General features: G+C 30.1%; 6 protein-coding genes across 7 annotated transcripts in view; 3 read left to right on the top strand and 3 right to left on the bottom strand.

Annotated features, from left to right (window-relative positions):
* LOC142324564 (phosphoinositide 3-kinase regulatory subunit 4-like) overlaps nt 1-1,992 on the top strand; it is an 8,533-nt gene extending 6,541 nt beyond the window's left edge. The window contains exon 3 of the mRNA XM_075365407.1: nt 1,543-1,992. Within this exon, the coding sequence (XP_075221522.1) occupies nt 1,543-1,596 (54 nt within the window). The 3' untranslated portion in view covers nt 1,597-1,992. The remainder of the gene's footprint in view (nt 1-1,542) is intronic.
* A 4,501-nt stretch (nt 1,993-6,493) lies between these two features.
* On the bottom strand, nt 6,494-10,396 carry LOC142325489 (large ribosomal subunit protein P2-like). Its single transcript, XM_075367314.1, has 2 exons — nt 10,172-10,396; nt 6,494-6,733 (listed from the first exon to the last, which is right to left on the bottom strand). The coding sequence occupies exons 1-2, from the start codon at nt 10,341-10,343 to the stop codon at nt 6,555-6,557; spliced, it is 351 nt and encodes a 116-aa protein (XP_075223429.1). The 5' UTR covers nt 10,344-10,396; the 3' UTR covers nt 6,494-6,554.
* Nucleotides 10,397-10,672: 276 nt separating this feature from the next.
* LOC142325488 (rhotekin-like) lies at nt 10,673-30,785 on the top strand. Its single transcript, XM_075367313.1, has 7 exons — nt 10,673-11,164; nt 13,448-13,627; nt 14,126-14,220; nt 20,537-20,763; nt 23,118-23,275; nt 24,475-24,587; nt 30,475-30,785. The coding sequence occupies exons 1-7, from the start codon at nt 11,082-11,084 to the stop codon at nt 30,651-30,653; spliced, it is 1,035 nt and encodes a 344-aa protein (XP_075223428.1). The 5' UTR covers nt 10,673-11,081; the 3' UTR covers nt 30,654-30,785.
* Nucleotides 30,786-35,420: 4,635 nt separating this feature from the next.
* LOC142325487 (large ribosomal subunit protein P2-like) lies at nt 35,421-46,988 on the bottom strand. The gene is made up of 3 exons (XM_075367312.1): nt 46,832-46,988; nt 39,098-39,301; nt 35,421-35,660 (listed from the first exon to the last, which is right to left on the bottom strand). Exons 2-3 carry the CDS (start codon nt 39,267-39,269, stop codon nt 35,482-35,484), a joined length of 351 nt encoding a protein of 116 aa, XP_075223427.1. The 5' UTR covers nt 39,270-39,301; nt 46,832-46,988; the 3' UTR covers nt 35,421-35,481.
* A 16,215-nt stretch (nt 46,989-63,203) lies between these two features.
* LOC142325486 (uncharacterized) lies at nt 63,204-89,792 on the bottom strand. 2 transcript variants are annotated; one of them, XM_075367309.1, is made up of 7 exons: nt 89,581-89,792; nt 83,650-83,769; nt 80,094-80,246; nt 75,754-75,960; nt 72,248-72,410; nt 69,775-69,879; nt 63,205-66,086 (listed from the first exon to the last, which is right to left on the bottom strand). In XM_075367309.1, the coding sequence occupies exons 1-7, from the start codon at nt 89,670-89,672 to the stop codon at nt 65,994-65,996; spliced, it is 933 nt and encodes a 310-aa protein (XP_075223424.1). In that variant the 5' UTR covers nt 89,673-89,792; the 3' UTR covers nt 63,205-65,993. The 2 variants fall into 2 exon arrangements, with proteins under 2 accessions (XP_075223425.1, XP_075223424.1); XM_075367310.1 differs by lacking the exon at nt 69,775-69,879 and having other exon boundaries at nt 63,204-66,086.
* Nucleotides 89,793-90,155: 363 nt separating this feature from the next.
* Nucleotides 90,156-123,995, top strand: LOC142324563 (uncharacterized). The gene is made up of 6 exons (XM_075365406.1): nt 90,156-90,286; nt 90,537-90,632; nt 115,838-116,116; nt 120,797-120,901; nt 121,587-121,748; nt 123,651-123,995. The coding sequence occupies exons 2-6, from the start codon at nt 90,555-90,557 to the stop codon at nt 123,981-123,983; spliced, it is 957 nt and encodes a 318-aa protein (XP_075221521.1). The 5' UTR covers nt 90,156-90,286; nt 90,537-90,554; the 3' UTR covers nt 123,984-123,995.
* Nucleotides 123,996-144,179: the final 20,184 nt, after the last annotated feature.

Raw genomic sequence — 144,179 nt, 5'->3', positions numbered from 1 at the left:
AAGACCCTTGGCTTTCCCCATGGCCTCCTCTGCCAACAACTCCATTGGAGGAACAGATGCCACCACAAAAATCACCTCTCTAGCCATAGTACGATAAACACCAGCCATACCTGCAGCTACTCTATGCTGTGGACGCTCCAATTTTTGCACCACCGTACTCCTTCGTTTAGTGGAATTCAGACAGCAACACAAGCATGTACGCCACTTAAGTTCAACTTAATCCGTGGCCATTTCCTACCAGTTTTAGTACCAAACCATCTATTTAGTACCATCCATCATTTTTTATTATATGTATATATATTTTATTTATTATGTACCTCTGTAATGCAGTATTTTTTTTTCTGTAATGTGTTCCATTTGCAAGTCGCACTACATCTGCTTTTCATAATTCATGTCCAATGAAATTCATGACTTCATGTATGCCTAAACCACACGCAGACTAATATGAAATTCTTCAGTTTACAAATTCTGTTTTTGGCTACTTATTTTACTGTTAATAATTACTTTTCTCAGTAGTTGTATAATTCTTATTTTAGTTCTGCATAATAATTTTTGATGAGCACCTATTTTTAACTATTTATTTGCACCATTTTTTTGGAAATTAGCTTCATGATATTGATTTTTTTGCTCCAGGACAGTTGTTATTTTGTTCTGCTACATTGATCGCAATAAATTTAAAATTCATTTCAAGGTTATGATGAAAACTTCATTTAAAATTTGTCATACAAGAAAAATTTCTTACATTTATGGTCTTCTCTTTGTAGATGTTATTTGAATTAATTTAATTTTATCGGTAATTATATTTAATGTTTTATTATTAAATAAGTGTGCAATTATAAGGTACTTAATTATTGTAGAAATAAATTCGTTAATACAAAAAAAATATGTATATATTTAATTTGTTAAATACTTTTAGTCACTAGAGATATATGAATTAGTGTAGGGGTAATTAAACTCTAAAGAAAAAAAGCTTTTAAAATAAAATTAAATATAAAAGCAAAATTAACTTTTTATTTTAACTAAAATATACTAAATGTATTAATAACTATTTAATATAATACTTATGGTTTATTAGAAAATTGCTATTTCCAATTTTGTACTAAACCACTAGGATTGTTGTTAATCTTGGTGATCATAGCAGAACAAATAAAATAGATGAAAAACATAAAAGATACATGAAAAATGTACAAAAAAAATACAAAAAATTTACATGAAAAATAGATCAAAACATACCTTTCATTAAAAGATATTGCATTCCTAAAAAAAACATTAAGAGTTTTATTCATATATGATTTATCACAGTATAATACTCCCTTTGAAACTTAGAAAGTAAAAATCATACTTTTTAAGTGAAGATTTAACTATTTTATCTTAAGATCAAATGTTTTTGTCGAATCTTATTCACGTAAATCATTCTCTTACTAGTTCAAATCTACTGGAAAAATAATCACAACAATAAAATATATATATTGAAATGTAATATACCTAAATGTATAAATATAATTTAAGTTTTGTTCATTTAAAAATTTTATGATTTTTCAGAGTCTGTTCAGCAGAATGATTACAGACCAACTGTTCAGGAGATATTTAATTTAACTCCATCGACGAGTCTTAGTTCCTGTTCCTCATCATCATCTCCCACATTCCGGGAGCGTTCTTTAAGCTCTAGTGGAAGCAGTAAATCACGATCACACTGGCCATTCTCTAGGAATGGCAATGACTAATAAATTATTGTATATACTAGCCACACTTATATATAATATAATATTGTTTTGTACGTTCATGAATACTATATAAAGTACACCTTTTTATGATTGTAAAAAAAAAGGTTGTAAGATGGCTGTCACTTTTTGGTGTTTTTGTTTGTTTTTAATTAATGTTTGTTCAAAGTAATACATTTATTTAAAACATATTGTGTATACTCAAAAACAAGAAAATTTTTTATTTATCAGATATTTAATTTATTAAGTAAATTTTAAGGTCTTCTTTTTCTTTTTTAAGTCGTGTACATTATTTTTACACCGTCACATTAAGTGTTGTTTAGTTCTTTTTTTTTTATTATAATATATTTTTTTCTTAATTTAAAAAAGAAAGACATATATTGAGAAATACACGATATATTTAAAGAAATACTGTTATAATATGTTAAAGGAATACCCAATATGTTTGTTGAAATACTACCCACAAAATGTTTAAAGATAACAATAAGGATTTTATTTTATTTATTTTTATTGTGACGCGAGATTCAGAGAACAAAAACAGATTTTCATTAAAAACATAAATTTCAAATTTTTTATCATTTTTAACTGCTTATGAAAGGACACTTCATGAATTTTTTTTTCATGGCAACTTTTAATTGCTTTAAAACACATTCTTTGAAAAGGAGAATTTTTTAATTATGTGAAATGATATAAATTTTTTAATTGTATACAATGTTAAGATCTGCTCTGTTAAATTAAAAATATTTATATTTGTTTTTAATTATAATTTTTTATTCAATTCAATATTGTTATTGCTCTCTAATACTTAATTTAATTATATTTATAATTAGCTTATTTTGTTTATGTTATTGAAGTACACTTCTATACATAATAGTAATTTCAGTAATTTTAATTTGGAATTCTCAGATAAATTGAGTGTTACTTGAAGATACAAAATATTTGTTATGATGTAGTTAGTGTTAATGTAGCTTAAAAGTTACATTTATAAAATAAAGAAAAGTTATAGTAAACAGTTATAAAAGTTATAGATAATAGTTATGTTATCTCTATTTTGTTTTAATTCAGAAGTATTTCATTTTTGTGTTATTTATCCATGGTAGATATTCAGTTTCCGTACTAAAAGAAAAAAAAATGCGTTATTGATTGTGTATTATGTATATAAGTTAAAATTTCTATTTATGTGCCATTTTACTATTTATTTAAAAAATAAATACTGTCAGTTTAATATAAACAAACACAAATTGTTTAATGAAATATAATGTATGATTTATAATATAAAAATAATACGATTGTACTATGCTGTATATATTTCAGCGGATTAAATAAATTATATGTACATTAATTCAATTATATTTATTTTTATTATATACATTTAATTTCTTCATTTCATTGCAGTAGCTTGTATTTAGTCCCTAAAAAGTTGTTATAGAGTTTTGAACTTCTGTATATGAATTGTGATGCGGCCAAAGACTACTAGGTCTACGTATGAGATTTGTCCCAAAAGTGTGGGTAGCTCATAGTTTACGGTTTTTATGTGTTCCATCAACTTGAAATGATGATTTCAACTTCAATTTAATCTTACGGAAGAGGTAAAAATCACAGAGCTAGATCTGGGCTATAGAGAGGCTGTGGAAGTAGGTGAATGTTTTTCTTCGCCAGAGATTCTTGAATTGAATGTGAAGTGTGAGCTGGTGCCTTATTGTGGTACAGCACCCAATCATGTGCAATGTCTGTTTGGACTCGTTTTCTAAGTCTTTACGAGACATCTTTGTAAACGGTGCTATTAACTGTCTGTCCGGGAGGTACAAATTCTTTGTGCACAATGCCACAGCTGTCAAAAAAAAAAAAAAATCATTGTTTTCACTTTGGATCTGGATGCTTTCTTTGGACGAGGAGAACATTTTGTGTGCCATTCTGAACTTTGCCGTTTTAAGTCTCGGGATCATATTCAAACACCCATGATTCATCGCCTGTTATTTCCTTATTCAAAAAATTTCATGTTAACTATTATTAACACGCTGTTCTTTAGTTAGAGTGTTGGTAGGTGTGTAAATTTAACTGAATAAAGTTTATTTGTTTAAGTAAAAGTAAATAAGATATTTTTCTAATATGGAATTACCATCTTTAGTGTCCAGTATAAACTGTGGTGTGCGAAAAAAGGTAGAAAGGTGGTAGAAAAGCATAAAAAGTAATACGACAGTGATCCTAACCTGACGTTTCTTAAAAATAAAGCATGACCATGTAACTGTGATACTAAGTGGTTTAAATGTAATAAAGTGATGTATGTATTCTGATATATCAATAAATCGCAATCATTTACGCAACAGAAGGTAAGATAAAATGTTACTTAAGTATATTTCTGCCAGTGATACTAAGAGAAAAAGATGAACAAAACCTAAGCCACCTTTAATTTACATTTTAAAAACTAAAAAGCTGGGAATGATAACAGTTTAGGAAGTTTTTTGTTTTGCTTTGGGTATGCCAGCTTCTAGAATAATTAGAGTTGCTAAAGTTATAAATTTAGGTCATTTTCCTAATGAAAATCTTGGTGGTAACAGATAGTTTAAAAAATTTTAATCTGAAAAAGAAAACGTAAAAAAATTTTTAACCAATTTGCCTACTTGTGAATCATACTATAATAGAAATAAAAGTAAAAGAGTTTATTTATCTTCAGATTTAAATATTGCAAAATTATATAAAATGTATAACCAATCAGAATGAAGATCTAAAAGTTACACTTCCAGTCTTTTTATTAACTATTTACCACTGAATTTAATATTTGATTTAATAATCCAGCAACTGACACATGCTCTTTTTGTGTCCGTTTAAAGAATGAACTTATCTTAAAAAGGATAGTAACAAAACACTGAATCTAACAAGAACCAAATTAAGAGTTCATGAATTGCATGCCAGTTCTTTTTACGACTACGAAAGAAGCACAAAATAATGAAAGCACTGCTTCTTTTGCTTTTGACCTATAAGTTCATCCTTTGCTTAAAACATCCAAGAGGCCTTTTTAACTTATTCTGCAAATTTCATTTTGTTGTGTAGACCTAGGTTCTAGAAATCCAACATTTTTTACTTTGTCTGAAAACCAATCGAGCAGAAGAGCCACTGAAATAGGGTCAGCTTTCCTAGAGTGAAAGGTATCAGTGAATCAAATAGAATCATTATTTCAAAAGATAAGTTAAAAACTGGAGAAACTGCCAGTAAAATACAACATTACACCAATTATAAATACATGTTTACCAATTACAAATTTTCGTCAGCTGCTGAACTTCAGAATTGTAGGTCGATAGTTGCGTGAGAGCATTTTAAAACACAAATTAAACACTTTGGCAAAGACTGTGATTCTATTCTAGAACTTCTTTGAAGTAATGAATTAATCTTTAATGATGTGGATGCGGAAAATGAGTCTATTGATGAAGTTAACTTGCCACTGTTCATATGTAAAATAGTTTTTATTGATGATGCTATAATAATATTAAAAATTATAATGTGTTTTTAAAAATGTAATAATATAAATTCTATAATTAAAGGGCAGATTGTTCAAATATAGATTTTTTTTTAAAAGTTAACATCCCCAACAGTTTTTTTTATTAATTTATCAGCCATTTCAAATATCGTTTAAGTGAATTTTTGAGTACAGAATTAAGAATGAATCACTAACACCTTCAACCAAAAAAAAGGATAAAAATGTATTAAGGCTGTAAGTAAAGCTGTGGATTTTTTGTGTCTACTGATAAATTACAATTGCTGGAGAAGTTAAGTTTTGAACAAAAGCTCCTCCATAGTAGTATATTCTTTTTCTGCCTGTTCTCTTGACAACAGGTCTAGTAGTTATTATTCTCCTAGCCAGAACAGTGCTGTAGTGTAAAATTGAAACTTTGAACCAATAATTACTAAATAATAAATACTCATTTAATTAATTATAAAGTCAAGGTCCTCAAACTATATTTCCAATAGTTTCTTCTGCAAGTTATTGTAAAACCAAACAGTAACCTCGTTAGTTTAGCATATTTATTTTGTTAAACTATCAGTAACAAGATAAAACTTTCGGGACAAAATTTAGAATTTGTGTAATTAAAAATTCATTTTTAACAAAAAAACAACCATAAACAAAACAGATTTTGAAAATGTTACAATACAGATTACTTCTACTATACTGAATTTGGTTTTTTATTTCTTTAGTGCAACTTTCAGCCAAAAGGTGCACTAATCCACATAATAATAGTGATCTATGTTCCATTTCTAAGCATGTGATCCATTCGCTTTAAACACTGTTGAACAAAACTAATATCAATCAGTTCAATGAATAAAAAAAAAAACAGTCCTCTTACTTTTATTAGAGATTTTGATATATTTGTAGAAATTATTCTTTTGCATTCTTAAAAATACTTAAAATATGTTTTGGAATAACACATTTTAATTTTATTAATATAAAAAATTAGTCTATTAAAGAGGTTTTACAACAATTTTCTTAGGAACTACTGGCAATACAGTTCTTGAGCCTAACTTTTATGTCAGTTTTTCATGAGATTCCATTTAAAATCACTCATTTTCTCCTTAGAACTTTAATATAGCACTGATCTTCAGAGTAGGAATCTAGATGATCTTTCACTAACCATTAATTTGAAAACTTCCTTCCAGATATATGTTTAATGAACCTTTTCATTAGGAATGGACGGACCTATATATAAAGTACAGGAGGAGTTAACTTCCTGAAACACCAATAAATAAATATTCTTAAAGGAAAACAAAAAATCAAAGAATTGTAAAAAATTAATTTATTAACATCAAATAAGAAGAAATGAAGCGTGTACAATTTAAAACTTAATCAAAAAGACCAAATCCCATGTCATCATCAGATTGGTCAGATTCTTCTTTTTCTGGCTTCTTCTCCTCTTTCTTTTCTGCAGCAGCAGCTGCAGCTGGAGCAGGACCACCTCCAGCAGCTGCAACTGCTACAGCTGCACCACCACCAACAGGCATTGAGGCTAGTTTTTCTTTGCCTACAAATAAAATAAAAAAATTAAGTGAAATAGTGCTATAAGAGATTAATAATTATCATAGAGATATTTTAAAAACCTGAATCCTTAAAGCAAAGCAAAATTTACATAGGTCATATACTGAGATGTAGATATTTTAATATTCAAAATCACCAAGAAGTGCTAATTTAAAATTGAAAAACAAATATAGGCAACTGTATTTCTACAATATCCTAAACAGGTAAAACTTAAGAATGAAATAACATTCAATAAAAATTCAAAATCAGGGTGGGAAGAGTTCATATACATTTGTCACTGTATCTTCTGATAAAAGGTAGTTAAAATCCAGACTTTTGATGGATCATCCATTGTTCAAGTAACTCATTCTCCTTTTTTCAATGGTATAAAAGTGTACAGTAGATTAAGTAAAAAAAATGTTACTAATAAAATAATCTCTCTCTATGTTCACTGCATTTAAATTTTTTTCTGAATATCCATGGTATTTATGTACATGGATCAATATAGATATTGTTTTTTAACAGAAACTCTCGTATAAAAAAAAAGAATTTTAAAACACCAGACATCCGCTTCCTTAATTTATTTTAAACATGAGTTTTATTAGACTATGTGATATTTGCAAACAGTTCTATAACTTGGTTGTTTGCATTTATATTACAATTTTCTTATCTCAGAGAAATTTTATAATTAATTAAATAAAATCTAATAGTTAAAATAATAAGTAAAATAATATTGGTTTTACATAAAATTGTTGTTTTTTATGTCATTTTCAATTATTTAAATTAAACTTTTTTTTGGTGCTATTATGTCATGCAAGATAAAAATAGTAATAAAAATGCATTAATACTTCATACATTTATGTAGTATATACTTACATAAATATAATTCTTTTAATTCCAAAAAAACATCTTTTGAAAATTAGGAAGCTTGATAATGTAATTAATATAAAATTGTTTGCAAAAAAAAAATAATTTCAACAAGAAGTTTTTATACTGTGAAATCTTCATCTGCTGTTAAGTTTAAGGGCAATAAAAAAAAAAAAGTAATATTATTTTAAAATTTCAATTATAAAACATAAAAGAAGTGGCTGAAACACAACTAGTTACTTAACACTAAATGTATTTCATGTTAATGTGGTTTATATCTGTTCTATGAGTAATATGGTGGTATTAATCAAACTGAACTTGGTGGCGTTCAATCTTGAAATTAAAAAGGAGAAACATTCGAAGATTATCACAGTTTGTTTTGTCTAGAAAATTTATATACTACTGAACAGAGACTGAAAGAGTAAAATGCAATTTTATGAGGAATGAACCATATGGAAGTTTTCCTTTTTTCAACCATTACTTATCTACTTAATGAAATTTATTTCAAGTAGTCTTCACTTTGAAATGTTTAGATACTAACAGGTTTTGTTCTGCAGTTGAATGGAAGTAAATTTTTTACTTCAAAATTCATTACAAAAATCTTTCAAGCTCCTTCCTGAAATTAAGCTATTTGATGATCGTTTTTCTTTTACTTTTTTGAATATATATACAAAAACAACCGTAACAGATGATGTAAAACAGTTTGGGCCATGGATAACAAACTTGAAACAATGGGAAAATAAACTGCAAGTCAAAATCCAATGCCTTTATGAGGCATGTATGTTCCTTTTAAAATAAATACATTTGTTTACTAATATTAATTTTAGAAAAAAAAATTATTGATGTTTACAATGCTTTGAAACTCTTAGTAAGTAAAACTGAATAGGATTGTGAATGTTTCTTTTCCATGACTAATTATACATTTTTTTATACATAAAATAAAAAAAAATAAAAACAATTATAGTAAATTTCCAAAGAACTTGGGAAATTGCTACTGCACCCAATCATGTTTATATACATATATATGTAGAGCTTGTTACGAACCATAATAAGTTTGAAGAAGTGGATTGACATAGAAGAAAAAAGCAAAGAAGTGGCACAGGATACTATGTACAATATTGATCTGAACTGTTTCAATTCCTGCTAACTTATTGCTAATATTGAAATCACAATCATCGCTATCACTGCCTACATTAATAATAAATGACATTTTCAATACATTATCAAATAAAGATTCAAAAGACAATAAGATGTTTCTATGTTCTTGACATGGTCAAACCTTTATTTCCATGTGGCATTTGTAACTGAATCTGTTATTCTTCAATTAATGCAACAGCATCATTTAATTTAAAATGAACATATTTTTTTTACAACTCTTAAAACCGCCAAATTTTTTCATATTTGAATTAGAAGCGCAGTTCAGAAACATGTTTTGGTGTGAAGCATTATTATCTATGACAATGACAGAGTTAAAGGAAAGATTAGGAATTAATTGTTGTTTTACCCACTGTTTATAATTAAAAAATTCATATTGTCATCATAATCTGTTTTAGTAACGGATTTAAATATAAGAAGTGTGTTTTTATCAAAACCGTTTTTGGAACTGAATGAACAATGCAAGCATGCTTGCCTTTTCTAATCATACAGCAAGGTTGCAGCCAGTCCTCACTCCACGATATTGGTTTGGTATGACTGGCATGTACATAGAATTCGTCCATGTAAATTTTAGATCTGTATTGGTTATGGTACTCTTTTAACAGCTATAAAATAACGCAGTCTCATTTCCTGATTTTCTAATTTTTCCCCTGTTTGAACCCCATGTCTTTCATTATCCACTACTGATTTTCAAATGAATCTATTAACCAGAACCAGAGTTATGAGGTAAAAAGACCGGGTTTTTGCAATGTTTTCAAGGTTAACTAAAAACCAGAAATCTGCCTTTCTGATGCATTTGCTAAGACAGGATTTTTTTATTTTTGCTCTAGAAAATATTTACAGCACTGATAAATAAAGGCTACAGCCTTATTTATACTTGTAATAACTAATTGAGTATATTAATTACAAAATTCATATAATTTCAATGATTTTGACTCACTTTAAATTACAGTATTTTTAGAAGGTATTCATGGTTTTTTCTGATGCAAGTTGCAAGGATTTGCTTTATGAACGAAGAAAACATTTTCTACTAAATTTCTCAAAACTCGTAAGGGTAACTGCAATAATAGGTAGCAGAATTAAAAAAAATTGTTGTAATGTACAGATCGATATAGAAGCACTCATGAGTGTAAATTAATAAAATAACCTTCAGCAAATGAATCAAACATATTTCAAGAACTGTCATTTTTTTCATAAATTTAAGAGTGAATGTTTAAGATGTTATTAAAAATACTAGATAAAATGCAGCCCACATAAGGATTACTAGCAAAGAAACAAAAAGACCCCACTTAGACAAATGATGGTTTGAGATAAGCATAATCGCACTGTAACAGACATAAACCAATATGAATGCTTCAGAATAGCAATCATACGTTTTTTCAAATATAAATTTAAAAATAATAAAAACCTAATAAAATCATACCTTGTGTTATCAGTTCATCAACTGATTTTCCTTTCATTTGGTTAACCACCAGTTTTAACTTTTCACTGTCGCATTCAATACCAACTGAACTAAGGATTTTTTCAATGTCGCTGGTGGTAGGGGCATCTTTTCCGCCAAGGGCAGCAAGTAAGTAAGCGGCCACGTAACGCATGGTTTAAGTCTTAGTGACACGAAACTGGTACACTGAAACAAATAAATTCATTAAGTTACATTGCACACATGAATATTTGTATCTTTCTATGCTTATTTCTTTTTTTGTTTACTATGCTTGCAACAACTAATTAAATCTTTCAAATATGTGAAGCACAATACTCAACTGTTACATTAGTAAATGACTTCTCATGAAAAAGTTTTTCAATCAGTCTTGCATACTTACTTATTAAAATAGGAAATGAATACTTTGGTAAGATGTACAATCCTTCTTTAGTATGCAGTCTTCTGTACCATTATGTATATAATTTTTATGCTTAATGTTAATTAGATGAGGTTAGCGAACATTGGGAAGTTTGATTATGTTGATATATGAAGTCAGTACATAGAAATATTACCTAACCAAACTTAACCTAATGCTTGCTAAACTTATCTAATTAACATTAGATACAATTTATAATATATACTAATGTTGGTGTGTAATGGGTCAATTTAATAAATCAAAACCCTAATATGATGGGGGAATTGATTACACCTCTCTATGAATGAATTATACTTTAAACATCATTTTACACAAAGAAAATACTAAAAAAAAAGTTGATGAAAAATACAATACTGAAAAAGTCAAGTCAACATTCTGGTGGATAATGAACTAAACTTACATGATAAGAGAATCGGGCATATAAATAATCAACATGTGATAAAACAGATCATCAGTATTCAAATCCGTGTAAAAATAATGACTTTAATAGGACTTGAACGTTGGAACTCTCGACTTCCAAATCAGCTGATTTGTAAAGATGCGTTCACTAGACCACCCAGGTGAGTCTCAGAATACATTTCTGACTTGTTGAAACATAACTGTGAAAGGTTTCTGGAACTGTTGTGATTACCTGATAATGAGAACTAAGGTATTCTTCAGTCTCTTGAACGTTTTTATTAGGGCAGGAAATAAATGTTATATTTTTAATATTGTCTTTACAACAATTGTACATTTCAGAAGGTGTAACAACTTGATTGTTGACTGTCCTTTGAAGGCTTGCTTTAGCCAGTTGTTTTTACAGTTCTACCAATACCATTCATATGGTCCTTTTCCATGATATGAGGCAAAAAAATGTCATTCACCTGCAATTTCAAAATCTTCTTGATGGTAGCACAAATTTATGAAATTGCTTTTGTTTTTATACTGGCCTTAGCCATCAGAAAAATAAAAAAATTATTTAACTCGTGTTAGTGTTTTTACTATGCTTCAAGTACTGATTTGGTTCATTTTTGGTTTTGTAATTTTCCTTCTTTTTTAAAATATATGAGAAATGGATGTACTGTAGCGTAAGTCTTTGACCAGTGATATGACTGAACTTCTCTTGTTCAGTCATATCACGGCAAGGCAGAATACAGCGGTTTGCTGTATTCTGCCTTGCTAGAATCGGCACTGAAGTATATGACACTACATTACTATGTCCTGTAGATCGTTCACTTACTGACCTCACATTTCCTGATGTTTTAGTTTTGTAAGTTTGTAGTATTTTGTAGATAAGTATATATTTATAATATAATAAATTTTATCATTAATTAATAAATAGTTATTTTATTTATACTATTTTGCTCACAGTTGCAATTGATCTCCAATTACATTGTAGTATTTTTTGAATGAAAGATACATTTTTTTACTTATGAAAAAAATGCCCAGTGTGGAAGCCTAATAAAAATGCCCATGTGTGGAGATCTACAGATTAATACTGATAATAATAATACTTAATGATTGTGGATTTGAACTGTTAAGAAATTATAATCATTGATAAAAGATATATTAAGAAGTAAACATAAAACAAAAATAAACTATTAAAACTGCTAGTCTAATATAAACTGGGATCAAAATAATTTTAATGCTTTAAGAAAACTAACTTAAAGGTTTTAATTAAAGTTAAAATGGCTTTATATGATAATATAAAGTATATACGTTAAGTAAGATTAATTATAGTTTAATAATTAAAGGCAATTTTCACTGAGTATTTAATTTTTTTTCAATCAAAAAAATATAAAAAAATTATGAAGAATGTCGGTAATTTATAAATAAATAAAAAACTCACCACGAAATGAGAATTCTCACCTTTGGTTATAAAAAAAAACTAATGATTGAAAAAAGAATTTTAGTCACAGTCAAACACATAAAATGAGTTTAATAACAGCCTAAACTACTGAAACTTTTCATACTTAGATTTCTCCATTATAATCTCACCTCATATACGCCCCCTATAACAAGATATAAACTATGAGACAAAAGATGAATAGTTTGTATGAGGTAGTAGTAGGAAATCTGAGTTGATTTTGGCTGTTTTAGGCTAATTTTATGCTTTTGAATGTGATTATCTAAAACAGTTAAACATTTTTTATTTACGATTATTTTTATTTTATGAAAAACTTGAAATCCACTAATCATTCGGTATATGAAGTTCTTCATTTAACAACAGATTTTTGCTACAGGTGCAAAATTATTATGCTTGCTTTATTATTATTATTATTATGCTTGCAGGTGCAAGATTATTTTCATCCTGATATTGTTTAGCTCTTTCAGTTTTTAGTTAGCAGAAATCTATTTGTTTTAATGTTGTAATGAGGAAGAGACAAATAAATATAATCAATTATTGCACTTGCTATTGTATGGATCCGAAATAGAACTTTGTTAACTTTAATACCTGTGTTTATAACATGTCACAGGTAAGATGATAAACTTCATTCTGCTTACAACATGACATCTGTTTCAGGGAGAATCCTGGAAACAAGATAAAATTCCAATTATCCAAGTCATGCCATTTGAACTGGTTTCTATAAATATCATATTTATTGAATGCTGGATATAGCTTCACTTCATGCTGTTGACACTTATTAATGTTAAAACAGTTGATGAAGTTAAATATAAAAAATAAATAATAATAATAAACTGAATAATTTGTATTCAATTAAGATTAAGATTGCACGTGTTCAGTTAGTATTTGCCTTAAAGTTTTTTCAAAAGTAAAACTTTAATAATTATAGGAGTTTCAAAATATTTCTTAAATTAATGCATCATTATAGTCTATTTATTTATTTTTATTTTTGTTACAGCAATGAAATACCGAGTGATTTTGTTTTTCAACTTGAAGTTTATAGCCATATTTTACGTGATGACCTCAGCATTGCTAGTACACCACGCAAGGTTAAAAAGACAGTTCATTCATCCATTAGTAGAACTGTTGGAAAAAAATTAGCTGCTTCTTTAAGAGATGAACTTAATACTGGTAAAATGTATGTATTAAATTTAATTTTTAGTTGTTTTTTGCCATTTTTAATTAGTAAGTAATAGCTTTGCTTTTACCGAAGTAAATAATATTTTTATAAAGCAGGTTCTAAGTAATTTATAGCTGTGATTTATTTCAGTACATTAAGATGACTTTTCATTATTTTTTAGTTTAGTTTTCCTGCCATTTATAATTGTACTAAGGAAGCATTTTGATCCCAGAAGAGGTCTTTTGGTTGCATTTCGATAATATTTACATTTAAATTCTCAAATAAACAAATTAAATTTTTGTTTTTTTTAGTTTTGAAATTTGTTTAAATAAATTTTTTTTATGAGTAGAATTAGTATTACACAGTTAATAAATATTTTTAGAGATCCAACTTTGGTGTCTATTTCTATGAAATTTTTATTTATTTGTTCGATTAGCATTTAATTGTATCACTGCTATTAATGATATACATTGTTGCACGGATTTTTTTTTATTCTTACAATTTCATTTGTTACAGAGGTCCACATTTTGAGCTGATGGCTTCAGCTCGACTTACGTTGGATGATATTCATGATAGTATCCGTACTCATGATCTAAAACTGGAAAATACTGGTAACTATTTAATTAAAATTTACTTAGTTCATATATTTAAAATGCAGCTTTGTTTCTTTGTCTGTAAGTTCCATTTTTTTTGTGTTTTACTCAAAAATGTGCTTGTTCTTTTATAGTCGGACAGTAACTCAGTAATGCGTTATGTGCAGATGTTAATTTATCGTTTTAAATGGTCAATCTGTATAATTCTCTCAGATAATTGTTTTCCCTTTTTTAATATACTATATACTGATAACTTTAATGTAATGTAAAGAGGATCTTTTTTCCTTTATTTTATTCAAGAATATCAAGCAAACATCCTTTCTCTAGTAGTTAGAAGAATTAATAAAATAAAAATTTGGCAATAATAGTTAATAGAAACAAATTAAGGACTCATGATTTTTTTGTAATGTAAAGCAAAATGTTTTTAAAAATGAGTTCAATATATTTTACTATTATTATTACATAGTATCAAATAGAAAATTTCATTGTGAAATTCACATTAATTAAAATTTCATAAATTCAGGATTTCTCCCTACTAATTTTAGATTATTTATATCAATCTTAATTTGTCATTAATACTGTTAACTGTGAATCATATGTATCAACTAATACAGTTACTTGAACTAACAGTGTGGTTTAACTAATGAACTAAGCAGTTTTACCACTGATCCATGTATACCAATTTATGTGCACACTTGTTTGACTGAAAGAATTGCATATACCTACTTTCTTACATTCAAAGATGCTTTGGGTACCACCTAATGTCACAAAATTTATTGCTGTAAATGGATGAAAGTCTTGCTAAGACCCAGTGAATGCCTAATGGACTTAGGTTTAGTTTTTTTTTATCCAGTGTGAATAATTGTGATGTACAACTTTTAACCATTTCTAACAGCTGTTTTATGTAAATAGATATTTATGAAATCAACAGCTTACCAGTTATAAAGTCCCAATAACCACTAAAGATTTTCAATCATAGTGCAGGATTTTACAATTTTACATTAGTGAATGTTTTATCCAACAATATTTTTTAGAAAAATTATTTAATGGTTAAATTATTTTTGTTTTATATTTTGTTTAAAGTGGAATTGTTAATTAGGTATGGGGAGGAATAATATTTATTTTTGTTGTTGGCAGTTATTTATTTCATTCTAATTTTTATTTTTTGTTACACTTTCAAAAAATATCCTCAATTTTTTTTATAATCAGAAAATGAACGAGAAGGAAATGTTTTTCTACTGAATTTATCAATTGTAAACAAGCTTCCTAGTTAGGTGATAAAGACTTGACCCTCATTCTTGTCAAAAACATTATTTAATTTCTGTTAAATTATTTTGTTTCTGTTAAAATTAAGATTATCAGTTTTTCCAATAATTTTTGCTAGGATTTTAAGAATTGTTACATTAAAAAAATTTTTTTTTTAAATATGTCAGATTAATTTTTTATAATTAATTATCTGTTGTTGTATTTGCCAATATCAACTTTGTTTCTTAAAAATATGGAAATTCATAGAAATTTCAATTTACAAATGTCTTGTGCACTGATCACCACCAAACATTTACGACCACCTACATTTGAACCTTATATACCAAATGTGGTTACTAATTTTACACAAGTTGACCTGTGTACTATATGTGTCACACAAAAATATTGTCTTAACTAAATTTTTTTCCAAAATACATCCATTCGGTGACGGTGGAATGGTAGTGCTTCTGCCTTAACAGTTTTCATGGGCTACGAAAGTTCATCTTTCATCAGCAGTTATAATTAGGTGGTTAGCATATAGTTGTATAAAGAAAGGAAATAAATAATTAAATGAGTATTCAGAGTCATATTTTGGTAAAGTAAATTGTGGGCTAAGTTTGACTTCTTAAATTGTATTCCAGTTGTATACTTTATAATAACAGGGCTGGGAGTTAATCATTTACATGTCAGGTGTTACAGTTACAGGGAATAGACATCTTGATGATATAAATTTTATTAATAGATTGTAAAATATCACATAAAATTAAAATCATTAATAAAAAAAATTAATTTAAGAAATGAAATGATTTATGAGTTGTAAAGCCATGGTTATATTAAATTTAGGTAATCATTGATTTTGTGAAGTATTTCAGTTTGTTAGTCTTGTAACTTGTTTTGCACTTTATTCACTCTTAAAATAGAAAGATCAATCAAATTCTTATTATACAAATAAAAATTGTCTGAAAGTCAAAATTATTCTGTTACATTTTAATATTGAGTAAACTGATGTAAATATACATTCATAATGCCATATTTGACAAAGAGAGATTTAGAATATTTACAGAACTCTTGCTATCTGTCAAAACAAGACTAATTTTCTTTTGCTGATAATGAACTCCAGTTCAGTGCTTTTATAAAGATCATAATGCAAATGAAAATGAAGTAGAAATATAACATTCTTAATACTTCAGAAGAGAATATATTACTTTTAATTATATATTTTATGTACAACTGTAATCTATTCATACCATATAATTATATATCATACATAGTTAATTGATATGTTGTATATATTTTATGATATCCGAAGTTTCTGCAGTTGTATTTTATATGCTTTTGTTGTTTAAATGCCAGATTTATTAATTCTTTACAATAATAGATAAATTATATATTATGTTTGATGTATTAATAGGTGTAAGTGTAGAACATTATCAGTGCTTCATTATATGCAAGCTGAGTTGTCTACCGTGTTCCTCCACATACTCGTTTTTATTTGGAAAGGAACCCACTTTTAGAATTATAAAAAGGTTTTATAAAAATATTTAAAATTTTGTTCAATTCTTTGTTCTGAAATTTTTTATTAAAATAATCAAGTAAATAAAAAAAATTGTTCTGGTAAGATGGGGAAGAAATCCTGTTTTGAAGTTTTATTTAATTTCGAAAATTTATTTTGATAATCAAAAATTGACAGAGTTAACAGGAAGTCCTTTTACATTAGTTATGAAATTGTTAGGATAGATGCAGCTTAGTTTGTATGGATCTAAAACGTCTGTGTGGGTTCTACCGTGTTCAAAGCATAGCTGTATGTGCCTCCATGTGGTTATGTCCATCCGAAATAGAGTATCAGGGGTAATTATTTCAAATGCTGCTATATCTGTGTTTTCAGATCTCTTTTACATAACATCTGAGTACATTGTTATATGTGGTGGTGTCAGGGCTTCTTGCTGACCAAGGCAGTAGAGCTGGTAACTCTTCTGACCCACATATGATTCAACGATTTGGAAAAATTTCATTGAGGTGTGGTCAGACATTCAAAGTAAAATGCATTGGAGCTTGCTGAAATGTAATGATGTCAGCAATCCTTTGTCATTAATTTTGGGGGTAAGTTATTCGCTGACCATTCTCATATAACTGTTGATTAACTGCACCTTGAAAAAATAAGGACCAAGGAGGTGGTCAGCTGTCATCCCAGCCTAAATCATAACATGAAACGGATGCTATTTGATTTCCTCAAAAAACTGAGGATTGCCTTTTATCCACAAAAATAACATTTTGATTACGAGAGCTTTGATAAATCGCACATTCGTCTGAGAACATGATACTGTTTTTATCTTTTGCTCTGGGAAAGTGTTTAAGCAATAACTGACATGCATAAACATGTTTATCAAGGTCATTTTCACTCAACTCATTAACTGTGTCTGGACAAAAACATTCAAGTCCTTCTGCATATGGTCTTGCATTGTCGATCTTGGAATGCATAACTCTGGAAAACATATGCACTTTGATTTCTTCAGTGATTGTTGAATTTATGCTTTCACAGTAGCATATGTCTCAGCTTGGCTTCCCACTGTGTGGTGGACAATCAAGAACACTTCCCATTGCAAAAGCCTTCTTCTCCCATGTCAGTCACGTTTGCCGTGATGAAGATTTCCCAAAACGCACAAAGAAGTCAGTTGTAATGTTCTCCAATCTTTTATCAATATGTGGACTTTCATGGACCCATTTACAAGCTAGCAAATGCTCCTCAACATTGAACGCACTTATATCTGCCACCGTTTCACATTTGACTACGACTAAAGTCATACCACTACTAATGAACGCACCAGACAATCATCATCACGGTTTATCCTTCCCATCTTTTCCACCACCAGTGAGCAATGTAGCCATGACATTGGCAGCAATAGAGCCTGATGAAGCTGGATTTATTACAGTGTAAAGGGACTTCCCATTCATCCCATATTATATTCCATTTTCATAGCTTGAAGTTTTTTTTTCTAAAATTCATCCTTGTGTAGTAAATCGTGAAAAAGGTTTTGCAAAAACAAAAAGGTTGGACCTCATCAATTTTCAAGGAAATTAGTTTCAGTTTTATTCTTGTCTGTTCTTTTCTGCATTCTGAATAGATAAAAAAACTGTGGTTTTTTTAAGTCACTTTGCAATTTAAATTCTAATTATCCTTATAAAAAAAAATTAAAGGATCAACTAAAAAAAATACTTCAAATTTAAATCAATTAATCATTCAAAAGATTTCATGGGTAAATGCCAAAAATATTTTTCTCTTTTTTTGCCAAAGTAGGGTAGCCTACTGTTGAATATTTCAACTGGAGACACAAAGCTAAAACACTACGAACAAAGGTGTCATGAAAAAACCATTGTCTAGAATAACAATGTGTGAAACAGTTGCCTCAGGAAAGGAAGTAAAAATTCTTTAAAAATTTATTTTCCCTAACTCTTCGAACTTCAGTGCTGAAATGTTGTTAACATAATAAAAAAGTGTAAAGATTACATATTTTAAAGGAAACATTGTTGTTAAATTACATAAGCTCTTTGCTTTTAAATTCGACTTAGGTGAAAAATGTGGTAAAAATATGAAACTTTTTTCCTTATTAGTAGCTTTTTAAATTAGTCTGTTTTTACAATGCACATTAAGTTATTAACAAAAAGGACAACTTTAAAACAAGTCATGACCAATTTTTATAACATGTTGTTGATAAGATATATGGGTCCATAGCCAAAATTTGTTTCATTTTGCGCACTGGAGGCATTGTTTAAAATGTTCATTGCTTTTGAGTCTGGTCATTCACATTGCTGCCGACATGCCACCTACCTGTGGAACCAGCCGATATGAAGTTGACTCGTGATATTCTGTCTATAAGCATGCCAGTGTCATCCTAGGTAGTACTGTGGCATTTGTTCATTCAAGTATGAAGTGTTATACTGAATGATTGGTACTATATATTTTGTTATTCTATATGCTCACTTTTGTATTCATTGTATCATATTTTTAATTTCTTTTCTTTTTTTTAAATTTTTTACTTCTTTTTTCATAAATAGTTATATAGTCATATTTTCATTACATTATTATCAAATTACTAGAGGAAAAAAAAGACATTCCAGAGCAAAAAAGTGCTTTATAAAGAAAAACTTGCTTGTGTTTAGATTCCAACATAGAAGATTGCCTGGACTGTGAAGATAGTGATTCTGAATTTGAATTTTGCGAATTTGATTCATAAGACAGTGATGATTTAAATGTTGAAGATTTACATTGGTTCGAATTAACAGATTGAGTAGAAATAAATTAACAGAAATATTTCCAATATTTCTCATAATAATCTGCCCACAGAACATGAAAACTGTAATCACCTAACAGTGATACTAGTGCTATACCAACAGAAACTTCAAGTTGGTTACCAGCAGGATATATATATATATATTTTGAAAGCTGTTGGTTCTTTGTAAATCAAACAATTTAATCAAAGATTACACATTCTCAACAAAAAGATATTTTTTTCTTAAGTAAATAATAAATAGATAAATCTTTATATAGAAATCTATAATAAATCTTATAATAGAAATAAAATAAAACTATTAATCATAATAAGTAATGATAATTTCATTACTTTTTAAGTATTGTGAATATTGTTCTGAACTAAAATTAATATTTTGTAAGGGAAAACTTATGTGACTGGTTGGTCTCATCTGTATCTCCGATCAAAATTCGGTCAGCAAGCCAGTGGAACCAGTTGGTCACAAGACTTTTTTGTATTTCTGAGGATAAAAATATCAAACAGCATAGTAACCATTATTTATTAATCTAGTTCTTGCAAGTAAAAATATTGCCTCTGTATTTGGGGTCCAGGAGATTAAAAAAAACAAGCGCTTAATGTGGTAATAATAAACATTCATTGGTTTTTTTCTAAAATTATGAAAAAAATTTAATTCTTTATACCTTCTAATTTTAATACTATTTTTTTAAAGAAAAGGTTAAAAAAATTGTTTTTTGTAACAATAATAAAATTCTAAAATTTATTGTTTTACTCTTTTGTGCCTTCAGCTCATATAACACTGATATTATTTCTGTTTCGCTTAGAAGTGCGCAGTCATCAGCTGCCCTTATTTGGTCACTTCTGCTGTCGATTGGCAGCCCAACCAAATTGTATATCACAACCAGTGCTGTCAGGTCCATTAACTCTACCACACCTACTACGGCCTCGACCATCTTGGGCACAGCTGCAGGCTTTCACGTTGCACTTCTGGAAAGATAGAGAAGCATGGCTAGAAGCAGCTGATCCTCTTACCTCAATTGCTGTAGATAGAGTGAGTTTTTGCCTTTTACTGTTTTGATTACATAATTTTTTAAAGAAATACTTATAAATTTAGTAATGATTTCTTTTGGCAGTATTCATTTGTTTTACAGTTGTATATTATAAATATTAACAAACTAGCCAAGTTGAATGTCAAAGCAACTTTTTTTCATGATCTTGGAAATATTTCAATGGTGAATATCTTTAAATTGTAGGAGTGTAGAATTTTTATGAACATTTTTTACATGTGTATTGTTCAATGTAATACTACGATGATTTGTATTTAAAAATGATTTTTTTTATCAAAAAAAAGATTAAATTCTTTTAAAAAATTTACATAATTTTGATAACATTTTAGTGTTTTTTATATTGCTTTGTGGAATGCAAAATTTTTATAAATATTTTTAGCATCCACTGGTAATTTTCAACAATATTTTGAAGGAAAAATAATTTCTGAAAGTTTAGTTAGCTTCTTGTTAGGGCTGGTATTTTGAAGATGTTAGTCAGTGGAGTTACTTTTTTATTAATGGCCATGTCATATTCTTTATACCATCACATCCATTAAAATAAAAAATGCAACGTGCAAAAAAATTACTTTATTAGTGAATTCATACTGAATACACTGATGAAAATACGTGGAACTTTTGGAATAGACAGATAAGTTCTAGATAACTTGAAACCGCCTTTTCTTTTTGGTTGTTTTATATATGTAGTATAAAATATATACACTTCACTAACACTGAAATAGCACACCCACCTTTTATGAGACAATACTTCACTGAATTCTTTATCACCGTCCTTTCTTGTCAAGAAATTTTTCAGATTTGAGAGTTGATCAAACTGAAGGGATTCCTGAATAATAGCTCCTTTTTCCTGCATTAATTTTACTTCTCAATATCAACCCACTGTGAAGAATTTTATGGAGTTCCTGGCAAGTATGGAACTGGTGGGTATATTGAGTTCACATAAGATACCGTAAATATCTGTAATATATGTAACATACGTCCAGTTATCTTTTTTTTTTTTTTTTTGTAAACACTGATACTCATTTTCCTCACTATCTTTAATAAGCTCCTTTGCTTTCTTGACCTCCTTTCTTTCTACCTTTCCACTGAGATTAGAGTTGACATTATTTCCACTATAGAGTTACTATAACGTTCCATGGCTTGGGTTTTATTATGGAATAAAAACATTAATGAAAAAAGAATTCTAAAATTGAATTAGCCCAACATTAGCAGGAACCAGAGATAAGATCTGTTTAAACTATTTTTAAAAACCTGTATGACAACTAGAGGATGTTCTTGTGCAGATGTTCTGAGGATGTACTTGTGGATTTTCTTGTCCAATATCTTTTACAAAATATTTGTCTACTGTTTCAGAAGAATGAGCACTAATTACTGATCTTTTATGTATCAGAAGACAGATGCTGAGATTCAGATTTGTACGATCTTTACTTGCTGCCAATATCACACAACATACATACTTCACAAAGCACTAAATAATTTATTTTTATAATTTTAAGCACTGGATACTCTTTCTGTAAAGCTGCATTAAATCTACATTTTTGTCATGACACATTTTGTCTAATGCACAAAAATAAAAATTATCATAAACATACTAATTACTAACAAGCTATTAATTTCACGAATTTAGAACAGTTCGCTTCATTTGGCAGTTAAAAGTTGGCACTGTAATGTTATACAGTTAACATTGCAAGGTTGGTTACATTCACAATTTTACTAACAGATTGTTATCGTAAGAGCTGTCACCAAGCAAATGTGGTATCCCCTTACTGGGTGTTGACCAATTACTTTTAAGCCATTACACTGTTTGCTTCATTATATATTTACTATTAATTGTCAGTCTGAATTATGGGTGAAATATAAATATTGGTTAAAATATATATATTTCAAGAATAATATAATATATATATATATATATATATGAACAAATAAATAAATATATATATATATATATATATATATATATATATATATATATATATAGTATTATATACTGTATCATTATTTTGTTGCTTAAGGCTGTTTAATTAATTTAATGACTTTTTTATATAATATAAATGCATTTTCCTTTGATGTGATGTCATATTTTTGTGATAATGTAAATTCCTCAGTTTGATTATTTATTTTTTTCTTTTTATATAACGATCTCTTCAATATGTTAAGGTTTAATGTACATTTTTACTTAAAATTTTCTTAACCATATGAATTACTTGGTAACCTTTAGAGAAAGACCATTGCATTCTGCATTGACCCATTCTGTATTGATTGCAATGTAATATGTTTAAATATATTGATCGGTTTGAATTTTATTATAATGTACTTATTGCTTCCATTTTGTTTCTAGACAACTGTGATAAGGAGCAGCAAATCTTCCCAAATTGATTTAGAAATTGTTAATGAGGTTGAAGGTAAAAATATTGTAGCGCTAGTTCGAGCTTCTAGCCTAGAAGAAAGAGATCAATGGCTTAGGCATTTGCTACATCATACATTTGATCATAAACGGTAAATATGCCTGTTAATTTTTTTTTATGTATAAATTATGTAATTAAATGTATTGATGTAGATCTTTTTATAAAATTGTAAAAGTCAAAAAGTGTTGTTTATAAACATTATTGAGTAATATAACTCAGTTGAATTATTGTAGTGTTTTAATTTGTGGTTATAAAATATTATTTAATGTTGTCAATTATAACATTTGCTTATAACATTACAATATTTAATTGAATGCTTGCATTACATTTGGGCAGAGTCAGTTATGAAAGATTAAGTAACATATGACGATCGACCGGGTTGGTCTAGTGGTGAACACATCTTTGAAAATCAGCTGATTTTAAAGTCAGGAGTTCCAATGTTCAAATCCTAATAAAGCAGTTACTTTTATATGGATTTGAATACTAGATTGTGGATACTGGTGTTCTTTGGTGGTTGGATTTCAATTAACCACACATCTCAGAAATGGTAGATCTGAAACTCTACGAGAATACACTTCTCTTACACTTATATATATCATCCTCTGAAGTAATACCTGACTGTGATTCCCGAAGGCTAAACAGGAAAAAATATACGAAGGCTTGGAATATGCCTTGAATACTTCGCTTGAAGCCCAGTAGGCCCCACCTTTGAATTGATGTGAATTTCTTCTTTGGTGTCAAAACATTATCCTTTCACCTTCAGTTATACTTTTGAGAAACGAAACCAAATTTAAACCTAGGTATCTGCTGTAAATATGAAATGTACATTTTTTGCTATCTACCAAAAGCTGCACAGTTGTACAGGTGCATTTTTATATTGAAGAGCTGGTTGTATTTGAGCCTTTTATATCCTTTTTCAATTTCTCAAAACATCTAGAGAATTTAAATTCTTCATTCATCTTACAGAGACCAACTTCTATTTTCATAACCTTTGTAAGCTTGATAAAAGTCAGTATTCTCACAATAACTTATCCAATATATAATTACGATTGCTGCTTCATATCCGACTGTTTCCTTGAATGCAAGTTTTTTGAAGGTAATTACCCTTTCTTCACACTAAATTTATTAGTGTTGGCTATTTTTTGACAACCATGATGCTGTCAAAATACAAGGTCTGATAGCAGTTTAAACCTGTCAAACCTTGTAGGTTGTATGTTTCAACAGCAGTGTTATTTTGTACAAAGTGTTATTTGGTGTATTGGTGGTTATTTTGGTGTTTTGTATATTTAGATGGAAAGGAGCAGCTGAACAAGTAATGGAAATACAAACTCCAGGATCAGGGAGACAAGTATTTACACGACCTATCAGGCAGGGATCCTTGTATGATGAAACTCCTCTCATTGGTGAGTAGCATGCATACGTTGACAAAAATTAATCTCTTTTCCTATATTTTCATCGTATTGCAAAAAATTAAACTGAGCCAATAATTAAAAGTACCCTATTTAAGAATGGGTACGTCCTTTGAAATCCATGCGCACCAGAATCTGCTCTCAGTGCTTCTCCTGCTGTTAAAATGCTCTGAAGAAGACATACTCTGGTCGTTAAGCTTGTCAAGCACATACTGGCTCTTTTGCTCGATGATAAAACAGCCAACTTTCTGCTTGAGCATTATCTTGGGTTGAAAGAAGTTACAGGAGGCCAAATTCAGCAAGGATGAAGGTGTAGAACAACAATGAAGCACTGAAAATTATGCTGTTTTGTCAGCTGAGTGAATGGAAACATTGCTTATCTGGTCTGGGACCTCAGTTTGGTCATTTACTTTGAACATCCTTCTTCAGAAGCCTTATACAGTATAAGCATCTTACAGAATTGGGAGTGTGAACCTTGAATTTGTATTCATGGATTACAATCCCATGAATAGAAAATAATGAACATCAGTTGCATTCGTGATTTGCCTTTCCTTTTTTTTTGGTCTATATATGATAATCATATGCTTCATTTTTGCACTTTCCACTACAAATATTGCTGCTTAGTCTGTGGATTGCAGCTTTAAATCTAATACTCATTACTGATTCATGAAATTTGGATCACCCTGGTTTGCTGATGATCTTGAAAAATTTTTATTCAGTGTTCCTTAGTTTGGGGTTCAGGAGCCTGTTCACAAAATTTGCAGTGACATGTTTCATGCTTATAACATAAGATTTCCTGCACTGTTTCAACAGATATTGAGTGATGTCAGAAATTTTCTTTATGTTGATCTGATAATACTCTCACACAAGCTGTCTAATTTTGTTCACCTGTTTAGGAGTTTGTGATCATGAAGTGTACTTTTGACATGTATTTCTTCAGTAATACTCTCTTCCCCTGTTGTATTATGATTTCTGTTCAAAATAACTTGTCTGCCTCTTTTCTTCATTATTATTATTATTATCTATAAGTTCATTAATGGGCCTTTATCATTGTGGATTTTCTAAGTTTGGTACAGAATTTAATATGACCACTATGTTTTCTGACGGTGCGTTTATAATTGAAATGCACTGAAATCAATGGTTTTCTGTGCATTTCACTTATAAACATTCTTTACTGAAATTTAAAAAAAAAAATTCAATTTTCAGTTTTGTTAAATACATGTCATTTTAAAGTATATTAAGTACATTAGTATGACGACACTTGTAATTATACTATATATACTATACTTTATTTACTATTATATTGATTTAATTACTGTATTTACTCGAAAATAAGACCCCCTTTTTTAATGCAATTATATCTCAAAATTTTGGGGTGTCTTATATTCAAGGTGGGTCTTAAAAACTAATATTTTGGAAAATGAAAATAAAAATAGCTGTATTACTGACTATGAATTCGGTATGTTTCATTAAATGCTAACTGTTGTAAGTTATATGGATAAAAAGTTTTGTTATTTGAGGATGAGTACTCTTTTTCATCAGGGGCGTGGCTTTGTTCAGGTTCACAGGTATCAGTATGTCTAAAAACGGAAGTGAATGAATTACGAATTTATAGTTTGAACCAATTGCAATTACTATAACAACAATGCAAAAAGTACAGTATTGTGTTTTAACTACCTAGAACACAGTTGTTTACTCGATATCACTACTGCTTTCATCATCTTCCTCTTTTTCACCATCATCGATGTAAGTCTCTCCATCAGTTGTGTCGTCAGAATCCTTGTATATGAAGTGATATTCTGTTCCATCCAATGCGCAGGAGATGCCAGTCTTCTTGAAACTCTTGATTATCATTTTCAGAGTAATTTCTTCCCGGCCTTGAAAATCCACTTGAAAAATCATTCTATTAAAGGTTTCTGCATTTGTCCACCCTTCGTGAATGTGTGGTCTCCATCTGCCATCTATTTAGTATAAAACTTCCTAATGTGATCCTTGAACAGCTTATTGATGCTCATGTCCAAGGGTTGCAGCTGAGAAATGAGGCCTCCTAGAATAACTGCAGCATCTGTGTGCATTTCATTGATTCGATTCTTCACAGAATCTTAAAAATGGCCATAGAAGATATCTAAAACGAGAAGTCCTTGTTTCTTTAATATTGCTCCAGGGCGGCGATTTCAAACAACTTCTAGCCAGTTGCACATTAGTTTTGCGTCCATCTACCCCTTATCTTGTATGTTAACATGTAAACTTCATGGCAGCTTTCTTTTAGGCAGCTGTTATGTCATTTTTCTGTTAAAGATGACATAAGGAGGCAATTTTTTTCCATCTGCACAAATGGCTAACATAACTGTGCATCACATTTTTTCTGCTTTGGCCATTTTCATCAGTACACTGGATTTGCCAACTTTGTTTACAGTCGTGTTTGCGGTATTTCAAAAAGACATGCGTTTCAAATCTGAGATATGAAGTACTAATTTTTTCCTCTTTCATGTCGTTGAAACTCCAAAACTTTGTCAGTATATTCTGCTGGTAGTCGTGGAGACAAAGAAGTTGTCTGCCTCAAAATGAATCCCTTTCTTTACATTAATTTCACTACTCACCCATGACTGGCCTTAAAGTCACTGAAATTTACATGGAGTTTTGCTACTTCGCACCCTTTTATTTGTATCATTTCACAGGTCACTACAGCACTCTCTTCTTTCCCTTCCACCCACTTAATCACTGTATCATCCACTGCGGGATGGTGTCCTTTTTTAGGGCCACAAAAAGGCCATGGACTCAACTTGAATCATCTTTGAATTAGTTCCTTTGGGAAGCCATGCAATGTTTCAGATGCTTGGTTATATTTTTATTTATGTTTTCTACTGTTCCAAAGTGGTATCCTTTGAGATGTTTTTTTAAAGTTGGGAACAGGAAAAAGTCGCAGGGACTCAAGTCAGGTGAATAAGGTAGTTGAGGAACTACCGGAATGTTTTTCTTTGCCATTAATTGAGAATGCAGTATGAAAACGTACATTGTCATGATGCAGCATCCAGTTGTCTTTGATGGCGGGTCTCGCGCAGGGAACTCTTTTCTGCAGTCTTTCAAGAATTTCTTGGTAAACATATTGATTGTTTATCCTGTAGGCAAAATTTCCTATGGGCAATGCCATTACTATCGAAGAAACAAATTAACGTGGTTTTGATTTGCTCATTTTTGTTATTTTGGGACGTGGTGAGTTTGAAGTGTGCCACTCCTTGCTCTGGCATTTTGTTTAAAATATCCAAGATTCATCACCAGTAATACATTTTTTAGAAAATAATGATCACTTTCAATTTGCTGTAGAAGGTCGCGGCATACTTTCATCTTGTTGTTTTTCTGTCCAACAGTGAGGTTTTTTGGGAAGAATTCTGTACAAACTTTTTCATGTCCAATTTTTTGTCAACATTTGATGGACTGTGATATGGTTAAATTCAATTCTACAATCATTCTGACAGTTAATCGCCAGTATTACCGTATCAAGTATCTGATTTGCCCAACATTGTCATCACTTTTCGATGTTAACTGTTTTCCAGAACATGGATCATATGCAACTGATTTCCAGCCATCTGAAAATGCTTTAAACCACCTAAAAACTTGGACTTGTGACAGAGCATCATCTCCATATTTCCTTTTCAATTTTTAAAATGTTTCAGAACCATTCTCACCTAGTTTAAAACAATGCCCCGAAAATGCCCCAAGGGACATCAAAATCAGTAATTCCGCCTCAGTAAAATCACCTTCCGAAGAAAACTCGAAAATCTAATGCTACTTCATAGCCCTCAAGAACTAAGCTAAGAGCGTACACGCAGAAGCGCGAACCCCGTGCCTAGTTCTACTATTTAATGAGCCAATTCCATGAATGTCTCATAATTCGAGGCAATATAACTATAACATACAACAACAACCCACAAAAAGTGTTGATCACAACAACGAAATTTAGAACTAGTTCCCTTAATGAACCCAGCTACCACTAATTTATTCAACTTGAGTGCAAAACTAATTACAGACTCTGGTCTGGTCTACCAGGCAGAGGAGAATGAATGTCTACTCCCGCTCAGCTCCATCATGGAGTCCCGCGTGACATTCACCACCATAAACCGCTGTCGAAACGCTGCTATACACCATGGCAAAATGGCGTGCAGCCTCACCCCGCCGACAGTGTTGTATGCTCATACAAAATGCCCTTTGCAAAGCGCAACCGCACCCACCGGAGCAAGGAATTCCATGCCTGTTGGCAGCGGTTTTATAATGCACAACAAAAACTTGGTTTCACGAAAAGTTTGTTGCCGCGTGAAACGTGGCAACAATTGACAAAAAATATTAATACTTAATATAAATCAGCTGTTCATGTAACCATATGATTACTAGTAACTTTACAATGTTGCCACTTTAGCTCCAAAAATCTAATCTCATTTCTTTATGTAATGACCTCATGTGTATATGTAAGCTAGTGAAGGATAATTCTATAGGAAGCCAGTAACACCTGCTGGCGCCATCTCTATGTCAGGCCAGAGACTTGGAGCTCACCTTCGTTTAGTGGAATTCAGACAGCAACACAAGCATGTACGCCACTTAAGTTCAACTTAATCCGTGGCCATTTCCTACCAGTTTTAGTACCAAACCATCTATTTAGTACCATCCATCATTTTTTATTATATGTATATATATTTTATTTATTATGTACCTCTGTAATGCAGTATTTTTTTTTCTGTAATGTGTTCCATTTGCAAGTCGCACTACATCTGCTTTTCATAATTCATGTCCAATGAAATTCATGACTTCATGTATGCCTAAACCACACGCAGACTAATATGAAATTCTTCAGTTTACAAATTCTGTTTTTGGCTACTTATTTTACTGTTAATAATTACTTTTCTCAGTAGTTGTATAATTCTTATTTTAGTTCTGCATAATAATTTTTGATGAGCACCTATTTTTAACTATTTATTTGCACCATTTTTTTGGAAATTAGCTTCATGATATTGATTTTTTTGCTCCAGGACAGTTGTTATTTTGTTCTGCTACATTGATCGCAATAAATTTAAAATTCATTTCAAGGTTATGATGAAAACTTCATTTAAAATTTGTCATACAAGAAAAATTTCTTACATTTATGGTCTTCTCTTTGTAGATGTTATTTGAATTAATTTAATTTTATCGGTAATTATATTTAATGTTTTATTATTAAATAAGTGTGCAATTATAAGGTACTTAATTATTGTAGAAATAAATTCGTTAATACAAAAAAAATATGTATATATTTAATTTGTTAAATACTTTTAGTCACTAGAGATATATGAATTAGTGTAGGGGTAATTAAACTCTAAAGAAAAAAAGCTTTTAAAATAAAATTAAATATAAAAGCAAAATTAACTTTTTATTTTAACTAAAATATACTAAATGTATTAATAACTATTTAATATAATACTTATGGTTTATTAGAAAATTGCTATTTCCAATTTTGTACTAAACCACTAGGATTGTTGTTAATCTTGGTGATCATAGCAGAACAAATAAAATAGATGAAAAACATAAAAGATACATGAAAAATGTACAAAAAAAATACAAAAAATTTACATGAAAAATAGATCAAAACATACCTTTCATTAAAAGATATTGCATTCCTAAAAAAAACATTAAGAGTTTTATTCATATATGATTTATCACAGTATAATACTCCCTTTGAAACTTAGAAAGTAAAAATCATACTTTTTAAGTGAAGATTTAACTATTTTATCTTAAGATCAAATCTACTGGAAAAATAATCACAACAATAAAATATATATATTGAAATGTAATATACCTAAATGTATAAATATAATTTAAGTTTTGTTCATTTAAAAATTTTATGATTTTTCAGAGTCTGTTCAGCAGAATGATTACAGACCAACTGTTCAGGAGATATTTAATTTAACTCCATCGACGAGTCTTAGTTCCTGTTCCTCATCATCTCCCACATTCCGGGAGCGTTCTTTAAGCTCTAGTGGAAGCAGTAAATCACGATCACACTGGCCATTCTCTAGGAATGGCAATGACTAATAAATTATTGTATATACTAGCCACACTTATATATAATATAATATTGTTTTGTACGTTCATGAATACTATATAAAGTACACCTTTTTATGATTGTAAAAAAAAAGGTTGTAAGATGGCTGTCACTTTTTGGTGTTTTTGTTTGTTTTTAATTAATGTTTGTTCAAAGTAATACATTTATTTAAAACATATTGTGTATACTCAAAAACAAGAAAATTTTTTATTTATCAGATATTTAATTTATTAAGTAAATTTTAAGGTCTTCTTTTTCTTTTTTAAGTCGTGTACATTATTTTTACACCGTCACATTAAGTGTTGTTTAGTTCTTTTTTTTTTATTATAATATAATTTTTTCTTAATTTAAAAAAGAAAGACATATATTGAGAAATACACGATATATTTAAAGAAATACTGTTATAATATGTTAAAGGAATACCCAATATGTTTGTTGAAATACTACCCACAAAATGTTTAAAGATAACAATAAGGATTTTATTTTATTTATTTTTATTGTGACGCGAGATTCAGAGAACAAAAACAGATTTTCATTAAAAACATAAATTTCAAATTTTTTATCATTTTTAACTGCTTATGAAAGGACACTTCATGAATTTTTTTTGCATGGCAACTTTTAATTGCTTTAAAACACATTCTTTGAAAAGGAGAATTTTTTAATTATGTGAAATGATATAAATTTTTTAATTGTATACAATGTTAAGATCTGCTCTGTTAAATTAAAAATATTTATATTTGTTTTTAATTATAATTTTTTATTCAATTCAATATTGTTATTGCTCTCTAATACTTAATTTAATTATATTTATAATTAGCTTATTTTGTTTATGTTATTGAAGTACACTTCTATACATAATAGTAATTTCAGTAATTTCTATAATTTGGAATTCTCAGATAAATTGAGTGTTACTTGAAGATACAAAATATTTGTTATGATGTAGTTAGTGTTAATGTAGCTTAAAAGTTACATTTATAAAATAAAGAAAAGTTATAGTAAACAGTTATAAAAGTTATAGATAATAGTTATGTTATCTCTATTTTGTTTTAATTCAGAAGTATTTCATTTTTGTGTTATTTATCCATGGTAGATATTCAGTTTCCGTACTAAAAGAAAAAAAAATGCGTTATTGATTGTGTATTATGTATATAAGTTAAAATTTCTATTTATGTGCCATTTTACTATTTATTTAAAAAATAAATACTGTCAGTTTAATATAAACAAACACAAATTGTTTAATGAAATATAATGTATGATTTATAATATAAAAATAATACGATTGTACTATGCTGTATATATTTCAGCGGATTAAATAAATTATATGTACATTAATTCAATTATATTTATTTTTATTATATACATTTAATTTCTTCATTTCATTGCAGTAGCTTGTATTTAGTCCCTAAAAAGTTGTTATAGAGTTTTGAACTTCTGTATATGAATTGTGATGCGGCCAAAGACTACTAGGTCTACGTATGAGATTTGTCCCAAAAGTGTGGGTAGCTCATAGTTTACGGTTTTTATGTGTTCCATCAACTTGAAATGATGATTTCAACTTCAATTTAATCTTACGGAAGAGGTAAAAATCACAGAGCTAGATCTGGGCTATAGAGAGGCTGTGGAAGTAGGTGAATGTTTTTCTTCGCCAGAGATTCTTGAATTGAATGTGAAGTGTGAGCTGGTGCCTTATTGTGGTACAGCACCCAATCATGTGCAATGTCTGTTTGGACTCGTTTTCTAAGTCTTTACGAGACATCTTTGTAAACGGTGCTATTAACTGTCTGTCCGGGAGGTACAAATTCTTTGTGCACAATGCCACAGCTGTCAAAAAAAAAAAAAAATCATTGTTTTCACTTTGGATCTGGATGCTTTCTTTGGACGAGGAGAACATTTTGTGTGCCATTCTGAACTTTGCCGTTTTAAGTCTCGGGATCATATTCAAACACCCATGATTCATCGCCTGTTATTTCCTTATTCAAAAAATTTCATGTTAACTATTATTAACACGCTGTTCTTTAGTTAGAGTGTTGGTAGGTGTGTAAATTTAACTGAATAAAGTTTATTTGTTTAAGTAAAAGTAAATAAGATATTTTTCTAATATGGAATTACCATCTTTAGTGTCCAGTATAAACTGTGGTGTGCGAAAAAAGGTAGAAAGGTGGTAGAAAAGCATAAAAAGTAATACGACAGTGATCCTAACCTGACGTTTCTTAAAAATAAAGCATGACCATGTAACTGTGATACTAAGTGGTTTAAATGTAATAAAGTGATGTATGTATTCTGATATATCAATAAATCGCAATCATTTACGCAACAGAAGGTAAGATATAATGTTACTTAAGTATATTTCTGCCAGTGATACTAAGAGAAAAAGATGAACAAAACCTAAGCCACCTTTAATTTACATTTTAAAAACTAAAAAGCTGGGAATGATAACAGTTTAGGAAGTTTTTTGTTTTGCTTTGGGTATACCAGCTTCTAGAATAATTAGAGTTGCTAAAGTTATAAATTTAGGTCATTTTCCTAATGAAAATCTTGGTGGTAACAGATAGTTTAAAAAATTTTAATCTGAAAAAGAAAACGTAAAAAAATTTTTAACCAATTTGCCTACTTGTGAATCATACTATAATAGAAATAAAAGTAAAAGAGTTTATTTATCTTCAGATTTAAATATTGCAAAATTATATAAAATGTATAACCAATCAGAATGAAGATCTAAAAGTTACACTTCCAGTCTTTTTATTAACTATTTACCACTGAATTTAATATTTGATTTAATAATCCAGCAACTGACACATGCTCTTTTTGTGTCCGTTTAAAGAATGAACTTATCTTAAAAAGGATAGTAACAAAACACTGAATCTAACAAGAACCAAATTAAGAGTTCATGAATTGCATGCCAGTTCTTTTTACGACTACGAAAGAAGCACAAAATAATGAAAGCACTGCTTCTTTTGCTTTTGACCTATAAGTTCATCCTTTGCTTAAAACATCCAAGAGGCCTTTTTAACTTATTCTGCAAATTTCATTTTGTTGTGTAGACCTAGGTTCTAGAAATCCAACATTTTTTACTTTGTCTGAAAACCAATCGAGCAGAAGAGCCACTGAAATAGGGTCAGCTTTCCTAGAGTGAAAGGTATCAGTGAATCAAATAGAATCATTATTTCAAAAGATAAGTTAAAAACTGGAGAAACTGCCAGTAAAATACAACATTACACCAATTATAAATACATGTTTACCAATTACAAATTTTCGTCAGCTGCTGAACTTCAGAATTGTAGGTCGATAGTTGCGTGAGAGCATTTTAAAACACAAATTAAACACTTTGGCAAAGACTGTGATTCTATTCTAGAACTTCTTTGAAGTAATGAATTAATCTTTAATGATGTGGATGCGGAAAATGAGTCTATTGATGAAGTTAACTTGCCACTGTTCATATGTAAAATAGTTTTTATTGATGATGCTATAATAATATTAAAAATTATAATGTGTTTTTAAAAATGTAATAATATAAATTCTATAATTAAAGGGCAGATTGTTCAAATATAGATTTTTTTTTAAAAGTTAACATCCCCAACAGTTTTTTTTATTAATTTATCAGCCATTTCAAATATCGTTTAAGTGAATTTTTGAGTACAGAATTAAGAATGAATCACTAACACCTTCAACCAAAAAAAAGGATAAAAATGTATTAAGGCTGTAAGTAAAGCTGTGGATTTTTTGTGTCTACTGATAAATTACAATTGCTGGAGAAGTTAAGTTTTGAACAAAAGCTCCTCCATAGTAGTATATTCTTTTTCTGCCTGTTCTCTTGACAACAGGTCTAGTAGTTATTATTCTCCTAGCCAGAACAGTGCTGTAGTGTAAAATTGAAACTTTGAACCAATAATTACTAAATAATAAATACTCATTTAATTAATTATAAAGTCAAGGTCCTCAAACTATATTTCCAATAGTTTCTTCTGCAAGTTATTGTAAAACCAAACAGTAACCTCGTTAGTTTAGCATATTTATTTTGTTAAACTATCAGTAACAAGATAAAACTTTCGGGACAAAATTTAGAATTTGTGTAATTAAAAATTCATTTTTAACAAAAAAACAACCATAAACAAAACAGATTTTGAAAATGTTACAATACAGATTACTTCTACTATACTGAATTTGGTTTTTTATTTCTTTAGTGCAACTTTCAGCCAAAAGGTGCACTAATCCACATAATAATAGTGATCTATGTTCCATTTCTAAGCATGTGATCCATTCGCTTTAAACACTGTTGAACAAAACTAATATCAATCAGTTCAATGAATAAAAAAAAAAACAGTCCTCTTACTTTTAGAGATTTTGATATATTTGTAGAAATTATTCTTTTGCATTCTTAAAAATACTTAAAATATGTTTTGGAATAACACATTTTAATTTTATTAATATAAAAAATTAGTCTATTAAAGAGGTTTTACAACAATTTTCTTAGGAACTACTGGCAATACAGTTCTTGAGCCTAACTTTTGTCAGTTTTTCATGAGATTCCATTTAAAATCACTCATTTTCTCCTTAGAACTTTAATATAGCACTGATCTTCAGAGTAGGAATCTAGATGATCTTTCACTAACCATTAATTTGAAAACTTCCTTCCAGATATATGTTTAATGAACCTTTTCATTAGGAATGGACGGACCTATATATAAAGTACAGGAGGAGTTAACTTCCTGAAACACCAATAAATAAATATTCTTAAAGGAAAACAAAAAATCAAAGAATTGTAAAAAATTAATTTATTAACATCAAATAAGAAGAAATGAAGCGTGTACAATTTAAAACTTAATCAAAAAGACCAAATCCCATGTCATCATCAGATTGGTCAGATTCTTCTTTTTCTGGCTTCTTCTCCTCTTTCTTTTCTGCAGCAGCAGCTGCAGCTGGAGCAGGACCACCTCCAGCAGCTGCAACTGCTACAGCTGCACCACCACCAACAGGCATTGAGGCTAGTTTTTCTTTGCCTACAAATAAAATAAAAAAATTAAGTGAAATAGTGCTATAAGAGATTAATAATTATCATAGAGATATTTTAAAAACCTGAATCCTTAAAGCAAAGCAAAATTTACATAGGTCATATACTGAGATGTAGATATTTTAATATTCAAAATCACCAAGAAGTGCTAATTTAAAATTGAAAAACAAATATAGGCAACTGTATTTCTACAATATCCTAAACAGGTAAAACTTAAGAATGAAATAACATTCAATAAAAATTCAAAATCAGGGTGGGAAGAGTTCATATACATTTGTCACTGTATCTTCTGATAAAAGGTAGTTAAAATCCAGACTTTTGATGGATCATCCATTGTTCAAGTAACTCATTCTCCTTTTTTCAATGGTATAAAAGTGTACAGTAGATTAAGTAAAAAAAATGTTACTAATAAAATAATCTCTCTCTATGTTCACTGCATTTAAATTTTTTTCTGAATATCCATGGTATTTATGTACATGGATCAATATAGATATTGTTTTTTAACAGAAACTCTCGTATAAAAAAAAAGAATTTTAAAACACCAGACATCCGCTTCCTTAATTTATTTTAAACATGAGTTTTATTAGACTATGTGATATTTGCAAACAGTTCTATAACTTGGTTGTTTGCATTTATATTACAATTTTCTTATCTCAGAGAAATTTTATAATTAATTAAATAAAATCTAATAGTTAAAATAATAAGTAAAATAATATTGGTTTTACATAAAATTGTTGTTTTTTATGTCATTTTCAATTATTTAAATTAAACTTTTTTTTGGTGCTATTATGTCATGCAAGATAAAAATAGTAATAAAAATGCATTAATACTTCATACATTTATGTAGTATATACTTACATAAATATAATTCTTTTAATTCCAAAAAAACATCTTTTGAAAATTAGGAAGCTTGATAATGTAATTAATATAAAATTTTTTGCAAAAAAAAAATAATTTCAACAAGAAGTTTTTATACTGTGAAATCTTCATCTGCTGTTAAGTTTAAGGGCAATAAAAAAAAAAAGTAATATTATTTTAAAATTTCAATTATAAAACATAAAAGAAGTGGCTGAAACACAACTAGTTACTTAACACTAAATGTATTTCATGTTAATGTGGTTTATATCTGTTCTATGAGTAATATGGTGGTATTAATCAAACTGAACTTGGTGGCGTTCAATCTTGAAATTAAAAAGGAGAAACATTCGAAGATTATCACAGTTTGTTTTGTCTAGAAAATTTATATACTACTGAACAGAGACTGAAAGAGTAAAATGCAATTTTATGAGGAATGAACCATATGGAAGTTTTCCTTTTTTCAACCATTACTTATCTACTTAATGAAATTTATTTCAAGTAGTCTTCACTTTGAAATGTTTAGATACTAACAGGTTTTGTTCTGCAGTTGAATGGAAGTAAATTTTTTACTTCAAAATTCATTACAAAAATCTTTCAAGCTCCTTCCTGAAATTAAGCTATTTGATGATCGTTTTTCTTTTACTTTTTTGAATATATATACAAAAACAACCGTAACAGATGATGTAAAACAGTTTGGGCCATGGATAACAAACTTGAAACAATGGGAAAATAAACTGCAAGTCAAAATCCAATGCCTTTATGAGGCATGTATGTTCCTTTTAAAATAAATACATTTGTTTACTAATATTAATTTTAGAAAAAAAAATTATTGATGTTTACAATGCTTTGAAACTCTTAGTAAGTAAAACTGAATAGGATTGTGAATGTTTCTTTTCCATGACTAATTATACATTTTTTTATACATAAAATAAAAAAAAATAAAAACAATTATAGTAAATTTCCAAAGAACTTGGGAAATTGCTACTGCACCCAATCATGTTTATATACATATATATGTAGAGCTTGTTACGAACCATAATAAGTTTGAAGAAGTGGATTGACATAGAAGAAAAAAGCAAAGAAGTGGCACAGGATACTATGTACAATATTGATCTGAACTGTTTCAATTCCTGCTAACTTATTGCTAATATTGAAATCACAATCATCGCTATCACTGCCTACATTAATAATAAATGACATTTTCAATACATTATCAAATAAAGATTCAAAAGACAATAAGATGTTTCTATGTTCTTGACATGGTCAAACCTTTATTTCCATGTGGCATTTGTAACTGAATCTGTTATTCTTCAATTAATGCAACAGCATCATTTAATTTAAAATGAACATATTTTTTTTACAACTCTTAAAACCGCCAAATTTTTTCATATTTGAATTAGAAGCGCAGTTCAGAAACATGTTTTGGTGTGAAGCATTATTATCTATGACAATGACAGAGTTAAAGGAAAGATTAGGAATTAATTGTTGTTTTACCCACTGTTTATAATTAAAAAATTCATATTGTCATCATAATCTGTTTTAGTAACGGATTTAAATATAAGAAGTGTGTTTTTATCAAAACCGTTTTTGGAACTGAATGAACAATGCAAGCATGCTTGCCTTTTCTAATCATACAGCAAGGTTGCAGCCAGTCCTCACTCCACGATATTGGTTTGGTATGACTGGCATGTACATAGAATTCGTCCATGTAAATTTTAGATCTGTATTGGTTATGGTACTCTTTTAACAGCTATAAAATAACGCAGTCTCATTTCCTGATTTTCTAATTTTTCCCCTGTTTGAACCCCATGTCTTTCATTATCCACTACTGATTTTCAAATGAATCTATTAACCAGAACCAGAGTTATGAGGTAAAAAGACCGGGTTTTTGCAATGTTTTCAAGGTTAACTAAAAACCAGAAATCTGCCTTTCTGATGCATTTGCTAAGACAGGATTTTTTTATTTTTGCTCTAGAAAATATTTACAGCACTGATAAATAAAGGCTACAGCCTTATTTATACTTGTAATAACTAATTGAGTATATTAATTACAAAATTCATATAATTTCAATGATTTTGACTCACTTTAAATTACAGTATTTTTAGAAGGTATTCATGGTTTTTTCTGATGCAAGTTGCAAGGATTTGCTTTATGAACGAAGAAAACATTTTCTACTAAATTTCTCAAAACTCGTAAGGGTAACTGCAATAATAGGTAGCAGAATTAAAAAAAATTGTTGTAATGTACAGATCGATATAGAAGCACTCATGAGTGTAAATTAATAAAATAACCTTCAGCAAATGAATCAAACATATTTCAAGAACTGTCATTTTTTTCATAAATTTAAGAGTGAATGTTTAAGATGTTATTAAAAATACTAGATAAAATGCAGCCCACATAAGGATTACTAGCAAAGAAACAAAAAGACCCCACTTAGACAAATGATGGTTTGAGATAAGCATAATCGCACTGTAACAGACATAAACCAATATGAATGCTTCAGAATAGCAATCATACGTTTTTTCAAATATAAATTTAAAAATAATAAAAACCTAATAAAATCATACCTTGTGTTATCAGTTCATCAACTGATTTTCCTTTCATTTGGTTAACCACCAGTTTTAACTTTTCACTGTCGCATTCAATACCAACTGAACTAAGGATTTTTTCAATGTCGCTGGTGGTAGGGGCATCTTTTCCGCCAAGGGCAGCAAGTAAGTAAGCGGCCACGTAACGCATGGTTTAAGTCTTAGTGACACGAAACTGGTACACTGAAACAAATAAATTCATTAAGTTACATTGCACACATGAATATTTGTATCTTTCTATGCTTATTTCTTTTTTTGTTTACTATGCTTGCAACAACTAATTAAATCTTTCAAATATGTGAAGCACAATACTCAACTGTTACATTAGTAAATGACTTCTCATGAAAAAGTTTTTCAATCAGTCTTGCATACTTACTTATTAAAATAGGAAATGAATACTTTGGTAAGATGTACAATCCTTCTTTAGTATGCAGTCTTCTGTACCATTATGTATATAATTTTTATGCTTAATGTTAATTAGATGAGGTTAGCGAACATTGGGAAGTTTGATTATGTTGATATATGAAGTCAGTACATAGAAATATTACCTAACCAAACTTAACCTAATGCTTGCTAAACTTATCTAATTAACATTAGATACAATTTATAATATATACTAATGTTGGTGTGTAATGGGTCAATTTAATAAATCAAAACCCTAATATGATGGGGGAATTGATTACACCTCTCTATGAATGAATTATACTTTAAACATCATTTTACACAAAGAAAATACTAAAAAAAAAGTTGATGAAAAATACAATACTGAAAAAGTCAAGTCAACATTCTGGTGGATAATGAACTAAACTTACATGATAAGAGAATCGGGCATATAAATAATCAACATGTGATAAAACAGATCATCAGTATTCAAATCCGTGTAAAAATAATGACTTTAATAGGACTTGAACGTTGGAACTCTCGACTTCCAAATCAGCTGATTTGTAAAGATGCGTTCACTAGACCACCCAGGTGAGTCTCAGAATACATTTCTGACTTGTTGAAACATAACTGTGAAAGGTTTCTGGAACTGTTGTGATTACCTGATAATGAGAACTAAGGTATTCTTCAGTCTCTTGAACGTTTTTATTAGGGCAGGAAATAAATGTTATATTTTTAATATTGTCTTTACAACAATTGTACATTTCAGAAGGTGTAACAACTTGATTGTTGACTGTCCTTTGAAGGCTTGCTTTAGCCAGTTGTTTTTACAGTTCTACCAATACCATTCATATGGTCCTTTTCCATGATATGAGGCAAAAAAATGTCATTCACCTGCAATTTCAAAATCTTCTTGATGGTAGCACAAATTTATGAAATTGCTTTTGTTTTTATACTGGCCTTAGCCATCAGAAAAATAAAAAAATTATTTAACTCGTGTTAGTGTTTTTACTATGCTTCAAGTACTGATTTGGTTCATTTTTGGTTTTGTAATTTTCCTTCTTTTTTAAAATATATGAGAAATGGATGTACTGTGGTGTAAGTCTTTGACCAGTGATATGACTGAACTTCATCCTATATCACAAAAGGAAAATTTTGAGAGAAGTCTCCCATTACAATACATTCACCCTGCAACAAGTTTTCCTTTTTAATGTTGAGAAAATTAGTTTGTTTCTTTGCAAAAAAATGACACCTTTTTAGATTATTTAAATGTTCATTAAGGACTCTTGAAATGGAAGTATTTGAGTATTTAGTTCACAACAGTCAACAGAAACACACTGTTTGAAGATAATTTCAGAATCAAAACTCCCAAACTCCAACTCTCTTGCAGTAATCTGAGCACTTAATTAGTGTCTGGACATTTTCCACACTGTTGACACCATGCAAATTTCATTTTCTACATCACATACCATGACTGAAAGAAGAATTTTACAATCAAATTTCATTTTTAGAGCAGATAACAGAGTTTGGTGAGTGTCACACACAAATTACCTGACTCACTGGCCAGATCACTAAATTTAGGTCTTAAATCAGCAAATTTTGAAAAACCAATTTTTAAATTATGTTTTTCTTTGAAGTCTGTGGCATAATTATTTTAACTTACATAAATCCATTTTTGAATATTAATTTTTTTCCAGTCAGCTTGCATGACTGGAAAAAAGTCTTACAGACACAATCGTTCTTGCATGGCATCATTTGGCTGTGCTCATCATTCTGGTAAAAATCTTGGACAAATTTAATAACATTTTCATCAATTAAATGACTGGGTTTCTTTTCTGATTTGTAGCAAAATTCCACTTGTTTTAACTACTGCTTGGATTGACGGGTTAAATACTGTGTTGGGTAAAGTTAACAAAAATAAAATGACAACAGCTCGTATTTGCCAAAAGAAATTGGACTTTAATTAGAGAAAAAACAACCTAACCCTTTCTTAAATCATGGCCTTAAAAAATTAAATGAAATAAACATAACTTAATTCTATACAGAATTTATATAAGGAATATCAGCTGAAATTAACATATCAAATTGTAATATTAAATGAGAAAATACATGAACATACATTTTTCAAATAATAATTTTGAAAATCTACAATTAACAAAGCCTGAAAACGAAAGAACAAAAACACCTTTTGTTACAATTATATACTTATGAACATAACATCAATAAACATAGTGTAACTGGAAAACTGTAGCATTACTGATATATTCTGTAATAATGAAAAATTAGCAATGAACAAATGCCATTAACTTAGAAAAATAAACTACAACAATTCAAGTATAAAAAAGAGTTAATTACAATAATCAAATTGAAATAAGCAATCATATAAATAGAATTCATTAGTAAGCAAGAGCTTTCTTGAAAATATGAAATTACATAGAAGTCCAAAATCATAACTTCATATCAGGAGTTACTTTCCTTAGATTAATTTAAAAAGAGTAATATGAATTCAGTTCATGAATAGATTAGAATTAAATCTCTGCGATTAACAAATTACATTAAAGTTAATTACAATATAAACAAGTTGTAATAAGTAATCTTATAAAGAGTTCATTTAGTAAGCAAGCTTTCTTGAAAATACTTAAGCTTCTTAGCCATTCTCATGTTAATGACTTCCTTTTTCTAATTTGTAAAATAATATATCTTGATTGCAAAACAATATTTAACATTGATTAGAATTATTAACAGCAATAATGTAACACATTAGAATTATGTAAAATGAAAGATAAATAAACTATCTCATTGAAATTGTTATTTTCCAAATGAAAACAAGAGGTTGTGTAGTTACAAGAGTTCATGAAATACAATAGAAAACGTTCCTGGAAGTCACTGAAATGTATATAAGATATTAACTAACACACATTCATGTCCATGAATGTTTGTGTCACACATATGTTTTCTATAATTCTGAGGTAGTATTTAATTACAAGTAGATTTGATAATAATGATAGTTGGCATTAATAACACATAAAATATGATAACATAACCTTTAACTAAGCCACCTTGCGTGACTATACTTGAATGAAAGAAATGTTTGTATAAGTCAATCTTGAATTTCAAATACATAAAGTACAATTAGTTGAATATTTCACTGATTTTACTATAATATAATGTTTAATATAATAAATGATGAATAATTTGAACTTGCCTTAGTCACACATAATATTTGCAAAAGATGAACTCGTGAATGAAAGTACACATGAATACATACAGTTAATCCTAGGCATAGTCTGCAATGGCGTATAAAAAATACAGAGGTGAAACGTTGTTGAGAAATTGAGAAATACGGAGCGTCTCAGATTTGTAGTAACGAGATTGGAGAGATTCTGCATCGATAAACTTGGCTGGATTGTAGTAACTGAACCACTTTCAATACTAGAGGTAAACTATTGAACTTGAAAAGTAACTTATCAGATAAACAAGGAAAAACAAACATAGAAAACTGAAATCATGAAAACACTGAGAAGTAGAACAAGAGAATATTTCGACAGATAAACACCACAACGTTTAAGAGAGTATGAAGAAGACGACGAAAGTATTTAACACATTATACGAGAGAGAGAGAGAGAGAATATCGCAGCCTGGTCCTCCAAGGCTGGAGGACCAGTCTTGTGGATCCGCACAACATGAAAGTCTGGACTAGAATGAACAAAGTTGGCGTGGTGAGAAGAGGGGGAAAACGAAACTAGGCAATAGACCGAAGAGAGTGTGTGTCAACAACAAGGGGTAGTGTGCTGGTATTGGTAAGATAAAGAAATTAGCATAGACAGGAAGTTTGGGTAAGAAAGAACATAACGATTAATTTTATAAGCAAGCAGACCAATTAAAAGAGTTACGTAAGACTGATAAATAAATTGCTGAATACGAACAAGTAGAGGAAATGACGTGATCGCAGACAACGAAAATTAGATTTCTAGGAACTTTGACAACATTAAAATTAGAAATAACAAAAAACAGTTAAGACTAATGTGGTTAAATAGAAATTTCTTTTATGAAACATTGAGACCACAGCAGATAAAATAATAACAAAAACATTATTGGAATAAGACAACTTTACGCATTGGCATAAACATACTGACTAACACTAAACTTATTTTTAATGCTCAAGCTGCTTGGTAACAAACTTAAAATATTAATTTTTTCCTGGGCTGATCCAACTGTTTTCATTTTATTCTTTATTTTAATGGTTAATTCTTCAAATTCACTACCGAAATCAACATAATTTTATGGTACTGAACTGGTTTCTTCTGTTGAAATAATTAACTCGAAGGAATAGTTTAATTTGCTGAACTGACTTTTTGTAACTTAATTTTTTTAAATTGGTTCCCTGCGCTGCTCAATAATTTTTGAACCTTAATGGGAGAAATGCCAAGTGCTGAACAAGCTTTACTCTGACTTGACTATAAAACATTGAGGCTCAAAATATATCTTGAAATTCTGGTTCACTTTCTGTATCTTGTGGTTTTTGTATTTTGTTAAAGCATTTTCTACACAGTGCTCTACCTGGAATTAACTTTAAATTTGGATTGCTTTTTGAAAGTGTCAAAGATATCTCTCAAAGAGATTTCTTAACCAGTTTAGTATGATAGCTAAATGGAACAGAGCAACTTTTCCCATTAATATGAAAATATTTATCTAAATATTTGGTTTTATGAAAAGTACAGGTATTTTTTATTTCAGTACATCCACTACTTAAAGATACCAATGTTATTTGTATTCAGTAAACCCTAAAATATTGTACAATACTGAAGATATATTTTAAGTCAATTTGTGACACATACTGTTTCAGTGTGAATGCCAACTGAAAACTCCATAATCAGTTTTTATAAAATGCAAGGGTTCTTAAAATAACAATACAATTAGTATAAATTACCAATTGCACTTTATCGTATTCCAGTTTCTTTACAGCTAAAATAAAAATTTCTCTAAATAAAAGTTATCGCATAAAAGAGAAGTTCACTGTTAATAAAACTACTTTAACAAGTATAAATTACCTAACCACAGTATTAACAATACAACATATCCTATTGAAATCAAAACAGTAACTAAGCCTTCTGTTTACATTCAGGATTATACAAACATTCTGTCCATGCATGTCTATTCACTTTCATGTTTAGAATTTAGGCTATCTCATTATAGACATATCAAAATATTTTGTATAGTAAGTCTAATTATTAACTGAAAAAATACATGCTGTAAATGTTTTGGATACATTGCTCATGGTTAGACGAAACAGTGTTTTTAGCTGCTTTGATGGCTTCATTACTCATCAATCCCTTTGAGTGCCAAAATAAATTTTATATGGTTTTAAAGTATATAAAAAGTTACTTGGTGGCAAAAATTTCAGATTTTTGCCACCTGTCCCACATGTGATTTTTGGGCTCCAAACATGAGACATTTTCAAAATCGTACGATTTGACAGGCATTTTTTTTTTAATGAAGGATATTCAGTAACAGTCCTGTTGTTCTAGCCCTTCATTATTTCTTTTGGGCCCAAAATTTGAAAAAAACAACAATTTGTAGACATAACTTCTGTAAACATTACAAGATTTGTTTATGTAACAAAATGAATTTTTAATACACGATGATGAAGTTCCATCTTTACTCTTTCCAAAAAGAGTAAATGCCACACAGTTCAAGGGAAAAAGTGATGAAAATGGCTGTTTTTACCTGTTGGCAAGTTAGGAAAGAGACTATTACTCAAGAAAAAAGTTTTAAAATAACAAATAAATTATTTTTGCCCAATACAAGGTGGGTAGTTATACCAAATATCAAAAATTGTGATGCAATAACATTTTTGAAAATTTTTTGAATTAAAATGGAATATCCTGATATTTACAAATTACAGTTTAAATTGTAACTACTCTGGGAAGAAGAGTCTGAAATTTGTAATTTAGTCTGACATATCTACAACACATATTCCATAGAAAAGTGAAGGTTTCCTTACAAAATCCTAAGCCTGTTCTCAGGTATGCCTTATAATTCATTTGGTAATTCTGGGCAATTATTTGATCAACTTAAATTTTGTTCATACTTTAATATACTAGAGTATATATGTTTATAATCTGGAAAACACAAGATCTAAAGGTTAGAAAGCAGGATTAAATTCTGCATTGCATTATTCTATGGCCAATTAGTAATTAGTTTTGTGAGGGCGATCTGTTCAGATGCTAATTTCTATGGAGAGAGGTTAGGGTTAGGAGGTAAAATTTTTGTTAAGAATAAACCATAAACCTTAATAGAAATTAGCCATTGAAGACAACTGATTGACGCTCGTCAGGTAGTGTTATCTGCCATACGCATGACTACTATCACAGAACATATAGTAGTTTCTACAGCGACTATATTTCTGTACATAAATTATATATTTCTTGACCATAAATTTGGTGAAGTGTTCTATGGGATGGTGTTATTGCCATACCTTGGTAATTTAACCCAAATCACTCTTCACATGCTACCCAAACCTGCTTTTGGACATTTGGATCTTGTTTTCTTGATTCTTGGCATATCTATTATGTATTTTCATGTATAAACAAAATTTAATTTGATCAAATAATTGCTCAGAATTACCTATATTTGGTAGGAATATACGTGGGAATTTTAAAATCTGCTGATGGATACATCCTAGGGATTTTCCACAACGCTTTTACAGTTCAATGGATTTAGAATGGATAACCACCGTTTCTCTGTTTGACTTCCTGAATCTGTCAACAGTGATTAGGTGTGACAGTTGTCTGTGGACTAACCCAATTCTTTACCCTAAATAATGCCTTTAAACATAACCCATTCTAGAGCTGAGGTATCCCATTACGTTACGCTGAGCATCTCATCAAACGTTTAAGTAACTGTATTTTGTATGTAAACGGTACTATAATTTTAACAACGACCAAAGTTCATTAATCATCAAATTACAAAACGGGGAGAATGGATACAAAACAAAATGAATAAAATTACACTAATTCTATGGTCTGCAAAACCAAATAACCAGAAAATCACGTGGTTTAGATTGTTACGAAAAATTCATAATTTAATATAATGCAGTCCACTCAACGTAATGTATGTTATTAATTTAACAGTACCTAATTTTGGTAGAACTAGTAAACCTTGATACAGTCAACAGCTTGAAAAGCAATTTATGAAAGTCAAAATTCGAACTCGCCCAAAATAATCTAATCGGATATAAAAAATAATTAAATAACAATCACAGTTTCCATACAATCTTATAAGAATTACTAATACTGATATAATTAAAACATAATTATCATGAAAACATACCTTACTATTTGCTGCAATAATTGCAATTTAACTCATACAACACACACGTGTGGCAACGAATAGACCACGCGATGGCTTCTGACAGGAAATACTTTATTAAAATTCTACCAACATAATGAAAAATAAAATACAAATGAGCGTTAAAAACTTAAACAATGATTAAAAATACCTATCGTGGGTCAGTGTATTAATTAAAAACAGATAAGCTTTTAATTTATTCATAAATTATAAAGTGAAAATAGTAAACGAATATTGGTTACACTTACTTCTATGTGACTTTTAAAATATTTATGTTAAGTACTCTCTCTCTTTTTTCTGTTTTGCCTCCGGTAACTACCGTTTAGATAATACTTCAGAGGATGAATGAGGATGATATGTATGAGTGTAAATGAAGTGTAGTCTTGCACATTCTCAGTTCGACCATTCCTGAGAAGTGTGGTTAATTGAAACCCAACCACCAAAGAACACCGGTATCCATGATCTAGTATTCAAATCCGTTAAATACTCTCGCCAACACCAATCTGGTATTATCCAAGAGTGCTTAAAGTAAAGCAATCACTTTCTGGTATTTTGGTAACAATAGCGTATCGCTTAATCAATTAATACTTGTAAAATATGTGAAAGGTTATATAAAATGTTAGCTACTCAATTTTACAAGTAACTTCGCAATGCTCGCCGATCTATTGTAACGTATGTTTTAATTAGATTCGGACGGATGGAAATATTTTTTGACTGATACATAATTTACTTATGAGGCCATCATTAGTAAATAATATGTCGTAACGTTTTTAATCCAAATTATGGAAAACTATTAACTCGAGAGATAAGAATTAACAGAAATAAAGATATTGTGGTTGAATTTTTGAAAACAAAATGAAAATATCTTTGTAACATTATTTAATCTATTTCTACAAAATCTATTGAAAACTAAAATTGCCCTCAATGTAGGCTTAATATCTTATTATTATAAAGGCTTATTATTATAATGTTCCGAGTTTGTAGTATGTAGGGTAAAACCAACTTTTCAAAGAGGCAACCCGGGACACATTCGATAATGAGTGTGGAGAACTGAACGCACTTGTACGATGTAAAAAGCAAAGAAACATATTAATTTATACATTACTGTTATTAAAATCGTTTTATTTTATGAAACAAACAACTCATCTTAAGTACAAACGTAATTTTATTTTCCCGTAATACTTTGCTGAGCTACCCGCAGCTGTTACAACTTTATTTTCCTTTATATATTGGTAGAATTGAATACATTCTAATTGATAATTAACTTAACTTGAAATTCTGCTTTTAAGATCACGTTACACCGGTTCCTCGTATCGTTCCAGAATGATGACATCGAGTGAAATACTCTTTCTACAAAACTACTTGAACAGGAGATACTAAGCATTTTACTAATAAGTAATGCTAGATTTTTGAACTTGCAAAAATATTCACCCACTTTTTATCTGCAGGCTTCTCTTGATGTATCAACTGTTTAGTTCGTATCTACAAACTCGTCATAAAGACTGTCCATGCGTAGAATGTGCAGACACTTTGAACCACACTGAATATCACACTACTTGTTCTCAAGGAAAATGGTTGAAGCACACAAAGATAATTCGAACTATTGAAATCAAAGTTTGCTTCTAGATATGATAGAGTTTTGGTTAGAAATTTGATGAAATCCTGTTTTATTTGGCATTCAATTTTTTTAGGTACATTTTTTAAGTTTATTTGCAGTTAAGTAACCAAAAAATGAATCACTTTTGCATTGAATTTCCTTCTGTTGCAGCCTGTTTATAACATTGAACAACTCTGATGTTCATTTTGAGGCTTCTAATGGGTCTCTTCAAATACTTTCAAAATGTTTTGTTGAAACAACATATAAATTTCTGTTTTACTACAGATCATAATCAGTATCATTTTGAATATATTTTTTGAACAGAATTTTCCTGTCCCATAATTTGAAAATATGAAAATAGGGCAGGTCAGCATTTTAACATCTTTTCTAGTTGATAAAGTGAAAACCATCTTGTTGGGGCATGCCTAATGAAGTCATCTCCCTCTGTTTCAACAAAATTAAAAAAATCATTTATTGCTTCTGTTGTTTAGCAGACATTGAAAAATCATCAAAATATTTTTAATACAAAAGCCTCGATATCACATTAAAGTGAATTACAACATCCTTTCTTGCAAGTGTTATGCACTAGGTGTACCAGACATTTGGCAAGTAATATGTTTTTATTCCCTTTTTTGAGAAGTTTGTATACTGAATAAAATTTACCAAAAGTTACATTTAGCAGAGTTGGTTGAATATGCAGAAAGTTTAGAACTGTCAATATTGTGTTCACTTAAAATATCCATAACCTTATGTTCAATTTTTCCTACAGTTTCATTAGAATCAAGTAGTCTATACTGCATTCTCCAATTATTATATCAAAGTACCTGAGGACTAGAGGGAACAGTTTTTTATTTTCATGGTTTGATGCATCACTTTATATAAAGTGATGAATCAAACCATGAGTATATACTATAAAATGTACAGTCATTATTTAGATCTGAAAGGATTAGTTCTATACAAACTACATGGAGCCAACACATCTGTTACTGTTTCTGCTTTTGCTCTTCCACAACACATTTTTGTTGCAGTTTCTGATTCAGGAAATGTACTAATTTCACAGAGAACAGTCTAGTGAACAATATGATAAAGCATGCCTATGCCTATTAGTATGGTATGCCCAAGCTAACTCAGCAGCAGCTGTTTTTAACAGCTTAGATTCTGTATGAGAAACAAAAAAATGTTTTTATTGATTTAGAAGTAGAGACTTGTTTCATCCCTGACTTACGTGATTCTGTGGCCGTATGAACTTTCACATCATTTTCTCACCACGCCCAACTCCAAATTCCTTTCTGCATATTGTACAATATGCTCTGTGAACATTGCTTACTTCTCTAATCCAACTATAAGTATCTTTCAAATAACATAGTCTTTTGGTTTCCTTCTTCACATCCTTGTTTTTGTAGTTACTTAGAAGAAAGTAACTAGGTTATGGTGGGAGTTAATGGTAGAAAAAGAAGGTAGTTTGATATCAATGCACATGCACTGGCTTGACATCACATGATACAAAGAGAAATGAAGTGGAAATGAAATTCTGGAGGCTGATCACATACTAGAAAGAGAGAGACAGGACAGAGACTACGATCTTAGAAAGAGACAGAAATTGCTCTTTACTTTCATACTGTCTTTTAAAGTTGACACAAGCTCTAGAAGAGGAAAATCCAGCATTGAATCTAAGAAAATGCTTAATGCTGCATTTTCCTCTTCTAGAGCTTGTGTCAACTTTAAAAGACAGTATGAAAGTAAAGGGCAATTTCTGTCCTTTCTAACACATGCATGTTTCCATTAGCTTTGTCCTTTTCTACTTGAACGGTACAGCCAAATCGCTACGTAGATGATGTGAATATTCACTCATTGTAATTTTCAGTTATGGGTATGTTATCAGAGAAAGTGAGAGAGAGAGGAGAGACAATGCATGTGAAAATCGTATGTGCTACAATAGTCTTTAATAGTAGTGTAGATATTTCACTGCTTGGTGATGTATCATTCAAAATATGACTAAATTAGCAGATGATCACAACTGTACACTTTGGTTGCATGCATACATATAGATGACATGTGGCAACAGTGTGCTCCATAAGAGCAATACTGTCGTTTAAGGGTGAGATTTACTATACAATCATCTCCAAAAACCAGGAAAAGTGTCCCAAGAAGAGAGTGCCTAGGACCAAAAAACTTGGGACATTCCTGGGTAAACTGGGGCAGTTGGTCACCCTAGCAGTATGTGTAAAATTTACAGGTTAGGTTAATATCTTTCAACTACAGATACAAAGGCACATCTACTTTTACAGATTATCTTTAAATAAATTGCGTATATAAAGAAAAATATTAACCAACCACAAACTTTGAGCACAAAACTAATAACTTAAATTTAATGAAAACAATCTTTAGTTTGATAAAGACTGGGTTTATGAAGCAATTGCAGATAATTACCTTCAACCATCCCATCAACAGACCCAAAAAAGTATTTACTCATCTTTTGAAAATAACTAATTTCTACAATTGTTTTTCATTATAAAGATTTGAAAACATTAAGTAAAATTCAATTTTTACTTATTCCAGTTTGTTTTTAAATAAATTGTTCTTGCATGGGAAGATAGTTATTGCATACAAAGTAAATTAGCTCATTGTAATATACAAAGATGGGTAGAGCCACTATTCAACACAATAATGTCATTTGTACATTTTCATTCCTACTTCAGGGATTAATAGTGTAGCAATCAGCATAAATCCTTTCATTGTAACTACTACTTCAATTATGAACTAGTGTGAGAGCAATTCGCACAATATTTTATGTATGATCATTGTAATTAACGAGTAAATAACAACTGCCCTACTTATCAAAGAAAATGTTAGGAAAACGATATACATAGTGTCCCAGAAATAAAATTTCAGAATACGTTCTACTGTTGAAAATAATGAAAAAACTTTCATATGAACATAGGTCTAGAAACGCTTTGTTTTTGAGTTGTGGCTAGCAAAAGATCTCTTATAATAAAAAGAAGCCCTACTATAATTTGAGCTGGAAATAAAACAGGTTCCAGAACTACAACTCCAGTAGTTTTTAAAATATCTGACAAAAAACAAAAAATTTGGGACTGAAAAACAAGTTTTTTTAGGCTTGTAGTACAATAGCTTTGTTAAATGACTGATACATGCAGAATATTTTGAAAAAAAAAATAGTAGAGAATTTAATTCTGAGAAAATTAATATAAATACACCCAATAATAAAAAATAAATAAAAAATCATATTTTTCTTTCTGTACCTAATAAACATCCTTTTTAAAATCAAAAATACTAATAACTGAAAATAATTTTAAAAGAAATACTAAATCTATAAAACAATATTTTAGCTGTGTATATCCAACAGCACTAGATTACTTCATTTAGGGCATATGAAAATGACAGTATACAAAAAAAAAGTTAATACTAAAGAAGAGTTACTCAATAAAATATGAATTGCTATTGAATTTATACGTTAACAATCCTGAGATGATACGGAATGATACTGTATACACTTGAAGGAGGGACAATGTATATACAGCTTCGAACAATTACTGTTAACTGAGGTTTATTCTGTTACCATTTCATGTATATTATTTTTTTTTTATTTTGCTACATTAAGAATAATGTTTATTACGTACAGAAAGAATATGGTTTTCTGTCTACTTTTCTTCTGTTTTGCATCAACAAAAACGATTTTTAAGAGTTTTTATTGGCTATATTTACATTTTTCTCAAAATTAAATTCTCTACTTGTTTTGTTACTAAATCTTCCGCATTTATTAGACATTTAACAAAGCTATTTTACTACAAACCTAAAAAAAATTGTTTTCAACACCAAATTTTGTGTTTTACATTGGTTTTCTTAAAAACTACTGTAGTTACAGTTGTAGGACCTGTTTCATCCTATTTCCCAGCTAAGATTACATAAGAAACCACCACTGTTTCTCCTTAATTTTGGTTTCAAAAATTACAGTAGGGTTTCTTTTTATGAGAAGAGCTAAAATCTGGGCAAAATTTTTCGCTACTTGTACTCTAAAAAAAAAGCAGCATTTCCAGACCTACATTTATATTAACTTTTTTCATCATATTCACCAGTAGAACATATCCTGAAAGTTTCTCACTGGACATCCCTGTATAAGACAAAATTATATAAATTTATTTGAATTAAAAATTTTTCACTTTTTGGCTATGGATAGAATTTTAGCAATAATTCTGAAACATATTCTGTAATAACAATCTGAGTATTAGTGGATTAATTTTTTTCAGTGTATAAGTTTATTAATTTGAATGTTTTTATCAGCATCATCAAACAGTTAACACAATTTGTTTTTATTGATCTGTACTATCTATAAACTTGCACTGTAAAAATACTGCTTCTTCTCTTATAATCACTTCTAATCAATCAAAAAATGAATTTTAAAATGAAATTATTCTCATATTTGTATTTTAATAGAGGTTACAATACTCATCTTTACTAGGTAGGTACATCAGCTAATAAACAAGTTGTCTGCAGCTGCACAATGAACTTGTTTATTAGATGATGTGTGTAACTCAGAACATACATCATCTAATAAGGTACTGCAGGAATAAGAGTGGAGAATATTTCCTGCAGGAAATGGGTCGGTCTACATAAGCTACCCCAAATTTTACATTACTGCAATTAATACAGATCTTCTGCCACATAATTATATATGGGAAAGAAGAAATCAGGGATAAGGAAATAGTAAAGGCTGCGAGAAATGATGCTCTATGGAGGAACCACAATACAAGAGAAAACCTACCAAGAGAGCTTAAGACCCAACAGGCAGCAGACACCCATCCTGTTCATAGGGAGTTGGGACATTTTTATCCAGATAAGTATGGTATACTGCATAAATGACTTTTATTTAAATAGCTTAAATATACATTGGAACAAAAGTTGCTTTTTCTACAGAAATTTAAGTACCACCTGAGAATAAATACAGTGTACAAAAGCATCAACTTAATCAATTCCCATAATTGAGAGGTGGGCGCAAGCATCCATTTGAAATATTATGGTTTTATCATTTTATCTTCTTCACTTAACGATCTTTGAAAGAACAAGAAATTAAATGGCATTTAAATCTTTAAAAATGGATAATTCTACTACTTTTAGGGAGAACAAATTGATTTGAACATAACAGAAATAAAACTATATTTACTTCAATGTCTTTTTACACTTAATGAGTGACAAAATTTAATTCGTCAGTCATCATAGATCGCATCATCTTGATACTGTCTATCATGACAAAAGTGACAGGAAAACATGAAAAAAAGAAATTAGTTTTGACAAGAGAAAAACAAAATGAAAGACAAAAAAACACTGTATATTGAAAATAAATGTAATATACATGTTATATTAAACTGCATTACAGATCAAAACAAGATTATCACACATTACATTAACAAAGACAGAACAAAATATATAGCTGAATAAATTTTCTTCTTTAATCAATTAAATTAACCAAATATTGTTAATTGGAAAATTATTACATATACAAGCTAAAAATTGTATTAATTTAAAAAATACAATTCTAAGTTAAATCATTTTAATTTGAAATCCTTAAGTTGATGTAAATTCAATAAAGTACGTTTTCCATTTTACTCTTATGTTAAGTTACTTAACCAAGTTGAATAGCATATCCCTAATCTCCAAACTCAAGTAAAATCGTATTTTATAATTTTGTTAATTACTACACTTTATGGTGTCTATGTAACTTGTTTATTATCAACATTAATGTTTTAAAATTGTATCTTTTTGTACAGATTTTATTTAATTGGTATTTTCAATTTATTATTTGATTAATAATATAACTTTTCTATATTGGAAAAAAAATTGATTAAAATTTTTTATTTTATGATACTGCTTTGATCACAGTTTTTCCATAGTTTTCCAATGATCTGTCCCAGCAAATGCTATTTTTACCCATAAAGGACTCATTCCTTACACGATTTATACAATTACATAGCAATCAGACTAAAATATTTATTGATAGATAGATCCCTGTGCCCTTGCAGTAACACAGTTAGTATTGTTTACATTTGTCTGTAAATAGGAAGTACAAGTTATAATATAGTAAACAATTTATTGTCAAAAATTGATCTATTTGTTTTCATATAAAATGAAGAGGGGAGGATAAATGAAATTATTAGCTGCACTAAAATGGAAAAGGATCAAAAGAAACAACTTCTAGGTATTCTAAATTGGAATACAACTAATGAATAAATTAATTTTCTTTTTTGTTTAAATACTAAATTCATTTTAAAAATAATTTTCATAGGGAATGAATTATAATGATTTTAAAATAAATAGACTCGAACAATGTTTTTGAAATTGTCAAGAAATCTGTAAAATAAAACAAATTTACTGTGAACACATTTCTACTAATTCTACTCATTAACTTGTGCTAATAAAATTAATAGGTATTATACAGTTTTTGATATTTTATGATTAGTAAGTATAGTTTTGCTGAGGTATATAATTTTGATACAACTCTTACTGATCATTAGTTTAATAAAAGAGATTAAAAACTTTTAAAAAAAAGATGAAAAATTTAACCCAAAAATCTTTATTTTTAAAAATCAGTCTTGAATTTCTGAATAAAATGAATGGCAGTGAACTATTAAAAATATTCTGGCAACCAACAGGTTTAAAAGTTTTCCTAATGATAAAATGTGAAATGTCATGTACAACCGATTCAAAAATGTTTACTTTAAACAATAAGGGTTGTTCATTATTAATATGAGATAAAAAAAGGTCAGTACTCCATCTGCAAAAACAATGTTACTAAAATTATGTAACCTAACACAAATATATCACTAAAAAAATTTGGTAACAAAAATAAATTACACAAATATTTGCTTGTAAGATGACATTATCCAAATCTAAAATTGAGTGGAAGTTTATTTGCTTATCTAAAAAATCTTACTGGTGTGCTTTTTTATAAATTTTGTTTGGTTCTTTACAAGAAAATAAATAATTTTCCATAAATTTCACCTTTACTGTCATGAGCAATAATAAAATAATTTAATATATCTAAAATATATCAATATTGCTTTTATACCTAATTAACAGGTGAGTTATTGCTTAATATACACATAACAAACTACTTAAGTACACTTATGGATTTGAAGAATACTAGACTACTGGATTTGAAGAGTACAATTGACAGTTATTGTCCTTAAAATCAGTTAATTATGCATTGAACCAAGTAAAGCATAATTTCTATGCAGTGTACGTCCTAAAAAATACAATTATATTAATTAACACTATTTTATTAGCAGTAAAAATTAATGATCACACAAAAACCACAACTTAATATATTACTGAATTAAATAATAGGTATCATTAAATTGTGATTTAACCCATTAACTGTCGGACATAAACATACTCAATTTTTTTTTCTAAATAAACCATTAATTTTATCCATTATTAAGTATATAAAGCTAGAAATATATTTGTATCAACAAAAAAAAAAAAAAAAAAATCAATTATCGCTCAGGAATAAAATGGTTCATTTATGCTCCTTTGGCAAAAAGCATGCAATAAATGTAATTTTCCAAAGAATATAAGACATATGAACAATTCTTCAAGTGTCAATGCTTTTTTAAATTTCTACATTTTAACAAATTCTTACACAAAATTAATAATTTAAAATATATTGCACAGGTATCAGAAAATTAACACTACTTCACTAGCATATGAAACTGACTGGTCACATAGTCGTAGAAACTGAACATTTTATAAAATAACAATTTCTATACAAATAGTAAAATCAAAACAAAATGTAGACAAGAGAAAACACTGCATCAATGCAAAAAAAATAGACAAAACAAAAATTTAATGATTCAAACATAAAAATAGTACAATGCAGGATTGGGAAGTTATTATTTACAATGTAAGAATAAAATGTTGCACTCCTTGCATGTGATTCATCATTCCAAAAGCCAAAGGTGCATCATCACACCATTATCTTTAACAGCCACTACTCATTATCACTTTTAAAAATAAATAATTTTCATGAATTGATGAATAAAAGCAACCCTTAAATAAGCAAATAAAATAGAAATATTATTTTTTACAAATCACAATCATTATATACCTTATATGGAAGGGGGTTACACGATCTCGTAAAATGCAGTAAGTTAATATGCACATAAACATGTAATTAAAAACCTATTACTGTACAATTTTATTTGCGACTGCAATGCCTAAGAAAATAAAGGCAAATTGCAGTGTGAAAAATCTTATAGAAATTAAAATTTCATCTATCTAGACACAAATGAGCAATTTTTCAAAAATATTTTCCAATTATACCATGTTTCTTAAGGGCAAACTCGCAGACCTATACTACATCACTAGTAAGTTACAAGTGATGTCAGCATTTTTCATAAAATAATTTACCTTAATCTTTTTATGTAGTACATCTATGTTACATGCAAAATAGTAATTTTAAATCCCTAGATATGCAATATCATATTAAAAATTTTCCAAATCTTCCTATAAATTTCAATTAAGTAGATCCTGCTGCAACTGGTGTATCATTGTCAGTTAATAACTATCTATAGGTGATATAAAGACCACCTATACCATATCATATCCATGATAACTATCTCGACTGAAGGCTGTGGATGTCAAAGCTAAATTTTTCAATGAAATAAAGGATGAAAACTTACTGACCAGGAATTCAAAAGACGATTTAAAGGAGGTGCCTATAACATCTGAATCATAAAACTTAAAATGAGGTGAATTATTTGAAAACAATCTAGAAGGAGTGAACAAAACAGAATATGAATCAATTTCATGCCCACAAACACTGGATGTAAAAAATCTCAAAATCTTCAGTCACTTCAAAGAAAAATGCTGAAATCAATATGCTACAATATTAAACCGGGCAAAATCTTACAGATGCTTGTGAAGTATTAAGCAAGCAGGTATACTTTAGTTGCTGGCCTCCATGGTGGGCATGGTAGTATCTCGGCCTTTCATCCGGAGATCCCGGTCAGGCATGGCATTTTCACACGCTCTAAAAATCATTCATCTCATCCTCTGAAGCAATACCTAACAGTGGACCCGGAGGTTAAACAAAAAAAAAAAAAAGAAAAGAAGGTATCAAAGATAAGATATGATAAATTAATAGTTACTGTATACTTTTTCCTTCTTGACTGAACAAATATTTGTTCTAATTTATTTTAAATGCTTTTAAGAAAATTTTTATTTTAACCAACAATTTTTAATTGAGTGAAACCTTGAAAGTCAACTATGCTTATCCTTACAGCTTGATTTAGAAAATAATCTTTTAGTATATATAAGTTTTTACAGACAGGGTGGGAAGGAAATCGGTGACCTCTGGGGGACAAAGGATTATGATCACCGAATCTCTGATGTGCTGGAAAATGGTGACGAGAACGACCTCCAGGCAATTATAAAGCGTCTGTAGAGAAAAGATGCATACAAAAAACGTTAGGCTTCAAACCGTCCTACCACATCCGACATCAAGTACGACGGCCTTCTTCGCACCATGCGAACACCGACGACCAACAACTTTTAAGGACCTGGTTCACGAAGTCTCATGCATGATTGGGCGCCGACTAAAGGATGGACCGTACTCCCCGGTGGGACACTCTACAAAGACTCATGTAGCATGGGAATGTGCTACTCAGAAGAAGAGAATGTTGCCGGACAGACAGTGGGCAAAATCATTGAATACTGGAGCCGGCGGAGTGTGGGACCAGTAGGCCAACATGACCTGTTCCTAGTAGGACGTAGACAGTAAAATGACCCCTCCAGACCCGCCCTCTTCGCTGGTGGCGATTAGTAAGGAATGCACCACCTACGCCGAATTACTTCGGGACGTGAAGGCGAGCCTGGGAACCGACATGGCAGATGACATCTTGTCAGTTAGCAAGGGCCGAACGGACAGCTTAGAGATCAGGGTCCATGATAATAATAACCGGAAGGATGACGGTTATTATTCCGAAAGTCTTGAGCTCGGCGGTATCCACTGACCCACAGAGGAAATGAACTAGCCACGCTGTTTAACATTCACGACCTGATGATACTGAATTCCCCTGGCAGACATACCTTCATCGGTTGAGGCTCGGGTTCGGTGTTGGATGTGACTGTGGCCACTAGTCGGCTACTGTGATGGGTACTCCTGGGAAGTTATACAGCAGGAATGCCTAAGCGACCACGAACCGATCCTTTTCACCTTACACTCAGAGGGCCGATGACCTGATGACTCCTACAGGCTGATCTTCTCCTATCGTCACTCAATAAACTGTATGAAAGAATGCTGATATAACAACTGTGGTCAGAACTTTTCACTACAGGAGGCATATCCCTGACATAATTTTGCTGTGTGAAAGGCAGATCGACCATGGACGCTCTAAATAAAATGACGAGGTGGATTGCCGACAGGAGAGCCGGCACATGGAGAACTAGACAGATTCCCCTCATCATATTGCTGGACATAAAGAATGCGTTCGGGAGTGTCCCTTGGAGAGCGATAGAACTATGGCTTCAGGGCATCAGCGATGGTCTCTGGGCAGTACTATACAATTTCCTAAGGGACCGACACTTTATGATCACCACCGAAGAGGGAGATGTGTGTTGCCGAGTGAAGAGAGGCGTGCTGCAAGATCAGTGTTAAACCCATTCCTGTGGGATGTTGTAATACAGAATCCTCAGACTCAACTATCTGGCAGACATAACAATGCTAGCCCTATGCAGACGACCTAGCAATGATGGTGGCCGGTGACACCAAACACGAGGTTTAGACTGTAGCCAACTCGGCTCTATAGAGGGTAAGCAAATGGCTTTGAAGGAGAGGCCTGTCCTTCTCCCCACAAAAAATCGCAGTGGTGACTATCACTGTAACAGTTGACAGTGTGCGAGTGATGGAAGCCCCTCATACCAAGTACCTTGGCGTTTGGATCGAGCGATCTAGCCGCTTCAGCAAACACATCATGATGGAAACATGTGATAAAGCCGAACGTGTGACGACTGTGCTCAGCAAACTAATTGAGAAGACCAATGGCTCTTGGGCATCGAAGCGCAGACTGATAATGTCAGTAACTATGGCCATCATGCTGTATGCCATACGGCCTGGCGCCTGGCCATAAAGAGAAATACCAAACGACTGACGGCCATACACAGGAGCGCAGCACTAAAAGTCACGTTCAGATATCAAACCATTTCGGCTGAGGTGGTTGGAGTACCGCTGATACATGTGGCGGCCTACAGGACCAAAACATATGAGGGCATGGAGAAAAAGACAGCCAAAAGACTACTATGGGAGGAATGGCAAAATATTTGGAACAACTCTTCCAAAGGGAGATGGACTTACATGCTCATCTCCCATCTGGTTGCATGGCTAAAACAAAATAGAAACACGGTGAGCCTACATACCATATTACCCAATTCCTGTCCGGGCATAGTGAATTTGGGGACTACCTTCACTGGTTCAGGAAATGCCCACTTGATGAATGCATATACTGAAGACAAAGATTCCCCAGAACATACTTTCTTTCCCTGACCACGATGGACGGACCTCAGGGAGGAAATGCAGCTATGCCCTCTGACCCAGAGAGAGGTTATATCAATCATGGTAAAGGAACAATGTAACTAGTGACTGATGAAGGGGTTCATCATACTGATAGTGAAAGAATAGGACTACCATGATTGATCTGAATCAGGGACTTCAGAGCTGGACTACTGATGAAGATGATGAAAAAAAAATTACCAAGAATTGACGTTAGGAGAAATAGGAGCATCACCACTGACCTGAGGTTGGAGCCCCAGGAACAGCATAGCTGCGCCAGGACCCCTTCCACAAGCAGGTTGAGAGGGAGCAGATAGTGGTGGAATAAGAAAAAGCTTGACTGCCTAAATAACAATTCACAAGATTTTCTTCTGAAAAATCCCTTTTATACAGCGAGTGGGTTTTTGGAGAGAAGTGAAAATCATTTACAATGTAACACACATGTGGAACACTGTTGATAACACTAAGTTCTGATTTGTAATTTCCTGTAGTTCTAGAGTTAATTGGGATGTTTTATATCATGTAATATCATTTACAATTGTCTATGAACATTTATGAAGCATAAATATACATACCACAAAATATAATAAAAATTAACAATAAAGCTGCAACCAATGCTACTGCAAAAGTGAGAGGCCTGTATAAAATATGCTGACTTATCTGAATTGCTCGACTAAGTGGGGCATTTCAATCATTTGTATCAGAGCTGTTACATCATTCAGGGTGTAGCATCCTAGAAATTGAAGGGTGTAAGCAGAGTAAATACCAATGGGCAAAACCAAGAACAATAAACTGGGTGCAGTCGATCATCAGTTAGAATGTAGGAGCATTCCAACTCCCGTACAGGAAGTCACCCACCTTGTGACGATCCTGGTTGCTACACCACCCCCTCCATTCCTAGTCCTGATAAGCTTTACCAAAGGTTGTCTATTAGACCCTCTAAACTTGATAACACAACACAGTCATCAGTTTGGCCTCTGTCAAGACACCACCGATGCAAATGTATTGGAAAACATTTCCATCAGTGTATTTACACAACTTACTATCATGACCTTTTCCAACCATGACCACCTACCATAACTTATAACCCCCAACTACCAAATTAACCGATTCGCAGAAGCGTACCTATATCTAACTCTTCAATTAGACTAAGCACTCAGATCATTACTTGACTGAGTCTTTAAGTACCAAAACACTATCCTCATGCCAACAAAACAGGTGTTGATTGCAACAACAAAAGTTTTGTCTCCTACAATTCAATTTACTCAAAGTCCTCTTGATTTACTTAAAAATCAAGAAACAAATTCACAGACTTAATAAGCCTCTAATGAAAACATACCCTATCTCTCTCTGCTCTGGTCCGCTTTTAGGAGATAGGTCAATGCCTACACCATCCCACACTGCAGTTCCATCACAGAGTTCTTCACACATCATTCTCATCGTAACAGCAAACATCTCAATAAACTGGGGCTCGATGCCAAAATGCCTATCTTGGCGAAGTAAGCACCGAAGTGATTCCCTAGTCACCTGGATTGCTATTCTATCTATACATCGATAACAGTATTAGACTCCCTCAGCCATCTTCCGCAGGAAGAAACTATGTTCCATTCCCTTTTGGTTTTCCAATTTACTTGAAGATCAAAACCAGAATTGATCCTTGTAAGTTCTCTAGTTACTTTGGTACTTTGGGTAGACATATAAGATATGGCACATATCATCAATGGACCTACACGTTGGACACAAGCTTGAATTGAACCAAATCATGAAAAGTACCATGTCTAGAAAGAACTGTGTAATATGTTGATTGGGTGAAATCCATCTACTTATCGCCATACTTCTCGCATAAGGAAAAATACTATGCATGTAATGGCCATTGGACGATTCAGTCCACCTGACCTGCCATAAATGGAAACCTCGGTTGTCTATTTCTTTTATGCACCCAGAGGTATGTTGGCCTACCTTCTTAGCATCATAATGTAATTTTCGCTCAGTTGGAAAATATCAATGGGCTTACTACCAAAAATAACAAGGACCACCTCTAAGGAGATAGTCCTATAGGCACCAATCATAGATAACAATAGGAGATGCTGGGCTCTCAACAAAATAATCCTATAACATTTGCACCTTATTCAATGAGCTTCCAGACAAGTGCAGCATACAGCATTATAACTTTGCAAACTCCTTATATAGAACACGCATGGTTCTGAAATTAAGCCCCAAATTGGGATAAACTGCTCTCCGAACACCGCAGAAAGCAGATTGCTATACTATGTTGGCATTTTTTATTATCTGTGACCATAGCAGGCAATGCTACTTAAAAAAAAACAGAACATATGTGGTTACTTAAAATAATTAAACCACGAGTAAAATTACTACATGACAAACAATTAAAAGTTTAACTTAGGCCATTCAATGTTTATGGTAATATTAATTAGATAAGAATTTCACAAAATTAAAAATATGTAACAAATCTTAAATTTCTTTTTTTTTTAACATTAATGGCTAGTTCAGTTATGATAACAATGTGGGCCTTGAGGCTAAGCACTACTTTTTTTTAGGAAATCCAAATACAATGAAGCAGATGTAAAAAAGAAGATACAACATCCTATATGGGGGCAGTTAAGTACTTGATATTGTGACAGTATCGTGGTTAAAGGATCTCCGGCAATTAATAGTTACCAGTGAGAATAACTAGTGCAACAATAAATATGTTAAAATTAATAAACTAAGTTTTTCTTCCTTAATTTTAAATTTATATATAAACTATACACTGACTATTAATATGTTTGAAGCATAAATTAAAAATAACACGTAAAATTTAAAAATATAATAAAAACTAACAATATAACTATAACAATGCTATTGTAAATAATATGTCTTCTGTTTCTTTTAATTATAATACCTAACTGAATAGTGTTTTATATGAATAAATAAATATTATATACAGCAACACAACATTATCAATCAAAGTTGATATATAACTTAAATATTAATTTTAAATACACCAGGTAGGTGTGTTGGTATTTTATAGTCAATAATAATGGAATGTTATGAAAATAAAATATAAATAATAGTTACATCAGTCCATAATATATAAGGAGGAAGTTAAAACCATGATGCTGTTTCAATATATTTTATTACTTTTATAACCGTCTTTTTTTATTTGAGTCTACAAAAACATAGCTATTTATTTCTACATATGATAATAACTTAGGGAATTTTAAATGATAAATTATTAATTAAATAAAATGAAGATACTTTTCTACTTTACATGGAAAATGAAGAATATTCTAAATAAAAATTTTTATTATAAAAAATATAATAATAAAAATTATTATAAATAAATTTAAAAAAACATAAATCTATAAATTTCAAGACTTAACAACATCAAAAAATATATAAATAAAAACCAAAATGAAACTTCTAACTTATAATAAAATATAACAATAAGGTTTAAATACATAGATCCATGCATACAATGTAAATAAAATTAAAAACTATAGAGATAATTAACAAATCATCAAAAACATTTAATCATATGGCATATACTCTAGACTTTCTTCTTTTGATTATATGCCGAAAATTCTGTTTCTATAATCTTCAATGATAATTGTTATTTGATAAAATCCCAATGTAATAAGGCAATGTAATTATTATTAAACAAATTTTTTATTTCTAAAATTATAAATTTTTTGCTATTTCATTATAGTAGAACCAGAATTAATGAACCATAAATCAGTAGGGTTGTTAGGTTGAGTATCCCCTAAATCTCAAAAACTATATATAAACAAATTTGTTTAGTTATACTTAATTTTGTCAATTTTTAATAGTAAGTGCTATGAAAATATAATTCACATTTTGAAAGTATTTAGTTCCTGCTGTAATCAACAATAGGCTAAATTAATGATTAAAAGAAATATATAGCAGATTTTATGTTATAACTATTATTAGTTACGACAGCAAGAGTTGGAGAGGCCATTCGTGCTTGTTAACCATAAAAAATTTTAATTTTTTTTTTACAAAAAATTCTTCTGTTATCACTGCCCCAAAAAAATTACACTTCAGTTCAACTTCATAAAGATTAAATTTTGTTAATAATTTTTAACCATGATGACATTCAAGCAAGAAAATGGCTGCTATGAAGTCTGGGATTATATTTCTTCTTAATACATCTCATTTTGTGGAAATTAATTTTCTCAGTGGCTCTTGACATATTTCTAGGAAAGGTCTTAAAACAATAACTGACGTAGCTGATTATACACATGAAGTAATGATCTGTAATCAAATCATAAACAAAGTGTGTTTTTTTATCTAATGAAAAGAATAATAAAATTTTGGATATTACAATAGATTTATCAAAAGCCTTTGACTGTATAAGTCATTATATATTCTGCTTGAGAAATATAATTGTGGTATTAGAGGAATTGCGTTCTTTAATCTCATTCTGTTTACAAAACCAACAACAATGTATAGAAATACAATATAGAAGGAATAACTCACAAAGTAAATATCAGTGAGAATGGGGGTATTGTGGGTAAGGTGCTCCATAAGAATCTATTTTAGGTCCCTTGCTGTAACATTCTGTATACAGATGACTTGTCAGCAGCTACATACTTGAAGCTATAACTTATGTAGATGACAATCCTTAATATACTATAATAAAAGTTTTAGTGACTTGCAGAAAACTTAACTTTATACATTTATAAATTTGTTTTATATATTTATATATTTCTGATTTGTAAAATATTTTGAAAATTTAAACTTTCACCTGGCCAAGACGTGTTATACTAACTTTAAATTCAAAAACAATTAAAAGCACCCTGAAATTGAAATTAAAATAAATAGTTGTAGTATTAATGAGACAGGTGAGCATAGATTTCTTGGTATTTTGTTGGACAAAAAGTTAAATAAACATATTCATTTTTTACGTAAAAAAAGTAGAGATATTTATTTACTTAAACAGTTAAATAATCTTTGCAATACTGAAATTTTTTAAATGTTCTATTCTGGATCGGTATATTCACAACTTTCTGACAAAATTTTATTATGGACAATAAATGTAGAGAATTAAAAAATTAAGAATTAAACATTCCTTCTGAAACTACAAACAAATTTACACAAGGAATGCAATCTATGGCATCATGAAAGTTGTATAACTTAATCTGGAGGTTTCTTGGATATGAGTCCAGTTTTATCTGGTTGTGCCTTGCAAGTACACATCATGTTTCTAGTCCATGAAGTGACTGTAAATAGAGCTGTCTTACAACAATGTTTGCCACACCTGGAATTATTAATTGGAACCCAACAGCAAATGACATCTATAAATTCCAAAGCAATATAAACTGAGAATGTGAACAAAAATAGTGGTTATTTTTGCAAGAGTTTCCTCTTGTATTCTTGTGATCATTAACAAAAGCAGATTGTTGATGCAAAAGTAAAACAAAATCATTGAATAGAATATAATCTAATTAAAATTCTTTAGAATAGCATGTAAATTCATAACAGTAATCCAAGCTAGCCGTTAGTGGTTTCCTTAGTAAAATAGTAAACTACATCCTCCACACCCATAAAACCTAGAATATTTAAACAAATATCTACCTGGAAATTTAAGAGTGTAAAGTAAAAATAATATGCCAAAAACTGAAGCCCAGTTTAAATGTTTATTATACTGTTTCATGTATAAAAACATTGAATGTGATTTCACTGTATGCTGTTTACATTCATTAATGGTTAAAAAGAAAAATATAATAGAAACCAGTTTTTTGTACTATATAGGATATACTATTAGAAAATTTGCAATAATCTAATTGGCTAACTGTAGGTCTACTTGGTTCATTTTATCTACTTTTTTCTGGAACTGTAATTGAGAAATCTAATCAATACAGCTAAAGAATGTATTCATCTTATACTTTTTTTTAATGCACTGATCAACAATACAGTAATTAAAGGATAATGCTAGATAAGGAGTTCATTTTGTTATCTTGTCAGCTCAGAGAATAAGATGCAGATGTAGGTCTATGTCGACAAAACTGGTCTTTGTATTCACTCATCCATAGACTGCTTGGATTTCCAGTAGGCTAAAACAGAAAAACAAATATTTTATTTACTATATTTTACACAATACACATCTAATAAATAATAAATAAATTCACATCTGCAGGTGATATGTTCCAAGATTGTATTTTTCTTGAAACTCCAGTAATAAACTAATATATAAGTTTAATTTAAAAATTCATCTTAATGTATCCAAATCACAACTGATAATTTAATAAATTATATCCGTCTGTGTGAACCTTCTATATATCTACTTACTTTTAATACATTTTGGAACTATTCCATCCTCAGAAAATCACTCACTGGAGGTCATCACATCAAGATAAAATGATAAAAACAAACACATGTATACACATGAAATCTTAACACAATCAACAACACATAAAGCCACACACAAGCACGACATGTGCACACTGTTGTCCACAGAGTAACTGAAGAACTCATACAATGCCTACCACCATCCTCTGATTTTATTGCTGTATCGTACTTTGAATTGGACTTTTTAGTTTAAATGATTGTTCAATACATAAACTTAAGTATTTAAGTGCTTTATAAATTTCATATTCCTCGAGTGCATCCACGTAGGATGGAGGCAAGCAGTAGCAGTGGCTGTACTGCACGAGTTCTTCAGTTACTCTATGTGATAGTGTGTACACACACATTTGTGATTTGTACAGGGTTTTATGTGTTGTTGATTGCGATTGAAACTGTCACATGGAAGGTGTCTTCCCCTATGTGGTCAGGATGTGTTATGACTCTGTGTGTATATGTATGTATTTGTTTTTATGTTTTTCATTTTATCTTGATGTGATGACGACCTTCAGTGAGTGATTTTCTGAGGATGGAATAGAGCTTCAAAATGTGTTAAAAGTAAGTAGATATAGAAAGTTAACATAGATGGATATAATTAATTATAATTTATTAATTTAACATTTTTTAATATTTATATGCACACACATAGACATTCAAATTCATTTTTCATTATCCACATACATTCCTACATCAACGGCAAGTTCTGTATAATTAAATGGTAAATGAGTTTCCTAAGAACTTGATAGCTCTACTACAGCTGAACATTTCAGGAAGTAGGATTATGAAAATTGAAAGAATAAAATAAGGATACGATTCCATCAATCATACTATGTTCCATAATGCTCTGTGCTGAGAAAATAACTGTAAGCAGCTCAGGATATTCATTCTCCATAAGCCAGGAAGTTGTGACTGCTTTGTTGTCATAATTTAACCCCCATAAATTCTTAATTCTTTTGTAAAAATACATTTTGCAAAATTTACACAAACAAAATTTTCTCCAAAAGATTACATAATAAAAAAGGTTTGTAAATTAAAGCTGGTGTCTGTGAATAAAAACAAGTGTAATTTTTATTAATTATGCTGATATGATCAATAAACAGTAATTTAAAAATTAGATCTGGAGTATGTCATAGTTTGAGTACTTTGATGAATTCATAACAATTACATCTGTGTTCTAAGATGTATGATTTATACATGTATTACTATATATTTATAAACAAAAGATTTTTTTTTTAGCAGCAAGTGTAACTTAAACTGATAAGATTTTACAAATTACATCAACTGTGTCAGAAACAAGCATACTGTTGGGTAAGGTTAACTAAAAACACAGCTCGTATTTGCCAAAAGAAATTGGACTTTAATGAGAATGAACAAATGAACTTACGTTAAAAATCATAACCTTAAAACTAAAAAGAAAATTATGAAAATAACATAATTTAATGATACATAAGGATATCAAATGAAATCAGCATAGCAATGATATTAAATGAAAAAATACATGAATATACACTTTAAATACACATTTTTAACAAAGCCTGGAAATAAGAGAACATGAAACACCTTAATTTTAATTATAAATTTAGAAAAATATAACATCAATAAACATAGTATGTCTGAAAAACTATTGCATTGCTGATAAATGCAGTAATATTGAAAATTAGGAATGAACAAATGTCATTAACTAGAAAAATAAATTACAGTAAATCTTAATTGATTTACTGATTTATGACCAACAAACTTAGCATTAAATAATATAAAAATGTAATTCTAGTATAACGTAGAAAAAGGACACAATAATATTCTAGTACAAAAGGAGTTAATTACAATAATCTAATTGAAATTAATGAACATATAAATAGAGTTCCTTTGCTAGTAAGCTTTCTTGAAAAATATAAATTACAAAGTCCTAAAACATAATTGCACATCAGGAACAAATTGTTTTGGGTTAATTTTAGAGCAGTAATGAACACAGTTCATGAATAGAAATGGATTAATCTCGGCGATTAACAAGATATAAGATTAAATTGCAGAGTTAATTATCATAACTACAGAATTGAAATTAATAAAGCACGTAAAATAGGTTGCAGCTGAACAATGACACCACCTTATGTAAGTAACCTGTCGTGACTGTACTTAAGTGAGTAAATGGTTTTGTGAACTACACTTGAAAGTGAAAATGCATAAGGTACGATGAACTGAATGTTCCACAAATTTTTACTGATAAAATAACTGTTTAAACGTAATAAATAATGAAAATTAAACTTGCCTGTAGCACACAAATATTAGTAAATGACGAACTCGTGAATGAAGGTAAATGAATACATACAGTAATTCCTGGGCGTAGTCCGCCGCGGTGTATCAGGAACGCAGGGGTGAGACGTGGTGTAGAGTTAGACTAATACGTAGCAACGAGGTTGGAGATTCTGGATCGAGGGCAATGTAAATCTGCGATTCGAGAAGATTCGACGTCGATAGAAATGGCAGTTTGTAGTAATTGAAGCACTTTCAGGAGAAACGTAATGTAGTGAATTTGAAGAATAACTTAACGAAGAAACGAGGCTGGACGAACATAGAAATCTGTGATATCACGAAAAAACTGACGAGTAGAACTAGAAAATATTTTTGACACAGAAAAACCGCATCGTGCATGCAAGTATGGAGGTGATGATGAGATTAGCATAAATCTTGAGAGCGAAACGTAAAGACGTGTTTACATTTTGAAGGTCTGATCAACTCTGCCAAAAAGATGGCGTGAGTGAAAGGAGGGGGAAGCCACGGCTAGGCAGTGGACAGGAGAGTGTGTGTAAAAAACAAGAGAAGTGTCTTAGTGTTAGTATAAGAACGATTAGAGAGAACGTGTTGGAATTCGAGACCGAAGACATAACAAAAATAATTCTGAATACACAAGTTGAAGAAATGACATTAGAGCCGACAAAGAGAAATAGACTTCTAGGAATATGACAATATTGAAATTGGTTGAGAATAAAAAAAACACTAAGCCTAATATACATTAAGATTAAACAGTAATGAAATAATGCATGATAGAAATGAGCTAACACCATAACCTTGAAATCATCAGAATGAAAACAACTTTACGCTAAACGGCGTAAACACATACAATGAACAATATATACCCTGAGCAAAAAATTCAAATCTTCAAAATTTTTCTTAAGATGATTTTTCTTAAGGTGCTCAGGTGTTTTCTTAAACAAACAAGACTTTCACTGAGCATTTGGGATATGATTACATATAAAGGAAAGCATACATAATTTCTGCAAGAAACAATAAATTAATATTAATAAAAGAGTGAGGGACTAATGGGGAAAAAAGAACAGAAGCAATACCAGTTTTACTGGACTTAGCACAAAATAAATTTTATAAAATAAACTAAGTTCTTACATAAGGAGCACTAATACGATGTTTGTTTTTAGTCATATCTTCAGCAATATATCTCCGTATTTCATCATGTTTTTTTTTTGAAGCATCAACTGCAGGTCGATACACCTAATGAAAAATTTTAAATATTTAAGAAATGCATAGTTAAGTATGTAAAATATAAAATAAACATAATCTGAAAATAAGCTGATTATTTAGCAACTGAGTTTTGAGTGGCAATAAGTCTCAATCATAAAACACAATTTAATTCCTGTTTTCATTACTTTTATTAATTAGACAGTAAACAATTTAAGCAATCAAAATATTTTGATTTGCAGTACTTAAAGGAGAAAATTAAATTGTTAAATTATGTAAGTAAAATATTTTATACAAATTACTTCGGAAAATAACTAATGCATTCTTCTGCAGTACATCCAAGAACACTCCATATCCCTCCCTGCAATTAACATGTTGCTATTGTTTTAAAAGTTGTGCTGTGAATACATTGCAACTTTTACAGGCCCTACAAGAACCCAATGGTACCTATGAAATAATTTCTTAACTGCAGTTAATATGCTTGCTCTCTTGGATACTCACTCGCTCTCTCGTTTCAATTGCATGGCCATGGCTGATGTGAGGAGGGATGCAGTTGCAGTTTGAGGAGTGTTAGGTGATATGCGTATGGGTAGAAAAACAATGACGCATGGTGCAAACAATGAATGCTTATAAATAATAATTAAAGGACATAAAATGAGTGCAATTTGTGAGTGCTTTAAAAAGTATGTGCCTTGTAAAGCAACAATGCTTTAACAGGAGAAACACACATTTGCTTCCAGCAGTGTTAAACACAGGCGTGTAATGCAAACATGTATCATCATCACCAATTTGACTGAACAGTCTTCAATTAAATCTATTCATAAACAAGCAGCTGAATTTAATATACTGTGATCAACAATGCATTATCATTATATTAAAAAAAAAACTTGAATATGAAACCGTTTGATCAATTTTTGTGAATGAATTATCAGATGGAGACATGGAACAGCGTGTTGCAGCTGCCGTGCTTTATTAGCATGATTTACAAATTCAGTGTCCTGAACAAGAGTGTTGTTTTCTGTGCAATTTATCACAGTTTACAAGATAAGAATCTGCTTTTCTGGGTCAAGTAGAATTCTCATTTTTGTGTACGAGTTTGAAATGAATCCATCATATCAATGAGATGACATCATTATACTTGTTTAAAGCATATTTTTTTTCAAAGAATACATAAATACTGATTCTTACTTGGAAAGTTTATGTTGGAAAGCTAGTTAATACCTCAATCTGGATGTAACTCATTTTGAACTGAAATCCCATGTTACTGTAGCACAGCATACTTTGAATGTACAATTTCCTAAATAAACAATCTTCATGCTATGGTTCACAAGCATCACCAGGCCCATTGCAATGAACACTACAAAGTCTCAACCTTACCACATCCAATAACTTCGGAACAATCAAGGCATGCATAACAATTGAAGAATTCCATAACATTGTGATGGGAACCTTTTGAACAATAACTTTGGAGATACTTTGTAACATGTCAAAGAGAACGTGAGGTACCTAGCTCTGCAAGTTTGGTAAGATGGTATAGAAAAGGATTCTATGGATAAATAATTAAGTACTAAGTACATTGATGTTGTACTTATCCACAATGTAAATTTATCTAGAAGTACAGGGACTTTTTAGACATATTGTATGTAAAAAACCATGGAGATTTCTACTCTGTTGGCCTCTGTGGGAGAAAGGTAGCATCTTAGTCTCTCTTAAGAAAGGCCCTGTGTTCAAACTGGCACTTTTCAAACACTACAAAATTTCCATTCCACATTCCCACGCACAAGCCTTGAGTTTATGTAATGAATTAAATATAAAAAATATATATCATACATATATATATATATAATAAAATAATTTACTACACATAATTTACTAAAACAGTTTCACTAAATTGTTGGTAAGTGGAAATTTAATTTATACAATGAAATAACTGATTACACCACCTTAACAGATCTGATTTAATGATTTGTCAATAATAAACTTTACCAAATATAGTTATATTTTATGGATAAAATAAATCATAACAAAGCCAATTATTGATCTACACTCACCAGACCTACCGATCTACCTTGAAAAACTGAAATAACATTGGAGTAGAAACATAGTTGAAATATGTTAAGTTTACTAACCTAGAAATAATCAATCTGAGTTATCCTATTATTTTGATATTATAAAGGTTCTGGATTTGAATCCTTGTCATAGTCGGCACAGACTTTTCAAACATGTAAAAATTTCTTCTCATGGTTTACACTGCTAGTTATAATATATTATTACATAAATTTATTTGGCTTTGATCACTTATTTTTAGTTGTTAGAAACATGCAAATTTAATAAGTAAAAATCTACTAAGGAAAATCAATTTTTGTACCACTATGTAACTGGTAATAGAAAATTTACTTACTTCCTTTTCTGGAGCACATACATTAAATGTTTTCTTTTTGCCTACATCTGTCTCAGCATGATTCCAACCAAATGGCAAAAAATGTGTTTTTTTACCTTCTGTGTGTAATTTTTTAGTAGTTCTAGTTGGACAAGGAGTACGCGATCTTGGTGGAGGTGTAGATCTATAAATAAAAAAGCACAACTAAAAAAAAGAGAAAAATTTATTCACTGGTTATATAATATTTAAGGCACAGTAAACCCAAAATTATGTTCAATTTAATAATTATTATGTATTTAAAGAAATTATCCGATTACTTTCAAAATGTTTCCTCATGATTAAAATTTCCACATAAAAACAAACATCAACTTGTAATCATTAATTGTGTCCTGTTAAAAATGGAGATTGTATATGATTCTAGCCCAATATAATTCTAAACAATAGTGGTGTTAGATGTACAACTCATGTGTACAAGTTTAGACTGTACCACCTATACAACTACTTTGACGATAATTAAAAAATAAATATTTTATGAAACATGTTTTTATAATTATTTATCTAAAATTTCAGAATATTCTAATTTCTAAAAATAAATTATAATTTATAATAGGAGGAAATTTATGAGACAGCATATTAAGATCAGAATCTTTGTACAAAAATTTATGATTTCAATTTCCTGATGGGATTATTATATTTTGTATATAAGTTTGTTAGGACAGTTACTATTATTATATAAACACAAAAATAATTCTTATTGTTATCTGCCAAGTAGAGTCCATTCAGAAGAATTCCTCCCCCTCCAGAAAAAAACCATAATCATAATCATAAAAGAAGGTTTTCGGTTGAGCTGCAAGCCAGGAATGCACCGCTTCTTTCACCGTTTTGTCCAAGGTAAATCGATGGCCCCTAAATGCCTCTTTGAATGGACCAAACAAGTGGTAGTCAGAAGGGGCAAGATTAGGATTATACGGAGGATGAGCCAGTACTTCAAAGTTGAGTTTCTGGAGCGTTTCAGCAGTGTGGGCAGCAGTATGTGGACGGGCATTGTCATGCAACAACCTAACACCTTTCGACAGCAGTCCTTGGTGTTTCCTTTGAATCGCAGGCTTCAGCTTGGCAATAAGCATCTCACTGTAACGCGCACTGTTTATTGTCGTGCCCCTTTCCTCATAATGTTCCAGTACTGGGCCTTGTGAGTCCCTAAAAACCGTAAGCATCAGTTTTCTTGCGGATGGTTGGGTCTTGAACTTTTTTTGCAGGGCGAATTTGGATGTTTCCATTCCATACTCTGCTGTTTACTCTCTGGCTCATAATGATGGATCCATGTTTCGTCACCAGCGATGATTCTGTCTAAGATGTCCCGTTTGTTATTATAGCAATCCAAATGTTTTTGGCAGATGTCCAAGCATGTTTGTTTATGCAACTGTGCGAGTTGTTTTGGGACCAATTTTGCACAGACTTTATGAAACCCAAGTCTGTTGTGGATGATTTAATAGGCAGATGATGATTGTGGATGATTTAACCGTGACTAATTTGCAGATGATGTGCCACTTCATCGATAGTTTGTCCGTCTAAGAAAACCATTAAACGTGCATGCTCAATGTTTTCCTCATTTGTGGCAGTAAATGGTCGTCCGGCTCCTTCGTCATGTGTAACATTTGTGCGACCATTTTTGAATTATTCAATCCATTCGTAGACACTCCACTGCGGCAACACACTGTGTCCGTACTGAACTGAAAGACTTCAATGAATTTTGGCCCCTGATGCACCTTCCGATCACAAAAAACTGATTACTGAATGTTGCTCTTCTTTGGTGCAAACAGAAAACAGAGCAGCTATGGTTAACGGCAGGGTAGCAATAATGGAACTAACCTAGCACCATCAAATCTGCACAGACATAACAATAATTATACCACGCATGCGTCATTTTCACAACACGACAGTACTACCAACATAAACAAAAATATAACTAAATTGCAGATAATAATTAACTTATCCACGTAGAATAATGAAGACTTTAAAAAATTAAGATTGAATAAATTAGGAATGAATGCATTCCTAAATATGATTTGGTATGATTTTATTTATTTTCATTATTATGAACTTAATCAATTTCAGTAATTTATCTATTACTCTTAATATTTTTCAATTTAACAATCTATATATTAAATATAATTTATAATTAGAAACACAGATTATTAAATGGATACTTTAATGTCATTATAATTGTAACTGCAATTATGTTTTTAATTAAATGTAATAGGAGTCAGTTAAATTAACAAAGATATTTCAATTTCCTCGTATTATCAAACTGTTGTGAAAACTTGAATCTTGCTGTAATGCAACAAGTATAGAACTCAAATTACAACAATATAATTTTAACTGAGACATAATGAATAAAGTATTTTTGATTGTGAGTTGTTTGATTTAAAGTATAACTTTTTCTTTTTTTTTTTAGGGGGACACAAAAAATGCTTTTGAGTTGTCATTGGCCAGACATGATGTATTTGTTTTCAACAACTAAATGTTAAAAATTCACAATTAAAAACAAAAATATCTTTAAAAATAATTAAAATATATCTTAAAATGAAAAATTAAGATAATAAAATTACAATCTGCTTTATGGCAAATGGTATAAATAGCAATAACCTTAGAACTCCTCTGCATGAGGAGTTCTACGGTGATATAATATTCTTAAATGGGTGAAGTTTATTGTTCATGGTAGCATTCCATCACATGTTCACATGCAATCACTAGGAAATAGTCATGAATCAAAGTAGGAAAGTACTGATTTTTTGTACCACCCAACTTGCAAAAGGGACTGTATGCAAGTTATCGGGTGCTAAACCGCCAGTTATGGCAAAACTTTTACTACAATATTCTGTTAAATATTATTTAAATTATATTTAATATAATATTAAATACAAATTTAAATATAACTATTTAACTATAACTATTTAAATACAAATATTAAATATACAATATTTTCTAAATTCTCATTTATTCTGACAATGGACAGATAATCTGCAACAAACCTGTATGACCTGTACATGTTACAACCATGCTACCTATACTAATATTATAGAAAGGAATGTAGTATAGTTCTGATTTCAAATGCAAACTTATCGATAAATAATATTGAATATTAAAATCATAAACCATTTTTTATTTTATATAATTGTAAACCTCAATTTGTTATGTACTATAAAAATTTTGTATTTCAATCATTAAAAATGACCCCTTTGAAGCAATTCATAACATAGTTGAGTAGTACTCTAAGCAGTCTATTGAAGCTTTGCAGCTTAGTTTCCTTTTAACTACTGCTTTTTTAGTCAAAGATCAAAGAATAATAAAGTTATTAGGTGATATGTCTACATACACACACACGCACGCATGCGTGCACCCTACTCTGTAAATCCAAAGAGAAAAAATGTACTGACCCAGTAACTCTGTTTTATTTCTAAGAAGCAAATACAAGAATTGTTAGAATTTTGAATTGCAAGATTTAAAATTATTTTTAACCATACCTTTGTTGAGAAACAGATGAAGGACGACTATGACTACGGCTGCGACACCGTGGAACAGCTTTTCCAATTACAGCAGGTGATGGTGGAGGGACAGGAGAAGGCGGTCTATAACTACCACTAGGACCTTTCTGTGATACTTCGGGTAATGATAGTGAACTCATATTTTTCATAACATCTTGCAGTTCTTCACTACTGCCTGATTCTCTGCTATATTATAAAAATAATATCAACGTATTACAATATTATAAAAAACCCAATAATAAGAGAATATTCTATTTAACTTCTTTAAACTATTGTATGTGAATATCTCTTTTTGCAGTGCATTCACTACGTATCTATAAGAATATATCTGAACTGAGTATACAAATAAAGGAAACATCAGCAACTTTTTTTTTAGTTTTAATGGAAATAAACATGGTTTTAATTTTTTAATATTTTATTAGAATACAATTGCACTAACATGATTATGAGAACATGCTTCAATATATTATATATATTCATGTAAAAATTCATGAATGTACTTAAACAGATAAAATTTAGATCCATTATGTTTTAAAGGTTATTTTATTACTAGCTAAATTGGAAGGGGAAGAAAAGAAACATAATATGCTTATACAAGACTGCGTATCATATCAAATTTATAAAAAAAAATATGCAAAAAATACATGGATTTAACAGCAAAATATAATTTAAATTTCCAATATTTATTGGCAAAATAAGAGTGCGGAATGACACTTCATTAAGAAAGAAAGAAGTAAATTTTATTAAAAGTCTTTAGAGTGAAATCCATCAGTACCATAAAGTTCTCGTCTAGTCTCACAAAGAAAATTCCATAATGTGTCTCTCACTAAATTCAAATTTTAAAAAGAGCAAAGATGAAAAAATAAATTAAATATCTAACAGGAGAAAAATATTTGTAGCGATTGCAAAATTCTTGTGTTTATTCATAATCAATTTTTCAATATGAATGAAACTTGTGAGAAAATATGCATTTGTATTTGAGGAGGGGCTCAAGATAATCCCTCCTTATCTTTTTAGGAGGCTTAACTTTGTTTGAAAGATGATTCAGTCATTAGGCTATTAGGCTTATCATGCACCTGCCTATCAACAAATCACACTAAGAAGACATGAATCTAGAATTCCTGAAATGGAGTTATAAACTGTACTATCACATACAACTCCATCCAAAGGAATTCACAGTGCTCAATCCATGTACTTGACCATTCCAGAAGAGTTAGATACATTTAAATTTGTGTTAAAACAAAATATAAAAAAATCTACTTTTCCTGCGACATTAAAGCTGCCTGTGAATAAGATGCATGCAAGGTTCTTAAATGAAAAATCGTTCCTATCCCTAACATTATACAGTGTGTGAAAGTATACAATAGAACCATAAATTCTTCAGTCAGATTCCCACAATAGATTTAAATCATTACTGTTGAATAATGAAAAATAAAATTTACTCCTTTCTCTAAATACTCCAAAATGCCAGAAAATAAATGTAACAAAAAAAACTTTTCTTCTAAGTTTTCTTTCATCCATTTATCCAAATATGAATACAACTCATATTGGATATTTTCACTCCATCAAAATATATATATATATATTTTTTTTTTCTGCTAACAAAGTTTCAGAACCTTAATCTTATATTTTTGAAAGCATTTCATTTTTTAGAGAATAATAAGAAGAATGAAAAATTACATGGACTTGTGTGAATTTTTTTCACTAAATCCACAGTAAACACCCAAACAGATTTTTTCTTTTATTTCAAACCTTCTAAAAAATGTTGGGATGAATTTCTTTTTTAAGACTGTACTCAGAAGAAATGTTTTTAATTAATTACTTAGAGAAACTAACATTAAGATACCTAAACTATACAAAACTAATAAGTTGTTAACAACATTCTAAGTTCGGTAGCTTTCATTTCAGCCAGATGATTTTTATCTTTCAAACTTTTATATACAGTGAACCATACACAGCCAATCTGACAAAGCATTCATAATTTCATCTCTTGATGGTGGTGCTTGCTTGTAAGTACTTTATGACTTCTGATTTTTTTTTTAAATCTTGGAAGGACCATCAACACTATGTTGAACATTAAGAATATTGAAATGTCTCAACACCTGATTGTCGAGAAAAAAACGTAAATGTAGGTTCAGAATTCTCTTTACCAGGAATGGGGTTATTTGTTTTATATTTTAGATAAAAAATTTCAAAAGTAGAATAGAAATGATTTCTTGAAAAAATCTTACAAAACCAAACAATTAACTAATTAAAAACATTTCCACTAACCCTCTTTATTTTTAATTTTTTTTACCATTCCATATTTATAATTATTAAAATCAGAAAACATTTATGCTATTTTGTAAACTTTCATTCTTCTGCTCTAAAAACTAGTTTGAGAAAATGATTTGTCATGTAAGCTAGCTATCTATAAGCTCTATAAGCTAGCTATATTTGAAAGGGTGGAGTAAAAACAAAAAAAATGTTTTACAGTTCATCGGTGAATCTTGTGGCTTAAGTCACAAGATTTAAAAAAAATTGAAGTCAGGAGTTACATTGTCTTCCAGATGAATGGCACTCACTAAAAAAAATAAGTAAATGGGACTCAGTAGTTTTATCACTTTCAATTAATTCAATTTCTGAGTTACAAGTTTTCAGATTCTTGCTACCACTCACTTTCTTAATTTACTAACAAAATAAATATCTGTCACATTATGAGAAGACTGAATATCAATTCATTCAAAATGAGAAAGTAAATCAATAAGCGTATGTAGTATCTGTTAGAACATGAACTATATTTAAAGCGCATCTGAATTTCAGTTTCCTTAATGAAGTATCAACTGTAAAAGCAAAAAATTATTTAATGCAAATAATTGTAACATGTTGTACAAAGAGCTGATATCTGGAAGACTCATGGGAATTTTGGGAGATTCTTGGGCACTGTTTGGCTCTATGGCTAAAAACTACTAAAATGGCTGTTGTCATCGGCAAAAAAGAGCAATTGGGATTTTCACAGACTGAAATTTCTACATGGCTTCAGGAATTCAGAAGAAACTGTGATGTGTTATGTGAGTATAAAGGGGGGATAAAAAATATATATAAAATATATATTTATGTCATATATATATATATATATATATATATATATATATATATATATGACATAATTGTAAAATTATTTCTTAAATATAAATTTGATATATATTAAGTGTATTATAGCATAAATTAAAAATGGTAGCAATCATCTACATGGCTATAATTATGGCATACAGCTCATAATTAAATAAGCTGAATGAGGTAGACAGACCATAGAAGCTCTACCAGCTACAAATATTCATCCAACTCAGGTACCATGTTTAGATCCTCAATGCTCCTCATCTGGGTTTACCTCATTCAATTTATTAGCACTGTAAATAATTTAAAACCTAAAATACTACCTTGAAGTATCCTCACTTTTGGCAGTAAGTAATTTCTCATTACATTCCAGTGTAAAACTGCAGAAGGAAGATTATATTTTAATATATAGCCAACTTACTGTAATATATTAATAAGGACAAAATTTAACTCATACTGTCCAAAAAATAGTCATAATTTACATTTGGACCTTTTCAAGCAAAACAAATAAAATAACTTGTTAAGAACCCTCAAACCCCCCCCCCCCCCAAGAAGTCTCAAAACATCTATTTCATCAATTAAGGTTTGAATGTTCAATATACAGTATAGATTAAAAATGAAAATCACATATTATATATTTTTATTGCAAACCAACAACACTGTAAGAAAAACTGTATTCTAAATCATAAAAGTTGTCATTGGGAATTTTAACATTGATTCCTATCTGAGATACTGATATTTAAAATGATACAAATAATATAAGTAACTGATTTATAAATTTTATAAAAGTTATAAATAACTTAGACATCTAACTTATTAGAATGATATGTTATCACGGGTTTTTATCACTTAAATATCTTTAAAATTATATAATCTTTTAAATTAAACAACCCTTATATCAAATTATATGAGAAAAATCTAAATCAAATGAATTGCAAGAATTGTACTTATAAAACTTACTTAAATTAAAGAAACAAATCATGCACAAAACTAAACAGAAAAAATTTTTCTCAATAACTACCATTAAAAGATGATAAAACAAGAATTTAATAATTGCAAAAATAATTTATTTTGGAAATAAATGTTGATCATTCCCAGACTAAATACACCACCCTGTGTTAAGATATAGATGTATAAGTACCTAAATAAAATAGTGTAATTAAAAAACAAAAAGTGTCTCACATTTTAATACATGCGTCAGTTGTTTCACATGCAATATTTACCCGCTGTCAGATCCATTATTTTTTCTACTTTTCCAGTTTGGTGTCTGAACAGCAATTTCACGAATTCTGGACTGTTCATCAAAATTAACACTACTTTTACTGTTTGTTAAATATTTATTTCCATACTGAGCTAACAATGTTTTATGTTTCAACCTAAAACAAACAAGATAAAATAAATAAATACACTTTAGTAACATTTATATGAGTTCCTAATTTTAAAATAATCCTAATTTGGAAGTACAAAATCTGTTAATAGTAGTAGAGCCCATGTGCTCTTTGATCCTTAGATCACCACCATTATGATTAGCTCAGCTACAGGGCAAGCTGAATAAGTCTAAGGTTAGGAGCCAGGGTCAGATTGAGAAAATCCACAATAGCATTTCTTTCCCATATTACAGTTGGCTTCAGAGAAGCGCCTTTTCTCTAAGTTAGGAGTAGTTGCAAACAACATCCTTTATTCATGTTAGGAGTAAGTCACATGTAACCAAGCAGAAAGCAGTAGAATTCCATTGCCCAATGATTCTTACGATTTTAGATAACACACAATCTTCTTCTGATAAACGTTAAATGGAGAGAAAATCACTTCCCATTTAGATATTCTGGGAAAGCAACATACGAAGTTATGTCAATCAGCTGCTAGAACTAGAAAAAATGAGATGGAAGAAAAACAATAAATTAACAGTTTTAATGTCACAATGTATTATTCAATAAAAAAATTATTAAGAAAGAAATGGCATACACATTAGTTTTAAAAAATAAATAGCAAAATGTGTACAAAGGATGACTTGCTGTCAGAATAGGAATGAATCCGTACAGATTTTCTTTGAATATAAATAAATATTCTAACTGGTCAATCAATGTAAGATGAATGAAGTAATATGAGAACAGATAGAGATAATGGAAGAGGAAGATAAAGACTGTTATAAGATAATAATGGGGGATTGGAATGATGTGGTAAGGGAAGGAAGGAGAAGCAATGAAAATAAATGGAAGCTGGAAAAAAAATAAAGGGAAAAGCACATGGGAAATGATTACGGTCGCTATTGATTTTATGCCTTGAAGCCATATTTTTACATACGCAAAAATGTTTACAATTTAATTTTAATTAATTTTTAAATTTTGTTTTAATTTTTAATTTAACTGAATAAAAGTTTAAAATAAAACAATAAAAAGATTAAAGGTTTTAAATTTTAAATAAAATAAATAAATGCAAGCATGATATGTTATTATATTTTATGAAGTTTGTAATGTAATATGAGATGAATATATATAATGCAGCTGATGATGCGATTATGATAATGTAAAAATTTAACTGATTTTAGAATTTGCAAATATAATATTATTAAGCAAAAGTTATTTCTTTACTTCCAAACACAGGATGAAATTTGAGACACTCACTCGGTAAAGATGTGAACAGTTCACTGACTAATGTCACAGTGACCAGTCTGTAAGTGAAAAACTAAATGATGCAACAAGCATAATATAATATTATTAAGCAAAAGTTATTTCTTTACTTCCAAACACAGGATGAAATTTGAGACACTCACTCGGTAAAGATGTGAACAGTTCACTGACTAATGTCACAGTGACCAGTCTGTAAGTGAAAAACTAAATGATGCAACAAGCATAAATGAGCATGTGTTGCAATATCAATTTTCCTGATAACTGGAAATGACTTCAAGTGCCTGTTACAACATGAACACTGCAGCTGAATGGTTCAAACAAGTTTATTTCAACTATAGTAATAAGTATAAAAATATTAAAGTGCCAAAAAGACAAGAAACCCCCTTGGAGCACTTATTTAGCGAATCAAAATGGTATCACTTTTAACTGGTTTTTCATGATATTTTGAGAGGTTATGACTTTTTTATTAGTACAAAACATAAGAAATGTTTTATTTGCCACGGACATCTACAAAAACACTAAGTTCTGCAAATTTGAGATTTTTATCACTAACCCCATCAAAGTTATTTGAAGTCAAAATTTGAATTAAAAAAAAATAATTTTCAAAAATCCATAAAACTTTAGGCGTAAGTATATACCATTAACAATATTTATGGTAAAACTATTAACATATACCTACATATAAAAAAATAATTCAAACTGTATGTGCCATCCCTGCATCTTGAAAAAAATGAGCAAAAGTGAGATTTCACCGGTTTGGTAATTTAATTGAAAAATAATTGGTAATTTTCTCATAGAAAGAAGAGAGATAGGTAAATAAACCACTGGGCCAGTCTTTTACCTTGAGAAGATATTAAATTACTTTTTGATACATCCTTCTAGGACCAATAATTGTTTAGTAATGATTTTTTCTGTAAACCATTACAAGCACAAAAATAGGTGTGTACACGGTAACAAAAATGACCGCCACAGATAAACTATTTAAATAAAAGATTTAAAAAAAAAATAGTTTTAAGGTCCTAAAACATGTAGGAAACAAATGGGTAAATTTCAATTTTTTTTTTTTAATTGGTCAAGCAACCACCAGCTATGTTTTTTTGGGACGCTTCAAATGGATTGACCCTATGGTATCAACATGGTGAAATCAGGGGACGCATGTAAACACATATGTGATTTTTATCATCAGTAATGAGATTAGAATTATATACAACAATGATTACATAGCACAGTTTAAATAGTTAGATTAATTAAAAAATATACATGAAAGTTATTGAAAATAATGTGATCTCCACCCCTGGAAGTAGTTTTTCTTGTATTAAAAATATGCTGATTGATTATGGTACAGTTCAGCCACCAAGAAGAAATTTAAATCGAAATTTATGGCAAGAACTGTGTTAGAAGAAAAAAATCAACTGAGAATTTCAATGGTCCACTATCTACATACAAAACGAAGTTTTTAAAGGAAAAAATATTTTAATATTTAAGGTTTATTTAAATTTTAAGGGCAAGCATTATGAATAAAATATTTATAATATTCTTTTCCTTAACAAGTATAAATTTTATTTAACACGTAGACTGCCTTTAGGAATAAAAACATCTGCATTGTTGCTCATATAATGAACAAATATTAAATATTTAACAAAATATAGATTTAGTAACAAAAAGAGTAAAGTAATTCAATAATTACAAAGAGAAATTGCCAGACTGCTGATAACTGATTGTTCGACATGATATGTAGTTTCCTTTTAACTAAAATATAACCAGGGGCTGTTGCACAAATCTAACCTATTTCAGTTTTAGTTCATTTCATTGCAATAAATTAATCAACTTTGAAGCATGCAAGTAAAGTTATAAAAGTTTTAAACAGTATGAAAACCTTGATACTAAAAAAAAACAAATTACAACATAATGCTGTTTCACATACACCAAGTTGAAATTTTACAACAATAGGGTTCCTTTAAAGAAATCAATAAACATTTAACCAACACACAGTAAGGCAGCTGTAAAAAAGAGTTAATTAAAAGTGAAAATTATGTCCTTACAAATCAGTACATTATATAGATTTACATGGAGCTATTAAAAACAGTTATTATTAATAAATAAAAATACATATAAAAACAGTAAACAGCTACTGGTAATTACAAATACTTACTTATGTGGTGGAGGGGGCCCAGGGTCTTCTTCTTCTTCACCATCACAATCACACTGATCAGTATCAGTAATCTGATACTCCCAATAATGATGTGCTTGATTAACCAATTTTCGGCATGATCTAAATCACAAAAAGAAAAAACTTGTAAAATAATAAAAAATATTGGTGGTTGTGTCTCCAGACTGCAAAACGGTGGAGCATAAAGGGTTCTGTCCAGACGTTTAGGCCTCTACAAGTAGTCCTACTGAATAAGGAAACTCATCAGTTTCTGAACTAAAACGAAAAACCTCCATGACTTAAAATCTTGAATGTACATTAGTGGCTCTAGAAGTCACAACCATATAAAAAATTATAAATCATGAAAAAACATGAAATGAAACTAATTACCCTAGGTGGACAATCCACCACATCGAAAGTATGCAAGCAGACAATCAGATTCTGGGGAGTCTGCAACATTACACAAAGACAAATTGGTGTGTTTTGGAACTCCTCACAGACACCCTCAAAATCTTCATATCAGTCGTCCATGGCTGTTGTTCTCAGACTCCATTATCAAGTATGAATTCTGATCTGAAAGACTCCCTACACTTACTTTAATATCCACAAACAGCATATACACCATTGTAAATGCACACACTCCAATAAAAGAAGACAATAAAGTAAACAAAACACAATTAGAACTCTTCTGTGATCAATTAGATGACTATATACAGAAAAACACAACTTACTTGTTTGCGATTTCAACACCCAAATAGGAAATGAAAAGGAATATAAAAAAATCGGAGGAATTTCACAGGAAACAACAGAACTAACGAGAATGGCATCAGATGAACTATGCCAAGCATACAACATGATCCCAAAATCCACAGCCTTTAAAAAATTGCCAAAACAGAAAACATGGATTTCGCCAAACCCAAACCAAGGCGAATTTCAACTTGACCATGTGGTGTTCAAATGAAAGTACCATAGGAAATCCAAAATTTCAAAGTCCTCAGACGAGCAAACCTAGATTCTGGTTACTACCTTACTAAAACTAAATTCAAAACCATCGTCAATAGAATTCAAAGAATTCCCCCTCAACACTGTATACATCCAAAACCAAAACTGTGTCAAATCAAAGAAAATATTATCACTAAAGTTAAAATACTAGCTTCTTTAACCAAAGCCAAAAAAACACGGATGGTGGACTGAAGAATGTTACCAACTCCTACAGCAAAGGAAGAAAAGCAATGATGGCAATCCCAAAAACTGAGCAAAACAGACTGACTTTATAAGCAACAGAAAATTATCTCAAAAGAATCTAAAACCCTAAAAGACCTGTTAAGTACCTTATTCTTTTACTATTCCTATAATAGGCCAAGTGAAAAACACCATATGAAATATTTTTTGGAAAGAAACTGGATGTTTCAAATTTACATTTATATGGAAGTAAAATTTTTGTTAAGAATTACATAACAAAAAAGAAAATACAAATGGGATAAAAATGCAGATATTGGAATTTCATTAGGTTATAAGGAAGTAGGTTATAAAGTACTTATAAATGGTAGAATTATAGTTGCCAGAAATGGTTTAATTGTTGAAAAGAATGAAAAATGTATATGATTAAATGATGATAATCAATCTGTATGTACTGAAAGTTCTGATAGAGAACGTAGGGATAATTCATATAATGAATCATTGAATCATAGCTTTAAAAGTACAGATGAAAACCAAAATATTGAAAAATCTAAAAATGAAAATGTATTACATAGATCTGAAAGACCAAGAAAACCTCCAGAGATTTGATGATTATTATGTTTATAATATAAATATCTGAAGAGGCAATGGATAGTAATGAAAAAATTTCTGGATGAAAGCAATGGATAGAGAAATTCAATGTTTAAAGAAAAATAAACTTGGGAATTAGTTGAGAATGTAAATAATAAGAAAGTTTTGGATGTAAAAAAGTATATACTAGAAAATCAGATGATAGTTATAAAGCTAGATTAGTAGTAAAGGGTTTTCAAAAAAAAAAAAACAAACTGATATATATTCACCAGTTGCAAAAACCCAAATTTTGAAAATGCTATTGTCATACTGTTGTCAAATGAATTTAAAAATTGAGCAAATGGATGTAGAAACTGCATTTTTAAATGGAAGAATAAATTCAGAAGTGTATAAACAACCAACAGGTTTTGAAGATAAAACTAATAGAGTTTGTAAATTAATAAAAGCATTATATGGATTAAAAGAAAGTCCTAGAGCATGGTAAGAATGCTTGAATAATTTTATGAACAAAATAGGTTTTATAAGAAGTAACTATGATTATCTTTATATGAAACATGATGATAAAGAATCAATATATATATATATATATAATCATTATTTGTTGATATGTTGATTTGCTGTCAAAATAAAGAAAAGATTGATGTGATAAAAAACCCAATTATGTAAAAAGTTTAATATGAAAGATATGGGAAAGGTAACTAATTATATTGGAATAAATTAGTTATGATGAGAAATATGGAAGTATGACTTTAAGTCAAGAAAAATATATTGACTCTTGCTAGAAAATATAATCTGGAGAATGCTACACCAAATGAAATACAGCAACTGAAACTGATGAAAGTATTAAATACAAAGATTTAATAGGAGACTTATTATATATAAGTACAGAAACTAAACCTAACCCCCACCAGGGTGGTTTAGTGGTGAATGCGTCTTCCCAAATCAGCTGTTTTGGAAGTCCAGAGTTCCAGCGTTCAAGTCCTAGAAAAGGCAGTTATTTTTATACATATTTGAATTCTAAATTGTGGATACCAGTGTTCTTTGGTGATTGGGTTTCAATTAACGCACATCTCAGAAATGGTTGACTTGAGACTGTACAAGACTACACTTCACTTACACTCATAGATATCATCGTCATTCATCCGCTGAAGTAATACCTTATGGTACTTCCTGGAGGCTAAACAGGAAAAAGGAGCAGGAACTAGACCTGATATAGCTTATGGTATTAATTATTTATCAAGATTCCAAAATGGATACAATGATACTCATTATAAGTATGCTCTTACAATTTTGAAGTATTTATTCAAAACTAAGATCTAAAATTAATTTACATTAAGAATGAAAAAGTAAATATAATTGATTATTATGTAGATGCTGATTGGGCTGGTGATCATGTTGATAGAAAGTCAACTAGTGGTTATGCAATTAGATTATTTAATGATATAATTTACTGGAGATTTCATAAGCAAAATTTTGTGACAAAGTCTTCGACATTTGCTGAATATGTGGCTCTATCAGAGGTGAAAACTGATATTAATTTTGTAATTGATATGTTAAAGGAACCTTTTAAAGTAAAAGTTAAAGAACCTGTAAAAATATTTATATTTGAAGACAATTCAGACACATTAGCAATAACAAAATATGGAAATTTCATGAAAAACTCAAAATGCATAGAAGTGCAATATCATATGAATGAAAATTATGAAAAAGGAATTATTCATCTGATTAAACTTGAAACTGAGAATAATACTGCTGATATATTTAGGAACAGTTTGTGTAAAACTAAGTTTGAAAAATGCAGGAATTTGTTAACAATTGTTTAATGTAAAAAATTTGGTTTATAAAAGTATAAAATTGGAAATAGTAAAACTAAGGAGGTATGTTGAGTACGTGATACGTTTACTATTCCTATAATAGGCCAAGTGGCGACATCTATTGGTTAATATATAAATTGTTAATGTATACTACAGACAGACTGGTTCTAACTGCCGTAGAGCACGGATGTGCCTAATACAACAATGTAGTTTATTTCCTGTTATTATTAGTATTAATATAAGTTAGTTATTATTAATACTTTTTTTATTCGTTCGCTAAAACCCAGACTTCAACAAGGTCAACTTCATTCCAAGATCAAAGAAGACTTCATGAAAAACAACATGAGGACCTTCAAATGCTCCAGCCCTCAAAATGGAAACCTTGCCCACAATACAGATAATTGCAAAATTCTAGTGGAGTATTTCAATAACCTTTTCAATGGTGAAAATCTCACAGGAAGATGGACTTAACATCCAACTCTGACATGGAGTTGGATGTTCCAACATCCCCTTACATTGAGGAAATACAAACAACATATAAAACCTCAAAAATTACAAAGCCTCGGGAGAAATTCAAATAACAGCTGGACTTTGGAAAAAAGAAAAAAAGCCATAGAATCTCTCCAAAAAATCTTTTTACAAATCCTAAACCTAAATACCACGAACTACCAAAAATCAAGAGCAAAGCCATATCATCACTTTCATCGACTTCCAAAAGGCGTATGACTCAATAGACCAAGACTCTTTCTTAAAAACAGTTACAAGAATGGAACCAAAAGATCCATAGTATCCAATTGGGGAAAGAAGAAAGAAGCAAAGGTATCAAAATCAACTGTTTAGCATTTGCAGATGACATGGCCCTACTACCTGAGAAATGTGATGAAGCAAGGAACAGACTCTAGAACTTGAAAAACAAGCAGGAAAAAAGGTCTCAAAATCTACTTTGAAAATACCAAAATAATGACAAACATAAAAAACCCACCAAGGTACCTTAACACTGGAGAAAAAAGAGAAATAGTCAAAGAATCTGAATAATAACTTGGAGAATGGATCAGCTGGAATGCTATTCAGTAAAAGGCAAAGGAAAGCAGAAGAAACAAACTCATCTAGCCTTTCAACTCGCCAAAAACACCTTAACAAAAAATTTCTATCCTGGAAAACAAAAATACAACATGACAATCAAACCATAAGCCATGTATGCAGCCGAAATATTATGTATCACTAACTTTGGCCCAATCGAATGACTGGAGATCAAAGAAAGGATATTGTTAACAAAAATCTTAGGCCCCAAATTCCAAAATAACAAATAAATCTACATCAAAAACGAAACCCTTTACAAAAAAAAAAAAAAAACACAGAAAGATTATCAAACACAATGTAAAATGATGAATTGACTTCTACAAACATTCTCAGAATGAGCACCAAACAGAATGATAACCAAACGAATCTTTTGATTATTTCTACAACAAAAAACCAAACCAGTTGGTTCAATCAAACAGAAAAAATCTAATGGCACTTAAATCACAAAATGCATGCTCTTGGACAGAACCACCAAAACAGTCAACAAGGACAAGAAAACGAGGTTCCAAGTCAAAACTAAAAGTAAGATCTAATATTCCGAAGAAAAAAGAAAGGTAAGATTAGAAAGTATGAAACAATACTGGGCTAAAAGAATGGCACACAGCACAAAAATTGACTGATCCAACATACCCCAAAGTCAGGTAAAACGAAAACAGAAAAAATAAAATATTGGAGATGGAAACCTTTAAGAAAATAAGTTAAATATACACAATATTGTACTCTCAAATATTTTTGAAATTAACAAATTTATCAGTTAATTTGTCTATATAAACTCCTATGTAATACTGAAGTTGTTTTTTGCTTTTAAAACAAAAACTTAACATGCTGAGAAAAAAGTAATATCTCTTGACATGACATTATTTAATCACACATTAAAGAGGTATTCACTAATAAATTAATTAATTATTTATTAATTTAGCCATCCGATTTTCATCAAACATATTGGGAAAATCTTGAAAGATTTTCTCTTATTTGACATCTCTTCTTCTAAAAATCATAATATACATTATAGATAAATATTTGAATTTAAATTAGAATTTTGGGCGAATAAAAAAAAATATAAATACGTTCAAGAGTTTTTAAATCTGTAACAGGACACTTTTTACAGTTACCATTAGATTTTAAATCTGAAACGCGGAATTAACTTTATATAAAATCAAGTTTAAAAATAACTGGATTCGAAATAAAAATTAAGTAATGAAATTATTCAAAACATACTTTCACTTATGTATCGAAATGTATTCATTCGATAAGTTTAAGCTTCACTAACCTTAGATTGACATTGTCTTCCCAAATCTGTTTTCTAATATTTTCTGGTAAAAAATGGTACTGCAAACGATACTCCGATTTTCTATGAACCATTACTGCTATAAAACCGATAGCAGTATAAACTAGATATTACAATGACATTTTCTCACATGCAAGCAACTCACAACAGAAACACAACGAAACTTCAACGCGTCAAACCGTAAACAAAAAAAATCGAAAGTAAAAACAGCAGCCTGCTAACCAGATAAAATTAAAAATATGGTATAACAATAGTTTCTTTGAGGGGATTAATCATAACTTTACATTTCCATTTTTTAATAATAATCACAGTTTAACAGACCGCAATTATTAATCACGCATGTAAGAGAATTTTAGAAAAGTTGAAATGAAGGTATAAATTATCAGTTAATTTTTATCATTAAAATAAATATTTTGTAATTTTAACGTTAAAGATAAAATAAAAAATACCCGATTAAATGTAATTGTTTGGACTATAAATGAATAGTTTTTGAATAACTAAGCCTTTTTCTCGAAAAAAATTATGTATTCCTGAAACGTGCACAAAAAAATCACGTAATAAGAGCCAGCTGTTAATGACAAATACTGATAATTTCAAAAATTCATAGAAGGTTAATTTGTGTATAGGTGTGTTTATTTATGTTTTGCTATGCAGTTAACCGTATGGATGTTAATTTATTAGACAGGAGGTGGGTTTTTATTTATGAAATATGTTGATGATTTGTTTTTGGCCTGTCAACGATCTAGTTAAAGTTTGAAAATGGCCTGGTTTGAAATATTCTAGTTTATTTATATGTTTAAACATCCAACTTATTAATTCGTTACTTTATTATCGTCTAAGATCTTGTTAAATAAAGGTCATGATGTACATAAATTAAAGGTTATATTAATATAGATTATTAACGTTTATTTAAGCCATATAATTTTGTTTTCTTTTAGTGTTGAACTTATTGAAAGATGTCAGGCACACCCAAATCAACTGTAGATTCCTGTACAAAGATATCTAAGCATTTCATCGATAGAATTAAAAGAGAAGTGAGTATTAGAGATAAGTATATTATTAGATATTGTAGTTTGATTAGTATTCATTTTTTTCTGGGTTTGTAAAATATTGGATTATTATTCACATTTTTAGGTATCACCAAAAAAAAAGATATTTGATATGAATTTTTGAGATCTCTGTATGTTATATACTATTTGTTGTTAAAATTGCTTCTAATACATATTATTAAAATGCAGTTGCTCCAAACTTGAATGTATAGGGAAAGTTTTGATAAATTATTTTTTAACCCCTATTGATGAGTCAGCTATTATTTTAAGTAGATTGTCAGTATGTTGCAATGGATTTTTATCAATTTAATTGCAATGTTAATATTTGTGTACTTTTCTGTGCATTTTAATTCCATATAATGATCTTGAAATATTTTTGTTTATTTTACATAATTTTTGCAAAATTTTTAAAAGTAATTTATGAGTCATTAATAGAAATATTAAAAAATAATAAAGTATTACATTTATTATAACAAACCTTAACTATATTAACCAAATACAAACAATTATATTGATTTTAATTTATTTACTAACAGTATTTTGAATTTTGAAGACCAGCCATCTTTAATATATATTTTCCCAATTTTTTACACCCTTACCTATATATTTCACTATATGTTTATTTTAGCTTGTTTGTTATAAAATGTATAAGTATGTAAAGTTTAATTATGTGGGTAAAGTAATAATTCTTCACTAACTTATTGGTATTGAGAAATCCAGTTAACTATTTTGAAAGTGTTCCAAAAAAAATGGAGTTTAAAATTATTATAAATAAAAATAAAACCAAAATATTAACCAGGTAATCTTTTTTTATTATAAAAAAAACTGATAAGTTGTAATGATACTTTGATTACCTTTGCATTGAAAGCCTTTCATGTACACCTATTAATTTTTTGTTTTTTACTAAAGGGGAGATATTGTTTACTGACTTATCTGAAGTCTTCAAAATGTTCTTGTAAGAAAACTAGATACAATCCAACAGTTTTGGTAAATATGCTGTCTTAAAATCTGATTGCAACAAAATGGTAACATTTTATAGTAGTATATAAAACATTAATCATTTTAATTCAATTTCGCTGTTATAATAATACAATATCATTGAAAGAGTTTAAGTAAACGGTTATTAAAGCATAATTGGTTGTAGCATGTTTTAAAGAGGTGACAATTATATAGATGATTGGTGGGCTAATATCATTAAACTAATAAAATTTATTTGTCATTGTTTGGCTGTTAGATGTTTTTTAAAACTTTCTGTGTATTTATAGTGAAATAAAATAAATTGTTTTGAAATTTACAAGTATGTTTTTATTTTATTTAAAAAAAAATAAAAAAAATAAAAGGTTTTAATTCACCTTTTGTTTTTAATTTGTACTGTGTATGGAATCATTAAATAGTTTTGTTAATTCATAAATCTAAATCTATAACTACTCCAAATAATATTGTACTGCAGCAGAAGTAACTTAAGCTATTGGCTCATGAATTTGCAGGAAGTAGTGGGCCATATTTGTTATGATTAACAGGTCTATAAATAGTTGGTTATTTATTTTCTTTAAAAATCCAACCCAGTAAACTTATTACATTAATCTGCATTCTACATTCAGTGTTTTTTGTAATTAGCGATTTCACATGCAATCTATTAAATAAAAATGTTTTACGTCTACAAAAGTAAAACTTTACATTAGACCTACACAAGAACAAAAAAGTTACAGTAGAAAAAAATCTGTTTAGTTTGATCAAAATTTATTTAGTTTCAACTTTATTCAGCTGTACTCTCAACAAAAAGCAACATAACCTTGATGATGCTATATAAATAACTTTGTTAATACTTTAAAACAATGGAAAGACAATACATAATTATTCAGTTAGAATTGATGTCAGTAGAAGGGAAAAATATCAGGGAATTCATCTTAGTTTTTGATGTTTGGCAGGTTAGGGATCTTTATTATTAAGTAGTAAATAGTATTATTACAAGTGCTAAGGATGAGTAAAAGCAACATCATAGCTGCCATGTGACCATTCTAATTGTAAAGTTCTGGTTTAATATGTTGCCTTTTAAAAAAAAATTAGCTCGTTAAGAAATGGATAACACGTAAAGGACAGGCAATATTTTATAAATGCATTTTTTTTTAATTACGTATTGAACAGGAAGAAGAAGATCAATGGATATCGGGTGAAGAATTGTGTACTGAAGGTAGTAGCGATGAAGATGATAAAGGCAAACCGAAAGATGGTTCTGCAAGACGCTCAAGGCATAAAGGAGCTTGTGTTAAAGTACACAGTCAGAATAGAAAAAGTGAAACATCTCCTGCACCCAAACCACCTGGCATCAGTTTACCATCGATAGATAGGGATAGTGATTCAGCTGATGAACCTCCTACTGATATATGGAAACCAAAGAGAGGTAGTATACGATTACCACATCATACTTCAGATTCTTCTCATGATTCGGTACAAAGGCAGAGCCAAATCACAACTAGTACTAGTGAGGCCTTGAAAGAGTAAAACATTTTTAAAAAGTTATTAAATTTGACTGATTTAAAATTAAGCTCAAAATATTTATAATTAACAATATATTATAATTTTTTTATTTAAACAATATTATAATCAAAATAGATTTTATGAATTATAAATTTATTAGTAATATTTAAAAATTTATATGTATGTTTTACAAGTGCTTCCAGAGGGTACTGGTGTTGTAAAGAATCATCAGTGTTAATTTTGTTACAATGAGGTTTACTATTTTCGTAACCTTTTTTTCTTGTAAAGATTGATATGTTTAACTTGTGGAGCTCCTTACTTTTTATTTGAAATATCAATCAGTTATGTTGGTTCAATGGAAAACTATCCAAGTTAAAGGTGCTAGTTGATATATATATATATATATAGAATCAGTTTTTCTTATAATTATCATCTATGTGATTTTTGTATTGTTGATAATATAATTGTAACTTCTTTGTTAATGAATTTACAATTTTACTTAGTTTAATATGAACATTATTTAATTAAAATAAAAATAAAAATTAATTATTTTGTATTTTAAAGTTAATTTACTACAAAAAGTGATTATCTGTTGAATTTTGTTCAATGCATATAAATAACATATTAATAATAAAACAGGAAGCGGCCAGACCCACATCAATTTCATGTTTTATCATTTGTTCTAATATCTGTTAATTTTTTTTAATGTATGAAGAATTTCATTTTTAGCTAGTTTGTATTTATTAATTTATTATATGATTTCTAGAAGAATTGATATTTCATTCATAGGTTAAAGTTGAATATTTGTTTATAACAGTTCATTTACTCTGTAGATTAACTTCTTGACTTAACTTATATGTATCTTTGTTGAATAGTCAAGAAAACCAATTATTTTTTAAGTACATGTGCAAGTGTGTGGATAACATATATTTATAAACGTAAAAAACTTTTCTTTTACATTTTTTTAATATTTTTAGCAGAAATCTTTTTTACTTTGCTATTCAGTCACTTAAAAATCATATTTTGATAATAGTTACCATCAGTTTATAATTACATAAAATATTGAAAAAAATGATCAAATATGTAATCTGTTTATACAATTTTGCATTGTTTATTTAATATATTGTTATATATTATTATATATTTAATTATTTATTTTTTATAATTATAAATTGATGATAATGCTAGTATAGAAACGTGCTTTATAAGTTATTGTATAAAAGAATATAAAAGATTTTTTGTTAAGACATCACAAAAGAAGGTAGAAAAATTTTTAATTAAAATTAAATATAAACATTAATTTGTTATTAATTTGAAAATTGATGTATCAAATAAATAATTATTTATACGTATGTTTTAAGTTACATCTAAAAATATTTAATGTTTTTTTTTATAACAGGAAAATGAGAATAGTTAAATTATTGTTTATAGTTAATATTTCTAGTGCAATGAATATTTAGAGAAATAAAATTTTTGTAATTTTGTGTAATAGTAAAAAGTTAAATTATGTGATAATAGTATTTTATTACAGTGCATTATCAACCTCAATAAAATATTATGTTGTTATTTGCCTTGATAAATTTTTTTTAATTTTAAATAGCCATTAATATAAAAAAATTATACTTTTTCTAAAAATTACACTAAATTTCTATTTTATAATCTTTATTTCTATGTATATTAAAATAACTGTCTCTTAACTTTTTTTATTTAATATGATAATTTATACGCACAAAGAAAAGAATTAGGTATTTTGTAATATTATTAGAAAAGTTGCTGTTTTGTGTATTATTAGTATTCTATGTTTTTAAAGGTACAGTCTGTTCATAAGTAAGGCTATATTATTTTGTTTTTGTATTTCCTCCTGCTTGCCTATTGGTATTTGGGAACATTATAGTTTACTTAGATTTTAAGCCAATTTTTGGTAGTTTGATATTAGTATTGTTTTTAGTAAATTTTATCAGAAATATTTACTGATAGAAAATGCACTAGACTGTTGTATAATTGTATTAAGATTATATACACACTATTAAAGTTGATATTACAGTAAAGTGAATATTATTGGTGGGTATCGGGAAAGTTTTACAAGATAATTATATATAACAGGTATTTTAAGTTATTAGTGAATTAACATAAATGTTAATGATATAATATATAGGAAAATATTAAGCGAATATTTTAATTAAAACAAAAATGAACTAACATAAATGGCCAAATTCTGAAAAAAATATGATTCTAAAAGACTCTGGCCTTAGTTTAATTTTTACTTGTATTGCTTGAATATTTTTAGGCCTAGCATAAAATCAATTTTAAGTCTATCCTGGTTAATTATATTTATTTGGGACCAGTCTAATATTAGTTATTTAGTATCATTTATGATTAGTAAAGTATCTATGAAAGAATGAATTTCTAAGATCCCATTAGTATGATTATATTACAGGAATTTATTGAAGGATATATTTTATCACAGTGATGCATTCTGATTAAAGAAAATCTTTATAAAGAAAATTTACCTATCATTGATAAGAAACAACTTTAGATATTTAAATACATTGTTTTTTTTTTTTAGTGTTGCCTTATTCTATGATTTAATCGAATGCTCACAGCTGATTTAAGCTAGCTAAATATTTGGATTTTATTTAATGTTCATTTCTTTGTGTTATACGAGATTTATTATCAGTTATGGTTTTTCAGTATCAACCGGCCATGATTATTTAGAAATGGATAGATTTTAATACAAATGATTCTAAAGATTCCTCTGGACAAGTAAATTGTTTACATAGCTTTTGGGAATAAAGAATCCTGTGGGACCAGTAAGAATAGTTAAAAAAAAGTTAAAAGGTATAGGAGACAGTTTGTTATTTCATGGAGCCAGTTGAATATGAGATTTCAATTATGAAAACGTTTCAGTGATTGCTTGTATGTCAGATTGACTTTAATAAAATGGGTTACTCCATTAGATTGATTATCGTGTCTGGAATATCTTAAAGCATTTTTTTATCAATAGATTAGACCTAAGAGGGGTAAACTAGTTGGATGGCTTGTTTGTTTGATTACCAGATGTAAATCCTTGTGATATTTTTTTCTTTAGGATTAGACAAAAGGGTAAGCTATATTGAAGTATTATGCCAGAGGAATTTGTTGTGACAGGAAATATTTCCTCTGCATCTGTTTTATGAGGAATGAGATGTGCAATGTAAAATCTGTATTAAAATATCATTTATTGATTGTATAATATATTACACATTCATTCATAGTTCATAATTAAACAGTGAAATAACTATTAGTAGATTATTATTTTTTGCCTGTTGGAATGTTTACAAGGGTATCTAATCATGTATAAACACTGCCTCTCCGTGGCACGAGTGGTAGCATTTCAGCCTTTTATCCAGAGGTTCCAGGTTTGAATCCCGGTCAGGCATGGTATTTTTCATACGCTACAAAATTCCATTTCCATATCCCATACACATGCTTCAAGTTAATGTGGCAATATCTTCAAACAAAAAAAAAATTGTACTCATGGTTCTCCTATTTGCTGAAGTAAATTAAAAATGAATGTTTTAGTGATAATATATTTTTTTAGAACAAAACTAATATTTATTTAAAAAGAATTGTTTTGTTAAAGATACATGTTGAATAATATTTTATTTATCATGGTTTATATATTATCTATTTCAGTCTTTCTTATGTCTGTGACTATAAAATATTTGAGATACACTTATTACAGTGCTTCAGACTAGTAATGTTTATTATCAGCCGGTCCTTTTAGTGAACAAATTGAAAGAAAGGGGATATTTGTAGGGCTGAATATCTCCTATATCTTGGAGGGGTAGCAGTGCTGATAAGTAACAGTATATTCCACTTTGTGAAGTATGGAATGGGAAACCAGTCCATTCTTCATGCCATCTAATAAAACAAAAATCTGGCATGGGATTTTGTTATTTTTGGGCATGTTTGTCATTTTTGTGAGTGACTTGTATTTCATGTTTGATATTCTCCGACCAGTAAGTTAAGACCCATCTTATAAAGAAGAACTAGTATTAATTTAAACAAAAACTAAATGGACTTCAGGTTATCATTGTTTTACTTCATTTAACTGATTTTTGCATTTATTGGCAATTTTGTGTGCTATGAAATGTTAAAATTTTACATAAGTTCTTGTTCTGTGCATTTATTTAAAAGTATTACTGTGCTGTGGAAATTAAATTGTTTGTATAAAATATATGTCTTTTTAGATTACTTTATACCCAAGTTAGAATTATTATCTGCATTTATTATGTAAAGTGATTTTTTTTATGCATTTTGTTATTCTATGGTGTAATTTTTAGTATTATATTGTTATATTTGTATTGTTTTTACGTGGTGAATGTTAACATGTAATGAAATATAGAAATAATTTAGTCAAATTTTAATTCTTGTTGTTGTATGTGTAATAGTGCCATGACAATATTGTATAATTTTTTGCATTATTCCTATTATTATTAACTATTTTTTTATTATTATTATTATTAATGTTGATTGTTATGTTTGACTTATTTACATAGTTTTCGGTTATTTGTTAAAAATTTATTGTAATGTAATTATTATGTGAAGGTGAGTTGCTTATATTGAAATTGATTTGTAAGTTTGTATTAAGGTAATCCATTAAGTTTATATTAAGGTAAGTTTTTTATTGTAACGTTCTCTTTTGGTTTCATGAAATTGAAGCATTTATAGATTAAATTAATATCTAACAGTTTACAATGAAATCATCTAATATTATATTTTTAATTCTTTCTTTTATTCAAGTGAACAGTAATTATTTTTTTTGTATAGTTCTTACAATTTAAAAAAAATTATCTTTTTTATTTATTTCTTTCTTCATTAGAATTTCTGGTTTTGCTATCACAGTAAATTAGTAAATAAGTTTACACATTTTCTCCCTCAATTAGAATAAAATTACTATCATAATAAATGACAACATTCAGATGTTTCCTAAGGCAAATTTATAACAATGTGCCTAAGATAGTTGCTTCCACTCACACAGTGGCCTTTTTAAATTATTGTAATGTAATGATAATATCAAAATCTATTCTGTTTGTGTAAGATAAACTTATTTTGATTTCCTGTTTTTTACTATTTTTTTCAATTCATACAATTGTATGAATAATACTCATTTCAAAGTAGTGGAATGAGCTTTGTAACATAAATCTTGTAATAACCATGTTGTTATAGTAATTTACTGTAAGTAGCAAGACCTCAATTTATATGGAAAAAGGAGTTGTGTTAGTAAAAATACTGTAAAAAAATTATGTATTGATTATATACAGTCAATTTTCAGATATATGCGAGCAGTTCAACTCTGTTATGGCTTAACCATGATGCCTATCAGAAAAAATAAAGTTTTAAAAATCTATAAAGAAGGTACAAATTTTTGAAGTTTTACACATCACTCTTTTGATAGGATTTACTCCTTCATTTATTTGCTATTTGAATGTGTGCTTATTTTGAATATGATAATGCTTACTATAGTTCATTGTGCGATATTATTATAATAAGCAAAATACAAAGTTCAATTAAAAAAAAGTGTTTTCTTTTAATTGATTGTTGAAAACAACACTCAAATTGTGTCTTGTTTAAAAAAAGTATCTGAAAGAGTAAATTGCACAATTTATTGTTTTTTTTGTAATGTCTGAATTTTTTCCTTATTAGCTTCCATAGTTTTTAATAAGTGTTTTTTAATATATTATGTAGTACATACACTACTGCATGCATGTACAATTGATTTATGTACAGTATTAATGACAGTGAAAATCTATTGTGTTAATACTTTGAATAAACTTATGAATATTACTTTTACCAGGTACATAATAGTGTGATGGTAGTGAACTATATCTTATTTTATTATTTACCATTGTACCTTAATATAATGTTGCATGCAGATACTGTGTACTTATTTCTGGATCAACCGCAGTTTGGCTATGATTTTGGATTATCTGTGTTTTCTCTTCCTGGTTATCTCATGAATAATCAGGAGTTGACTGTACATATATATTATTGAAATAAAATCAGATAAATATATCTGTAATTATTTATAGATATCAATTAAGCCACAACTTTTGTAATATTCAAGATTGTCTTGTTCTGCTACACTAATTATTTATAAATATTTTACAAACTGCTATTGCCAATATACTAAAATGATAAACTTTTTAATTTATTTTTAATTTTTATGAGCCACTAACTTATGGCTATTTAGAGTTAAACATGTTACTGTTATTCACATTTATTTTTGCTGTCATTTATGTGAAAAAAATTGATGCCTACAATAAACATCAAAGAAGATTTTAATCCAATTACACAAAATTGGAGTCTGTAAGATCTGTGACAGTATTTGATTAACAGTATTTAACCGTTAATTTGCTAACAATATTTAATTAATGATTATGAATATTAAATATTTATTTATTTGTATTATATATATATATATATATATATATAATTTTTTAACATAGTTATATAATATTATTTATTAATTATCAATAAAAGCATTTTTGAGGATTACTTTCTAAAGCATTAAGAAAGTAATCCTCAAAAATGATGTATAGAGCCATTGTTATGGAGATGTGTTTCGGTCATTAAACCAACTTCAGTCTTAATTTTCAGTCATCACTTTTGTTAAAAAAATCACAAAAAATCTTGATTTTTAATTAATGCAGTAATAGTGCATGAACAGTAATAATTCTAAATAAATAGTGAATTAATTCTAAAATAAATAAAAAGAAAAATATCTATAATAAAAAGACCTGTAATCAGACGCTTTTTTTATACAGTTTATGTTTAAAAATCAAGACTGAAGGTGATCTAAGGACCAGAAATTATTACTCCAACATTAAGTTCTGCCTTATTACTTTACCTATAAAGTATATTTTAGAGTACTTTTCAAGAAGTATACTTTATAGAGTAATATTTATTAGGACAAGATAATGCAAACATAACTATATGAGAAAGTTTTGTTTTAATTAGTTAATTTATTAATGTTGATAAATGTATGAAACTCATTTTTGAGAAATAATGTTGTAATTTACACATATTTCTTTTTTTTAGAAATCACTAAATTGTTAAAATGGACATAAAAAAATTATTTAAAATAATTGTTTCTTCTTTAAAATAAGACACTGAATATGTTTTGTTTATGCATTTACATATGTAGAGAAAACTTTAAGGTGTAAGGAAGTAAAATTAAACTTTCTAGCTATGTTATTTTCATTTTTTGTATTGAAGTAATACAACTAGCATTGCATCACATACTGATTACCAAAGTATATAAAGTCTTTTCTGAAAGTGTACGTATAAAAAGGTTTTTTTACGAAATACTGTACATCTATGCGAGTGTAATTTACATGAACTTTCCTAAATTTATATTAAAATTAACTTTTTGTGTTTGATAAATGATTTTTAAAAGATTTTTATTCTGTTGCTGTTTAACATTTTTGTCCTTAAATCTATTTAATCTTAGTCCTTTAATCTTTTATTACTAGAAAAGTTGTTCCTTTACTGTTTAATTGTTGTACTTCTTTGACCTCTTACTTATATCTACAATATTGAAATGAATAATCATGGTAATTGCAATTTTATAAGCATGATCATCTACTGATTGATCTGTTTGCAATTAAATAAGGAACTGTTTAGAATATCCTTGGTTTTATTATTTTTTTTAAACAACATTAGCCAGTTGTTGAATTAACAATAGATAATTATATTAAATATATCTTAGAAAAAAATGAAATCATATTAAGAAGAAAATAAGTTTACACAATACAAAAACAAGTTCTTGATGCGCTTTTTCTTTAATTTTATAAAGGAAAATAGGATTTATAAAGGAAAATTTAATTTTATAAAGGAAAATCCATATAAACACTTCATTGACACATATAGTCACGTTAAATTACATACTTTATCAATGTTTTGTGGGAAAGAATTGATCTACTAAACAGAATGCAGTGTTATTAATAACTCGTGTAAACAGATTTTAATTATCACATTTGTTTGCCTTAAATCTCAGTCCTTATAAAAAATATTCCTTAATTCTGTATTATACAAAGATGACGTTAAAAATTCAGCAGATTGAAGACCAATTATAGTACTTGTGTATATGATACATGTCCTTTAGATAAAACATTTTTTATTTGGTAATTTTCTGCACAAAAGCCCAAAATGACAGCTTTTAAAGGAAACTGTCTTGATTTGGATTGAGCTACTCATAGAAAACTAGATGCTGTTAGATAACTTAGAAAAGATGGTGATTGAAAATAGCTATTATTTATTTTACCATCACACAATTGGTTGAAACCCTGCTTACAGTTCACCATTTGATTTTGTCTAGTCTCAAGCCAGCTAATTCCAAAGACAGTTGTGGGTATTGAGTTCAAACAACCAAAATATTTTTAGTAGAGAAGTAATTAAGTGCTCTTAGAATTAAGTAAACTTTTTTGCTTATTCATATTTCTTATTTAAAATTTATATTGAAGGTATGATGTACAATGTACTAAAAGGAATGGATTTAATAGGTTAAAAGATGAACAACTTCAGATTTGCTGATATGATGATTTTACCTGAAGAGACTGAAATACATCAAAGTATAATTGATAATGTTAGAAGAAATGGAAATGTATGGAATAAAAAGATAAGTATTAAAGAAAATTAAAGTTATGTTGATAAATCATCTATAGGATATGGTAGTGGAGATGTAGTAAGAAAGTTTTGAAAAAGTTGAGAAATACAGTTGTTTGGAAAATATACTAATGGAGAACTAGAAAAGTGAAATAGAGACTAGAGGAGAATAGCAGTGGCAAAGGAAGCATTTAACAGGAACAAATAATTTATATAGTGGATAGGTTTAGAGCTGAGGAAAAAAGTGGTCAAATGATGGGAATGTTTTTTTTTTATATGAATGTGAAATGTTAAGGGAAAAGAAAGGAAAATTGAAGATTTTAATAAGTAAGTAGAGAAGTGAAGTAAGATGGAGAAAATTTATGTGGATGGACTTTCTTAAAAATGAGATGATGCTTAGTAGGATTTGCTGAGGTTAGAAACTTCTATTTATAGTTCTTAGAAGAAAGTGAATTATATTGGGATGTTTAAAAAAGGATAACAAAAGCTCTTGAGAAAAAAGTTGAAAGTAGTTGAATGGGAAAAGAAAAGGAATAATGAAATAGAAGCTGATAAAGTCAAGTAAAATCAAAGAGCAAGCATCAGATAGGAACAATTGGAGGTAATGGTGGCGTAAGAGACAACATGATAATGATGTGTTTGCATTTCTTAATAACTCTTACATTTATTTGTTCTATTTTTTGAATATAACAGTTATATTTTACAAAAAAAGTTTTCAGTGGGGAAAATATAAGAAAATAAAATGATGCGAGGAATTTATTCAATACTTATACCCAAACAAACAGATAATTATTTTACTTTTTTAACATTTTTCCTTTAATTATATTTTTTGTGAATCTCATTTTTTTATTTTGATAGCTAATACAGTTTTTGATAGTACAGTTATATTAGAATAACAGACTGATATTTATTTATCGTACTTTTCTTTTATTAAGCTTAATTAACTGGTGATAGTACTATGTGATCAAGTACTGCTAAAATTCTGAGCTTATTGAACATTTAGTATTGTTTGTAGAATTTGTCTTCATTTCAAAAGACTTTTAAGTTATTTTTAAGGAAAAGGCAGTTCTGCTATATTTTAATGTTATCTAGCTATGAAATTCATTAAGTAAAATTGCTAATTAAAATAATTCATTAACTAATATATTGACATAATTTGTATTAATGTTTACTAGTCAATGGCTCTGTTTTTCTAAAACTTTTTAATGGAAATTATTAATATAAAAAATTAGTACACTAGAATGGTGTCAAAAAACTGCTAAAAATATATGTATTATGTATTAAATACTGCACTCTAATTTGGTTACTATTAGTAAAGTATATTTGTAAAGTTATGAGATTTTTATTTTTTTATGTCATGAAGTGACACTTGCATAATTCTACACAGATCTGATGTAAAGTTTAATATGTTATTCTTTATTTCAATCTTTATTATATTTTTTGTCCCTTTCATAATAGTTTATGTTGGTAAATATTTCTATATGTTTAAGTAATATTTTCTTACATTTAGTGCATGGTTAAAAGTAGGTATACAGTGTTGATTGAAAAATGTTATAAGAATATTTATATAGAAAATTCAATAATTGATTATTTATAATGCTTAAAAATGGTCCCTGAGTTTGCTGAAGATATTTATATTTAATTGTGACTTGATTTCATTAATTTTGACTGAAACAAGATATTCTGTCATGTGACAAACACGCAAATGCTCTAAGGAGAATGAGTATTCTCAAGAATAATTATAGATTCATTTGGGATTAGTTATATGGTAAGTAGGATAGAGTCTGGTAATACATTGAATTTGCTTGATTACCTTAACTCAAATGGTGTTAATGTTACTCATTATAAATTATATAACTTTGAATATCCATTTTTGCCTTTAGACCTAATGATAATTAATGCCCAAAATCAAAATGTCTAGTCTTAGGGGAGAGTGAATAATAGTGAATAAAAATTATGAATTTTTTCACTTGACAAATTTCTATTGAAAAGTAACCAGGATACAGTGACAATTTTAAATTAATTTAGTAAAACTTGGAAGATCATTTTAACACTAATACTGACTTAAGAATTTATAAAAACATTCTACAACTGTTTGAAGTTAGACAGCATTTAATTACTTATTTATTATAGTTATATGATGCTCTGAAGGTAAACTGTATTTATTATTTCTACTATTCAAGAAAAGTGTCTTGTAACTAAACTTTCTTTTTAATTCATAAAGGAGAGCCTAAGGACATGGTATTAAATTCAGAAAGTGCATTTCATTAATTTTAAGTGTATTAATAATCTAAGTTTTTTGTAATTTTTTATTTATTTTGGTAATTGTTTATCTACTCATCTCCTGTTTAATCATTATGAAATTTGTTAAATAAAGCATGAATGGTGCATGTATGTAATTAAGATTTATATGTATTTGATGAATGTAAAGTGAAAGAATCAGTAAATTTTATTTTTAAATGGTTTTTTTAGCCTTTTATTATTATTATTATTGGATACAAATATTAATTGGATACTCTTTTTAATTTTGAAGTTATTTCAGATTGAGACATGAAAAATTCAGGACAATGTATGGATTCGTTACTTTATATTATGGTTAATAATAATAATAAAATTTTGTCCCTTTTGGTGGAGAGGGTAAGGATATACTTAACTTTTTTAAGTCACTATACCCATCTTGTGGCATTTCATTTTTAAGCTTTCACTGATGAGAATATTGATCATATATTGACAATATATTTTGACAGATATTATATAATATATTGATAATATATTTTAACAGTATCTCTGCAAACAATCTCTGATTTTCGAGATACTATAAGAGCACCTCATTATCCCAAAACAGTGCCCCGGGGTAAAAAAAGTTCATGGCTCTTTTCAATTGGTATGGTGTAGTCTCCCACTAGGTGTTCACATGCCTCACCACTCCCTCACATGCAGTCCCCGCAGGAAGCAAATTGTTGTTAAACAGACATTTAAAAAAATTTATTTAATATTTTATTTAACATAAATTCTATTATTTTTGTAATATTTTTCATTTGATAATTCAAACCATTCAGTTCAAACTAAGCCCACACAGTAATAGAGACTTGCAGATCACAGTTCATTAATTCAATTTATTAAAGTTTGTGCTTCTTGTGCTTCAACTGGCAAATCTCCACTATTACGTGTATATATATATATCTTTTTATTTTAGATGAAATATATCTAAAAACCTTCTTAGTTATGCTAAGAAACACGGATAAAAATATTTTGGTTTACCCTGAACAAAAACCCTCTTCCTCTTTATATAGTAGCATAGATATGAATTTATTGATTGTAAATTTTGTTAATTTATTATACTAATTAGAAGTTTTCCATTTGTCCCTTCAGTTTCTTGACCGTAAGATAAAAAATTGCAACATAAATTTTTACTATGGTACAGCATGTGTTAAAGATCTTAATGTTATAAGATAATATAAATATTTTTGTATTTTTCTCTTTAGTTTTACTTTATAAAAAAAGGTTTATATTAAATAAACATGAATTTTCATAAAATCACTACCCCCCCTAGATTTCAGTTTATTAATGATCACTTTCTTGTGAATTTAGTATATATATATATGTATATATTTTTACTTAATAATTTTGTATTAGATCTTTCTTGATATTTAGGTATTCGATTTCTCTGAAGTTTGATATACTTAGAAAAATCTTAGTTGTAATCGTTAATAGTTTTCTAAATTTTATTAACCTAGTTTTTAACTCCCTTTTATTAAGCTGTTTTTAAATTTTAAAATCTATGTATTTATATTAAATATGTATGTAAGTAAGTTTGTGTGTGTGTTTTGTGCACACCTGCACATATGTCTGTGTGCATACTCTTTTAATTAAAGAAAATAAAATTAACTTTTTATCAAAATTTTTACTGGCTGCATTATAAATAGTATATATTATTATTAAACTTTTATATGTATGTATATTAAATAGAATATTGCAGGATATTATAAAAAGAACCTGTACATTATTACATATACATTTTTATATAAGGTGTACGTATCTATGAATGTTGAATTAAATTTTAGCTCATTGTTTAAAATTGTATAATCTTATGAATCATATTTTATTAAAAAATAAATTATAATAATAATTTATGATAATAACAAAATATAATTTATTTTTATTTTATGTATGAATTTTGTTGATTTTTTTACGTTAAGGTTTAGATTCTCTTTTATTTTTTGTTACTTAAGTTATTTTATTACCACTTACTGTTTATCATATATTACTTTGTATTTTTATTTTATCCTTTCTGCATTTATGTTATATACTGGGTTTGTTGTATTTTATTTTTATTGTTATTCTGATTTCATAGTAATTAAATTGTTATTGTTATGAAAATATGTAACAGAATTATTAAAGTAAATAAATGTAATAATTTTTACAGAATATTTTATTATTTTCTTGCCTGTTATAATTGTTATATTGTTTATTGAAGTACAGTACTTAAATAATTATAAGGGTGTTTTTAAATGTTTATTGTTTTGCATCTTATGAGAATAACGTTTATATTAATGTATTACTATTGTTAATAAAGTTTATTATTCAGTGTTTATTTGTTTTATGTTTTATCCATTAATTAACTAACCAACTCCCTATTATTCAGTCTATTAATAACCATATTTAATATATTATATGAGTGCTGCTGTTATATGTTACAGTTTTTAAAGGACTGTCTCCCTCAAACACTGTCTGATGGTTTATGAAATTGAAATGTATTAATTTCTATAACTGACGATGCGGGACCCTGTGAAAATACTTTAATGGAAAAATTAAAGGTAGTCTGTACTAAGTGGTTTATATTAATAGAATTTAAAATGTGCTTTATACAACAGAGAAATAATATCTTAAAAATATTAATTCCATTAAGATATTTATGTAAGAGGCCTGTTCAGAAAATAATCAAATTTTATTTTTTTAATCTTTATTATTAATTTGACAGATTATTGGTCCTTGTCCCTGTCAAAGCACTCCCCTCCCATATTCACACACTTTTCCTAGCAGTGTTTCCATTTTGTGAAACAATCCTGGATAGCCTCAGTTGAATGGCCTTTAAGGTCCATGACGAATTTGCTTTAATATCATCAATACTCTCAAAATGGCGATCTTTCATCACAGATTTTAATTTAGGAAATAAGAAAAAATCGCATGGAGTCAGGTCTGGTCACATTCTACGACGGCCCCCTCCTGTGCTACAACTATAACAATACAAAACACATATACATCGTATTCGGGCGATGATAACACCGAAGTGTTTTTCGCCCAGAAAAAGCCAAATAAAACGATAATACAAAATAAAATCTGTTTATTTTTGTTATGTTATTGAACCTGATTGACAGTGATGATATTAATTGGAAACTTTCGCTTAAGATTGTATAATAAAATGTTTTTAAAAAGTTATTTCAAAATGTCTGCAAGTATGTGTGATTACATATTATAGGCACAATACACCAATATTGACAACAAGCTTGATTTTCTATATGTTCAGAAAGATTATCTTCATATACTTCTGCCGTTATGAAGTATTTAAACACAGTGACCTCGCTCTTAACCGATTTTTCCATTAACCAACTTTTTCAACAGGGTGATATTTTTTTTTGTATATTTGTATAAATAATAACTGTAACATAATTATCTACTGTATAGACATGCATAATATTTTACGAGAGTTATTTTTTTTCAAGGTCTGATCTGATCGGTCACGAAATTAAAACCACAGTGAAAATAAACAATTTTTTATTTGTAACAAGTACTTACATAGTTACGCTATTTCTCTATATAGTCGCCACTCTGATTTAGACATTTGTCGTAGCGTGGTACCAACTTTCCAATACCCTTGTCATAGAACGGAGCCGCCTGTGTTTTCAGCCATGTTTCTACACTGGTCTGCAGCTCGATGTCTGTGCCATAATGTTGTCCTCCTAGCCAGCGTTTCATGTGTCCCCTGTGATAATTTTGTTAAAAAAATCTTCTCCGTCATTGTGGTAGCGCTGGAGAAATGTTAGGGAGGCGTCCATTCTCATTGTTTTGTGATGTTCGGACAGCATCTTGGGAACCCATCTAGCACACAGTTTGCGTATTGAGGTCTCTCACTCACAATGGTGTAGAGAGCTGACCTTGAAATTTCAGGAAACTAATCACTCAAGTTTCTGTGACCTCTTCCCAGACTCTTTAATATTACAGATTGACGTTCTTGGGGTAGGTTCTGTTGGCTGTTTATGAGTTGTCTTCCAAGTGATAAGAGATATTTCCACCTTTCCATACAACCAGTTGGATTGGCAGCGTCAAATACAATCCTGGAATTGCAAACACTTTATTCATTATTGCATAACAAACAGCCATCGGCCAAATTCTAGTGCAACGACCTATCAAATACACAGCACATTTTTCATCTAGACTATCTACTCCAACTTTGGTCATATTGTAAAAATCTATTATTTCTGGTTTTTTATCTTCTCGAGGGAGAATGGTGCATTGTGGAAATCAGTATTACAGCGTAATTTTTTTTTGTACGTAGGATACTAGAGTTTTATCCGTTGTGAAAGCAAACTCACTGGTGTATAGTTATCTTTTTTTATCAGGCAAGAAACTGCAAGGAATTTCTATTTTTTTTTTTCATAGTGCCAACATAAGTAAAACCCTTATTTTTCAGTGCATCACAGAAATCAGACGTAAAATCAATATCAGATAAACTTTCATCTAATTGTCTGTCAATTTCATTTAATTCACTTCTTAAATTGTCTGTATCCATATTCACTTTACAATTAATTAAAAAATCAACTAGAAGTAATACCTGAAGCAAAAAGGTAATGTAATTAGCATGGCAGAGTCTAAAACGACCCCAGAGGTCTCTAATTCAGTATCAGGATGCAGCGCATATCTGATTTGGCCATCATCTGATATAGACTACCAAACTAGGAGAATACCTGGAGAGTCAGCTTCCTGGCTTAATAACCTAAAAAGAAATATGAAAAATATTTGTCGGGTCAAAAAAGACCCACCATGCCAGTTAGGGTTAATTAAAATTTATTTGGCTGTAACTCTGGAACCAATGAAAATAAGTACCATATATGCTGTTAAGCTGTCAATGAGGGCTTATTACTACAGTTAACAAAATGCACAAAATCCTAATTTTTTGTGTTCAGGCTTTTTTGGATACTTTGGTCCAGTCGATTGCAATCAAAAGGGAAGGTGCATAATTAGACGTTACAACAGTCCTAAATCCAAAATTTCAACATCCTAAGGCTAATCGTTTTTGAGTTATATGAGATACATATGTAAGTATGTGCAGACTCGCACCCAAACTAGCAAAATGGATATTTCCGTTAAATACAATACTTCCTTTACTTTGTACAACGAAGTAATAAAAGTCGTACAAGTTCCAATGTTATCTTCTTTTTTTTATGTGATTTCTTTTAACTGAGATACAACAGTTTGAACACAAGCGCCATCATTCATGGTCACCACTATAATAATATTGTTGAAAGCCATGTACCAAAACTACTAACAAAAAAAATATGTAATTTTCAAAGTACTTCTCTAGTGAATTTATTATCACAGTTATTAATAACAAAAAGTTCCATAAGCTTCAAAAACAATATGAATATTCTAAATCAGACAGGCAATTTCAGTTCGTAAATTTACTCATTGAAACTTACTAATTTTATCAAAACTAATTCTACACAGCTCTATACTACAATTACAAAAATTGTCTACACTTGAGAAGAATTTTTGTTACTGAACATCATTATTTTTATTTAGAGTGCATAGCAATTCTTTGGCAGAAGATTGTATAAATCTGTGGGTTTTTCTTTCCTGAAGTTTACAAATTAATTCAGAATATGTCTGAAATGCTTCTGTTGCTGTAATTAGCTGTAGCTATAATTAGCTACCAATTTCAGAACTATGTTATTAAATAACTGTAGAGTACCATATAAAAATTTCACATTCTAGATTTTCATAAAAATCAAATAATAATTTTGGGAATTTGTCACAAGATAAGAAGTATGATATTTGGCCATCAAAAATGTAAAGAATTTTCTATTGCATGTAACAAACTAAGGAACCTTGTGTTGCTATAAAGTAATAATTTTTTGTAATCTGTTTCCACAAATTCAAGAACTCTTTTAAGTTTCGTTACTCTTTCTGTACAGGGTTATCATAAAAAAATGGTGAGGTTTCAGTAATTCATAGGAAGATTGTAGGGAAATTTCTAGGTGTCATATTGGTATCCCTGAAAGCCTCCAACCCAAAAGTTTGTTTATCAGCAGTTGTAACCTCAACGTCAGTTGTTGTATTGTTGTTGCGGTGAGTTTAGTGAGTTACTATGTTCTCGGATAAAGACAAAGCAAAGTGTGTTTTATTGATATCTGAATTAAAATCCGTAATTTTAGTTCAAAGTGGGTTCCGACGTGAATTCGGAAGAGATCCACCACACAAAAAGAACATAACACGTTGGTTCAAACAATTCGAAGAAACTGGATCAGTTACGGAACATAAATCAGACCAAGTGTACCAGACGAAACGGTTCAACTAATTAGACAATCGGCAATTAGAAGTCCTTGGAAGTCCATCTCCCGTCGAATTAGGTATTCCAAAATCAACAGTTCACAAAGTTTTACATAAAAAACTGAAATTACACGCTTATAAAATCCAGATACTGGAGGAATTGAAACCCGATGATGGTGTAAAACGTTACAATTTCGCTGTTGAAATGTTGGACAGAATAAGTGAAAACGAATCATTTTTAGACGATATAATTTTTACAGACGAAGCTACATTCCATGTGAATGGATGTGTTAACAGACACAATTCACGAATATGGGGCTCTGAAAACCCACATGCAATTATTGAGAAACAACGCGATTCGCTTAAGTTAATGTTTGGTGTGGTGTGATGAAAAATCGTGTTATAAGGCCTTTCTTCTTCGCTGAAAAAACAATTAATGGTGTTGGTATCTTGACATGTTAACCAATTATTACTTTCCTCAGCTGGATGAACTCGAAAACATTCATCAACTTCATTTCCAACAAGATAGTGCTTCCCCGCACTTCAATGCATTGGCCACGGACGCTTTGAACGAAAAATTTGGAAATCGATGGATAGGCCGGCAAGGACCCATACTTTCGCCTCCAAGGAGTCCAGACCTGACACCTTGCGACTTTTCCTTAAGGTACATCAAAAGCGTTGTTTATACACAAAAAAATTCGCGAACTAAACCACTTAAAAACCAGGATTAATGAAGCAATGACAACCATTAACGAAGAAATGTTAACCAGTGTTTGGAGAGAAGTTGAGTATCGTTTGGACATTTGTCGAGCGACTAAGAGCGCACATATTAAAATTTATTAATTATGTAAAAAAATGTTGAGACGACAAATTTGAAAAATAAAAAACATAAATTGTAAGCAATTCAGTTTTAATTTAAACCATGTTCAAAATCGCACCATTCTTTTACGATAACCCTGTATTTATGTGAAAATATTTATAGATTTTTATAAAAATAATTTCTATGTCCAGGGGTAGAGAATCAGATGCTGTTTGTTCTGAATTACGTACAATGTGGGCTGAACAACCAATTCCTAAAATAGGTCTATTAAAATCACTTTGAACTTTTTTGAAAACATTTTCATTCCCCATTCTCTTCACACCACCAAAATTATTCTTACTTATAACAAACCAACTTTTTTAAAGTTTGTATTTTTCACACAATGCAAAAGATACAGTCAAAATTTGAGCAGTTTCACCTGACACTTCATCGAAATTTAAAAGTTTATCTTGAATTCCCTCCTCCAGACTGAAATATCTTACAACAATCGGAACAAGTTTTACTTCACTTCTCTTTGAGCTATAGTATAATTAATGCTTTCCAAAGAACGCAACACATTATCAAATATAAATGGTGAAATAACGTTAACAATAATTGCCTCGGTTTTGTTTCTAGCAGATGAAAATTGTGGGTCATATAACTTTTTAACTAGTTTAGATCTGCAGTCTGATGTATTGAAACCGATTTCGTATATAGCAATGTGGTATGCAAATGTAACTTCTTTAGCAGCACACTCCAGATCACTGTTATTGTTATTCCCACCTTTGGCTTTAAAAAAGCGCTTGTTTGCTGAAGCAGTAGCATTAATAACACACCTACGTTTAGCTGTTTTCACGTGGTCTTCAATATCACCCTTTCCTTTATGAGCAACAGAAAATTCTCCAGTACATAGTGTGCAATAAGCACGTTCATTGTTATTGTCATTACACAATTTCAAAAATTTGTATTCCTGCTGCAGGTTAACATTAAACACACATTTTCTTTTGCACATTGCTAAAGAATGAGACAAAAAACGGATAGAGATAAAACGATCAAAAACGTGTAGACGAGTTACTTCACACACAAAAACGACAAACAGATTACCTCTGTTGTGTTGCCAAATGAGTAAGTAAAACGTTATGGCGAGACCAAAAATCAAAATCGACGTCAGCGCTAACTCCAAGGTCAGATGGGAAATGCACGGCTGTAAGAGAATGTTTAAAAATGTCGAACATGTAGGTCTAAAACTTAAAAAAATCCTCGCCAGTCATAAAATTCTCAAATCCCGGACATCACTAAAAAAACCAGGATTATTCAGGCTAATCGTATGGTAATCCTATTTATTGTAGAAATGAAAAATAGGCTTTATAAAAATTTCTTCTCATACAGCTTACTGGTTGAAATAATTATGTTATCTTTAATGAGGAGTTTTTATAGCAAAGAAAATGGGTATAAAACCTCTTTAATGAGGAGTTTTTATAGCAAAGAAAATGGGTATAAAACCTCTTTAATGATGTATATATATCTAAAAATAAAAAAAAAATTACGTGAAGAAGATTAATGTAAACAAGTATTGCATTCTTTTAAGAAGTATGGTATTTTTTTGAATAGAGGAAATTTGCTTATAGGCTTTTAAAAATAAATCCCATTGGTTTAAAGATAAAATTTAAAAAATTCCTATAGTAAAGTAATTTTTTAATTTTATACAGAGAAAAGAGAATGTAATGTTATTACTTTTTAAAGTCTACAGAAGTAATTGTAAAAGAGTAAACTTTAAAAAGCTTCTAAAATTATTACAAACAAGTACATCTGTTCATATTTTACTTAGTATCAGTAATAAATTTGTTGCCATAGTAACTGTATTGTAAACAAAACAATGTTTTGACCTGTAAGTGTGTCAATAACTACATTTTTATCATCACACACACTATACTTGTTAAATATTATATAAAAATATTTAACTTTATTATTGTAAGTAGAGATTAATTTGTTTAAAATTATTATTGTTGATTGCAATTAAGCTATTAAAATAATTGCGATGTGTTATGAAAAATCTTGCTGCACAGATTGATTAAAGTAAGGTCATTTTACAATCAGTTTTTTATGTAACATTTTTTTAAATTTTGACAGCATTTTTGTGACATAAAAGAAGGTAAAATAATTTGTATTTGTTAATACTTTCAGAGTAATTCCTGATAATTATGATTTGTAATTTAAGTGCATTTAACCCAAGTTTAAATAAAAACTTTTTCACAGCTATCATTATATAAGAATCTTCATGAAATATTGTGATAATTTATTAATCTCATTACATTAAACTAATACATTTTAAGCTGTATTGACTAGTATAAACACAGTTTTGATTTTTTTTTTCCATTAACTGGTTTCTTTAACATAGACTGCTAATAGTTTGGTGAAATCTCCTGATATAGCCATCTTTACAAGAATTTTCATCAAATAGATTGAAGCAATTCTTAAGTAATATGGGAGGAAGGGCTTCAACAGATATATATCAATAAATAGTATACTTTTATGTAAAACCAACAACTTTCAAAGGTTTGTAGCAAGATAAACAGAGTAGAAAACTAACAAGACACAAATTAGCTATTCTGTTTTTGAAAAGTATTGTATCTCTGAAGGCAGATATTTTGATTTATACATGAATCAAAAGGGTTCTAAAGAATAAATATAATTGCCCATTTGGGAATTGAGTATGGCAATAATCAAGAAGATAAGATTGTTGAGTACCCAAATATTTGTAATTATATAAATTAATTTCCATGATTTGCTTCGTATTGTTTTAACCAAACAGGGAAAAGAAGCCAACAATGGTAAAATTAAAAAAAAATATTACTGTTTAAATAAATAACAGAATGGTAAAAAATAAAATGATGTTGCTAAATATTCAACATCTTAAAATACAAATCATGTTTTTGTAAATAAACAGCTAAATAGAATTTGAATATAAAAAGGGATTAATTTTATGCAACGCTTTTTAATATTAATGTTAATGTTAAATAATACATAGAAAGTAAGTAATATCTGTTAATTGGCATTTCAACTGATTCCATTCAGTCAAGATTACCTGCATGTTATGTGCTAGTGACCTGATGTAAGATAGCAACTTACAAAGTCACTTCCAAAAAGCAGCAACAGCTGTTAACAAAAGTAATAAGTATCCTATACTAGTCTGACAATCTATAGGTTGTGAGGCAATATCTCACTGTTTTCTTTATTGAGCCCAATATTCCTTTGCAAACTAATATGACAAGCCTACTGAAATGCAGCTGTTATTCAGCCCTATAAATGATATACTTTGTCTGTATATCAAAGCAAGTAGCTATACACTTTTTTTTGAAACTCCAGGTTTTAAAAACCACCCACGCCACAGAGGCCGGCAAATAGCTGTATACTAAACTTTGTTAATGCAATAAAATCAACTCTTGAATGGAGTTATTGTATCTTGGTTGCTCTACATACATCACAGCCATATATACATAAGACTGGGACACTGCATAAAAAACTACAAATTTATGTACCCCTTTTGTTTATCATAAAACAATTTTTAGATGATAATGTCAAAGCGTTTTTAGCCCAGAAAAAACAAAAAAAGGTAAATAGTTCAGTCATAAAGATATTTAAAAAAGATAAAAACAATGTTTGAAGAAGTTCAAAAATAAACAGGAAGTTTTAAGTCATGCTCTTAAAATGAATGCAAGATGGAAGTATAACTTATTCAGATATATATGTGCGTTTAATCAATGGAGTAGTGTTGGTTGTTGTTCTTTATTTCCTTACTGTAAGTTGTAATAATATCTGAGCAGGCACATATTATCTGAGACAAGTTTTCTATTACAATAACCTATCATGAAACACAGTTGCATTATTTCATCTCAGATTCAGATATTCAATGGCAAAATCAAGCTTATTTTTCAATGGCAAAATGGAAGCAAAATCTATACTTTCAGCAGAAAAAATGAAAACCCTTCTATTGGAATTGACAGAGAATAATACAGTGGTAGCAGAATTCTTTGAGAAATATTCTGTAAATCACCTCACTGCACTTATTCCTGTTCATATTTGAACTTCTACTGTATGTCTCCATGAATTAAGGAATGAAAAGCTAAATTTTCTGTAAATATATTTCTTTAAAAATAATAAATTAAGGCAATATTTCTTAAAAATTGTTGTGTTAAATACTATGAATTTAACTTGAAATCAGAATATTTGATGTAGAGTTTAAAATTTCTAATGATTTCAGAATACAATCACTTTTTCAAAATCTAACTGGTAATGAAAAAATATTTCGTACTTTAGCAAAATAGATATCACAAGAAAATAAATAATTCTGTTAGTTTATGAAAAGACTTAAAAGTGAGTTTATTACAAAATAGTATGATGCAAGAAAAAAAAATTCCATTAAGTTTAGTTGGTGTGGTTTATCATTAAATATGAGTATTAACAATTTTGACACAAATAAGAATATAATAGAAATGAAGAGATTGATTAATTTTGTATTTTTATTCCATAAATTTTAAATTATTTTTGGAATCAAATTTGAGTTTGTTCTATATCTAGGTCATGCAATGTTATAAATGAAAAAATATGAGTATTGATACATAAACATATATATATATATAAATATATGTAGTAGTCTATGAAGTAAGATATAATTTTATAGAAAATTAAAATAATAAAAATTATTGATAATTAACAGGGTGCAGAAAACCATTATATGGAGAGAGGTTATAACTCACCATTGACAGATGAAGAGAAAATAAAATTGTTACATGAAAAGAAACAGAATGGTACAAATAACGATAGAGATACTGAAATGAATTTCTTAAGTGATGAACACCTGCAACAAATGCTTTGTCATATTGATGAAGGAAAAATAATGGAAAATGAAAATGGTATTGATAGTGATACTAATATGGATTTTACAACTACTACACTGATACCAAATAGGTGTGAGGACTCTAATTCAGAATCAGAGGTGAAAATAACAGTACTTTTATATTTATACAACAAATTATAGAAGTAATATTATTATGTATTCTTAAATTTGTTAATAAAATGTAAGATACTTCAGAAATAGAAACAAGGAATTTATTAAGTTGTATATATATATATATATATATATATATATATATATATATATATAAAATGTTTATATTAAATTCTATTAATATAAACTTATACAGAATATATAGATCAAGACATAGCTTACATAAATTTCATATGAAAGTATGCAGGTATTCCACTTAGCATGTGGAGAGATAGTGTATGTACAGGCTGGTTCAACAGTTAGATCTCTTCCCACCAATGGTGAGTGGTTATGATAGTAATAATAATTATAATGTTTTAAACTGGAAAACCTACAGTTAATATTTATCTTAATAATAATAATCTTTTTTATTTATCTTATTTGTTAAGAAGACTTCTTTATTTTATTGAAAATGTTGTAGGATTGCACCTTACACTGTAAGTATTTAGTCCAATGCAATTCTGAAATATTTCGGATTTAACTTCTAATAAAAAATAACAGACAAATATCACACTTCTCTACTCCACTCACAGCTTCAGCAGTAGTAACCGGATCACTTTACTTATTTTCATCTATAAAACATTCCATTGTGTTTTCTAAATACCTAATTCAGCTTTATATTTATATTCGTATCATAAGCGACGCAATAGAACTAAATTTACCCAAACAGATTAATGTCTTCATGTATAAAAGTTACATTGGGTTTCCAACCCAGTTTCACATCTCCCCACATCAGTTCAATGGGGTTCAGTTTGAGGTGGTAGGGAGGCAGGCTTTTAAAGGATCTTTGTGTTTTTGTTTACCATAATGTCAACAGCATATTTTTTGCAGCGCTTTTTGTTTTCCTTGATAGTATTATACAACCCCACTTTCAAGGTTATTAAACTGAAGTGTTTACCATAATTTCCTTTCCTGCATTTGAATTGATCCTGCTAATTCAGCATTATTAATGTTAACATTGTGATAAGGCACATTGTATATTACATTTACAGAGTTTTCAGGTAGTTTAAGAAGTAATTTATTTTGAACCTATTTAAAGAAGTTATAATGGTGGTAATCCTCTGTTATACTACATGATTTCCACAACATCACTAACACATTCTATATTTTTTTTTAGGGTCAATTTAAGTTACCACCTTTCTCTGCTTCCTGTTTCATGAACTTTACATGACATTAGCCACAATTTCAGAGGATTTTAAATTGTCGAAAATTCTTTCCCATTCACCAATGGTGGGAAAGAAATCTACTAACTGTTGAACCAGCCTGTTCATACACTATCTCTCCACATGCTAAATGAAATTCATGCATTCTTTCATGATAAAATTTATGTAAGCTATGTCTTGATCTCAATATTCTGTATAAGTTTATATTAATAGAATTTAACATAAACATTATATATATATATAATGTATAATGTATATATATGTATAATATATATGTATATATATACACAACTTAATCATGCGACATTGGAGTAGTTTAGTTCCCCCAATTTTTGAAATTTTAAAATTCAATTTTCGACTAAACAAATATCACAAAAATATTAATTTACAAAAAAAAAAAAAAGCTAAAAATGGGAAACAAAAAATTAACTGTTTTGCCTTACTCAAATAAGATACAGTGAAACAAATGTACTGATTTGTAAGGCAATATGTGATTTTAGTATGCATACATTTGAGGAAATGGGCAATAGGAAACGTTTCAAGAATGACTAATTATTTCTAAGTTTAATTTTCAAACAAATTTTAGTGTCTGTTATATTTTATTACCTTATCTTTAATTTATTTACAGCAATTAAAATTGCTGGGGGGCATAGGGGAACAGAGACTATGCTGAACAAGCCATGGATTATTTTTTTCCTGAATTAATATTCCTAGTTAATCTTCCTAATTAATGTTTTAGGCTTACTTCCTAAAAGAATTGCTCTCTTAGTTTGAAAATATCAATCAGTAAGCTCTCTGAAATCTTAAGCATTTCAAACAGTAACAATTGTTACTAATATCTCCCTACATTATTTCTTACATACATCTATATACCCATTAACTCATTGTCATTGAACTGGAAGGATTCATTTATATCTTAATGTCTTTTTTCTTTGAATATGTATCATTATATGTTGTATTATACTTATTATACTATATAAGTATATTTATTATACACTATTATATTTATTGTATTTATAAAGTTATTAAACTATATAATTATTAACTATAGTACAATGTAGACTTATTATTTAATGAGTAAAATACTATCCACTAGTTTTAATCCATTTTATTTATTAAAAAAAAACCAGAGTTAACAGAAGGAGGAGTATTAACAAAAAGTGACTTCTAATTGTTTGTTGAAAATAACATAGTAATACAGTGCATGCATAATAGTCAACAGTAATTTATAATCTCCTTACATGCTCATCCACCATCCACTCTGTTCAATGTAAGGTAAGCAACATTCGATGAAATGTGGAATCTATCATTATTGTTTCTGTCAACTAATAGAGAAGTCAGTATGATTGATTTTTGCATTGAACACACTATTGATGATGGGTACAATGTTTGTTGACCACAGGTTAATTAAAAAAACCGGCATCAGAATTTCATTGTTCAACACTGAAGAAACTTCAGAGTTAAATCAAAAACAAATAGTATGGAAGTCTGATGAAGGATCTGTGTGAATATCTTGCAGATAAACTCTGAATTGGCAGCAGCGTTTTGACATGTCATAGAGTGATATACAAAGGATTTTCTTTACCTGAGCAATTCAAATGGAATATTTTTGACCATCTATTCAGTTCAGATTTTGCATTATTCAAACCCTCATAGAGATGAAGGTTTGGCTGACTGCCTGATGCTATGAAACAAAACCCCAGGTTCCTTGGAAATGAAGTTCTTCACTGTTTTTGTTGTTGGAAGTAATCTACATAGGAACCAATATATATTTATATATACATGAGGGTTATTTTTTTTCAAGGTCTGATCGGTCGCGGAATAAAAACCCGGATGAACCTTTACGCATATGTGTTGTGCAGCGTCACTAGTATGGCCTTCAATTACGCTGGGTCACTTCGTTTAGTTCTGAACACGCAGCTAGCATGTAAACATGTGTAGAACAATAGCATCTCCCGCCAAGTGTGAAGTGTGTGCGATAATTTGATTTCTTCAGGCTGAGGGGTGTAATGAAGCTGAAATTCATAGACGAATAAGTAATATAAATGGTGAAACTTCAATGAGTGACAGCAAAGTGCGACAATGGTGCAGGAACTTTAAAGCAGGACGTACAGATGTTCATGATGCAGGCAGTCAGGGAAGGAAGCAAGTGTCAACAATGATCTTGTTGAGCGAGTGGATGAGGCAATTCGAGAAAATCGGCAGTTCACAATTTCTATATTGAGTGATTCGTTTCCTGAAATTTCAAGGTCAACTCTCTACACCATTTGAGAGACTTCAGTACCGCAAACTGTGTGCGAGATGGGTTCCCAAGATGCTGTCCGACCATCACAAAACAATGAGAATGGACGCCTCCCTAACGTTTCTCCAGCGCTACCACAATGAAGGAGAAGATTTTTTTGAACTAAATTGTCACAGGGGACGAGACATGGGTCCATTTTGAAAATGAAGAGACAAAAGAACAATCCAAACAGTGGATGCATTCTCATTCTCCCAGTAAACCAAAGAAGTTCAAGCAAACCTTCTCCAACAGAAAGTGTATGGCTACTGTGTTCTGGGACCGGAATGGAGTTCTCTTGGTGGAATTCATGGAACGTGGCACGACCATCACTGCAGCCTCATACTGTGTGACTCTTCAACGTCTACGAAGGGCAATTCAGAATAAGCGGAGAGGAATGTTGTCATCAGGCATTGATGCTGCCGAAGCTCCTGCAGCGTTTTCATTGGGAAGTGTTTGATCACCCACCATACAGCCCGGATTTGGCTTCATCTGATTTTCACCTCTTTGCTCACATGAAATGCTGGCTAGGAGGACAACATTTTGGCACAGACATCGAGCTGCAGACCAGCGTAGAAACATGGCTGAAAACACAGGCGGTTCTGTTCTATGAAGAGGGTACTGGAAAGTTTGTATCACGCTACGACAAATGTCTAAATCAGAGTGACGACTATGTAAGTACTTGTTACAAAAAAAAAATTTTTTATTTTCACTGTGATTTTAATTTTGTGACCGATCGGACCTTGGAAAAAGAATAACCCTCATATATATATATATATATATATATATATATATATATATATATATATATATATATATAAATTTTTTCTATTCTGGAATAGTCCTTGTTTCATTCATCAGTATTAGTAACGTAGAAATTTTAATGCAAGATTTTCTTATCACCTTTATATCAATGTGTTTTTTTTTCAATAGTTCAACATTTAAAAGATAATGTGCTATTAACTGAATCCCAAAAACAAATCCAGTTATAAATAATGAGACATAAATGACTTGAAAGGCATCATATTACACCATTTATAAATAGTAATGAAGTTATATATTCAATCAACCAGTATATAACATGTTATATGAACTTTATGTTGTATTTACAACAAAGCATAATTATAAAAATGTTTAAATTAAAATTTAGTTATTTTCTTTTAATGTAGTAAATTTCTTATGTAACAGAAGTCTCAACATGATGAAACAGTTAAATCAGCAAAACATGTTGTAAAGTCTAAAGTGGATGAATTTAATAATAAATTAGAGGTATTCTCAACACATGTAAATCAGGTAAGTACTATAAATATTTAGCTATTTTAAAACAGTTGTCAACTTATCAAGTGATACATGTAAGAATTCTTTAATAGGGAAATATATGTTTCAGTGAAATATTAAATCTGCACAACATTGTTGTTCCTATTAAGTCAACCTATTAAGTTTACAGGTACACTTTTAAAGTTTCATACTTTTTAAGTATATTCTTTTTTATGTTTTGAGTTTTTTTTGCTCCCAGTTTTACACCTTGGTTTCTTCATTCAAGAAAATTGAAAAAATATACATTATTTACAAAAGTCTCACAACAGTTGCAAGTTGTTCAAAATCATTATTAATGCAGACTACATGGTTTGTGCTCATAACTGTGTATTATGAATTAAAAAATGCATCATACCAAAAAAATATGCAATTTTAAAACATCCGGGTTGGATGTTATCTAGTTTTCTTTGTGCCATCATTTCCTATTCCTCTAGTATAAATTTTTTATCCAATTAGATATTTTTTATCCATATCCATATCTTTTATCCAAGTTAGAAGAATTTGGTATCGATTTATTTATTACAATCCTTTGTTTACGAGAAGAAAAGATTATTTTACTGCTCAGAATAAAACTAAACATAGGTTATTTGTTATTTTAACAGAAATATATGTATTCGGTAAAGAAACATAAAACAATAAATAACTACATTTTTTTTTCTAGTTACTTATAAATGAAGAAAAAAGATATGAAACAATAGAAGATATTGATGGAGAATTTTCAAATCTAAATAAGTTATGGGAACAAACTTCAGACAACTATAAACATTTAAATTTTCAAGTAAACGAACTGAATGATCGTATAGAAAAGCTGATGAAAGAAATAGTGAGTTGATTTGATTTTAATTCAATAGTATAAAAATATATGTGTACAAAATAGAATGATTTGTACAGGCTACATATCACTCTCCATACCATTTAAATTTGCATTGATATTGACAAATCATTAATAAATTGGTCAACAGTAAGAATGGGGTTGTTCAATAGTCCTTAGAAAATATATTTTTTTATTTTTCAACACAATCTTCTTTTAACTCTTTGCACTTTTCCGCATTTCTCCAATTTTTTTAAGCTTTCAACGTGAACCATTGCCTGCCAAGCCATTTTTTCAATTTTGGAAATGCTCACTGGGGGCAAAATCCAGTGGATGTTGTAATAATTTCTATGGCCATTGAAACTGCACAGGTGTGCACCTGTGCATGTTGGAAGATGATCTTTTTCTTTTTCAAATGAGATGATTTTTTTCGCTCAACTGGTGCAATAATGATACATAATTGTCCTTTTTCTAAGTAATCAGTATAGATGATACCGTGTGCACCCCAAAAAACCATGGCCATCACCTTGCCAGCCAATTTCACAGTCTTACCTTCTGCAGAGCCTGTTCGCCTTCACCCACTGTTACTTTGTCTCTGGAATATAATAGTGTATCCATGTTTCATCCACAGTTATGTATCGACGCAATGATATTAACATTTAGTCATTAAGATGGAAAAGCACCAAAACAGCCTCAGAGTCGACCATGTGTTTATTCCCCACTGAGAGCAAACACGGAACCCATCTTGCCAAAATTTTTTTTCACATCCAATTTTTTGTGCACTGTACCATGTGATATGCCTGTGTCCTCAACTATTTTACGCAATTTGATTTGTCGATCACTCGAAACCATATCGTTAATTGTATCTGTCTTGCCAACATTTTTTTCACACCCAAATTTCAGGCACTGTACCATGTGAAAACACTGCATCATGTTGCCTGTGGCCTCAACTATTTTGCACAATTTGATTCGTCGATCACTCAAAACCATATTGTGAACTGTTAATCACCTCCGGGGTGGTCCTACTTACTGGACGTCCCAAACTATGATGAATGTGGCCACTTTTTTACTTACCAAATTGTAAACATTTGCAAACACAGCAGCAAGTGTTTAATCACCAACTCATTTATTTTCATTTTTCCATGAGAAGAGATTTTTTTCTATTTTTTTAAAGAAACAGTGGAGAATCCATAAATGCAAAAATAAAGACATAAATACAAGTTTATAAAACTGGATGCCACAACAAAGTTGTGTACTTAGAACCCATCACTGATATAATGCTCAAGAGAAGACTAGGATTCTTTGGACACATCATGTCCAAAACAGATGGTGCAGAACAATCTTGACTCCAAAACACCAAGAAGATGCAGATTTGCTATGTCTGTCCATTACCCTTCTCTTCAGACAAAAATCGTTAAGATCTTGATCCATTTTCTTTTTATCTACTTTTTACTAATTAATCTTCCTTTCATATGACCCAACTACAGGTGGGTGTTTCTGCCAAATGAAATGAAAAACTGAAAATGAAATTGAAAAAATCCAAATATTTGACTCATTTTTCTATTACATTTTAATATTTTTCTAAATGCATTGGTTGTTGAGAAATAGCAGTTGATCCTTTTATTTTGCACTTTCATATTACAGTAATGAATCTTAGGTTGATGATTTCAGATTTGTTTAGATTCAACATGTTTACTATGCAGTATTACTATTGGATGGAAGGAAAACAGTTAGTAAACTGTTTGATATTTTCTGATGTATCCCAGCAGCATTAACTGCTCATTTTCTCTCTGTTCTATCTATCTAGCTTGTGAGTATCTAATCTATCTACTCTACTTCTCGATCAATTAATACAGTATGATTGTTATGGAGAACAGGGCTAACTAATTTTTTTAAATATTTGTTTCAATATAGATTTCAGATCAAGATCATCAAAAGAAAAATGAAGAAATGATAAAAGAAATTTATGAAAAATTACAAAAGGCGGAAGAAGAAATTGAAGAAAAATCACAAGACAGTGATGATGATATAGCAGAATTAAAAGAAAAACTTAAGATTTCATATCACTGTGCCACTAAACCAGAGGACAGTGAAGAAATTGAAAAAAAATCAGAAGATAGTGATCCAGACTTAGATGAAGATGATATAGCAGAAAAACAAAAATTTATGATTTCATATCATTGTGATGAAATTGAAAAGAAATCACAAGACAGTGACAGTGATCCAGACATAGAAAAAGGACAGTGATTTAGAAAGTGATGAACTAATTTTAAAAATTATTGATGATTAAATTAACAGATAACTATGTATGTTACATCTATTGATTCTATAATAATAATTATTGTAGTAATGTATGTTACATTCCATAATTATTTTAATAAATTTCAAAATGATAAATTACCATTCAAAGATATGAATGATTACATGGCAAGCCACTTATAGTGAAATCAATGATAATAACTTTTTTCTCCGTCTGCAGTAGTGATCTACCCTGTCCAACCTTTTCTAACACTTCATCATTACTAACAAATTCTTCTGTCCACTTTATCCATATTTTGAAAGCTTTTAATCTCACCTTCCTTGCATAAAGTCCACATACATCTCCGCCCTATATAATGCTACAATTCATACAAAACATTTGGCAAATTTCCTTAGATTCTTTTCTTATCCTTGCCAATCATAATTTATCAACAAAACTAATTGTAATTAAAAATATTTAACATTCTTTTTAATTTAAATTTCCAACTCAATTTTCATTGTTTGTACCACTTAACTAAGAAAATTAATTTATGAATATTGCATAAACTATAGTGAAATCTGAATGAACTAAATTCACAATTATAAAATTTACTTGAGTTATAAAATGTTACAAGAGTTACTACTATTATTTATTATAAACTTTTATTTAGATAAACTTTCTCAAATGAAAATCAAACTTTTAATCTTTGATTAACCAGATTAAAAATGAGAAAGTTTACAAATTTCTTCCATGAAGGTTGGTGCAATAAGGAAATACATTATTAGTAAAAGAAAGGGACAAAGCGTAGGCTTTACATAATTACAATAATATGTAGATACTGTACAAGAAATCCATTTCAAACAAAGTTTTACAAATATAGTAACTAGGGATCAAATCAGGAATATGAGCTGAAAGTCGAATATTATGAGACAATTACAAAATTGGCTCTGTAAAATGTAGAACTAGGCCCAGGGTTCTTGCTTCCACGAATTCTGTTAGCTAGTTCAGAGGGCAATGATACTCAAGATGTCCAGATGAGGCCTACAGCAAAGGCAAAAGCTGAGTTTGTAAATGTCTACAGAGGCATTTACATCAGTGGCATCCCAATGAGGTCTGGCTTATTATTATGAGATGAAAGAAGTTAATAATATTATGTAATATCATAATATTTCATAATATTCGAGGCAGTATAATAAATAACATACCACCAAAATAACAATGAAATTTATTCCTAGTTCCCTTAGTGAACTCAGACTTTCTTAATAATATTCATTTAACATATATACAGATGCCATCTATGAACAGTTCAAGTGAAATTCTAAACTACATAAATCCCAAAATATTTACAATTAAAGAAATTTCTTCTTACTAATATTATTGTGATTTTCTACAAATCTCAGGTAGCAAGGATCGCAAGATTATAGATATAATTAAACAGTTAATCAATGAGCAGATATTCTTACAGAATTGTTTACTTTTTAGTAATTTTAAAGCAACTTTATTTCCTAAATTAACAAGCAAATTTACAGTTCATCAGTTTTATCACTTATAATTTGTAATTACTAGAACATGCACAACTTAATTCTTTTCTATAAATTACAACTGCATTAAATGTCAAATTTTTATGGTATGTACATCTAATGTATTTTTGTGTATTTGTGAATCTAATAAATATACATTAATAAAGGTCCTGTAGTCTTAATATCATATACATTCTATATTTTATAAAGACTGTTGCAAGCTTAATTAGTTTTGGCAAATACTGCACAAAGAAAGGATTTATAATTATCTAGTTTACATGTGCATAGGCATACATAAATATATGTAAAAAATTAATTATCTAAAAGCTATTATCCACTGAGAGGCATTGTCTGTAAACTTTGTGTACAGATGGTCTCTGTATTTTATATTTAAAAAGTCTTACACAGTCTAGATACATAGAAGTGACTGTTGTCTCTATATAATGTATAGCATCTGTCAGTCCTTGTTAATAAGTTGAGCGAGTGGTTGCTGATATTTGCATCCATACTATAATAATTTTGGCAAAAGGAATGCCTAACTATAAATAAGCAATGGTAGTGAATATAAGTGTTTCGTGGCATAAATGCCACACTAATAATATATTAAATGATTAGTGATTAGCAGCATGGACAAGGATTAGAAACTTCTTATATTTGACATCAAGTGATTTTTACTTATGAAGACTGGATCAAACATATTACGGAAATTTCAGGCAATCACTTTCTCCACAGATTAGATTAGCTGTAACACCAAATTTTTGGGGCTCAGGAAATTTCTATATAAATCTCATGTACAGTTTCAAGATATCAACAAAAATGAAATCTGAAATCATCTGTGAAGTAAGTGACGTTATTGTAAGAAAAGCAACATTTAAACTACATAAAATTTAGTAAGAACATTTTAAATACTAACAAAAAATAAAAGTGATACCAAGTAACAAGAAGTGTGATTTACAATTTTAAAAAGTAATCAACATTTTCATTACTTAATTCTTTTAGTGTTTGTGCGTTCAGGTTCTCAAATTTAACAACAAATTATCTATATGTTGTACAACTATAACCATGTAATATTCAATATTGTATACAGCATGGATGAAAATCAAGTTAAAATTGTAGCTCCAATAATAGTAAAGTTTATTTTTTTAACTACAGACACCATCTACAGCATTGAAGTTCTTGCAGTTGGTGACACAAATTTATGATTTATAATACCAGGGCCACATTTCTGATGGAAAAGTATTTACTTACATATATAGAGTAAATGGAAAGCTGTAAAATAAACTTACCACCTCCACAGATATTACCCTGGAAAACCTGCATAGATATTATTTGTTTTTGTTGCTGATAATGTTTACCACATTCACTTGATATTATGAGATTATATCCTGAACATAACCTTTGGTCAGGGGAAGGATTTTTCCTGACAAAATATTTAATTAAAGATTACGTCAGAAAAAAATGAAAATTTGTTTGGTATTTCAAGTGTTCCATTTAGGGTTATTTTAACTACAATTAAATGCATCCTCAATAAAGTAAATTCTGCAGTACTATTGTGTTCAGTAAATCTAAAGTACAATTTTCATGTAGATTGGTAGGAGTATTTTAGAAGTGGGAGAGGGAAGAACAATACTGTTGCAGTCCCCCGGAGTAGGACAAAATACACACATGCAACTCAATGAAGACTGAACATTGCCTGATACCCACATCCTAATGATTCATTTCTCTTCCCATCCTATATTTCTCACTACACCTGCTCACCAACACCAAATAAACCCAGAGGCAAGTAAATTAACCACTCACATCAACTAAATATGCTCAAAAAATTTAGACCTATTGTATGAAATTGTGCAGTATGGCACAAGGAAACATGAAGTATTGAAATAACTCTCACAAAAGTAAAAAAAAAAGAATTTACAGTTTCATTGTTGAAAACAAAATGTAAATTACGTGCTATTAAGGGTCCCAAAACAAAAAAATTCAATTTCTAAAAACAATCTCCAACAGATGATGGCCATTCAAACGTATGCATTCCTGGAAGTGAATGCCAAGATTTCGTACAGCACTTTGAAACACTTCCATGGGAATTGGAGCAATTTCTTCTCAAACACTCGTTTTCAATTCAGTGATGTCATTGGGTGAGTGGTGTAAATTTTAATTGTGAGGTGGCCCCACAAGAAAAAATTGCACACTAACAAATCTGGTAATCTTGGGGGCCAATGAATGTTGCCAAACCATGAAATTACATGGTTACCAAAGAGCTGCCGAACAGCTGCAATTGACACTCTAGCAGTATGGACCACGGCCCCACCTTGCTGAAACCAAAGATTATGAAGATTACGAAAGATTTAAAGTTCTGCTAAAAAAGATTCGAGCATATCAACATACAATTCAGACGTTACTGTCGTTGCATTCCCTCTCTCATCCTCAAAGAAGTACGGCCCAATCACAACTCATACTGATATGGCACACCACACTGTAATCTTTTGACTGAATAATTGTCGTTAATGCAATTAACAAGGGTTTTCAGCTGCCCAATACCTGCAATTCTGCTATTTACAACCCCCTGATATGGAAATAAGCCTCATCCAACATGAAAATGTTGTCTGCAAGATTGTCAGAAGGTTTTAGTTCCTGTACAACTTGAATTTTGTAAGGATGAAACTTCAAATCACTATAGAGTATTCGGTGGTCAGTGGTTTGGTTTAGGTTCAATGCTGCTGCGTGTTTCCTTGACAATCGCCTTGGGCTCCTTCCTATTGGGACCCGAACTGCTTCAATGTTTTCTGGGGATCATGGAGTTTGTTGACTTCCTGGTGGTTTCTTTTTTGGAGCTGAACCCATCTCATCGAAGTTCTCAACCCATGTCTTGATGGCGTGGCAAGATGGAATGCAACCATGACATCCTAAATTTAATAATGTCGGAATTCCCATTGAGCAGGATTCACACTGTCACCATTCTTGTAAAATGTCTACACAGCAAATGCACATTGTGTACCAATCCAACTGGTCTGTGATTACTAAATGGATGATAGTTGTGCACAAAAGGATGCCACTCACTCCCACCTTTCTACCAGTACCTCAGTGCTGTTAATACTACTTTAAAAATTTCCTTTTTCCCTGCGCCACCCTGAATAATTTCCTAAAATAGTACAAGGGTTTTTTACTGTATGCCAGGTACATCTGACCTTAAGAATTCAAAAAATAACAGGTGGGAGCTAGAGATCAGTTTTGTACTGAATCTGAAAGTTGTACCTAAAAAAAAACCCTCAATGCAAACACTATGTAATAGTTCCCTGACAAAATACCTCAGATCAGATGCTTTGATTTTAATTATCAGTTTTCTTCTTTTTTTTATTGTTGGTATATTATTATTTTTAAATCTCTAAACAATACTGTAAGTAAATGAAAATATTTAATATCATTAAATGTTTTAATGACTGTTTAAATGTTATATACAAATAGATCTAATATTAAAAAATATAATAAAAATATTATTCATATACTTTAATTTGAGTTTATTTTATCAGTACACCTTTTGGTGTATTGCTCAGTAAAATGAATAAAAATTTAACTAGTTTGGACTGTTTAATTTTTTTGTTAAACTGCCAAATTTCTTTGTTTTTGCTTCCAACAAAAGAAGTAACATTTTAAATTCTATATTTTCTTTCCTAGTTTGGTAGTTGAAATTTGAAACTTTTTAGATAAAATTTTAACAGCACCAAGTAAGACAAAGAGATATCCCACAATATACTAGAGATTGTAAATCTTCAATAAATTCACAGTTGTTTCCAGTAACCCTCATAACACTTTATTATTGCAAACATATTATTTAGAATCAAGAAATAGCTTTATAAAACATAAAATTCAAAAATCAATTTATTTAAATAATAAATACAGGTGGTACCTCTAATTAACATTTTAATCACCGAAATTTAATTCTTTGATATAATAGTGGAAATAAAATGTACAGAATTGACTCAATGCAGAATGGCAAACAGAAAGAATAATGGTAAAACACACCTTGCAAAGTCCAGCAGATTCATGTATTTTGTCACACGACAGAAAGCAATACATCTGTATTCTTTATATAAAATATTGGATCTTTTCCATTAAGTGTCAAGAAATGTTTTGTTCAGAAATTATGTAATTATATGATCTTAAATAACCATGCGCATAAACAAAAAAATTAAAAACTGTTCTTACTGGTCATTTTGGAGAGCAGTAAGCAGCAATATCTCTCAGGATTTGTTGAAACAAATCCTGAGAGTTAGCACTCACCCCCACATAAAGTAATTAAGATATGACTAAAGCTGTGTTCTACTGGTGCCGCAGTCAATTTTACTCCATTGTTTGGCCGAACTGTTAAAGTTTGAGACAAATTTTGTGTAAATTTTATACATATACAGTCTCAATAGTGAATACAGACTATCTCAGTCTGTCTCAACACAGTCCTGATACACTAATATAGACAACTTTAGAAAGCCTACATACAAAGTCTACAGACAATATCTCTTAGTGTGTATAAGAATTTAGAAATAAAAACTTTTAAGATAAATCTTACAACAATCTTTTCTAAATGATGTGTAGTAGCATTATCAGAAAATTCTTGACACAAGGTATTCAAAAAATCCAGGGCTTCTTTGACTCCATTTTCAAGACAACAATTTTTTACAGCATTGTTTATGAATACAAGGATCCAACAGTTTCATCAAAGAGTTGAGAAATAATTAAATCTGAAAAAGAAAATATATCAGAAAAGTAATAGAATACTATTAATATTAACATCAATTAATAAGATGGATCCTGTTAAATACCTAGGAAGAAATTGTATATTCACCATAGAATGTATCTGTATAAAATCATTATTTCCACACCACCAATCCATGATACATAGTAAGTTTTCAGCACAGATTTTATAAACATAACCACAAGCCAAAAAACAAATTGAACATGTTTAAACAAGGCAATAACACTAATAGCAGTAGTAAAGGCTGCATTTTAAAACTGCACTTGGGTGAGCGAGTGGTACAGCTTGTTTGGATGTTAGTGTAGTCTGAATGGGTACTTAGATCAGATTTCCAATCTAATTAAAAGATGGTCCTTCACTCCAGTAAATTTCAGTAAGAGGGCTCTCTCTTTTTCTGTTTAGCCTCCAGAACCACTGCAAAGTATTACTTTAGAGGATGAATGACAATGATATGTATAAATGTGAATGAAGTGTAGTCTTGTACAGTCTCAGGTCAACCACTTCAGAGAAGTGTGATTAACTGAAACCCAACCACCAAAGCACAGGTATCCACAATCTACTATTCAAATCCATATAAAAGTCAAATCATATAAACCTTTACTATGAATTCAACCTTAGAACTGTCGACTTCAAAATCAGCTTACTTGCGATGACATGTAACCTCTAGACCGCTTGGTGGGCTGAGTAAGAGGGATATTCAAACCTATGTCATCAAAATGTCATTACTAACTTGGACTACACCATCTTCTAATATTCTCAGTAAATTTCATGCCTAATTCATTACAAACTATAACTTCACTTAGGTTGGTCATCATGAAGGACAAGAAAAGGTTCTTTTTTCTAATGATTTAAAAATTTATTTGAAGCAGCTACTGCTGAAGTATGGAAATGTAATCAAGAATAAAAAGTCAGACTGTGTGTCACTACTACAAAAAAAAGTATAGGAGAATGTAGAAAAAGGTTTCAATTTAATTGAAGGAAATGGTAAAAATATGTTTTAAATAATATAGTTTGTCATATGAGAAGACTGTTTTAATTATTTAATGTAGATTCTGCAACATATAAAGACCAAACATTATAAAAAGAGCTGTATATATAGACAGATAGCTAGCTCTATCTATTTATATAAATTAATAATTATAAAGCAGTAGAACTATAGAGTTTTACAGTTTTATAAATTGATCTATCTGGATTATTACATGAAGGAGATAAAATAAACTACCATAAATATTTTCTATTTTTATTTAATTTTGATATAATAAATAATTTCTGTTGCCTCAGTGAGTACGGTCTAAATTTACAGCATTAGTAGTCATTGCTGAATTACATGGTGGAACCTACTATATGCAAAAAAGTGTGCTGCATGCCAAAACAGCAAAAAAAAATTATTCCAAGTCTTATTTGGGTTTTGCCTTCCACTTTACTTTTTAAATATTCTTCTCAAATATTGGGGTACCACATGCTGAGCCATACCATCTGCAAACAACATTAGAAATGTCTTCATTCGGTCATCCAGGTGGTAAATTGTGAAGCTTCATGTATACATTTAATGAACCATATTTACTAACACAAGGGGATCTCTTCAATGACCTTTTACAAGATATCTTTATTTATCAAAAGAAGAGGCAGAACTGCCAGGCTCATGATTAAATGGTTGGAACCTCCCTCACCATGAAACAAAAGTATGTGTTTTTAGAAATAGCCACATAATGACTTCAAGAATTTCTTTGTATTTGAAAATAGAATCGTTTTTGTAATAATGTCTTGTCTTTAGTGGAATCATTTGATCTAAAGCTCGCCTGAAAACCATGCTTCTGCACATTGGGAATTTCCATCAGTGCCACTAGCTTCTGTTGTGGATAAAAAAGAAACTTACATGAGCATGAAACTTCTACTAGATAAAATAAAAGATATAGAATTTCAGTGGAATACCCATGATGACTTGAAAGTAATTGCTCTGTTGCCGCATACTGTTGTTTCTTTGCAAGTGGGCAGAGACTGGAAAAAAATCATTACATACATAAAGTGGCAAAACTGAACAGCATTAACTCCAGGAAAGAATAATATTGTTAATGCATAACTTGTTGATTCAAAAAAAAGTTTATTTACCACTACTCCATATAATGCTGAGGCTTATGAAAATTTTGTGAAAGCAATGGATCAAAATGAGCTTGGATTCGCTTACTTAAAAAATAAGTTTCCAACATCAGTGAAGCAAAACACAAAAAAGAAATCTTTGTAGGCCCTCTAATTAGAGATTTATTTAAAAATGACATCTATGATAATATATTAAATGAGGTGGAGAAAGCTGCATGATGGAAGATTTTTTTAAGAGCATTTGCCAAAACTTCTAAGGAAATCATAAATCTGAAAATAACAAAGAAATAATGGTTGATCAATCTTATAAAATAATGGGATGCAAGATGGCACTGAAGATTCACTTCTAGGACTCATATTTTGAGTTCTTCCCACCAAATCAACAGTCAGCGATGAAAATGATGGAATGGTTCCATCAGGATGTTTCGGCAATGGAAAAGCGGTATCAGGACAGGTGGGATCCAAGCATGATAGCTGAATATTGTTAACCTTTTGCCTTTTTAATATTGTCTTTCCTAATGCTGTTTGCCCTGTCAAACAGCATTTGACAGGGCAAATTTTCTTAAAATGGAGTCAATTGATTAAGATATCAACATCTACTATCATAATACAGCACAATAAATATCTCAACCAGTACAAAAATGCATTTACATCTATTTCCATGCTAACAACTGGCTGTTTTTGACTACTTTATAAGCACATTTGTTTCAACACATGAGTTAATCACATTAATTTTATACACACAGCTAACATTTTCTGCATTCTTTATAACAGACTTAAATTTTTACTACCATCGGTTACATACTTATCTCCGTTATAGGTACATATTCAAAGTAAAATGATACTGAATCTTTAGAAATTAGCATTACTCTCCCAATCATTATTAAAGTAAGTTAATTTACGGAATATATAAACAAAACTAATATAAAACCGTTTTAAATTAACATAGCAACTGTAGAATAAATTGAAAATGTTTATGTGGCGGGAAAGTGCAGCCCGATTTGATTGCACCATCAATTTAATACCAGTAAAAAGTAAATTAATTAACCAAACGGAAAATATAAACAAGGAAATTAATACATTCTGGGTAAAGAGAATTCAGAACAATGATAACATCAGAATACAAGTATATTCCCTCTAAACTTATCAAAACTTAACCTAGCTTCCAAAATAACATCAATCATTTACCTCTATCAAAAGGTGAATTCACTGAATTAAACAGTTCTTTTAGTGAATAAATCTCAGTTACAGCAATACCACTCACTATTTAATATGCGAAGCCTATCCCTAATTTTAATTTCCATGACTGCCTCAACATAACATTCAATTTCAAATGCAAAACACTAAAAACAAGTCTTTAACTTACCGTACTGCTACCTACATAATCTCGTCGATTAAAATAAAATCAAAGCAGCGTAAAAGAGAGAAACACAGAGGTTAGCATACTTCCGTGGTTTAAAAGAATAAATATTATCACTGACATCATTAGGGTTGATTTAAAGAAAATATATATATATATCCACGATATTCCTACGATAGCTCTACTGATGATGGAAGACGTGGTAGTGTAGCAATTTTTAAAAAGGATACTATAGTGGGAATAAGTATCCCGTCGTTGCCGGCCTCCATGGCGCGAGTGGTAGCGTCTCGGCCTTTCATCCGGAGGTCCCGGGTTCGAATCCCGGTCAGGCATGGCATTTTCACACGCTACTTATCATTCATCTCATCCTCTGAAGCAATACCTAACGATGGTCCCGGAGGTTAAAAAAGAAAAAAATGTACTCGGTCATCAACCTACCGGGTTGGTCTAGTGGTGAACTCATCGCAAATCAGCTAATTTCAAAGTCGACAATACTAAGTAATCAATCCTAGTAAAGGCAATTACTTGTATACGGATTTGAATGCTAGATCGTTGATACTACTGGTGTTTTTGGTAGTTGGGTTTCAATTAACCACAAATCTCAGGAATGGTCGACCTAGACTGTACAAGACTACATTTCATTTACATTCATACACATCATCCTTTGAGGTAATACCTTACGGTGGTACCAGAGGCTAAACAGAAAAAGAAAGAAGGTATCTGGTCATCACTCGTATCCCGCTGTCGTTGTATCAGTTATGACATTGCACCCACCAAAATTACTTCTTCCACCTAATTCATATTATTCAGAACTAGACGCAGGGATCAGAGGTCCAACTATTTTCATAAAGACCGGACAGCCAAGAGGGACTCGTGGCGTTCTTTGTGGACGACCAATCTCTGGGGAGTCGTGTAATAGAGTTCTAGGTCATAAACGTAAACCCACCGGGTTGGTCAAGTGGTGAACGCGTCTTCCCAAATCAGTTGATTTGGAAGTCGAGAGTTTCATCGTTCAAGTCTTAGTAAAGTCAGTTATTTTTACACGGTTTTGAATACTAGATCATGGATACCGGTGTTCTTTGGTGGTTGGGTTTCAACCACACGTCTCAGGAACGGTCGAACTGAGACTGTACAAGACTATACTTCATTAACACTCATACATATCATCCTCTGAAGTATTATCTGAGCGGTAATTACCGGATGCTAAACGGTAAAAAGAAAGGAAAAGGTCATAAACGTAGAAAGGACGTTCTTCTGTACGCTTTCTCGACCCGGTAGGGCATGGTTTCGGATATCTTAGGAATTTTACGCAGACTACTCGACGATCTTCTCTCTGGTGATAGCGAAGCTGGAAGGACTGCATACCATATTCAGGTACGGGGTGAAGTCGCTCTGTTTCGCAAGGATGCATTATCTGTGGAGATTTCAGAGTCCGAGGTGCGTCGGGCTACCTGTAGTCTTGCTAGAGGTAAGGCGCCTGACTTTGAGGACTGACGGCTAAGTTCCTTGTTCGTTTGGTTGGAGTTAACGTGGGAATTATCACACGTGTATTTAATAAGTTATTTTGGCGGGTTCTTCCCAGTGTGCTGGAAGAAAGAGACTGTAAAATTGTTGTGTAAGGGAGCGATAAGGATCCGGTTGTTAGTTCATCATATCGTTGCTACCGGTTATCGCCAAGGTCTTTGAGAAGGTGTTGTATCTTTGTACAAATAAGAGGTTGGTCTCGCATGGGTTGCTGATGGAAAACCAGTACGGGTTTCGCACCAGAAAAGGCACCGAGGATGTCATACTTTATGTTATGGATGAGTGTGGTGTTGACCAGTGAGATGGAATATGTCTTAGGGATCTTCCTAAACATTTCTGAAACGTTTAACAATCTTTGGTAGCCCTCTGCCATTTTCCAATTACAAAGGTGAGGCTGCACTAAAAAAAAAAAAATGAGCTGCAGGTGTTGAAAAGTTATTTCAGTCATCGGGATGTGGTGCTCTGCGAGGGCAGCCATGAAGTAGGGAAGACGCTATCTAAGGGTTGTCCCCAAGACAGCGTGTTGGGCCCTCTCTTGTGGGTGGTGGAGTTTGACGCTCTTCTGCGGCTGAGGTTGCCCAGAAGATGTCTTGTTGTGGCCTATGCGGACGACGGGCTCCTGCTGGTCGAAGGAAGCTCGCGGAAGGTCAAGCTCAGCCTTACTCGTGCATGCAGGGTGCTTGAGCTGTGGGCTCATCAAAGAAGATGACATTTAGCTCGAAGAAGACCATGATGATGCTCCTCAAAGGCCGTTTAGCGGAGAATCGACGAGATCGAACATCGATATAAGGATATCGAATATTGTACTCTCAGATTCAGAAGTACCTCGGAGTGTATCTTGGTGAGAAATTTCAGTTCAAGAGGCACCTTCAATACATCGCGGAAAAGGCTTGTAGTGCCTTTCTTGGGATCCGAAGTGTGGTCAATCCGAATTGGGGTCTCAGTTTTAGGACCCTAAGCATTCTGTACGAGGGCGTGTGCCAAGCAATTATGTTGCATGCTGCGCCAGTTTGGGCGGATAGGATGAAATTCCATAGTTATAAAGATATATTATTGAGGGCCCAACGATTATTACTATTGACGGTAACGGATGGTTACCGGACGGTATCACAGAAGGCGGTCTTGGTGATTGCGAGAGTGAAACCGGTTGATATTCTAGCTCTTGAGAGACAGGAGCGATATGTTATAGGTAAGGATATGTTATAGGTATGTTGAGCGGTAATTTGGGCGAGTAGACTTCCGAAAAGATTCGGGAAATCGAGCAACATGGTTATGCTATATGCAGGCTAGACGGGATGTGACTATTGATGGGCGATATACGTACGATCTCTTCTCAGACATTAGAAGGTTGCGGGGCGCTTCATGGGTTCCCCTAACAAGTTTGTAACTCAGTTTCTGCTTACCAGTCACAGGGCGAAGGTCCTGTGACTGGTAAGCAGGGCGTCGCAGGGATGCAGGGTGATGCTTTCCATGTGTTGTATGAGTGCGCCAAATACGATCTGGAGCGCACCGCAGTAATTTGTCGTCTGAATACCGTCGGAGCAACGCAGTTAAAACTGGAAGAACCGGGCTGAATGGTCAATGGTTGCAGAAATTCTGCACTATTTGCTAGAGGAATTGCGGAGGGAACCTAGGATGCTGGTTTGTCTTGTTCCTGCCTACTAAATCTTAATTTTTACTGTCGTAATTCTTTTCTATCGTAATCGTCTGATTCGGGGTTGAAGTTGTCAATGAATGTTTTTAATCTTGTTACGCTACTTTTTATAATGCCTCTTTTCTTAACATATATTTAAATTACATTTTTGCTATAATAATATTAACAGAGATAATACTGAACCTGTATGAAATGAAATTATCGTAAAGTAATGTTAGAAAAGATAAAGTTGATGCTTTATCAACTACCGCTAATTTAGCGGTTTAATTTTTAGCGGACAATAATTTAGCGGTAGTTTTTTTTTTAAAACTACCGCTAAATTATTGTCTGTGTCTAAAGCAGAATGAACAAAATAACTTGTACGTATATTTAATACGATTATATCAGCTAACATCTGCCTGTCCAGGTCAACGAACAATGTGAAATTTGAACTGCGAGCGTGAGCGTGCGTGCTCAGTACAGCTTTAACAAGAAATCTTACCCAAACCAAATACGAATTTTACTTCGTATACCTTCTATCTTTATAACCACAAATTTAACTGTATTGCAAACTATTGAAATATTTAATCTGAATATTTCACTAATGTTAATTGTATCATTAATGCACTTTTAATGTACACTTTTTGATTTAAATACACTGCTTATAAATAAATTATAAATACCACTTAATCCGGTGGCTTATTTGACCTCACGAAACTTGTATTGCAGCGGTGAAATCCGGCCTCAATTGGCGACACCTCGATCCACTTGATCCGGCCCCGGGGACCATAAAACCTTAGTGATAGGTTTTAGAGCGAGTATGAACTGTAGATGCATAGGTGATGAATTGAAACAACGCCTTGTTGCTTATTGAATTGTTATTTAATTTCTTGTAATTGTAAATTTTTTTCTTGACATTTAGATAACATGTAATTGAACATCTAACATATAACGTAACACATATAAGTGAACTTAATAACATATAAGTATACAAATAAAATAAACGTTCATCCGAACATTAGTATGCGCGTCCATCCGGACTGAATGTACAACACGACCACTATGGGTCAGATTCTGGCGCCGTATGAATATAGATTACTTATACGATCATGACCGCTCCTTGCGGCATCATGACGTAGAACATCGTATATCAGAGCTTGATGAGAAGCTCTAGTTTTCATTAGGTAGTAACACCAGACCACTAAAAGTGGAATGTAATACTATGTTAGTGGTGTGTCCGATTGTGTGTGATGATGTTATACCCTCTCCTGAAGTAACGCCATGTCAGCGATTTCCAGAAGAGGTGGTTAAACAGGGGTGAAGGTTTAGTTGGTAGTGCGCAGGCATACATACACACTTAATACCATCTTGTGGAACCTGTTAACGAGTCTGACACTCCCTAGGCACCCGTAAATGGGGTTACTTCAACTCTTAAAAAAAAAGTCTAATGCAGGTTAGAATAAATCAAAGTAGGTAGAATGTAAGTCAGAGTATGGAAAAATATATCAGTGTATTTCAAATGTAGTTTAGTGAATGTCAAGGTCAGAGTAGGTTGAATGTAGGTCAGAGTAGGTTGAATGTAGGTCAGAGTAGGTCAAAAGTAGGTCAGATTAAGTTGAATGTCGGTCAGAGTTATCTGCAGTTATTGTGCAGAGTTCACACCTATCTCATTCCACCTTGATCTGCAATTATGTCTTGAGATTTTAATACAAAATTTAAAACTAGATGAAGAAAGAAGCATTTGGAAAAATATAGTTAAAAGAAGAGACAAACTTATAGGCCACATACTAAGGCATCCTGGAATAGTTGCTTTAATATTGGAAGGACAGGTAGAAGGAAAACATTGTGTAGGCAGACCATGTTTGGAATATGTAAAACAAATTGTTAGGGATGTAGGATGTAGGGGGTATACCGAAATGAAACGATTAGTACTAGATAGGGAATCTTGGAGAGCTTCAGTCAAATGACTGAAGACAGAAAAAAAAAACTAAATTGTTGATTTTGTGATTGTTATCTTAATTTTATAAGATAATAATCTTATAATTATCTCTTTTTAATTACATATTAATTTCCGATTAGTATTATAAACTTCAAATTAAAATCAGAGTTGTATTTTACTATATATTTATTTATGATCGACCCATTTCAATATGCTTGTTGAACTGCAAACATTAAACAATATTTAAAAAATATACAATTTATGTACCATATTACACAGAGATGACCCTCGCCTAACAGTAAGATTTTCAGATTCTTAATAAAAATTCACACAGTATATAGTTAAAGATGCAAAACAACCGGTACTGTAAAGAATGCACCTTTTGCACTATATACTGGGTGTCCTAGGAAATGTTACCCAGACTTAAGGGACTGTTTTGAGATATCAAAATAAACAAAAAGTTATAATAGAAATGTATCCTTCCTTGTTTCATTTTCCTCTGTCATCAGTTTTGTTTTTCCAAAAAAATATATATCTTGAGAATGAATTGAGATATTCTGATGAAATCTGGTGTTTACGTATCTAACATCCTTCACAAAATAAGTAAACTTTCAAAAAGTAGCCGTTAAAAATGTTTTATTTGGCTGGTTTATTTAAAAGTAGTACAAATTCTGGAGAAAGAATGATTCATTTTAACTAAAGCATCTGGAATTCATAAATAAATATAGGAGAAAAAGAAGGTAAGTAATGAAAGTCAACCTTCTTAAATAAATTTTAATAACTATCAATTAAATAATTATTTATTTGATTAATAAATAATATAAAACAAAGTGTACTTGTTTATTTGTGAATAATACTTGTACTTGTTTATTTATATATATATATATATACATATATACTTAGTAAAGGGAAGTTGTATGTATTTGTTTCTGACAGACTGTGTGTGTGTGTGTGTGTTTCTCTCACTTTCTCTCTCTCACCCTCTCACCCTCTCACCCTCTCTCACCCTCTCTCTCACCCGCTCCCTCCCCCTCCCTCTCCCTCTCCCTCACCCTCTCTCTCACCCCCTCCCTCTCCCTCCCCCTCAATTATCGATTGACGGTTTTAAGCACATTGTGCTTAAAAACCGTTTTGATGAAGAATGGCGACCGAAGCAATGTTTGACTAGGTATCTGGTGCGTTATTTCTCGGCCACACTGGTCTGCCAACCATACAATGGAATTCTTTTCTGTGTAAGTTGTGATATTACAATAGTTTAGTTAGGCACGACTGTCGACACTAGCACCACTATTCAACTGACTAGATACCTGGTGCGTTAAATCTCGCGGCTACACCAGTCTGCCGACAATACAAGTGAAACTTGATCTAAGCAACTTCTGAAATTACAATACTTCAGCTACGCCCGACTGCCGATGCCCCACCTCTGCTACTCTTCTGACTAGGTACATGATGCGTTAAGTCTCGCGGCTACACCAGCAGCCGACAAACAGCATGAAACCAGTTCCTGACAAGAAGTTGTTTCCCAGTCGGTGATAGCGAGGAAGTAAATACAAGCCTTTGATCGTCGTTGTCGAAGATTAATTAAATAATATTTTAAAACTTAAATCTAATGCGGCTATCACTAATCACATTTCAAACTATCACTAGTCACATTCTCTGGCAACCAACAACTTGTCAAAAACTGGCAACATGCTGCTTGTCACCCAATGGAGTCCTCGTCTCAGAGAGCCGAGGATCATGAACCCAGTGTCTCAACTGGTGCTCAGCCACCCATTGGCATGCCACGCTTGTGTAGCACAACTACCCATCGACAAGCTCTAAGAACGAAATATGAAATTTATTTTAGGTATCCGTTTTGAACTGTTGCTATGAAACAGTATTTATAAAAATTTTATTTTTACTTCTTTAATTATTATTTTTATATACAGTGTACACAATTTTTATTTATATCTATTTGAATTAATCGATAATTTCAGTTATGGTTACTGATCTGGCCTAAAGTTTTTAATATTTGGATTTCTTGATGCCGAATAAGGGGAAGATACCCCATTTGACTATTTCGGTCGCCATGCCACCCCCACCCCCCCTAAACAGTCCCTAATGTGCTTTACTGGAGGTCCTGTTGTACCCCCGCACACTGAGAAACACAATAAAAGGTGTAGGGAAATATATCAGCAAACAGTTTATCGTCGTGGTAGATTTAAATGAACGAGAATTTCGGTTATAGCACGATAATGTAATGTTTCGTACTGGTAATGAAACGCTACGTATGTTATAAGAATTTTTTGACTATCGTTTGATTTCGAAAGCAGCGGTTTTTCGCATATAGGCACTGTAATACTGGAGCACTCTGTATTTCTCCTTGATATTATCGAAAACATTTATAATAACGTGTTTTTTTGCATTAATTCTTTTTTTATACTTGTACAATAAATAGTCCTTAAGTTTAATATCAGTAGACATTACCCAGTTTATGAAAAAGATACAAAAATGGAACTGTGCGCTTCTTAGTTCCAGCGTCGTATTATTTGGTTCTCTATTTGGAACTCGAGATATAAATTTTTATATAAAAATAAAATGGCGGACAGCGGGAGAACGAAGAAGAAATTCCCGTTCCTAAGGATATTTTTTGTTTAGTTTTACAAATAGAATCCGAAAAAGTATTGCCAGCCCAGTGTTTTAGAAACACTCTGTATACACATACCTAATATCATGCCTATTAAAAATACATTTAAAAATTAAAATTATCTGAAAATTGAATGTTTGGATTAATCTTATTAGACAGATGAGGACTTTTTAATTTTTAAATATCTGCTATTTCTACAACGTAATAATTCATTTAAAAATTAAATCTAGTTTAATCGTATTAAAGAGCTCTTTAAATTTTAAATAACCGCGTTTAAATCTTTTCTTATCGATGTAAGACAGTGAGGACTTTAATCTTTAAATCCCTCTACGACGTGTAAAATACATTTAAAAATTAAACCTCTCTGAAAATCGAATTTTTCGGTTAATCGAATTAAAGAGCTCTTTATATTTTAAATATTTTCGTTGAAGGACAAATCAATATAAGACAGGTGAGGACTTCTAATTTTTAAATACCTGCTATTTCTACAACGTCATAATCCATTTAAAAATTAAATCTCTCTCAAAGTTGATTTAATATTTAAATACTACGTAACTATTTTCACTTCTTTAATACCTTGTTTTCTTCTTTAATTATTATTTTTTTTAAAAAGATATTTTAATTTTTACAATTGTTTTTATTATTATAAACATTTATATATATATATATATCGAAGTTTGTGAAAAATTTAGTACTTTTTAACAGGATCTGAATTTTTTATCTCGAAAACGGTCGGCCCTAGCGCTCTGAATAATTTCCTCAACCCCCCTCGACGAAACTCCATCCGCTCCCGGCGGTTCTCGTCAGACGATAATATTTTCAAGCCCCCCCCCCCCGGGGGGCCGCTGTTCGGAAATCGGTGAGGGGTTGCGATGGGGTGCCGCCGTAATATCTCGGCAACCGCTGGTCCGATTTTTACGATTCAAACTGCGTAAGTATCGGCAGGTTGAGCGCTAACCGTTGAACTCATCGGGTACGCTCTTGATCGACCGGATCTTGGTCATTCGGAAATTAATTCGTTTAGTCCTGCGTTTTGATCGCACTCACCCGACGTAGTACGTACAAATCCGTTCTTTCGCTAAACACGTTCAAATCTGTGCGCTAGCGATTACCGGTGCGGAGGAGGTGTTACAGGCACTCCTCTGCAGCTAGTATATTCGCTAAATTGGGGCGACGGAAGCGAAGAAGAAATATAATCATCGAAATATAATATAGTATATATATATATATATATATAAAGAAATATAATATAGTTATAAATTTTTTTTTTTTAGCTATTCGATGATGATTATAACAATATTATATTTCGAAAAAAAAGCGTGTATGCGCGCACGCACACATCTTACAGTTTTTGTACAAGATCGAAAGAGCATTTGAAATGCAGTTATAAATGTTATATACAGAGTGATATTTAAGTATGGAAACAGCTTTATACTGCATACCTGAAAAGTTTTTGGAGGGAGAAAGAAATAGGGTTCACCGCAGTTAAAAAATCTGCATTACGGTGGGTTTTTAATTTTTTCCGCCATATTAAATCAAACTTAATTTTTTAAGGTTGGCGTACGATACATGATTTCGGTTTAAAATTTTACGAGAAAAACAACGGTGAACGCCGTTTTTCTGTTAACGCCTTCGTTATCGAGTTTTAAGCGTTCAAATTTGGAACGATGGAAAAATCGTGTCAGTAATAAAACGCGATGCGCGATCAATTTTATTGCGTTTTCCAATCATAATGCAGACAATAGCAATGCTGTAATATCGGTAATAATAAAATAACTAATGAAACAACAAATTATGTCAACTTACATCATTTTTTAAATAGAAATAAGTTCCACTGCCAATATCGGCTGATATTTGTAAAATGAAACAAATCAGCGGGAAATAATTAAAAAATATGATGTGTACACCACATGAATTCCTTGTACGCCTATTAAATTACATATACACATTTGTTTTAAATGAAAAGTACATCAAATTTTATTTTATTAAATTTTTTTTAAGTCTGTTTCGAACCTAGGTGACTTCTCCTTGTAAGATCCAAATATTTGATTAATTAAAATTTTATTTGGCTATAACTCTGGAACCGATCAAAAATAAGTATATTTTTGACGTTTTCTTAATCGCAGCCCTCGTTGAGAGCTTTTTAACGATATATTATAAGCGGTACTTATTTTCATCGGTTCCAGACTTATAGCTCAATAAAATTTTAATTAATGAAATATTTGGATCTTACAAGAGGAAGGCACATCGGATCAGACTTCATCTCCTTTTTTTCAATTTAAATATATTGATTTATTAATAATTATTAACCTCTGTAACAATAATTTTACAATAAATAATAATAATTCAATAATAATAATGAAACAAAATTTTATGTACTTTTAAAAATGTATATATGTAATTTAATAGGAAATCTCAGTGGGAAATTCCCTATTCCCTTAGCGGGATGTTTGAAATTCCGCAGGGGCGTCAACTTTGTTAATATTTTCGTTTTAAATATTATTTATAATTAATTCAAAGGTTGGTACCGCTGTTGGTTTGAATTAAATAAAGAAATAATTTTAAACCGAAAAAAAAATTCGCTAAGACTCGAACTGTAATACGAAGAGACGCGGTTGAACGACGTCTTAGACCAACCGACTAGCGCAGGAACATGTAACGCTCTGCAAAAAATATTGTATATAAGTTGCGCGGGAGAAAAATGACATATATTAGTATACTTCAACCATCTTAACACTGTGCGCGCGTGTGTGTGTGT

Source organism: Lycorma delicatula, chromosome 5, assembly GCF_047948215.1.
Source record: "Lycorma delicatula isolate Av1 chromosome 5, ASM4794821v1, whole genome shotgun sequence".
Taxonomy (NCBI): domain Eukaryota; kingdom Metazoa; phylum Arthropoda; class Insecta; order Hemiptera; family Fulgoridae; genus Lycorma; species Lycorma delicatula.
This window is presented reverse-complemented; position numbering and strand designations above follow the sequence as displayed.

Bases quoted from the DNA above. Each gene is read 5' to 3' on its own strand.
- LOC142325489 (XM_075367314.1), bottom strand. From the start codon at position 10,343: ATGCGTTACGTGGCCGCTTACTTACTTGCTGCCCTTGGCGGAAAAGAT. The intron at 6,734-10,171 runs GTATGATTTTAT...TTTTATTTGTAG, and splicing joins TGATGAACTGATAACACAAG to GCAAAGAAAAACTAGCCTCA.
- LOC142325488 (XM_075367313.1), top strand. From the start codon at position 11,082: ATGACTTTAATAGGACTTGAACGTTGGAACTCTCGACTTCCAAATCAG. The intron at 13,628-14,125 runs GTATGTATTAAA...CATTTGTTACAG, and splicing joins GAACTTAATACTGGTAAAAT to AGGTCCACATTTTGAGCTGA. The intron at 20,764-23,117 runs GTGAGTTTTTGC...TTTTGTTTCTAG, and splicing joins CCTCAATTGCTGTAGATAGA to ACAACTGTGATAAGGAGCAG.
- LOC142325487 (XM_075367312.1), bottom strand. From the start codon at position 39,269: ATGCGTTACGTGGCCGCTTACTTACTTGCTGCCCTTGGCGGAAAAGAT. The intron at 35,661-39,097 runs GTATGATTTTAT...TTTTATTTGTAG, and splicing joins TGATGAACTGATAACACAAG to GCAAAGAAAAACTAGCCTCA.
- LOC142325486 (XM_075367309.1), bottom strand. From the start codon at position 89,672: ATGGTTCATAGAAAATCGGAGTATCGTTTGCAGTACCATTTTTTACCA. The intron at 80,247-83,649 runs GTAAGTATTTGT...TGTTTGTTTTAG, and splicing joins GGGCCCCCTCCACCACATAA to GTTGAAACATAAAACATTGT. The intron at 66,087-69,774 runs GTAAGAACTTAG...TTTCTGTTTTAG, and splicing joins ATCGTATTAGTGCTCCTTAT to CCTACTGGAAATCCAAGCAG.
- LOC142324563 (XM_075365406.1), top strand. From the start codon at position 90,555: ATGTCAGGCACACCCAAATCAACTGTAGATTCCTGTACAAAGATATCT. The intron at 116,117-120,796 runs GTGAAAATAACA...CTTATGTAACAG, and splicing joins ACTCTAATTCAGAATCAGAG to AAGTCTCAACATGATGAAAC. The intron at 120,902-121,586 runs GTAAGTACTATA...TTTTTTTTCTAG, and splicing joins TCTCAACACATGTAAATCAG to TTACTTATAAATGAAGAAAA.